At 41.7% G+C, this 122868-nt stretch overlaps 2 protein-coding genes across 3 annotated transcripts; both read left to right on the forward strand.

The window, feature by feature from the left end:
- Positions 1-7427: 7427 nt before the first annotated feature.
- On the forward strand, positions 7428-52162 carry TMPRSS7 (transmembrane serine protease 7; the record flags this gene model as incomplete). Of its 2 annotated transcripts, XM_080695685.1 has the most annotated exons (18): positions 7428-7475; positions 9812-10019; positions 14563-14693; positions 17912-17979; positions 18972-19165; positions 20403-20441; positions 21035-21263; positions 22762-22892; positions 23974-24086; positions 31391-31497; positions 35978-36114; positions 38312-38419; positions 42626-42736; positions 43567-43683; positions 44821-44992; positions 48077-48345; positions 49798-49934; positions 51992-52162. In XM_080695685.1, the coding sequence occupies 18 exons, from the start codon at positions 7428-7430 to the stop codon at positions 52160-52162; spliced, it is 2490 nt and encodes an 829-aa protein (XP_080551811.1). The 2 variants fall into 2 exon arrangements, with proteins under 2 accessions (XP_080551811.1, XP_080551812.1); XM_080695686.1 differs by lacking the exons at positions 7428-7475; positions 9812-10019; positions 20403-20441 and having other exon boundaries at positions 14601-14693; positions 18975-19165.
- Positions 52163-58268: 6106 nt separating this feature from the next.
- Positions 58269-95262, forward strand: LOC308263498 (TPA-induced transmembrane protein; the record flags this gene model as incomplete). The annotated part of the gene is made up of 7 exons (XM_080696512.1): positions 58269-58406; positions 68115-68244; positions 75439-75566; positions 87942-88012; positions 90681-90862; positions 92134-92273; positions 95104-95262. 7 exons carry the CDS (start codon positions 58269-58271, stop codon positions 95260-95262), a joined length of 948 nt encoding a protein of 315 aa, XP_080552638.1.
- Positions 95263-122868: the final 27606 nt, after the last annotated feature.

The raw sequence follows: 122868 nt of genomic DNA on the forward strand, positions 1-122868 counted from the left end.
TTATACTGAATTGAACACTTCTCATATCTGACAATTAAAAAGGAAAAAAAGGGTTTTTCAGTGGGCCAAACGAATCAGAAAGAAAATGGATATTAGCTATCTACTCTCTTACTCCTCCATTAACTGATCTTATAGGACAAGCTTGTCTGAACATTCACATCTTAGGATGAATATGGTTGAGCATGGGTGACAGATCATTGGTTCTTCCTGGACCATGATTAAGTCATACCGCATCATTCTCTCTTTTCTCCATCAGAGAGGGAAAGAGTCAGATAGATAGGGTGAGGTTTCAGGATAACATCTGGATAAAATTATAATAGTTGGGCATGATGGTGCATGCTTGTAATCCTGGTACTTGGGAAGCTGAGACAGAAGGATCGCAGTTTCTCCGTCAGCCTCAGCAACTTAGCAAGATTTTCAGCAACTTAATGAAACCCTATTTTAAAATTAAAAAGGGCTGGGAGTGTAGATCAGAGGTAGAATGCCCCTAGGTTCAATGCCCAGTAACAAAACAGGAAGAAAGAAATTGTTAGACCTGCATCCACCCCAGACTATCACCAGGCTTTAGAATGTTTGCAGAGAAATCTACTAGAACAAAGTTTACTCTGCTGAGAAAGATAATCCTCCAGTGGTCTCTCACACTCCCACCAAAATGGATACTGTGAAGTTGTAACTCCCACTGGCTCAGAATGTGACCTCATTTGGAAATAGGGTCGTTACGGGTATAATTAGCTACAATGAGGTCATACTAGAGTAGGGTGGGCCTTGAATTCAATACAGCTGGTGTTCTTTTAAGAAGAGACATGGACATTGAGGTACAACACCAAGTGAGGATGAAGATGGAGAGTGAAGTGCTGTATCTGCAAGCCACCAAACACCAAGATCACTGCAAACCACTAGGAGCAAGGGAGAGGAAGAAGAGAGTCACAGATTTCAGAGGAGCATTCAGATGCCCTGTTGACATCTTGATTTCAGACTTCTGTCCTCCAGGACTGTGGAACAGTAAACTTGTGCTGCTTTAAGTCTTTGGGTTTGCAGTGCTTTGTTATGTCGCTCCTGAGAAATCATTACACGGCATGTGTCTAGAATGAAACATTCTGACTTCTCTTTCATTTCTCAGGATGTGTTTATAGAGAACAACTTTGGGTGATGAGGTCATATCTCCGACTTGAACATTGGACAGGCTTATTTCTTGTTTGTTATAAAAATGGTGGGTTCCCCATATTTGCTGTTCCTCATCTGCAAAGTGAACGCACTGGATATGCAACTCCATCTGAACCAGCGTGTGGCCCCTGTGGGACTTGAGGGGAAAAGGGAGCCAACACAAATGAGCTGAAACTCATGCAGCATGCTGAGCCGTGACTCTTGTTTCTTCTGTCACCACCCATGAAATAGTAATAGGCTAACTTATTAGCTTGTAAGAAAGATGAAACTAAATCCTAGACCCAGCTAATTCTTGGAAAGGTTCTCTCATTCCCTGCTCTCTTCCTAAAACTATTCTATTGAAGGGATGATATAGAAGACCTTGACTTCAAGGAGCTTGGAGTTCTGTTGGAGGTCGGATCTATACGTGACAAGCTCAGTATGAAAGAAGATGACAAGAGGGATGCCATAAAGTGGAGGTTGATGAGTTAGTATATCATTATTTAATTTTCAAGTACTAGGATGTGTCATAAAAGTTTTGCATTAGAAGGAAGATGTAAGTGTTGTGGCCTGGGATCCAAAAGTTTGTGACGGATCTCTAAGAAGGGTGTATAAAGGTTGAAATTTGCACAGGAGTGTGGACTAGGGATGCAGAATTCTGGGAGCAGGCTGTTATCATCACCCTCCTCTATAATTCCAGGGCATTTATTCCCATCTCCATGATAGTACTTGCTACATTTTATTATAGTCAGCTACTGGCATATTTTCCCCTGCTGTTGAGAGCTTTTCAAGGGAAGTCAGGTATTATATTCATTTTTAAAATATTTGGCATCCGCTACATAGTAGGCTTGTAATAAATGTGTCAACAGATGGATGCATCTGTGGAGGAATAAGGATTGAAAATGCATAATTTGATGGAACACTTATGATATGTGACAGGCGGACACAGATAGGTGGCCTGGTGCCACACTGGGCAAGACCTTGAATGCCAGGCTAGGAGGACTGTCTGTGAAAGAGGGAGCTGTTGTTAGAGTTATTTTAGGAAGATTTATTTAGCAGTGATGAGCATATAGGTCAGTTTCTTAATGGGGGTTGAACCTAGAGGAGGAAAGCAGGTTAAGGTGATATCATAACAGTCCAGATCTAAGATGATCCACTGGCATTTAACTTTTCAAAAAGAACCATGTGATGCGACACAAAAGATTGGGATCATGCTCCCGTGAGTGAACAGGGGAAGAGAGTCCAGGATCACTGTCATGCCAGAGTATGGCAGAACACTCAGGATGACTGTGTAACCCTGCCATTCCTCAGGGTTTACCCTCCCCCTCTACAGAGAGCTCTGTGGTGAGAGGAGATCAGATGGCAACCTTGCATATGGCCATTTATCATCACAGAGAGAAGTGGCCAGTAAGTAGCAGAAATGCACTTAACAGTTGTTGAAGAGCTGGCCTCTCCTGTGGCTAGGCAAGGATGGAAATCAATCACTCTCTCTCTCTCTCTCTCTCTCTCTCTCTCTCTCTCTCTCTCTCTCTCTCACACACACACACACACCCCTGCTAAGTTCCTTTCCACACTGGAGGATCTGGATCTTAAATGCACATTTGTGTCTACCTGCAAGTCTCCACATGCACTATCTCAGTTCAGAAGGTTGAAACATTTAAGATGTTTCCACAGGCTGACTTGTGTCTTGGTTAGGTCTGCGTCCTGGTGACCACTGTGGAATCTAGTAGAGCACTCTTGCTCCCTTGATCCAGGTCTCTCTGCACTGTGTGCTTGTTCAGCCAGCTGGCTTACACCTGCCCCGCTTCCCTCAGCACAGGGGCCTTTGCTCCTGAAAAAGGAAAAGATGCTCTCCACTGTCTCTCAGGGTGCTTATGAGAAACCAACCTGAATGTGACTGTTGTGATTATCTTTGTCAGCTCTTCTGTGATGGAGGGATTCTCTGCCAGAACTTGCAGACCAGCAAAAGCAAGAAGGAGGCGAATGTGTGCTCGCTCACCAAGCTCCTGACAGGACTAGCTCACGCTCCAGCTTTCTTCACCCTTGTCTCCTAAACACAGTAGCTTGTCTTGTGGACTTGACTCTCAGAGGGTGGCATTTCCCATCAGTGTATGATCAAAAATAATTCAAATATACTGTTGAAAGAATTATATAGTGTTAATACATCTACCAACATTTAGATTCTACAATGAACTTTTTTTTTTCTTGCAGTACTGGGGATTGAACCCAGGGGCATTCAACCTCTGAGCTATACTCCCAGCTCTATTTTTTATTCTTTATTTTGAAACAAGGTCTCACCAAATTGCGGAGGGCCTCACTAAGTAGCTGAGACTGTCTGCGAAACGCGATCCTTCTGTCTCAGCCTCCCAAGTACTACAGTGAACATTTTGCTATTCTTGCTTCATTATATATCGGTTAATTTAGAGTGGATTTCTTCTACAACCTCTTCCTTTACATAATAAAATTATTTTCAAGCTGGGCGTGGTGGCACACGCTTGTAATCTCCACGCTTGGAAGGCTGAGACAGGAGGATCGCGCAGGTTCAAAGCCAGCCTCAGCTGGCTTAAGAGACCCTGTTTCTAAATAAAATATAAAATAGGTCTGGAAGTGTAGCCCGGAGGTAGAAGGGTTCCATCCCCACTACCACCAAAACAAAAATTATTTTCAGGAAGAATCATAAAATAAATGAATGATTATGATGGCTAGGAAAAAAGGAAAAAGTTAAAAATTTACTCAAAAAATTTACTCAAATCCACATAATTGTGCTATTAAATAAAATTAACAAATCGATATTATGTATAAATTATTATATGTAGAAACACTATACTTTGCAGTTCATGCTCTGTACAACTTTATTAAATTTTAAATACAAATTAATGATGAATGTTGTTCATTTAAAGTAACACGGAGATAGAAATGAAATAATTTGTCATCGTGTTATTATTGCTCACTCGGAATCTTCTACTTATGTGCAGGAATATGGAATCCCTCAGGAGGTGATAAGAGTCAAGGATTCAGCCTTAAGCCAAGTTCGAATGATTCCAATGAGTCCAGACTATTAAAATCTTACTCTTGAAATGAACGTGCTTCCTGTGTTTGGGACCAACTGTACAACTGGAAGTTCTCCAAATTAACGTCTATATGGTATTCATTATTTACTAAAATATGAGGGAAGAGAATGTGCTCATTTAAAGTTTACAGATGTATTATGAAAACTCAGTTGTAAAGGACTGGGGATATAGCTCAGTGGTGGACGGCTTGCCTGTTTGAGGGCCTAGATTTGATCACTAGTAAATACACACACACAGAGAGAGAGAGAGAGAGAGAGAGAGAGAGAGAGAGAGAGAGAGAGAGAGAGAACTAAAACAAACAAAACCCTGAATTGTATCGCCAGCAAATATTACAACTTACACCAGAGACTTTTATCAGAGGAGTGTTTTATCACTGACATTGTTTGGAGTTACTGGCTCAGTGATGTAACTTCAGCCTTCAATTGTTTCCTAATTGTTTTTACACTTGCTACACACAGTGCAGCCTCCTATTTGTTTCTACCAGTTCCTACTGTTAGTTGTTTCAAAGAGAAACTGAGCAGAGAAGTATTTACAGGTCATAAATGCTTTAAAATACAGATTTTATTTGGTCCTATTGCAATAAGGGAAAGAGATTTCGGTATAGAATGAGCTTGCTAGGAGTGGTGGTGCAGAATTGTAATCCCAGCATTTGGGAGGCTGAGACAGGAGGATCATGGTTCGAGGACAGCCTCAGTTACTATTTAGTGAGGCCCTTTGCAACACAGTGGGATCCTGTTTCAAAATAAAGAATAAAAAATAGGGCTGGAGGTATAGCTCAGAGGTAGAATGCCCCTGGGTTCCATCCCCAGTGCCACAAAAAATAAAAATGAATGAGCCCAATTCCCAGTGCAGCAGACAGCTGGGGACTTCCAGCCCATGAGCAGAGTATGGGGTCAGTGGAAGGGAAATTACTGGGATAAAGGAGTTCTTGCTAAATTGGCCTAACAGAATTCTTGCTAAAGGCAAGCCGAGGACTTGTGCAGCAGAAGTAGAAAAAGAGTTTGACCAAATTTCTCAGGAATCATATGTCAAGAGTTGGGATGGGGATTCTTGCCAAACTGACTTCCCGGGTTCTTGCTATAACTGGGCTAGGCAGGCAGAGGCCGGCGCCCAAGGACAAAGTCTGGCTGAAGAGTCAGGCTCCTCGGAGCCTGACTAAACTTGGACCAAGGAGAGAGGCTTTGAAAGGGCCCTCTGCTCAGTGCACATGTTTTACTCTATTAGTAGAATGTGAATTTGTTCTAGAAAAATAAGCAAGGAAGTACTACTGAAATGGTGAGCCACTAAGCAAGTCTTATTTTTAAACCTCCCATTCTTATAAGGCCTAGAGCATTCTCAGCTATTTCATCAGTGTCACTAATAAATAACAGAACCCAAGAAGAGAACAGAATTTGTACCACGTGGCATAACTTGTGTGTCCTTTTCTTTCCACCAAGGTAGATTAAATTTTAAGTATGAGGCAATTCAACTCATTTTCATCAAGTTACCCAGTTTCTCCCTGCCTTCCTTATGCACAGCCCTTGAGCTGTGCATGAATCATCCTTGATACTCCATTTATTTATTTATTTATTTATTTATTTATTTATTTATTTAATTTATATTTATAGTACTGGGGATGGAACCCAGGGGCATTCTACCTCCCAGCTACACCCCCCAGACCCATTTTTTAGTCTATATTTCAAAACAGGGTCTCATCGAGTTGCAAAGGGCCTAAGTAGCTGAGGCTAGCTGCAAACCGTGATCCTCTTGTCTCAGCCTCCCAAGTGCTGGGATTACAAGTGTGCGCCACCACGCCTGGCTCTTCAGTTTATGTTTTGATTTGAGGACCCTTGTTTCTCTTTAAAAGGTGACTGTTCAGCTCTCATTGACGCCCAGATCCTACCAGGAATGATGAGTTAACATATTAGCAATAAGAAAATGTCCATCATTGCTACCGAGGATTATTCTTCCCACGCTTTGGTCTAATTCAGACTGCTATTGGGAAGAATAAGAGAGATGGAATAAGGGATTTATATTAAAAAGTGCTTCTAGCCGGGCGTGGTGTCGCACACTTGTAATCCCAGCATTCAGGAGGCTGAGACCTGGAAGATCATGGTTCGCGGACAGCCTCAGCTACTTAGTGAGGCCCTATGCAACTCAGTGAGACCCGGTTTCAAAATAAAGAATAAAAAATAGGGCAGGGGGTGTAGCTCGGAGGTCAAATGCCCCTGGTTTCCATCCCCAGACCCGCAAAAAAAAAAAAAAAAAAAGAGTGCTTCTATGTTTGCTAAGGGTTGCAAAGTTAAGGAAGGAATATGGGAAAAAATCCTGCGGGGCAGGAGTTTTGTAAACTTGTGGCTGGAGAGCTGAGAGCAGGTCGAATAGAGCAGTTTCTGAAGCATGCAAGAACTCCAAGCAACAGACATGACACAGCCAGGCGCATTGGCGCTTGCCTGCCTGTAATCCCAGTACTTTACAGAAGAATCACAGGTTTGAGGCCAATCTCAGCAACTTAGCAAGACCCCCTTTCAAAAGAAAATAATAATAATTTTTTTTTTAAAGGCTGGAGTTAGCCGGGAGTGATGGCACATGCTTGTAATCCCAGCATTCAGGAGGCTGAGGCCGGAGGATCATGGTTCGTGGACAGCCACAGCTACTTAGCGAGGCCCTCCGCAACTCAGTGAGACCCTGTTTCAAAATAAAGAATAAAAAAAAAGAATAAAAAAATTGGGCAGGGTGTGTAGCTCGGAGGTCAGATGCCTCTGGGTTCCATCCCCAGACTCGCAAAAAAAAAAAAAAAAAAAAAGGCTGGGATTGTAGCTCATAGGTAGAATGCCCTTACATGCAATCCTCAGTACCAAAAATAAAAATAAATAAGACCTCTTCATATTTTTTAAAAAGACATGGACAACAATTTTAATGGCTTGTCAATATTTTTGGCTTATCAGACTGGGCTTCTTGTAAGGAAACGTTGCCTTGATGTTGGAGCCTGAGAGTCCTCACTCATATTTGAGTTACACTAGGAAACCTTTAGTTTGGGGTGAAGGGCTGAGGGCTAGGTCCCTTTAACATTTGCAATGTGGCAACTGGACCCGGTGAAGGTAAGTTGATTCCATTCCTCTGAAAGCTGGCTCGAATGCATGACTGTTCTCTCCGTTCTCCTCAGGTGAACATGTAAGGGGGTGACACAGGCTTGCAGACACCCCTAGATGATCACGTACAGAACACCTAAAAATGGACAAAGAAAACAGTTTGGCTTCATCCAAACCAGCAGAGCTGAAAGTAAGTACCACGTGGGAAGCCTTCTCTCGTACTTGAATGCCATTTGTTGTCGCCCTTGCTAGTGAAATGGGATTGGGGACTTTATAAAGATTAAGGGGACAAAAAGACAATATGTTATCCCTTTATGGCTCTTAATGGATTTTACCAATGTGAGCTCATTTCAAAGTACAGTACTTGGCAATTGATTAGCAGCTGTTTTTCCAAAACTCCAGGGAAATTGTACTGATCTTTATACAAGTTCCACTTTAAAATTTAATCAGTGCTAGCTGAGCCTGCCTATAATGTGTTCTTGCATTTTGAGGATCCATCTTTGACCTTGTCAGTCCTAGTACGTTGGCATTTCTTTGTGTCTCTTTCTTTTGCCTCATTGAAAGTAGCTTTGATGCCATAGTCAACTCGCCCTGCGGTGGAATGTTTTTCTCTCTACAAGCAGCACCCTCAGTGCTGCGGGATAACCCAGGACATGAAGTCTGGTCTGGTTCAGCTTCACCAGGAGGGATACCAGTGACATTTCACTCCCAGGGCTGACAAGGGTGTTTGACAGAAAGAATGAGGGAGCCATGAATAATTCAGAGTGTGCTTGGCCCATATTATCCCACTAATTGATGGGATTAAAGAATGGAAGCCATGCATTTTGAAGGGAGGAGTGAGAAAAAGTGAGAGAGAAGGAGAACTCCTCAGGGCATTGCAGAAAGGATGCCTCCTTCTGGATCGGTCTTCTAGATTGTCTTTAAGAGAATGTGTGGTTAAAAGTTATTTCACCACTGGAGTTTAGTTACCCTGCCATGTATAAATCTCTTTGTCAAAGAAGCTAAACTCTTGCATACATTATTGAGGAATTCACAGCATCAAATGACGGAAGGCAAAAGAGAAAATAAAAGAGGAGGAGAGGGCACAGTTAAATAATGTATTTTTTCCCTCTTGCATGGAGTACTTTGCACATCAGTGCTCCTAAACTAATGATTTTTTCTAACATGTATTTTATCCTACTCCTTGCTTTATTTTAAAGTGATTCTTCCATTTATAATTGAGAAACCGAGTCACCAACCTATTCGGTGGCCGGTATGGTAAAAGTCCTGTCCTATATCCCTACACTAATCTTCACATCACCTTAACTTTCCCTCTCAACTGCCCAGTCATGAAGACAGAGGTAGGAAGTCTATTTACATGAGGAACTCACTTATATTCTTTTCTTTTTTTAATTTTTGTGGTCCTGGGGATACAACCCAGGTACATTCTACCTTGGAGCTACACCTCCAACCTTATTTTATTTTGAAACACGTCTTGCTAAGTTACTGTGTGCCGCTGGCCTTGAACCTATGATCCTCTTATCTCAGCCTCCCAAGTAGTGAGATGTATTCTTTTTTAAATTGGTACATGAAGCCAGCCATGGTGGTGCATGCCTGTAATCCCAGTATTTGGGGAGCTGAAACTGGAGGATTGCAGGTTCAAGATCAGCTGCAGTAACCTAGTGAGACCCTATTTCAAGACAAATATATATATATATATATTATAAATATATAATAAATAACAGTATATTATATAATATATATTATAAATATGGGGTTGGTGTATAGCTCAGAAGTAGAGTGCCTCTGGGTTCAATCCCTGATAACACACACACACACACACACACACACACACACATTGGTGCAATATGACTATACCTAATAGTAAGGTCTTAGTTGTAAGATGTGTCATTACATATTTGTAGACGCACATAACATAATTTGGTCAATTGAAACTCACTTATATGCTTATTTTTCAATATTCAGTCCAGTAATAATTGGTTGTGAGAGAAAAGCAATATAATGCAAACATTTAAAAGACATATAGAGAGCTGTGAAAACGTATGAATCTACCCATGCTAATCTTTACCTTCACCTCTGACCTTTAGGTCCTTTGTCTGTTTTTCCCCATGAAATCTAGGCCTGTGCTCCAAAATGTCCACTCAACAGAGTAGGAGATCTGGGGGGGAGCACCTGGGAGTGTTGTATGATGTCTAGTTTTTCTGGGTTTTTTTTTTTTTTTCTGTATTGGGGATCTAACACTGGGATGTTCTACCATTGAATTACCTTCCCAGCCCTTTTTATTTTTAATTTTACCTAAGTTGCCCAGGCTGGCCTTGAACTTGTCATCACTGGGATTATGAGCATGCACTACCATGCCTGACTCTAGTTCTTCTGATTCTCATTATGTAACTCAATGCAAATTCATTTATTTGCTCTTTCATGAGTAATTTGACAGCTACAGTTAGGTCTTATAGCACCTAGAGCTCTCCCTTAGGCTCTGGATTACATCTAATTGATAACTATCCTTTCTTTTTTTTTTTTAAGATCTCCAATATCTCAGTTCAGGTGGTCAGTGCCCCAGGGAAGCTGCCGGCGAGAAGACCACCAAGAAGACCAGTTGGCAAAGCAAGACCCAACAAGCAATCCAAGAAGAGAGCTCCCTTTTGGAATATCCAAAATAAAATCATTCTCTTCACAGTATTTTTATTCATCCTGGCAGTCATCGCCTGGACACTTCTGTGGCTCTACATCAGTAAGTGAAAGTCTGTATTTCTTAACTGTCAAGGCGAATCCTGCACCAGCTGGGCGGCCTAACCTGCCCCTGGAGGTTTCTGATGAAATTGTTCTTTCCCAAACAGACATCCTATTTTCAGAAGTAATATAGAGATTTTAAGGAGAAAGAACCCAGGATTATCTTATCCACTTCTTTTTCAGCCTCTGCTTTCTTCTCATGGGCAGGATAAAGGAGGAAAGATGGGGCATAGGGCGGGGAAGGCTGAGGGATATGCTCAGGAGATTTCCACTAGTTCAGAAATGTGATGCATCTATGGCTTTAAAAAATGAATAGAATGCCAAGCAGTTTCATTTCCTCCTTCCACCCACTGCCTGTTTCTAGGCAACCTTAAATTTCCACCTCCCTGAGCTCCATTTTGTATAAGCATCTTTTTCTCCCCTGCTGTTATGTTTTGGTCGATCTGACTGATCCTTTTGGACAGATGTGATGACTAAGCTGGTTCTTATGAAGCACTTAACTCATGCAACTCAGAAACCATAGCATTTGTTGACTTGTGTTGGAGTTTCCAATCTATGCATGTTTAATATATTTGATATGAAATATAAGTGCTGTGATATAATACAAAATATATATATTTGGTCTCTGCCTTGGTTTCTGGTACAGAGCTCCTAATACTCTTGTAAATTCCTGAGTGTTAAGCAAAATAAAAGCATTATGTATGTATGTCAGTATGTATGTATGTATGTATATATGTATTGTGGTACTAGAGAATGGAACCCAGGAATGTTCTACCTTTGAGTTACACCCCTACCTTTTATTTTAAAACAGGATTTCACTAAGTAGCTGAGGGTCTCACTAAGTGGCTGAGGCTAGGATTTTCCTGTCTCAGCTTTTCGAGTACTAGGATTACAGGTGTGTACCACCATGTCCAGCTCTAGATCTTTTTGTGTGGTGCTGGGGCTGGAACACAACGTCCATGCGTACAGTAGACAGGTGCTTTACCACTGAGCTACATCCTTAGTCAAGGAGCATCTTTTGTTGTTATATTTGACCTTAGTCCCCAGTTCCTAACAGAGCTTCTAAAAGTATCTTTTGAATGTTGCTGAGATGAGTGGTGACTGAAAGCCCCTGGAGAGACAGAGGAACCAACATGATGATTAGAGGGATAGAGCTTTTATTGTCCTCTCCCACACCACACCCACTTTGGGGCAGGGGGAAGGCCTGAGATTGAATTGTCACCAATGACCAATAATTAGTGAAGGCCACACAATGGAACCTCCATAAGAACCCTAAAGACAGGATTCAGGGAGCTTTGGGGTTGGTGAACATATCCACTTGCTGGGAGGGTGGTGTTCCCCAACTCTGCAGAGATGGAAGTAACTGCAAGTGGGCACTTCTGCACCTCAACCCGTGTACTGCTCCACCTGGCCACCCATTTGCAATCTTTATAACTTTTTTTTCCTTTATTTTGAAACCTGGTCTCACTGAGTTGCAGAGGGCCTCACTCGATAGCTGAGGCTGTCCACGAACAGCGATCCTCTGGTCTCAGCCTCCCGAATGCTGGGATTACAAGCGTGCGCCACCATGCCCGGCTTATAACTTTTTAAAATAATAATACAATGATAGTAATAATGTTTTCCCCTGAGTTCTGTGAACCATTATAGCAAACTATCACACCTGAGGGAGTTATGGGACACCTTAATATGTAGAAGCAGCGTGGTGGCCTGGAGACCCACGTCTTGTGATTGGCATCTGAAGTGAGGACATTCTCATGAGAATGAGCCTGGAACCTGCAGGATCTGACACTAAATTTGGGTGACTAGTGCCAGAATTAAAAGGAATCCTTAGATGTGCTGTTGGTATCTTTAGAGAACTAGAGAACTGCTTGGTGTGGAAACAAAAAAAAACCAAAAACAAAACAAATCACCCCACACATTCAGGTGTTGGAAGTGTTGTGAATTGAGAAACAGATTTCCTAGATGTACTCTTGAGAATTTTAAAATCTGACTGGAAGGCAAAATTTATAGGCAAAAAAATAATGGATATTCTCTTGAGCAGTTTAGGTCACTTATGTACAGATTGATAGCTTCTAATTTTCTTGGCATTGGTAGGTACTCAGGCAACCTTTAAGAAGCTCAGAGATACATAGCTTCTTGAAAGGAAAAAATGCATCTCTGAGCTTCTGAAGGTTGCCTGAGAACAGACCATTGCCAAGAATATTATAGGTGATATCTATCTATCTATCTATCTATCTATCTATCTACCTATCATCTATCATCTATCTATCATTTATCATCCATCTATCTGTCGTCATCTATCTATCTATGGAATGTAACTGTGCACTCCCTAGAGAGCTGGCAACCGGAGCCGAGGAGCTGCCAGCAGCACTGACGCAGTACTGACTGTCTCTCTCTCAGCACAGGACAGTGCATCATGGCCACAGAGCCTGAAGGCACCCAAGAGGAGAAGAACTTTGGAAACAAAGAGGAGAGAGAGAGAGAGAGAGAGAGAGAGAGAGAGAGAGAGAGAGAGAGAGAGCACTGCCATCACCCCAGCCATTGTCTCTTTCTCAGGCACCCAAAGGCAACACAGGCAACAGCCCTGCCCGTTCCTCTCACCTGCATGGTTTCTAAACTAATGCCATCCTGAGTCTTCCTCGGGTTGAGGATCTGAGCAGGAGTGACCCGACACACTGGGCTAGATGCCACACTGGTGGGGGGCCCTGAGAAGTCTGAATTCTCCATGCATTGGACAGAGCTGAAGATGGCCCAGCACATAGAATATTAGATTACATAGGCCAGGTAGGGGGAGGAGCAAAGTCTGGGGATCAGTGTTCTGCAGTATTTCCCCTTATTTTCTGCCATGTGAACTGTACCGCAGAGCTTGATGGTGTGTCTTATTTAACGTTCTCATGGCCAGATCCCAGTCAACCTGACCACACGACTTAGAGCAAGGAAGATTTATTGGCTCACAGTTTTTTGGAGATCTCGGAGTTTAGTCTATGTGAGGCCAGGGTGTGGAGCTGGAGTGAAGGCCATGTTGGCAACAAGCAGAGAGAGGGAGAGGAGGTGGACTGGGCTCCTCACATCACACAGGCAGGAAGCAAAAGAGAGCAAGCCAGTGAGGGCAGGCAGAGACACAGCACAGTCCCTACAGCCACACCGGAGGGACTCACCTTCTTCAGCCTCACCACCGCCCTAGGCTTCCATCCACTGATGAGATTACACCTCTCCTGACTTTAACTAGATTGACCTGAATATTAGCACATGAGCTCTCTGGGGGACATTCTACATCTAACTATAACAATGTCAAATGCCTTTCACTCTCTTACATTCCCCAAACTGGGGACCCACCCACAAAAGTTGTATATGTTGTTTATAACTCTGTAAAGAGTCTACATTAAAGTCCAAGACATATGGCTTTTACCCTTTTACGGTGTGTGTGTGTGTGTGTGTGTGTGTGTGTGTGTGTGTAGTACTGAGGACTGAACCCAGGGACAGTTCTACCTCTGAGCTGTATCCCCAGCCCTATTTTAGTCCATGTAAGGGTCTTGCTAAGTTACTGTGCTCTGGCCTCACACCTGTGATCTTGTCTCAGTCTCCAAAATGCCAAGATTACAGGCATGCACTGTTGCGGGGGTGAAATGTGCGTGGTGTGTGTGTGTGTGGGGAGAAGTAACCCCCCACCACCACACAGACAAACAGAAAAACTGTGGATTCTTGTCCTAAGCTAAGAATAAGTATTCATCGCTTGGACCATTGCTGAAGATTTAAAGGAGTTTATTAGAAAGATAGAAATACAGAAAATAGAAATACAGCCCCATGCCAAGATGTCATGGAGGGGATGACTCGAATGAGTACACCAAAGGGCTTACATGTGGACCGTACTTTTTATACCCATGACCTCCATCTTGTTTGCGTGACTCTGATGTAGTGAACGTCCCTGCAAGGTACCTTCCCTAGCAAGGTGTGGTGAGGTGTCTCCTTTCATGAAGGGCAAGGTCAAACCCTGCCCCATCCTCCCTAGCTCATCTTGTAGATCTGTCTTTAGAAAGAGGAAGCCCTAGCTCTCCTCTATTGACTTGTTAATTACTTTGAGCTAGGTTGATTTACATTGGAATAGCTGCCTGTTTTTAGGCAGAAACCAAGTCCTTTCTTTATCCAAGTCTGTCTCCATTTTAACACAACTATTTTGAAATATACCAATTATTTTCTTTTCAAATATACCAATTATTTTCTTTTCAAATATATTAATAATCAAAGCTTTCTCAAATCTTCCTAGGTCATTCCCAGTACTGGCACATGCACCACTGAGCCAGGCTTAAATGTTACCTTTTTGCTTTTAAGTACTTACCAGAAGCAGACATAAAGGAGAGTATTCCAAGAGATATGTTGACGCACTGCTGATGGAAGGGGTGTCAAGTGCATTCAGAGCATCATGGGCTGTGAGCCAATCAAATACATAGCTGCCTAAAATAAAATCACTTTAGAAGCCTTGTACGTGCATCCACGTTGCTGCCACACAGATGGGAAGCCTCCTAATTACCTTCTTTCTTTTACAGGTAAGACAGAAAGCAAAGATGCTTTTTATTTTGTTGGGATGTTTCGTATTACCAACATTGAGTTTCTTCCTGAGTACCGACAGAAGGAGTCCAGGGAATTTCTTTCGGTGGCAGGGACCGTCCAGCAAGTGGTGAGGTGATGGCAGAGGGGGAGGGGCCAGGGTGGAGTTATGGGGGCTGTGGTGGGGGAGGGGTTGCAAGTGTCACTGGTGAGCTAGGTTTTTCTCTTAGGTACTGGTGATCAAACCTAGTGGCATTCTGGCATTCTACCTCTAAGTTACACCTCTAGCCCTATTTTTAATTCTTTATTTTGAAACAGGGTCTCACTAGGTTGCAGAGGGCTTCACTAAGTAGCTGACTCTGGCTGTGAACCCGTGATCCTCCTGTCTCAGCCTCTCAAGTACTGGGATCATAAGTGTGCAACACCACACCCGGCTGGTGAGCCAGGTTTAAGAAAATAGAGGGCAGATTGGATTTAGCTTATCTTTGCTATGAAACAACTGCTTTTGCCCTTACTTAGTGGAAAAAGAAATGGCTTTCTCAACATCTGTTTTCTTCATCTGCAAAACACAGAAATTGGATCAGGTGATTTTTTAAATGCCTTACATTTCGGAAGATGCCAGCATAAAATGATTAATATTGTGATCTATACGTTTATGCAAACCTTGATGTATGGGCAATCCCTTTACCTAAAAAGAAAACTTTTCATTACAGAATAGATATCTATTGTAAAAATGAGTAGAATTCAGAGAAGTATAGAAAAGATGATCAAAAAGCTATAATGTCAGTCAGGTGTGGTGGCACATGCCTATAATCCCAGTACTTGGGAGACTGAGACAAGAGGATTGCAGGTTCAAGGACAGTCTCAGCAAATGGTGAGAATCCCATCAACCTAGCAAGACCCGATTTCAAAATAAAATTAATAAGGTTGCGGGTACAGCTCAGAAGTAGAGTACTCCTTCGTTTAATTCCCTAGTACCACAAAACAAAAACAAAAACAAAAAGCTTTAATGTCATCACTAAAGATAAAGCCCCTTTTTATTCCAGATTATGTTCATTTAGGGTATGATGCAATATTAAAAGAGGTTCATTTTTATCATTTGAATTTTTCTTTTCTTTCTTTTTTTTTGTGGTACTGAGGTTCCTGGAAGCCCCTCTACCTCCGGGCTACACTCCCAGACCTATTTTTACATTTTAAAAAATTTTATTTGGAAACAGGGCCTCCTAAGCCAGCGCGCGCGGCTGGCTTCGAACCTACACGAACCTCCTGTCTCTGCCTCCCAAGCGCGGGGATTACAAGCGTGCGCCACCACGCCCGGCCATCTGAATTTTTTCTAAACATTACATCGCATGTTGCCATTCCAGTAAATATTATCTTAAAACATAATTCTAATTGCTCAAAACTAACAAACACTTTTTTGTTGGATATTTAAGCTGTTTTCACTTTTGCTTCTATAGAAATTCAATAATAAGCCTGCCAAATATTGTGTGTAGCTTTGATTATGTCCTTGTGTGACCTCTTTAAGAGTGGAATTACTTGTTTGTTGAAATAGGAAAATATCTATTCATGGCTCTTGGCACATAATGCCAGCTAGGAAGTTTCTGTCAACTTGTATTTGCACAGTATTAGAGAGGGATGCTCAACACTGGCCTGGTTACCTGGAGTGTCGAAAAAGAAAGGTTGTGAGAGAGATGGCAAGCAATCAGAGTAACTTTTATTTACTGACCGCCTTCTGGATGCTGGGTACATTACTAAATCCTTTACTTCTAATGTACATACACCAATTGGTCCTGAAATTATCCCAAGGGGTAGGCATTTTGATTGCTACTTTATGGGTGAAAAAAAAATCAACAGAAGCTCAGCAGATTCAGGTGATATGTGTTGCATGGTGAGTTTAAATTCCAGAGCTTATACTTTTTCCATTGTAACATATAATTTTTTCTTTTTTGGTGGTACTGGGGGTGGAACCCAGGGGCTTTCTATCTCTTGGCTATACTCCCAGACCTATTTTATATTTTATTTGGAAACAGGGTCTCACTAAGTTTCTGAGAGCCTCACTAAGTAGCTGAGGCTGGCTTCGAACCTGCGCAATCCTCCTGTCTCAGCCTCCCAAGCGCGGGGATTACAAGCATGCGCCACCACGCCTGGCATAACATATAATTTTAATTGAAGTTTCTTTTTTATCATGAGAGATTAAGTAGGTAATTTTGCTATTATCTAGAAAAGGGAACATAGGAGGAGAAGACTTGGGAGAAGAGAATGAGTTTAGTTTCAGGAATGCTAAATGAGACCAAAGAAGGCAAACTGACTGCGAGAGCGCTCCTGTGAGATCCAACTAGGGAGCCCTGAAAGGGCTGGCTGCAGCTGGGTGTGGTGGTACACACCTGTAATCCCAGTACTCGAAAAGCTGAGACATGAGAAACACAGGGTGGAGACCAACGTCAGCAATATAGCAAGACCTGCAGCAACTTAACAAGATCTATTTTCAAAACTGATAATGATAATAATAATGATGGTGATAATAATAATAATTAATAATAATAATAATAATAATAATAATAATAATAATAAAAGGACTGGAGATGTAGCTTGGAGAGAGAACACTCCTGACTTGGATCCCTAGTACCATACACAAAAACAAAGCAAAAGAGCTGGACACTTTCTGAAACTAGGTCAACCGTAGACCTTGTTGTAGGTCTTACTCGCCCCCTAGTGGCCCAAACAGGAATGTGTCTTTAAAAATAATAACCAAATACTAAAAAAAAAAAAAAAAAAAAAGTTTGCTTCAAATCTATGAAAAGTGTTTAAATGAGTTTGGTTTGTTAACTGTGGAGAAAATTAACCATTGGAGTGGACAGAACACAGAATGTAGCCTACATTGGTGTTTTAAAACAACAATAAATGAATAAGAGTAACTGACAACAGAATGAAAGTAACCAACAGGATTGCTGTAGAAAAAAAAGAATCCACTTTATTTTACTATTATTAGTTTTGTGGTACCGGATATTAAAAATAGGAGTGATCTACCACTGAGATATACCCACTGCCCTTTTAAATTTTTTTTTATTTTGAAACAGAATCTAGCTAAGTTACGTGTGCTAGCCTCTAACTTGCAATTTTCCTGTCTCAGCCCAAGTATGGGGATTACAGGTGTGCTGTGCATAGAATGAATTTATTTTATTTCAAAAAACAATGTCTGGGTTTAGAGTTAAGACCTTCAGTATGAGGATTAATTTTCTCCTTGCTAGAAAATCAAGAGTGTCAAGAGTGTGGCCCAGAGATATACAAGTTACCATGACAGGAAGCCAAGTTTGAAAAAATTAAGAAACTTTAATTTTTTTCCCCCAGGTAAACCTTGTTTATACAACGTCGGCCTTCTCCAAGTTTTATAAGCACTCTGTCGTTGCAGACGTCAGGTAACAGATGCCCCTGTGTGGAGATTTCCACCTCTGTTTCTATAAATTCCCTTCTAGGCTATGAAAGGGCTGAGATTTTACCATCTTCTTAACTACTTCTCAAAATATGTTCAGTTAAGAACTGGCCACTAATATCTTCTGAATAAAATGAAGAATTTCATGGTGAAATAATTTTTAGAAAAAACTGTGTGCCAATATCCCATCTCTCCCAATTCCCAATAAGTCTGTAAAGGTTTGTAATTCAACTTAAGCGTATAAAGGTCACCAAGAAGTCTCAGAGTAAAGCAATTTGCTTATTTTTCTTAACATTCTGCCTCCTGGATTATTTATGTCAGAACACTATCTTATGTTTCTTTTATAAAATAAGAAATTTTTGTGGAGTTGGGTGCTCAGACTCCAGGACCTGAAAATCAAACTGGACTTGATTCCAGGATCCGCTACTTATTAGCTATGTGCTTTCCTCCCTCCCTTCCTTTCTTTCTTTCTTTCTTTCTTTCTTTCTTTCTTTCTTTCTTTCTTTCTTTCTTTGTTTTTTTTCTTTCTGAGTTTTATTTGGCTTTAATTTTCTCATCTGTAAAACTGGAATAATAATATTACTAGGACTTTTTTCACAAGATTAAATAGGATAAAGCAGATTTTAGTACACACAGTGCCTGGACACAGCCAGGCATCAAACATTATAAAAGCTGCTCTTTTTGACAGAAGTGAATACTGATTGATACCCATAGGAGTAGTATATTGTCCATGGAGATACAGCTACACAGTAAGGGTCCTAGATTTGAATTTAACACAGTAGTCAGAGTACATACAATGTGATACTTTCCTTTTCCAATCCCCACGGTAGGATCCAACGACGACCTAAAGAAGGGAAGTAAGTTAGTTGAAGGACCTGCTCACTGTCCTTGAGCTCAGTTCTTGCTCGTCTCTGCCTTTCTAAAAGTCTACTTCCTAAGAGGTATACCTGAACACTTCTATATTTTTTTTTACTGTAGCAGTAACAACAAAGGTGGCCTCCTTGTCCACTTCTGGATTGTGTTTGTCATGCCACACGCCAAGGGCCACATCTTCTGTGAGGACTGCGTGGCAGCCATCTTGAAGGACTCCATCCAGACAAGCATTATAAACCGAACCTCTGTGGGCAGCTTGCAGGGTCTGGCTGTGGACATGGACTCTGTGGTATTAAATGGTGATTGTTGGGTAATTCTTCTTTAAGCCTTGTTTTCTTCTGTACTCCTCATATGTAATGTTATTGTAGTCAGTACTGTAATGAAGTATTCTCTTCCACAATCCCAGCAGTGTAGGATCAGCTGAAGATATTGGAGTATGTTGGTTAAGGAAACTGCTAAATAATGTATGTAGGACGGTCAGTAAATGATAGAACCAGAAGCAAAACATATACAACATCAGATTTTTAAAAGTATATCCCTCCCAACATTTATTTGGCTTATGCATCTTCAAACCAAGTCCCTAAAAAATAAAGTCTTAGAAAAGGAAGGACTTTTCTTGAGGTTTACCTTATCTCTTCCCTGTCCAGACTAAACTGCAAGTATATAATGTAGTATATATCATATGAATGCCCAAATGCTCACAAACCACCTACTCTATAGCCCTACCAAACTAAATTTTATTTGTTTTGATATAAAAGGTTTCATCATTGTATAACCCCCAATTTTACAGGTTTCTCTTTAAATAATATGTATGTTAGGCCAGGTGTGGTGGCGCACGCTTGTAATCCCCGCGCTTGGGAGGCTGAGACAGGATTGCACAGGTTCGAAGCCAGCCTCAGCTACTTAGTGAGGCTCTCAGCAACTTAGTGAGACCCTGTTTCTAAATAAATTATAAAATAGGTCTGGGAGTATAGCCTGGAGGTAGAAAAGCCCCTGGGTTCTACCCCTAGTACCACCTAAATAAATAAATAAATAAATAAATTATATGTATGTTATATATACATATTGCATATGATGTATATATATTTATATATTATGTGATAAGTAGCTGATAAGTTTATATTAAGTGAATGAATGAAATATATATTAAGTGAATGAATAAAAACTCTCTAGTGGAAAATTCCACACCACATTTACTATTTCAGTTATAAGATTGATTATTTGTTTGATGACTTTCTTACTTTTAAAAAAATGTTTAAAACTTATGTCTATGGATAATCTAAAAATACAGAAGTAAAGGAAGTAATGAACTCTCATATATCCTTAGCTTCAACAACTATCAATTTATGGTCGCCCTGTTCGATCTCTAAATACCTAAGCGATCTTCTCAATTCTCATAGGATTATTTTAATGCACAACCCCAGATGTGTCTGAATGGTTTAAAGAAGAACTAAAAATAATTTTTACTAAGCGAGATTCTAACAAAATGGCATTCTGGTACTAATAGTCTCTTTTCTATGTTCTTTTTCAATGCAGCTGGACTTCGGTCAGATTATTCTTCAACCATAGGATTGGGTAAATTATTTCATGTGGTTTCTCCTTACCCCTGTGATTATTTTTTTGGCCATAATTTCCTTTTTCTAATGATGGTGTTTGGTTAGCAATTTTTTTTTGTTTGCAAGTGACAGAAATATATTCAAACTGGCTTAAGTAAAAGAGAAACTTAGGTAGCTTATGTAATCAGGATAAACATGGGAGTATGTTGGCTTTAGGCATGGTTGGGTCTGGTTTCTAAAATAAAATGTCATCAGGACTCTGCATGTCAGCTTTCCTCGGTTAAGGCTTCATTATCCAGCATGATCTTCCATTGTAGTAGCAAAAATGGCCACCATGTTTGGTGATCCAGGAGCTAATAGTGAGTTTAACCCCAATAAAACTATGCAGGCAGAGTAGGGGCCATTTCCTAAAGCAAAACATAGACCACCTACATTCTCTTCTAGTTACTAAAGGGGAAGAGAATGGACTCTGCTGGCAAAGGCAGCAGATGTCCTCCATATGACCTCTTTTGTTCTTTACTCTTCTATAAAGATTTCTAGAAAAGTCATTTCTAAAAAACAAAACAAACAAACAAAAGAATGAAAGAAAGAAGGAAAGTACTGTCTCCACAGACAAAGGCTGCTCTCAGTACTTCTATGCAGATCACTTGTCCCTCCGCTACCCTCTGGAGATTTCCGCCACCTCGGGGAGGCTGATGTGTCACTTCAAGCTGGTGGCCATCGTGGGCCACCTGATTCGTCTCTCCATTGAGTCCATCCAAATTGAAGCTGACAATTGCGTCACTGACTCCCTGACCATTTATGACTCCCTGTTGCCCATTCGGAGCACCATCTTGTACAGGTAACACACGGGCGCTTTTGTTTGCAGGTGGAAGAAAGTGCCACCACCTCTGTTTGTTTATCTGAGTTCCTCTTGGATTTTTTTTTTTTTTTTTTTTTGTGGTACTGGGGTTCCTGGAAGCCCTTCTACCTCTGGGCTACACTCCCAGACCTATTTTATATTTTTATTTGGAAACAGGGTCTCTTAAGCCAGCGCGGCTGGCTTCGAACCAGCGCGATCCTCCTGTCTCTGCCTCCCAAGCACGGGGATTACAAGCGTGCGCCACCACGCCCGGCCCTCTTGGATTTTTATGAAGAATTTCTTTGGGTACACTTATGAAGTCAAAGTCTAACCTGACTCTGTTTCATATCCTTGATACTTTGGTATTCTTGCCAGAGTCTATCAGACTCAGTCTGTTGTTCACTTGTAGCACACAGTGCTCTCAAAATGGGTAAAGCAAGAGCTTCAGGCAATATATCTGCAACATAACAGATAACTTGTCTGATTTTACTTTTATTGCAACGATAAGCCTATTATTTAGGTAGAGTATAGGAATAAATATTCTATAATGATTACATAGTCAGTAAAACAGCTACCTTTTTTCTTATTACATATTCATTGTAGAAAATAAGGGCAATCTGAGAAAAAATATATCAATTACTTTACCAAGAATAAATTGCTATTATATTTTCTTTCACTCATATATAAGTATACACACATATACTTATCCATGACCTAAAATTTACTTCAAAGTGGAAATGTTTATAGGTGCTTAATATTTGATAACCTAATGATGATAGTCAGACTTTATTAAGAAATTATTTGTTAGTCAATATGTTAAAAGGTACGCGTTGTCTAATCATGCTTGACAATGTTTTTATATGTTACAATGCCTCGTATGTATATGCATGTGTTAATATTTCTGTGATGAGTGTGCACATTATAAATCAAACATCGTATAAGGATATGCAGTAAAAAGTAAGTTGGTCTCTGACTTCCATTCGAGGATCATGGTTGGTTATTTTTCATCCTTCCAAATATTCTTGGTTTTCTCCTTTAATTTTCTCCACAATGGTATGAGGAATATTCTGTTATTATTACTACCAATTTACAGAAGGGAAAGTGGAACTTGATTTAGTTGTTTGATATTTAGTATCTTTCATCCAGTTAGTTGACAGAGCTGAGTGAGTTTTGGGTCCAGTTTTCCTTGGTGTAATGACCTAAGTCATATCATATTTCGCCTTTGTGCCTCATTTGCTCTTACGGAGGGTCCACAAATGGTCCCCCAGTAGAATTCTTGGTAGTAGTAGTTACTGGACAAACACTTCTGTGTCTTTTTTCCATCTCTATTCCAACTGTGGTGCCCCATGGCCACTAATTGTTGAAGACGTGGCTGGCAGAGACGGATTCCTAAGAATTGAATGAATGATTCTAGAAATGTGTGAAATGAATGCTGGATGAAAGCCCATTTCTCAAATCACCTATTATCCATGCATTTGTTTTTGCAATCTGATTTCAGAATTTGTGAACCCACAAGAACGCTAATGTCATTTGTTTCTACAAACAATCTCATGTTGGTGACACTTAAGTCTCCTTATATACAGAGGCTATCAGGAATCCGGGCATATTTTGAGGTCATTCCAGAACAAAGTGAGTCTTCTCCAGTTAAAAAAAAAAAAGTCACTCTGAAGATACTTGTTACAATACTATAGTTTGATCTTTCTTGAGGCTGGACAGAAATACTAGTTGCATTAGTCAGAGACTCTCACTGGTGGCCTAGACAGAAGAGAGAGAACAGAGTGATTTGGTAAAGAACTGTTAACTTAGTATAAAGATTTTAATTAAGTATCTCATAAAACAGAAAGATCAGAAGCAAACTGAAAGGTATCACAGGTGTAATGCAGGTAGAAGCAACTGCCTCTCGTAGGGCTGGAAGAGCTAAGAAAAGGGTTTGAAAGCCGGGCGTGGTGGCGCACGCTTGTAATCCCAGCATTTGGGAGGCCGGGACCGGAGGATCACGGTTCGTGGACAGCCTCAGCTACTTAGTGAGGCCCTCTGCAAATCAGTGAGACCCTGTTTCAAAATTAAGAATAAAAAATTGGGCAGGGGGTGTAGCTCGGAGGTCAAATGCCTCTGGGTTCTATCCCCAGACCCGGAAAAAAAAAAAAAAAGTAAGAAAGAAAAGAAAGAAAAGGGTTTGGAATTATTATAGAGAGCTCTGGAGGTGGGGGGTCTATGGAATGAAACCCTGGCTTTGGAGGAGTGGCTGTTGTTCAGCTGCTGCTGGTATCTCCAATTTGAAAATTAAGTTTATAAAAAATTAATAGCAAATCAGGTGTGGTGGTGCACGCATATAATCCCAGTACTTGGGAGGCTAAAATAGGAGGATTGCAATTTTGAGGACAGCCTCAGCAAGTAGTGAAGCTCTCACCAATCTAGCTAGACACTGTTTAAAAATAATAATAAAAATAGGGATGGGGATGTAGCTTGCAGGTAGAATGCCTCTGGATTCAATCTCTAGTACCACACAAAAAAAGAGAGAAAGAAAAAAAGAAGAAAAGAAACAAAGAAAGGAAGCATCCTAAAGATCTATAGCCAAGACTTGATAACAAACAGAGAATTTGGGATCAAATATACCAGCCTATTAATAAAAAATGTACATTTGTGATTAGGTAAATGAATGTAAAATAATCTCTCATGGCAAGTCATTGAGTGTGCCTATCTTTTTCAGAATGTGAAAACACAATGTTGGTCAAAGAAGTCACTGGCTTTGAAGGAAAGATTTTAAGTCCATATTACCCCAGCTACTATCCTCCAAAATGCAAGTGTACCTGGAAATTTCAGGTAGCCTACATTTGCCACTATTTTAGAAAAATATTGTTATCCTATTTTAGTAGAATTTTATTTTAAAATGTCATTATCTTTATTTTTAAACTACAAAATAATATTTAACTTTATGAAACTTAACCTTACCAAAATATATTATCTAGAAAAATGTAATTTTCCCATAATTTCAACCCTGTACTGACAAATTAACTGCTCTTAGCAGATATGGCTTATTTTTCCAGTTTATTTTATTTGTATTAAAAATGCAAAGCCCTTTTTGCAGAATGAAATAATTACCTTATTATGGTAGAGCTCATATATCAATTATTAATTACTTTGTTATAGGGGGAATTAATAAAAATAAAAATTGGATTAGGCAATATATATTGCAGTTATATAAGCAAATAAGAGTGAGAAATATGTATCTTCTGGTGCTAGACAAGGCTTTTGTTTTCTTTTTTTTGTGTGTGTGGGTTTGGAGATTGAACCCAGGGGCATTTGACCTCCGAGCCACACCCCGTGCCCTATTTTTATTTTTTATTTTGAAACAGGGTCTCACTAAGTTGCAGAGGGCCTCACTAAGTAGCTGAGGCTGTCCTCGAACCCGATCCTCTGGTCTCAGCCTCCCGAATGCTGGGATTACAAGCGTGCGCCACCACGCCTGGCTTTAGACAAGGCTTTTTTTTTTTTTTTTTTTTTTAGCAAAAGCATCTCCAAGTCTTAAGAAAACTATTTTTCTTTCTCCTGCTATAGTATCTTATGAAGACAGGCAAAGTGTCCCCTTTGTTCACTCGGCGTAGACAAATACAGTCCTTATCGTGTAGCATAGATGTAAGTGTAAAGTACAGTGGTTTGCATTTGTTGATATGTTATTGCATGGCTATTATGAGCCAGGTACTCTGGCACTATTCTAGACTCTGAGGACTACGAATTTGGACAAAAACAAAAACAAAATCCCTCAAGAACCTGTGATGGCGCTCACCTTCCAGTAGGGGGAGACAGATGACGAACAAACAAATCACACGTGTAATACCGTGAGACTGTATCTGTGAGATTTGTGGATTCAACTAACAGCAGATAAAATCTGCATATTTACTGAGCATGTACAGATATTTTGTTCCTTTTATTGCTCGCTAAACTATGCAGTATAACAAGTATTTACAAACTCTTTGTATTTTATTAGGCATTATAAGTGATTTAAAATAAGGGAGAGTAGAAATAGGGTGTATACAGACACTACAGCAGTTCATGTGAGGAGCCTGAGCATCACAGATTTGCACGTCTGTGGGAGTCAGTCCTGGGCCACCCTCGCTGATGCTGAGGATAAACTGTGTACTACTCTGTTGCATACTTACAATGCTAGGGAGAAAAGGCAAGGAATGGGCTCTGTAGATTGTGCAAAAAGTTGAACATCTGAAAGGAAGTGAGTTAGGGGTTTGTTATCTGAAATAGGATGGTAAGAGAGAGTCATTTGCCAAGAATCCTGAGGGAGATGAGGGAACTGCATTTTTAGATAATCAGGATAAGAGTGTTGTAGTACAGGAAGCTGCTGCGGCAAGGACCTGGGGCAGGAGGGCGCTGGATGCACACATGGATATTTGGGCATAGTCTTACCAGTTAAATTATTTTATGACTCCACCCAAATCTATAGTTGATGTCAATGTCCTGATGACATACCTCTTTATGTCATTTGTTATCAATATCATAAACATTCCCCAAATAGTTCAAAGATAATGATGCTGGAGCCTTGCTCACAACCATTTTCTCAAGGCTCAAAGGCCTCGGAAGACTGGGAGTCTGAGGTTCAGGAAGAGGAGATGAAAAGAAGGGTAGTTGCCGGGTGTGGTGGCGCACGCCTGTAATCCTCGCGCTTGGGAGGCGGAGACAGGAGGATCGCGCAGGTTTGAAGCCAACTGCGTTGGTTTAGGAGACCCTGTTTCCAAATAAAAAATAAAATAGGTCTGGGAGTGTAGCCCAGAGGTAGACGGGCTTCCAGGAACTCCGGTACCACCAAAAAAGAAAGAAAGAAAAAGAAAGAAAGAAAGAAAGAAAGAAAGAAAGAAAGAAAGAAAGAAAGAAAGAAAGAAAGAGTAGGGGGAGGAAGAGGGACAGATACCAAATCTCTGTCTCTTCAATCACTCCAGATCAAGCAAGATAATATCCTCAAAGGCTCCGTTGAATGTATGGAAGTCCTTTAATGTAAAATAAATGTTGAGTCTTTGATAACCAGGAGATCTGAAATGAAAATTCTTGAACGTTGTTGCTGTAATTGTTTATTGTGTAAATAAGCATACTGGGTCACTTCTGTTTTACTAGGTGTTGAGGACTGGAAATGCTGAAGAGAAAGTTTTGTAAGGGAGAGCGCAGGCCATTAGGGGAGACTGGAAGGAGGAGGGGGAGAGGGGAAACAAAGCAAAGGACCACCTTGGTGGCCGACACCATTTCCCAGAGGGCGAGGCATGTCCTCTGTGTTGGTTAAATAAAGCTGTTCCTCTCTCAGAGGCCTTGAATGGCATCTATCAGTGTGAAAAACAGATCTTTGCCAATAGAAATCAGTGGAATATATGGTTTTTCATTTTTCACCCGCAAATTAGCTGAAAATTGATTAAAAACCGCTAGATTCCTCAAGTAACAAAACTGCTGGCACAAGTCATGATACAACTTTTTTTTTTTTTTTTCAGTACTGGAGTTGGAATCCAGGGGCATTCTACCTCCTAGCTACACTCCAGTCCCATTTTTTATTCTTTATTTTGAGACAGGGTCTCACTGAGTTGCAGAGGGCCTCACTAAGTAGCTGAGGTTGTCCGTGAACCACAATTCTCGTCTCAGCCTCTAGAATGCTGGGATTACAAGTGTGCACCATCACGCACGGCTAAAACATTTTTATACAAGAGTTGATTTCTGTTCTCTTCAATCCCTTTTAGTGTTTACTCCTATTTTCAAACTTCCAGAGGAAAGTCAACTTTCTCTACAAACTCACTTTTAGGAGAGAGAGGGAGAGAGGGAGGAAGGAGGGAGGGAGAGAGGGAGAGAGAGAAAGAGTTAAAGAGAGAGAAAGAAGGAGGAGGAGGAGAAATAATGTGTGTGTGTGTGTGTGTGTGTGTGTGTGTGTGTGTGTGTGTGTGTGTGTTTGCTGGGAATTGAACCCAGGGGCATTTTATCTCTGAGCTATACCTTCAGCCCTATTTTATTTTATTTTTTTCTTTTATTTGGAAACAGGGTCTCACTAAATTTCAAATAGCCTTGCAAACTTTCTGAAGATGGATTCAAACCTCCAGTTCTGTCTCAGCCTTCCAGGTTTTGGGATTGCAGGCCTGGGCCACGGTGCCCAATTCAGCTAAATTTTAAGGTCTTATCTGAACAGGTTCAACCCTGGCTCCAGCTTAAAGACCGTCTGATTCTTTTTGCAAGTTCTCTTACCCACACAACAAATGAATGTGTGCCCATATCACACCCTGTATACCTGTAGCAAGACAAACCAAGTCCTTATTCTCAGTTTATAGGCTATGAAAGAACAGATAAGTAAAAACCCAAACACTATCAAGTTTAGCATATTCTCTCTCCATATATGTGTGTGTGTGTGTGTGTGTGTGTGTGTGTGTTAGTGTTAGTGTTTTCAGTGTGCATGTTTTTATTTGCTCTTTGAAACACCTCTGGCTGGGTGTGTTAGTTCATGCCTATAGTCCTCGTTATCGGGAGGCTGAGACAGGAGGATCACAGGTTCGGGGCCAGCCTCAGCAACTTAGCAAGATGCCTGGCAACTTAGGGAGATGTTATTTCAAAATAAAAAGTAAAATAAGGCTGTGATGTAGCTAAGCATAGAATGTCCCTGTGTTAAAAACCTATTACTCCCCCAAAACAAAATACCACCCCCCACCTCTGATGTAGGAGAGATGTGCTTACCATTCTGTATAATAATGAGAGATGGGGACAACTCATAAAAAGAGAGTGAACTAGGTAGGACTCATAAGAACCCTGGCCCTTCACAAGTATTCAGCTCTCACATCTTTTCTGGATTTCCCTGTGCTTTTTTTGTACTGGGGACTGAACCCAGAGGTATTTTACCTCTGAGTTACACCCCAATCCTTTATGATTTTCCTGATTTGTTTTAAACAGTGTCTCACTAGTTTGCTGAGAGTCTTGATAAGCTACTGAGGCTGGTCTGCGATCTTCCTGTCTCAGGCGCTCAAGTGCTGGGATTATAGTCATATGCCACCATGCCCAGCTTCTCTGTGGGTCTTAACAAGAATTGAATAGCTACCTCTACTTCCCTTGCTTCTTTTTGCTTGCGAATAAATTTTGTTACAAAATCATAGAAAAAGAACAGAGGGAGCAGGGCATTGACTTGCTTTATCACAGATGTTATTAGCCTAGTGTCATTCAATCTAGGTCCACCAAGCATTTGTAGGGATTCCTGCAGGCCATGTAAGTCACCTCCTTATATAGTGTAGGAAATGGATGGTATCGATCAGAAGGGAGCCCTTATTTCTCTGCTTCTGTGGATAAAATATGCAGGCATTTTGCCACAGAAAATTCCAGGGCTCCTGGGAATTTTCAAGGCAGGTTCCTGGGTTGTGTAGACACAATCACTGGCAAGTTAAGGGTGACTGAAGGATAAAGTATGTCTAGGTGCTGTTGTCATTGCTGACTAGAAAAACAATTAAATAACAGCCAGGCATGGTGGTGCACAATTGTAATTCCCACATTTGGGAGGCTGAGACTGAGGATCATGGTTTGTGGACAGCCTCAGCTACTTAGTGAGGCCCTCTGCAATTCAGTGAGACCCTGTTTCAAAATAAAGAATAAAAAATTGGGCAGGGGATGTAGCTTGGAGGTCAAATGCCTCTGGGTTCCATCTCCAGACCTGCAAAAAAATTAAAAAAAGGAAAACAATTAAATAACATAGGTCCCGATCAGAAGAATTCCTCCCATTACATGGTTAAAATTCCCATTGCAAAGAAAAGGGATGGAGAATAGAAACTGAGAACACAGAACATATAAGAAAATAGTGTACTGATTTTTTGTTCATTTGTCAGAATAGCTGTGAAACTGTACCCCATCAACTCCATTTGTCAAGCAGGTTAATATCAGTCTTCCACCTTGGCCAGTGGGTACAAATGAAGAATTGTGTGTGCTTCTATGTCAGTGGAAGATCTAGGGGACTCATTTCCTTGACCTATGGAGAATCTCTGGGTTGTAGGGATAGGTACATGTAAATCTATTTTATTTTAAGACATTGAAACATAGCAAAAATGCCTTAAGCAAGCTACTTGGTAGATGATTATATTGGAAGATGTTCTTATGCAATATAATTTACATTAGTTAGTTAAGATACTGATTATATCTCACTTTGCACCTTTTGTGTGTGAAAAATTAGATGACAAGGCTGAGAAAAGACGAATGTAATCTCTTGAACCTTGCACATTTAGTGAACATGAAATAATCTTGCTCCTCTTGAGTCCCCCATATGGGTTTCCAAGAATATGATACACTGTGAAAAGAGTGAGCCCCAGAGAAATGCAGGGCTGGTTTTAATATATGATTTGCTTTTTCCAAACCTTGGGAAAGTTTTTTTTTTATATTTAGCTAATATGGCTAGATAATGCAAATCCAGTCAGGTGAGATGGTGCACTCTTGTAATCCCAATAGTTGAGAGGTTGCGATCGGAGGGTCACAGGGTGGAAACTAGCCTCAGCAATTTGGTGATTCCCTCGGCAACTTAGTGAGATCACGTTTCAAAATAAAAAGTAAAAAGGCCTGGGGTGTATCTCAGAAGTACAATGTCCCTGGGATCGATCCCAGTTACACACACACACACACACACACACACACACGCGCGCGCGCGCGCGATACTACTTGCCTAACAAGATCCTTGCGATGCTTAAATGAGAAACATAAAGTCTCAATTCATTCCCTCCCAAAGGTAGGTGGTAAAGAGTGGCTATCTATATTTACTTGAGTGTGTTAGACACACACACACACACACACACACACACACACACAATAATGATATAACTAAAACCAAACTGCTTTCAGAATGATAAAAATCAATGGGTGAAATTTATCTAAGAAAAAGACAGTAGAACTGAATTACAAAGTATTACCTTAAACTTTATGTTATTTTCAAAAGACAAAATAAACTAAAAGGTGACTCAACAAAGCTGAACAAAAAGGATGGGCAAGACTGTACAGGAGAGTAAGGGCAAAAAGAAATCAGTGTTCACAACTGTAGTGCCTGGTGACAGGAAGACCAGGGCAGCAACATGCCTGGGTTGAAATAAGAGAAGAAAGGCAGTTATCATGATAAAAAGGATGGCCTGCAAGATCTAAGAGTGTCAGGAACGTATGCAGCAGATGACATAATATTAATACCAGAAAGCCAAAATTATGGGAAAGTCATAGATAAGTGGGCTATGCTTAAAGAGGATTTTCTAATTACCTTCTCTTGATTGGTTCATGCCAGAGATGGAGGGGGACCATAAATAAGTCCAGGAAGGATATTAATCCAGACAGCTGAGCACACATAAGCAGAAAATATTTCTGTTTTAAAGGGATCCCTAAACATTTTGTCACAATAAAATCCCTGATAATTAAAAAATTAAACTCAACAGACACATAATCTTTTATCCAATTATGATGGAATTAGAAACTGTGAGAACAGGTGAGTCCAAATTCAACTCTCTGATAATCTAAAAACCCCATCTTATATAATTCCTGGGTCAAAGTAAAAGTAAGATATAAAACTTTGGCATATCAGACATAGCATATGTTATATTTCTCACTCTGTAATATAAAGGGTAGTTACTCTGTGTGTGTGTGTGTGTGTGTGTGTGTGTGTGTGTGTGTGTGTGTGTGTTTGCTCACATACACAGATAGTTCTTGCTCCTTTAACCTTTGCTGAGATGAGAATTCAGTAACAACCTTAAGTAATATCCAGGTTTAATATGAAGAGGATGCTGATTCATTTCTCCTATTTGCAAAGAACCTGAGTGATGCTTAAATAAACCATGCCATATTTTCATCAAGAGATGAAATTACTCATGCTCATTAACTGGTGATTGCTTTAAAATAGAGCTCACCTAATGGGAGAATCTGAAACCCAGACATGCTGCTGTGTTCTGCCTCACGCAGCTTGGCCTGGGCCCCGTGGCCACTCCCTGAGAACCCGAGGCCGTCCACCCTATTCTCCTTATCCTGGTCCACTCCATTAAAACACCCTAAAAAAACAAGCTTGGCGTGTAAGCTCAAAGGGAGCAAGGAACATGGGCCCGGAGCATGTCCTTTGACCAGAGCAATCTCCTGACATGATGCTTGTTTTCCAGACTCCGCTGTCAACACTTGGCATAGCACTGAAATTCCACAACTATTCCATCACCAAGAAGAGCATGAAGAGCTGTGAGCACGGGTGGTGGGAAATCAACGAGTACATGTGAGTGAGTTCCACACCGGAGGAATCTGAGCAAGGGGCAGGGCCTCGGGCTCCTCCTCTCCAGGGGGTGTGTGTTCACAGAGAAGGAACCCAAGGGAGAGAGGAACCAACGTGATTGCACAAGGCCACTTTGCTTCTGAGGCCGGGCAACCTTAGCTTCGGCGTAAAACGGGTCTTAACAGGACTCCTGCCTCACCTCTCTTGCTGCTGGGCTATTGATGTGTATATTCTACCTTTTGCAAAAATATTTGGCAGTTAAAATTTTCAAGTCCTAGAGCCATTGGGGAAAATAACAGATAAGGGTTCTGGTGGTATAAAAATTAGAGATCAAGCTGAGCGTGGTGGCGCATGCTTATAATCCCAGCATTCTGGAGGTTGAGACCAGAGGATCGTGGTTCGCAGACAGCCTCAGCTACTTAGTGAGGCCCTCTGCAACTTAGTGAGATCCTGTTTCAAAATAAAGAATAAAAAATAGGGCAGGGGGTGTAGCTTGGAGGTCATATGTCCCTGGGTTCCATCCCCAAACCCACACACAAAAAAACAAAACAAAACAAAAAACCCAAAAAATAAAAATTAGAGATCATTAGGCAGCTCTGTGTAATAGGAGAGGCCTGACTGACCTGGCTGCATGTTGAGGCTGGGAAATGGGTGGCGGCTAATCAGAAAGTACCTCAGAGACGTAGGTGCTTGGGCTTCCTGAACCAACCTGGAAGTCTTCACTTTTACTCTTTTTCTTTAACCCCCTGGTGCTGGGGTGAGAACCCAGGCCCCGTGCACACTAAGCATGTGATCTACTACTTGCACTCTTAATTTGTTCCTTAGCTATTATTGTTGTCTATTTGCTTCTTAAACTATAATAGGCATTCAGTAGAAACTCAGAAGAAACAGTATTCAAAAATACATGATATTCTGTCTTGACAACACAACAGCTTCTCAATTCACTTTCAGAGAAGAGTTCTCTGACGTTAAAAGATTTGTCTGCTAATTCTTTGCTCATTGTTATTCAATAAATAAATAAAACCCTTCCATTTCTAACTGCTTTTTTCTAAATAACCTTCTTTCAGTTCCTGTGGACGAGTACTTACAAAATAGCCATTGGTCTTGTCTGCATTCAAATAGGCCTGATAAGATGTAGGACGTTCTTGGATCCATTAGTAAAATGCAGCCAATACTCCTTTGGGGAGTCTAAGTCAACAGAGGATCTATTGTGTAGAAGTCAGGAGACCTGGGTTCAAATTCCAGCTCTGTAATTTAGTAGATCTATTAACCAGGACAGATTACTTAGCCTCTTTGATTTTGAATTTGTAAAATAAGAAATAACTCTTACTTCGTAAGGCCTTGTTGTTTTGGGAAGCATTCAGTAGCAATGTATACTGCACATCAAGAACTATTAGTTATATTAATATGAATAGTAAGATTGCTTTGGAAATGACATTGAATGATAAATACTATAGAATGTACTCCAAGGCTTTATTTATTTATTTATTTATTGATGGTATGGGGGATGGAACCCAGGGTCTTTTCTATGTCTGGTCTATACTCCCAGACCTATTTTATACTTTATTTGGAAAAAGGGTCTCACTAAGTTGCTGAGAGCCTAACTAAGCTGCTGAGGCTGGCTTCGAACCTGTGCGATCCTCCCGTCCCAGCCTCCCAAGTGCTGGGATTACAAGCGTGTGCCACCATGCCCAGCAAAGCTTTATTTTTATTTATTTATTTATTTATTTATTTATTTATTTATTTAGTGGTACTAGGGGTGGAACCCAGGGGCTTTCTACCTCCGGGCTATACTCCCAGACCTATTTTACATTTTATTTTGAAACAGAGTCTCACTAAGTTGCTGAGAGCCTCACTAAGTAGCTGAGGCTGGCTTCGAACCTGTGCGATCCTCCTGTTTCAGCCTCCCAAGTGCAGGGGTTACAAGCATGCGCCACCACGCCCGGCCAGCAAAGCTTTAAAGATACTACATATTAATACTTAATATAAATAGAGTTCAAGTATACAAATCTTTACAAATTTTTTGTGAAGTAAGCTTGTGACTGAAATGTGCTTTGGAGACACTATTTTTCCTAGGTAACAATGGTAGCAACCTAGGATGCAGTGCTGCAGCAGAACAGTCTCCTCCCAAGCAATTCGGAAAAAGCTCTCACTGCACCAGTGCCTTGCCTGAAGGGCCTGCTCTTCCTGTGGTCTTGTAGGCTGGCTGAGATCCTATCAGATTCATTTGATGCTAGTTATACCCTCAGGATTTACAGTGCCAGCCCTTCCCTGATTATCCCTGCTCATCTAGAAAGGAAAGGCTCTAATTGAATTAACAAGACTCTTGCTGAGAAGTTAGCTTAAGGGAATTGAGGCTGTAATAGGGGAGGAGGGAAAAGTAATGGTGACTGGAAAGAAGCGTAAGGATATTCTGGAATAGTTCAGAGAACATGGGGGTGATGGGTGCCTGCGCAGGACAGCTAGAATTCACTATAGAAACCTTAAAGAAATAGCAGCCTTTCTAAAAGTTTATCAGAGCAAAGCCTGGATTGGTCTTTGGTGTGCTAGATAACACTGGAGGTTCTGGGTGTGGTGGCGCATGCCTGTAACCCCAGTACTTGGGAAACTGATAGAGGAGGTTCACAGGCCAGCCTCAGCAATGTAGTGAGACCTTCAGCAACTTAATAAGACCCAGTTTCAAAATAAAAAAATAGAATAGGGCTGGGCTATAGTTCAACGGTAGAATAATGCCCCTAGTTTTAATCACTAGAAACACACGTCCACACACACACACACACACACACACACACACACACACACACGTACTGCTAGAGGTTAACTCAGGCAGAGGTGTATCAAAATCCTATTTCGAATTACTTGCTTTTGGACTTTAATAAGTCACCTCGCCTTCTATGTCTCATTTCCCTTATTTGCCATATATCTGTGTCCATAAATTGACTCTTGCTGCAGTCTCTTCTTTTTGAAGCTCTGATTCCATAAGTCAACCTCCCTCCCCATTGCATACCATACCCCTTTAAGCTCCAGCCCCGAAATGGGTGCCAAGACCTTTTCTTCCTAATTCTCTATTAACATGCATAAGTGGGGCTCATTTTTGCAAGAAAACTATAAATGTTAACAGAGAACATAAAAAAATTAGTATGAGATATGGAAAACATAATCATCATGTCTTCAGAGCATAGGATGCTTTTCTCAAGATGGTCAACTAGAGTAGACTCTGGCCCCAGAGCTTGGTGTGGCTTTGGGGAGCCTCTCAGGCCCTGGTGGGAACTTGGCCAGGCGGCCACCTGCAGCTGCTCTTCTCTTCCTCATAGACCAGGAGCTGCCTATCAGCCCATCAGTTCCTGAATGCCAGTCACTGTAAAAGACTTTTCCCGAATACCATGAGAATGCTTTTCTCCTTCAAGCCTTAAGATCACAGATTACCTGTGCTCTAGAATGCCAGTGTTCTTTCCACCTGTGGGACACGCATGGAGGGAGGGCTGGAAGAACTAAGTCTATAGTTCTTCTGCATATATAGGTGCTGCTGAGGAAGGCAGTGAGTTGATAGAACTATTGTGGTTCTATTTAGCAGAGGAGAAAATTGAAAAGGCAAAAGTTAAGTAGTGTTTCAGAGTCACATAATGTAAAATGCAGAGCTACCATTAGTGCTTGGTGGGGAGGGGGACTAGCGGGAATGTCATCCCCGAGCCCCGTTTCTGCCGTCTCCCATAGAGACTTGGCAGGTTTTGCACCGGGCAAGGCCTCACCCACACAGGGTGGTGAATTAACTTATCATGGGCCTGCCATAAAAAAATACTCCATACTCCATTAACCACAGTATGCATGCAGTAAGAATTACTCACCCAGAGACATTCTCTCAAAAGGGTACTGGGAACATCCCTGGTGTTCTCAGGTAATGAGAGGTGAGAAAAAAAAATCAAGGTAAGGAAGTATTACAGAGATGCTATTTCTTTGAAATTTTGCCAAGGGCAAGCCCTGAAGCACGCCTCACATTTCAATTTAGATTGAGATTACGTCTTTTACTTCAAGCATTGCTGGAGTTCTTTGCATATTTTGAAACTGAGCTCAAAGTTTCTACTCTGCCCTGTAGAGAGGTTTAAGGGAAAAAGCAGGCAATTGATACCTGTACATATACATATACATATACACATACATATACATATACAGTTTACATCGAAAAAGAGAGTGCTGGAAGAATTAAAGTCATAGTTTTACTATGACTTTAGTAACCATAGGTTTGGTGGAAAAGGCAATGGGTTGACAGTACCATCGCTGTTTTATTTAGCAGAGGAGAAAATTGAGGAGTCAGAAGTTACTGGATCACAGTCACATAATGTAGGATGGAGAGTGATCATTAGTGCTACCATAAGTATCTCTGTTTATAAAATCCAAATAACCAAAGTACTATTGATTCTCTGTTCATTGGAATGTGGTCGATAGAATTTCATGCTGTGGTCCTCGCTAATTCTTGTCTCCTCAGGTACTGTGGCACCTACATGGATCACCACACGATTTTCCGTGTGCCCAGCCCTCTGGTTCACATTCAGCTCCAGTGCAGTTCAAGGCTTTCGGACAAGCCCCTTTTGGTAGAATACGGCAGTTACAACATCAGTCAACGTAAGCCTGGGGTCAGATAGGGCCCTAGAAAATCCTGACCAGTCAGTTGGTACATGGAAGCGAACACTTTTTAACTCTTAACCTCAAGCATTTAAGGACTCAATGCTGCTTTATTTTTATATATTTTTAGAATAAATAATAAATAAGTGTATAATGCAAAAATAGTAAATAATATATACAATTAATGTATTTTAAATTGTAGAAAACATCATTCAAAAAAAATTTTTTTTTTTTTTTGGTGGTACTGGGGATGGAACCCAGGGGCCTTCTACCTCCAGGCTACACTCCCCGACCTATTTTATATTTTATTTGGAAACAGGGTCTCTTAAGCCAGCTGAGGCTGACTACGAACCTGCACGATCCTCCTGTCTCAGCTTCCTAAGCGCAGGGATTACAAACGTGCGCCTCCACGCCCGGCTTCATTCAGATTTTTTAAGTTACTAATTTGTAGTTGAAATACAATTTCTCATATCATTTCTAAAATACAGGGCAAGTCCATTTTTCGGTGTGTTGTTTTTCTTGCTAGCCACAGTTCCTTGTAAACACGATATTTACATCAACACATAGTGAATCTAAAGACATGAGTTTCAATTTACTTTGGCCTAGCATGCACAGGGAGAGCTAGTTGGTTGAAATATCAGAGGGTAAAACATCAGCCCTCAGAATGATGAACTTGATGTTCACACTGAAACCTCTAGGATAGTGGCCAGGAAGTGATTAGTGGAAAAGGCAATGTTTGAAAGAAGCCTCAGGAGCTGGCCAGTGTAGATAATGACCTGTTTGAGAAATTCTAGACCCCTTTCAAAAGGGAAAGAGTAAAAGTTATTCACTGAGAAGTTCATAAGTGTTTGAGAAAAAACTCCTTTAAACTACTCCTGCTTTGCCAATCCCCAGTATATCTGTTTCTGAATTCAGAAAATTGACTGCTTGAACATTAATATTACGATTTCTAGGACAGACCCAGGAATAGCCAGTCATTCGATTTCTAATTGTTTTATCAAACCATGACTCTCCACTGGCTCAGCCACTCCATCATGCAACACTGACACAGCAGTTGATCTGAGCATGCACTCTTCCTCATCCTTTTGCAAAAGGAGAGGAAGGATTATTTCTGTAATGTTCTTCTACAAGCCCAGGATTATTGAGAGAATGGATCTTTGATGAGCAGCCTGGTTGGAGTGAAGAGAATGATGGCTGGTGAGCTGGGAGGCAGGAATTCCAGGCTTTGAGGCCAGACACTAATCTCTCTAGGTTTAACTTGGTAAGATCAGTGATTACTAATACAGTTGGGAATAGAGACCACTTGAAAATGTAATTAGAAGCTGGGCGTGAGGGCACATGCTTGTAATCCCACCCTTCAGGAGGCTGAGACGGGAGGATTCAAAGTGAGGCCCTTTGCAACTCAGTGAGACTCTGTTTCAAAATAAAGAATAAAAAAATAGGGCTGAGGGTGTAGCTCAGAGGTAGTATGCCCCTTGGTTCCATCCCCAGTACTGCAAAAATACATACATACATACATACATACATACATACATACATACAATGTAATTAGAAGCATGCAATAATGCAGACTCCAGAAGTCCATTTGTAATTCCCCAGGGAGTCTAAAGACTGCTCATTAAGAATGTTGGAGCCGGGCATGGTAGTGCAGGCTTGTAATACCAGCGCTTGGGAGGCTGAGACAGGAGGATAGCACAGGTTCGAAGCCAGCCTCAACTACTTAGCGAGGCTCTCAGCAACTTAGTGAGACCCTGTTTCCAAATAAAGTATAAAAATAGGTCTGGGAGTATATATATATAGCCCAGAAGTAGAAAAGCCCCCTGGGTTCCACCCCCAGTACCACAAAAAAAAAAAAAAAAATGCTGGGCTTTCTTCGGTATCTTCCAGGTTTCATATTCTTTGAACCTATGGTAATGCCCTGGGCAATTCAAGGCCATAGAAATATAAAAATTTGATCGTGCCTGTGACCTGGATTCGATGTCTACTATGAGCTTCTGATGAAGTAATTTGGTTTTTTCTTTGCTCATTTTTTTTTTTTTGCTTTTAATTACTCATAGCCTTGATTAGATGGAGAAAGAGTATAATTACTCTTGCTATCTTGCCAAATTCCTAACCACTTAAAACTTCATATTTCTTTGCTAATGTGGTCTGGTGATTTTTAGGGACCCACTTGAGATTCTTTGTTTTTTATTTATAGCTTGTCCTGTTGGATCTTTTAGATGCTCCTCCGGTCTGTGCGTCCCCCAGGCCCAGCGCTGTGATGGAGTAAACGACTGCTTTGATGAAAGCGACGAGCTTTTCTGTGGTGGGTGCTCAAGCTTTTAATAACACTTGTTGAGGAGTAGCTTCTCAGGGCTGTTGATGCAGGTGTGTACCTAGAGCCTTTGTAGCTGTTTTCTACTGTGTAACAGACTGCCCCTAAATGCAGTGTATTTAGAGATACTCTTTTTTTCAAAAAAATGGTTTTTTTTTCAGTGCTGGAGATTTAAACCAGAGTCTCATACATGATAGGCATACCCCCAGCCCCAACTATGCATCATGTATTTTTTTCTTTTCTTCTTCCTTCCTTCCTGTCTCTCTCCTTCCTTCCTTCCTTCCTCTTTCTCTCTCTCTCTTTCTCTCTCTCTTTCTTTCTTTCTTTCTTTCTTTCTTTCTTTCTTTCTTTCTTTCTTTCTTTCTTTCATACTGAGGATTGATACCTGGGGCATTTTACCTCCGAGATACACTCCCAGCCCTATTTTTTTATTTTAAAATAGGGTCTCACTGAATTGCAGAGGGACTCGTTAAGGTGCTAAGGCTGACTGTGAACCTGAGTTTACTTCTTTGCAGATGCTCAGCTTCTCTCTAGATGAAGGATCTGTGCTTTCCTGGAACTGTTGTATTTGAGATTGTGGTAGAGTAGGTTATTAGCTATAGATCTTCACTCCCCGTGGTTGGTCATAGTAATGCACTCCACGCTTACCATGACCCCAAGGTGCACAGAGTAAACTTCCTTGCCTCTTGACTTTGGGCTCAGCTATGCAATTTCCTTTAACAATGAAATATGATACAAGAGATGGCATGCTAATTCCAGGTCCAGGCATTCATAGAAATCACATGTTTCTGTTCTCTCCTTTTTGCTTTTATCACTGCCAATGAGTAGCCCACGGGCTCAGTGAGGGAAAGATCCATGAAGAAGACTTGATTTAGGCCTGGGAAGAACCAAGCAGAGGATGACCCAGTGCTTATAGCAGAACTACCCAGAGGAGCTCAGCCTAGATCAGTTATATCCTAGTCACCCATTGGATACATGATCAAGAACACATGATTGGGGGCCAGATGTGGTGGCGCAGCTTTAATAAGCTCAGTACTTGGGAGCCTGAGACAGGAGAATCACAGGTTCACAGCCAGCCTCAGCCAACTTTGTGAGGCTTTCCACAACATAGCAAGACCTGATTCAAATTAAAAAAAAAATTAAAAAAGGGCTGGGGATGTAGCTCAGAGGTAGAATGCCTCTAAGATACAATTCCTAGTAACACACACACTCAGAATGAGAAATGAATGTTAATATTTTTGTGCCTAAAGTTCAGTAAATTTCAAATGTTTAAATTGTATTTATTTTGCTGGGCGTTGTGGCACACGCTTGTAATCCCCGCTCTTGGGAGGCGGAGACAAGAGGATCACGCAGGTTCGAAGCCAGCCGCGCTGGTTTAGGAGACCCTGTTTCCAAATAAAAATATATATAAAAAAATAGGTCTGGAAGTGTAGCCCAGAGGTAGAAGGGCTTCCAGGAACCCCAGTACCACCAAAAAAAAAAAAAAAAAATTGTATTTATTTTTATTATTTATTTATTTTTATTTTTAGTACTAGGGATTGAACCCAGGGGCAATCTACTGCTAAGATATATCCCTAGCCCTCTTTCTTTCTTTCTTTCTTTCTTTCTTTCTTTCTTTCTTTCTTTCTTTCTTTCTCTCTCTCTTTCTTTTCTTTTCTTTTCTTTTCTTTCTCTTCTAGTACGAGAGATTGAACTCAGGGGCATTCTACCTGCAAGCTACACCCCCAGCCCTATTTTATTTTTAATTTTGAAATAGAGTGTCACTAAGTTGTGGAGGGCCTCACTACATTGCTGAGGCTGGCTGCAAACCTATGATCCTCCTATCTCAGCCACCCAAGTACTGGGAGAGTATTTATTTGTTTTGGTATATTCTAGGTACATTCTACTTCTGCAATATACACCCAGCCCTTTTAAATTTTTTATTATTATTTTGAAACAGGGTCTCCCTAAATTGCGGAGGCTGGCCTCAAATCTGTAATCCTCAGTGTCTGAAGTAGTGAGATTATAGGCATGCACCACCATGTCTGGCTAAATTTAATTAATTAATTAATTAATTTTTTGTGGTACCGGGGTTCCTGGAAACCCTTCTACCTCCAGGCTACACTCCCAGACCTATTTTATACTTTTTTTTCTTGGAAACAGGGTCCTTTAAGCCAGTGCGGCTGGCTTCGAAACTGCACAATTCTCCTGTCTCCACCTCCCAAGCATGGGGATTACAAACATGCACCACCACGCCCAACTATCTGACTGTTTTGACTCTTGTTTAGGCCAGTTTTTTGCATGGGAGGCTGAGACTAGAGGATCACAGGTTCGCGGCCAGCCTCAGCTACTTAAGTGAGCCCTCCACAACTTAGTGAGACCCTGTTTTAAAAACAAAAAAAGAATTAAAAAAAATAGGGCTGGGGATGTACCTCAAAGGTTGATGCCCCTGGGTTAATTCCCTAGTACTGCAAGAAAAGGAAGGAAGGAAGGAAGGAAGAAAGAAAGAAAGAAAGAAAGAAAGAAAGAAAGAAACTATACTATGATTCCTTAAACATTTCTAACCACATATTATACATCTGTCCTCTGAATATAACTTCTGTTGGGAACAGTCAATAAATTCAACTGTGCTGTTTGTTTGTTTGTTTGTTTGTTTGTTTGTTTTGGTGGAAAGAACCAGATATGTGTCACTTTTATTTTAAGATTTTTTTTCCTGGAACTGGGGATGGAGGCATTCTACCTCCAAGCTGTACCTCCAGCCCTATTTATTTTTTATTTTGAAACAGGGTCTCACTAAGTTTCTGAGAGCCTCACTAAAGCTGTCCGAGAACCTGAGATCCTCCTGTCTCAGCCTCCCAACTACTGGAATTACAAACATGAGCTACCATGCCCCGCTCTAGATATTTTGATGTAGAGAAAAAAGAGCATAAAGGAAACCTTAAGAACACATAGGCTTTTACTAGGCGGAGAAAATAAAGATGGGGCTTTCAAGATAGAGAGCACAAATGTACAAAGAACACGGAGAAGAGGTCCTTGGAGGGTGGCTGGAGTAGGAAATCCCTTTTGAATTAAAAGAGGGATCCTGGGAAGGGATGTTATGATTGGCACTGCAGAGTCTTTGACTCCTTTGATAGTGGGATTGTTATGGGATGCATGCTCTTCTAGATAAGGGTGAAAGGAAAGCTTTAAGGGTAATCTTTTTAAAAATTTAAATTTAATGCCAGGCATGGTGGCTCACACTTGTGATCCCCGCGATTGGAAGGCGTCTCACACAGGTTCAAAGCCAGCCGCACTGGCTTAAGAGACCCTGTTTCCAAATTTAAAAAAAAGTATAAAATAGGTCTGGGAGTGTAGCCCGGAGGTAGAAGGGTTTCCAGGAACCCCAGTACCACCAAAAAGAAAGAAAGAAAGAAAGAAAACAAAAAAGAAAAATGTGATATATTTCCATTGGTATTTCTTAATTCAGAAATATGTCCTATAAGAGCTCATATTCATTAATGAATTCAACAAATCTTTAGTGCGCACCTACTATTTGGTGAGAGGCCTGAACACAGAGACGATTAAGACAGAGTTGCCGATTTCAGTGCATTTTCATTTTCTTTAGGAGGGTGTACAAGTTTCAACTTAGATAACAGCTTTTTTTTCTCTCTCTCTCTTGGAACTCGGGATGGAATCCAGAGTCATTCTACCTCCAAGCTGCACCCCAGCCCTATTTTTTTTTTTTTTCGGTACTGGGGATGGAACCCAGGGGCAGGGGCATTCTACCTCTGAGATACACCCTGATCCCTAGTTTTTTTTTTTCTTTATTCTGAAACTGGGTCTCATCAAGTTGTAAAGGGCCTCACTACGAAGCTGAGGCTATCTGTGAACTTGCCATTCTCCTTTCTCAGCCTCCCAAGTACTGGGATTCTAAACGTGTACCACCATGCCCAGCAGTTTATGGAATTTATTTTCCTTAAAATAGACGGCTTCTGATGTGTTCCATCATGAGGGAACAAACCGCCAGAGAGTTTAACACATTTACACACTAGCAAAAATCAGATCTGACCAACGCAAGTGATAGGAATTACACCAGAGTTTAAACATCTGCTTTTCCTCATGCAGATGTCAGATTCAGGGAGAATCGACTAATTTGTCATCTTAATGATGTGAAGGTGCTGGTCCTCCGAAGAGATGGCTGTGTCAGATGCGTGTGCTTTCTGTCTTTTCTCATTCTAGTTCCAGTCAAACCTGCCTGCAATGTCAGCTCCTTCAGACAGCAGAGCCCCCTGGTCTGCGATGGCTTCAGGGACTGCGAGAATGGCCAGGATGAGCAGAATTGCACGCGCAGTGAGCAAGGGCCCGCAATGCTCCATTGTGCTTCCTATGGGAGGCTTCTAAATGAGAATCCAAAGGCCTCTGCTGAGTTAGGGAGATCCTCTAGTCCCAGTTTCCCCAGAACTCTCTCAGTCATCGCACTGAAAGATCCTTGTGGGGAATGCCCCCAGGGCTACACAAAATGAGACAGTCAGATGCTCTAACTGGGCGGAGCTGTGTTGTGTTGTGTGTGTTCCTCTATGAATGCTGGCAGATTTTCACTGCTAACTTGCTTTTAGTGCTACTAAGGGTGGAAGGTACTGAGACCTGATAGAGAGGAACTTTCCCAAAACAGTGAAGTAATACCTTCTAATCCCTGCAGAAATGAAAACCTCCAGGCTTGTGAACAAATTTGAGGGTATTACTTCACTGTTTTGGGAAAGTTCCTCTCTATCAGGTCTCAGTACCTTCCACCCTTAGTAGCACTAACGTCTATCCATTTGCCTTTTCCCTAGTTAAATAAAAGGACTGAGCATGGTAGTGATTTTTGCTCTGATTTTTTCTTGGAGAATACAATCAGTCAGTAGTAAAGTGGCTATGGTCTAAAGCCACTGATTTGGCCAACTTCTTTGTGTCTCGCCTGCTGTAGAAGAAAGGAGAGGCAGTGGCCTGATTCTCAACTGAATTGCCTGCCTGCCTGCTTTCCAGCGGCTCTGCTGAAGTCAACACAAAGTTCCCTCTGTGGTTTGAAAGCCGCAAATAGCAACTTCATGGCTAATCCATTCTTTGCAGACTTCAGTGTCAATCACTCAAGTCTGTTTCTGACTGGGAAACAAAAGGCCTCTTCTTTTGTTCACTTTTAGGCGTTCCATGCACCAACAGGACTTTTAAATGTGGCAACGATATCTGCTTCAGGAAACAAAATGCAAAATGCGATGGGGTAGCGGATTGTCCAGACGGAAGCGATGAGCAGGGCTGCAGTGAGTAGAAATGTGCTCCTTTTGATCCTGTTCCCACTTCGTTCCATTTTTGTTTTCTTCTTGCTGTAATTCCCCTCAAAGCGGCTGCTACAGATCCAGGGAAAAAAGTAAAAATTGACAAACTGAGTTCGAGACTCTTTCTGTGAAACAAACACCCTGGAATTTTAGTCTATCTTCTTTCTTAATAAAGAGCGTAATGCACTAGATATTTATCCATTTTTTTGTGTATATGTGTGGTACTGAGGATTGAACCCAGAGACAGTCTACCTTTGAGCTCTCAGTCCTATTTTTTTTTTTTTTTGAAACGGAGTCTACCAGGGTTGATGAGTTTCACTGTTTGCTGAGTTTGTCCTCGAACCTGTGATCTTCTGGCATAAGCCTCCAAAGTGCTAGGATTACAAGCATGAGCCCCCACACTCGGCATGCACTTGATGTTTATGAAAAGAGTGTCCAATTTCTAGTAACATGAATCAAAGAGGGAAATCTTAAACAAAATAGGCTGTGGAAACAAAACATTGAAACTTGATGAGTAAATTTTAGTTGGCTAGCCATATCAACTACTGATTCCTTTTTTAGCTAAGACCCAGTAAGTATAATCGGCCATATGTTTTTTTTAGTCATGTGACTTCCAATTGGCCTTGTGGTAACAAGCTAATTATATATCCTTATCAATACTATTTACACTAGGAAGGAATGGCTCTGATAACTAGTTTCTCTTTGTAGGTTTCCACGTGTCTTAGACTTTCAACTTCTCTCCCCAATGTTTCTGTCAGATCAACTCAATCTTAAAGGCATTCTCAATTCTGTTGCCTCTGGAGCTTGTGATTTCCTCTCTTGCTAACAACCCAACTCCCCGGGCTCCTGTTTAGGAGTCTAGTTACTACAGGGCCTTCCGCCCCCACATGGGTGACGGTAAAGGCTTGGAGTTAGGACACAGCACGTTCTCAAGAGGGAAGGAGTCGTCTCTTGGTGCTGGTTTTAAACCAACTCATATAATCCCTCTCGTTTAGATAAACAGAAGATTTCTAATTGCTCACTGGAGTCAGTTTCCAGCTCAGCGCTAAATCTGACCTCATCCAGTTTTTTTGTTTTCTTCCAAGTCTGCTTTTGAATCATGTGACTTTTTCTCTACCAAAGGCTGTAGCCGGAGTTCCTCAGCTCTCCACCGCGTCGTCGGGGGCACTGACTCCCAGGAGGGGGCTTGGCCCTGGCAGGTCAGCCTCCACTTTGTCGGCTCCGCCTACTGTGGCGCCTCTGTCATCTCCAGGGAGTGGCTTCTCTCTGCGGCCCACTGTTTCCATGGAAACAGGTAGGGCATCCCCATCTTTTCTCTCACCCACAGACCAGCATCTTTTCTGAGCTGTGAGAAGAACAAGTGTTGGGACCAATCAACCCAATTGGGCTTCTTTGTGTTTATTTTGGGCTCTTCTGTTTGTTTTCTTAGAGGGGGATTAGTCCTGTGTTTGTTTGTTTGTTTGTTTGTTTGTTTCTTTCTTTCTTGGAATTATTGATGTGAAGAGAAAAAAAACAGCTGGGTGTGGTGGCGCATGCTTGTAATCCTAGCATTTGGGAGGCTGAGACAGGAGGATCACCTCAGCTACTTAGTGAGGCCCTTTGCAACTCAGTGAGACCCCGTTTCAAAACAAAGAATAAAAAATAGGGCTAGGGAAGTAGCTCAGAGGTAGAATGCCCTTGGGTTTCATTCCCAGTACCACACACACACACACACACACACACACACACACACACACACACACACAGAAGCTTGTGTAGTGTTCATGCTTGTAATCCCACTACTTGAGAGGCTGAGATGGGAGGATTCAAGATTTGAGTCCAGCCTCAGCAACTTAAGAAGACTCTCAGCAAGCTAGCAAAACTGTTTCAAAAAAAAAAAAAAAAAAAGAGGCCGGGCGTGGTGGCGCACGCTTATAATCCCTGCACTTGGGAGGCTGAGACAGTAGGATCGCATGGGTTCGAAGCCAGCCTCAGCTACTTAGTGGGCTTTCAGCAACCTGTTTCCAAATAAAATATAAAAAAGGTCTGGGAGTATAGCCCGGAGGTAGAAAGCCTCTGGGTTCCACCCCCCAGTACCACCAAATAAATAAATAAATAAATAAATAAATAAATAAATAAATATAAAAAAATTTAAAAGAGCTGGGGGTATAGCTTGGAGTTGGAATGGCCCTGGATTCAATCTCCAGTACCAACCAACTAAAAAACAATAACAAAAGGCCACAAAAGAAACCACAGGCTTTTACAAAGGGGGCAAACTCCAGGGAATGTGAGGAGAATGTGGAGCTGGGAAGCACTGTAGGTGGCGGGAATATAGGGCTGGGATCCCTGTTTGGCTCAGGACGGATCCTGGGAAGGAAGGAATGTGAGGGTTGGCATTGCAGGGGCTCTGTCTGCTTTTGACAGTGGGATTATTGTGGGACAGAGGCTCTTCCAGCTGAGGGTAAAAGGACAGATGAAAAGGTAAACTCATTTAAAAAATAAAACTTTCTTGAAATCTACTGGGTCTTAGATGCAAAAATAATATCATTCATTCATTTCTCATTTAGATATTTTTTTGTTTGCGGTATTGGAGATTGAACCCAGGGGCATTCTACCTCCGAGCTACGCCCCTAGCCCTATTTTTATTCTTTATTTTGAAACGGGGTCTCACTAAATTGCTGCGAAGGGCCTCACCGAGTAGCTGAGGCTGACCGCGAATCTGAAATCTTCCTGTCTCAGACTCCCAAGTACTGGGATTACAAGCGTGCGCCACTATGTCTGGCTCCTCATTCAGAAATTTAAAGTTGCATGTCAATTAGGTTATACAATTTGAATATTTACCAGGAAATTAAAAGATTTATGTTAATTACTGAAATAGCTTTACTTCTAATTAATTGTTTGTTTTTTCTTTGAGTAATTTGAAGCCTGGGGCATTCTACCTCCAAACTACACATCCATCCCTTTTTATGTTTTTGTTTTGAAACAAGAGTCTTACTAAGTTGCCGAGTCTCTCTACATTGCTGAGGCTGTCCTTGAACCTGTAATCTTCCTGTTTCATCTTCCCAAGTACTGGAATTACAGGTGTGGACCACCATGCCCAGCAAAATACTTTGTCAAACAATATTGTTTTGGGTCTCCAGTGCTACTTGTGAGATGTCAGCTCAGCAGTTTAGTGATCACATTCTTTGGGCTGTTGCCTGTGTTTCAATGGATTTCCTATTCTCCTTGCTCCTGACTCCCATTTCTCCCTGGCTGCTACACTGCTGGAGATGGAAGTCTCACATGGAGACTACAAGCCCCTCTGTGACTTGTGCTGAACCAGGGTGTGGGTGGAACCCGATTAAAATTCAGGAAGGACTAATCTTGGGGAAGGATAGTATTCCTATGAGTAGGCATACTTAAGGAGCCAGAGCAGCTATAGAAGACTTCTAATAGTTTTCAGGAAAGAATTTCATTAGTTTCCTGCTTAAAATGTCTTAATTTCTAATAGTTTTGGCATTCATATCCTTTGAGTTCAGTAGAAGGGTCCCTAGATCATCATTACTCTGCTTTTCTCCCTCAAATGCCCTTTGTCAAGAATAGGAAGAACTTAACAAACGAATTCTAGTTTCTTTCTTTCCTTCTTTCTTTCTTTCTTTCTTTCTTTCTTTCTTTCTTTCTTTCTCTTTCCTTATTTGTGATACTGGGGATGGAACTCGGGCATTCTAACCTTCAAGCTACAAGCCCATTTTGTATTTATTTATTTATTTATTTATTTATTTATTTATTATTTTTTCGGGTCTGGGGATGGAACCCAGGGGCATTCTACCTCCGAGCGACACCCCCGGCCCTATTTTTTATTCTTTATTTTGAAACAGGGTCTCACTGAGTTGCAAATGGCCTCACTAAGTAGTAACTGAGGCTGTCCGCTAACCACGGTCCTCCTGTCTCAGCCTTCCGAAAGCTGGGATTACAAGCGTGCGCCACCACACCCAGCTTGTTTTTTTAATTTTGAAAAAGGTCTAACTAAGTGGTTGAGGCTGGCTACAAACCTGGGATCCTCCTAGCTCAGCCTCCCAAGTACCTGGGATTACAGACATGTGTGCCGCTACACCTGGGTTTATTTATCAACATTCTTGACCTGTGTGTGGTTCATGAAATAACACTGGCAAGAACATTTCCAGGCATTTCCTTAGGAAGCTGTTGAGGATCAGAGCTGAGCTGTGACTCACCCCTCCTGGGGCAGCCTTCTTTAATCTCTGGTTTTACCAAAGAGACAGGGTACTCAGGAGAAGTTGGCGTTTCTCACCACCTCCCGGGACAAAGTCAGGCCCCCTTTTATAGCCTCATCTCTCCGAAGAGTCCTTGTTTCCTAACCATATGCAAACTATAACTCTGCGCTCTGTTCCTTCCTTCATAGGCTGTCAGACCCCACGCCATGGACTGCTCACCTTGGGATGTACGTGCAGGGAAATGCCAAGTTTGTTTCCCCCGTGAGAAGAATTGTGGTCCATGAGTACTATAACAGTCAGACTTTTGACTATGATATTGCTTTGCTGCAGCTTAGTATCGCCTGGCCCGAGACCTTGAAACAGCTCATTCAGCCAATATGCATTCCCCCTGCCGGCCAGAAAGTGCACAGTGGGGAAAAGTGCTGGGTCACCGGCTGGGGGCGAAGGCACGAAGCAGGTGGGTGGGTGAACCATGGTCCTTCCCCTTCCCCATGGATGATAGTGACCTGTGCTCATGTAGTGCTTTGGGGTTCTCAGAGAGGGTTTATTTACAGCTTCCTGACAACTGAAAGGTTGAAGGAGAATATTATTATCCATGTTTTATGATCCTCTCACCTGCTCCAAAAGAACCCACCTGATAAAGGGAGTTGGAGGGAATATAGAAGCAAGGCAGGATTGACTAGATGATATGGGCCCTTTCAAATTCTGAAGGGTTGCTAGGTTTTCCACTAGAGAAGAACTATTCTTCCTTATTTTTAGGTTCTCTTTTCATCTAAAGAAGTGATTCATGTTTATAATGGAGAGGGCCTTTATATATGCACACCCCAACGTGTCATCTTAGGTAGCCGTCTGCAAGATTATGCAAGTCTGTTCTGCACCAGGGCTGCTGGCTGAGGGAGGACAAACTCAGGCCTGGGGGTGACAGCAGCCTAGAATATATCCACTCAGACAGAATGTCTTTCTTTCCTTCTCTCTCTCTCTTTCTTTTTGGGATTCTTGTGCCCAGAAACAAAACAATACAAAAAAAAATCATTTTTCAATATATACAATGTCAGGCAGTATTCAGGAAAGTCCTACAGCCATCCTGCCATGATCTTCGATGGGCCGGGATTCATGATGATATATTGAGGGGAAGAATCCAAAGCTTCATGAATGTCTCCCCAAAGGCCAATGCTAATTCTTCCCCTTGGTCCCCCAGTCATCTTGGACTCCTTTGACGCCCTCCCAGGGGTTGAGGATGGGTGTATATAATTCTTAAGCTGTAGCCTGCATCCTTCCTTTGAAATGTTCTAAAGATTCACTGTGGGCAGCTTCTTAGATGCTCGCTGCCCTCATTTAGTTATTGAAGTAATACTATTCATCACCATTTAGTGTTTGCTGAAGTCTCAGAGACTCAGAAACCCAAAATATTTCTGAATACCTGTAACACTGACAGTTACTATGCTATGGACTTTCATTAACGTTATCATATATCACAAAAGGAAAGAGTCTACCCAACAGACTTAGGATAGGACATTTCCTTTATAAACCTGAGTATGTATTTGTACATTTTTCTAAACCAGACAGGTTAAAGAGGAAGTGAAAGAGCTATGTAAAAATCATTCATTTTTTTATGATTCCTCAGAGATTCCCATAGATCTGTTGTTATACCACCCCATTTAAGGAGTCTTCTCAAACAGTAGATATTGGGGCTGTCACCAGCTCAGAGTCAGACTGAAAGCAGCAGGTACCTGATGAAGGAGCGTGGCACCGTGGCTCAGGTGGCAGAGGCTGACCTTGGGTCTGAGTCCTGCCGATACTGGCTAGGTCTGTGCCACTGCAAGTCTGAGTTGATTGTCCAAATGCAACCTTGAAGAAGAAGTGTAGTCATTACTATTGTCATGATTCCCATCTTCAACGTGTTTTCCAGATAATAAAGGCTCCTCTGTTTTGCAGCAAGCAGAGGTAGAGCTCATTGATCAAACCCTCTGTGTGTCCACCTACGGTATCATTACTTCTCGGATGCTCTGTGCGGGGGTGATGTCAGGCAACAGAGACGCCTGCAAAGTAAGTGCTCTTTCCTTTCTCTTGCCCAACATGTGATTTCTATACATTCATTCACATTTACTCTACACAGCACCAGGAAATACGTAGGGTGGGTGTTTCTCTTGCCCATCTGAGTCACCCAGGTATTAATGATCACCCAGTTGTCTAAGATCAGGGGAAGATGGTGAAAGAGCTGGGTCTATAGTATCAGTTTTCTAGTCCCAGCTGGGTCTTGGCCTCCAACATTTACAGGATGAGGAGCATTCACATTCTTTTTTTTTTTGGTACTGAGTATTGAACGCAGAGGCATTCTACCTCTGAGCTATACCCCCAGCCTTATTTTATTCTTTTATTTTAAAATAGGGTCTTACTTAGTTGCAAAGGGCCTCAAAAGTTGCTGAGGCTAGCCATAAACGTGCGATCCTCTTGTCTCAGCCTCCCAAGTACTGGAATTACAAGTATTTGCCACCACGCCTAGTTGAAGCCAGTGTTCACATCCTGCCCCAATTTTCTGCTAACCAAAGGCTAAAAAGTAAAATAAAGCAAAGAAATAAAAAAGTAAATAAAGCAAAGAATGACACACTCATGCACACTATGATTCAGAATTTCTTCCTATTTCTTTAGCAGCAGCCATTTAACTTCTGGAATAACAAGGGTTTCATTTATTCCTCTGAGGTGCAGGCTGGGGGAAGGGAAGAGGAATTGGAGAGGTGGCTAGAATGCTCTGTGTGGGCCTCTGAGTGGCCCCGGCAATGGTACAGTTGGAGGTCACCTTGTTGGGCAGAAGGCATTTCTCTGAACCTAAGATTACAATCTATGCAGATAACTACATGACCTCCAGTGAGTAAACATGATTTAGAGGATAAGGAGAACAGTGGGAGCTGATCTTACATCTTCTCACAACTTTAGCCATGATGCCACAAAAACTCATTTTATTATAATAAAATCTTTTATTAAAGATAATCTCCTATCTTTTAAGATCTTATTTTGTGGCAAGCAGGTTACTGTATCTTTCACATAAATTTATTCAAATCAACTTTTTATTCCCATTTTACAGAAGAGGAAATTGAGCAGGAGAGGGTAACCTGATTCCTCAAGTTCATATAGCTAGTTAAGTGCAAAGGACTGGGTTGTGATTTGCCCCTCTGCCTGTCTAATGCTAAAGCTGCTGTGTTTGGGGGTGCTTTCTGCAGCTGCTCAGTTACATGGCTCTTTTCCACATAGCCTCCAAGGTTTTGACACTAAGTTAGTATTAGTATAGTTGGTATGGCAGCAATTGAAATAAAGAGCCTGGTTTCCCCTCTAGTAAGAATTCACCTAATCAGGTATAAAATATGGGGGAGGGATGCAGGGACAAATTTAGACCACATTCTTTGCCTCTGAGTGAGTTGTAACTTTACCTATCCTCCAAAGTAGAAAAACAAAACTGAGACATTATACTAAAGGTTTAATACTATAGGAATTATACTTAAGCCTTGAATTATTTGAGCCCTTGCTTTTCGGAGTGGAGTTGAGGTATCAGAAGGAACTCTCAACTTGAAGTAAATTGTCTGTGAAAGTTGTTTGCCAGTGGCTATTAGGATTGCTATCTTAGACTCAGCTACTTAGAGTCCCTTCTTCCTGAGACTATGAGCTCACTGCTCAGGTTCGATGGCCCAGAGATAGAAGACAACCTTCCAAGATAACCATAAGGTTGTTGGGGGGGTTATATTACCCAAAACAGTGCTTTGCATATAGCTAGCACTAAATAAATGTGAGCTATTATTATTAGTGCTTCTACTAATATTGAGCTTTAGTCTTTGTTTAGGGGTGTGTTTTAGTTATCTTTTCCTGCAAGAATCTTCTAATATTATTCTTAGCCCAAATAATTTTCTTATTGAACACAACTTTTTATTGTAAGAAGATATCTAAATTATTTAATAACATTAGCAGTTTCTCATTATTTCTCAATACTTCGTGAATTGTGTAGTGTATCAACCAAGCAAAAGCATGTCAGAATGGGACTTGTAGGCACATTAATGATTAACTTGATGATCACGGGACAGATGTCTTCATATTTACATTATTTTTCTGTGTAGGGAGATTCAGGTGGACCTTTATCTTGTCGAAGAAAAAGTGATGGAAAATGGATTTTGACTGGCATTGTTAGCTGGGGATATGGATGTGGAAGACCACACTTTCCTGGTGTTTACACAAGAGTGTCAAACTTTGTTCCCTGGATTCATAAATATGTCCCTTCTCTTTTGTAATTGCACCAGTTGGATTTTAACTGTGATTTATGTGAGTTTTTTAAAAAAGTGCAATTATCATCAATAAAATGAATCATTTTTAAAAAAAATCTGGAAATGTCAGTTTGTGCATTTGCTATTTACTAAAATATTAAAGTATATTCGAACATATTCATCAAAACATCATTGATTACGAGATGGAAGAAACCTAAAGTAATGTCAAGAACCAAGCCTCTAAAATAAAATAAGAAATGAGGAGGGTATTCAGGTGCTCTTACTTTATTTTATATCCCTATTAAAGTGCAGATGTTTATAAAAATTGAGGTAAATTTGACTTTGGTGTGGTGGCACATGCTTGTCATCCCAGTACTTGGTAGGCTGAGAGAGGAGGATTGCGTGTTCATGCCAGTCTCAGATACTTAATGAGACCCACAGCGACTTAGTGAGACTCTGTTTCAAAATACAGAATGAAATAAGAAATTCCAGTTAAAAAAATCACAGTTTAATCCACACAAAAAAAATCTCCTTCACAAATGCAAATAAAACAAAACTCAATTATTGACAGAATAAATACCTACCCTGTTGCTTTCCAAACTAGTTTTTGTCTAACTATAACATAACAGGCCTTTTTCAGCCATGGCATATGGTAATGTTGTATACAGAGAAACTAGTCAACCAACAAATAAAACTGATAACAACCTTTACTAAAATGATAGAATGAACTTGTAGTTGTACTGAAAACACATGCATGCAATTCAAAGAGATTGTGAGAAGCTGATTAATAGTGAAAAGACGAAGGACTTTTTAGATGATTTCTGTGCAAATGAAAATTTTAAGACATATTTTCCAGTTTTTGATTCGTTTGTAAATCCCCAATGGCCCAGATTTTCCTTTCTTTGCAAGGCCTTATACCATCTTGTATAGTTGTAAACCTACAGTATTATCCCAATAGATCCTAGCTCCTGATTTATTTTGTCTTGATCTAGAGGGTTTACTGGTTGATCTCAGAATAATAATTTCATCAACGGAGGCCTGAGTTAACAGTACCATAAAATAGGTGAAAACAGAAGAAAAAAAAAGAAGAATCATATTTCAGACAGCATTCTAGATGCTGTAATCTAAAACAACTGACCAACTGCATACATATAGAGGAAGGAAAATTTATTTGCTCCTAGTTCTGGAAATTTTCAATCCATGTCAGGCTGGGTCTGCTGAGCTCAGAGCATTGGCAGTGGGAAGCAGAGAGAAAGGGATGGGCAGAGGATCTGCTCTCACATCATAAAAGCTGGAAGCAAAAGAGAGCAAGCAGGGGAAGGAGGGACAATATGTAATCCCCAAGTCACACCCCAGGGAACCCTCCTTGTCAATCAAGTCTCACCTCCAACATGGTTGCCTGGTTTTCTGAGGGCTAGGGGGACATTCTAAATACAAAACCATTATAAATTACATTGTTTGTTTTCCCTAGGAAAGCAATTCAATGGAATAATAATGCTGTTATGAAACAGAGTTCATAATAATGCATTGAACTTCAGAAAATCTTAAAGCAATAGCAAAAGGTGTCATTCCCCAAGTCACATAAAAAAAGGAAATGTATGGTTGCCCTGAGAAAATATTTTCCCATACACAGAGCATATTTTGATTTTCTAAAAGACTGTTTCTATGAGATTTGGAATGAAACATCTCGACCATACCACTATGCATAGGTCACTAATATTTCAGTAAACTGGGTGTGAGATAGCACAATTAGGAAGATTAAGTGTACCACTTAGTTCACAAGGGGACCTATCTACCAAGTCTAGGCACTGAATCGCAAATTAGGTGGATAGTTCTTAAAGTTAGGTTTATTTTGCCAGGTATTGCTATGAACTAAGTTCAGGATGAATCATACTTTTTATTCTATGGCTGTTTCTAAGGCATTGATTGAATTATTTACAAAATAAACATCTTTGCATACATTTTTTTTATCTCAATTAGTGGGTGGAGGATGGCTGGCATGATCTATATCAGCTTCATCTGGGGAAGTTTTTCAAGTCAAATTAGACATTGCCACCTTGAACAGTGGCTGGCGTTCATGTGAGTGTACATGTTGCTTAGCAGGGCGGAGTGGGGAAAAGGTTGAGAAATACCAGTCTAACTTCCTGGGATGTCATTAGGACCTGAGAGATTGGAAATATCCACTTCTTTCTTGAAAAGTGGTGAATTAAGACAAATCCCAAGACCTATTTTGTTAAGAGTGGAATGGCCCTCATTAACGAAGACATGAACACTTTGTGCCATATTATTGAGAAGAACTTGTAAAGACCCATGCCCTTGAAAACTGAAAACTGAAACATTGTAGGCCAACACCAATTATTTCTCAATTATCTTCTGCTTGATTGATCTGAATAGCTGGCCCACATTTCCATGTTCTGAGTAGTATTGCTTGCCACCTTACAATTATATGGGTGCAAACTGTTGTGTTCTCAAGAGAAATAGACCTATTTGAAGGTAATGAGATGCTTAGGTGCATTGGTGATATCACTTTATGACACTTTATCATTTTATGAGTTAAAATTTTTTATGAATATGATAACTATTTGGAAAATCATTTGTTCCTAAAAGAAAGAAAAGAAAAAGAAAGTACTATGATAAGAAAAAGCAAAATCATTAATCAAATCTTTTTTTCTTTTTTTTTTTTTTTGCGGGTCTGGGGATGGAACCCAGGGGCATTCGACCTCCGAGCGACACCCCCTGCCCTAATTTTTATTCTTTTATTTTGAAACCGGGTCTCACTGAGTTGCAGAGGACCTCACTAAGTAGCTGAGGCTGTCCGCGAACCGCGATCCTCTGGTCTCAGCCTCCTGAATGCTGGGATTACAAGTGTGCGCCACCACGCCTGGCTTAGTCATCAAATCTTGACACATACGTTTTAATTTTATTTAAATTTGACTCTTAAAACAACCTAGTGCACTTGAGCAAAATATAATTGCAAATCCTATTAAAGGTAACTATTTGTAAAATAACAATACACTTTAGAAAGCTACCTTTATAGCAATAAGGAGAAACTACAAAAAAAAAAAAATCTAGGTTAAGTTTGGTTTTATTTACAAATGCTTAGCTTCCATCAAGAATTAACTTAAACCTAATTCTGCCTGAATCCTTAGTTGGGAGTCAAACTGGCAGGATGGGAGAAGTCCTGGGGTAGGAGTTGGGACACTCAATTGCATTATAGGTCAGCTGTCTGGAGATTAAGAAATTTCCATTTACCAGAAACAGAAACACACTGCAATAGTAATTTAAGTAGTTCAGGTTACTGGGAGGTGTCGGTAAGTGTTACTGATCAGGAAACTACATAGAACAGGAGAAAAAAATCAATTGAAATAAACTATATGGAATCAAGAATTAATGCTGGATGCTAAGCTGCTCTAGGAACTAACATACCTATTGGTGGGTGTTAATTCAAACAAAAACAAAAACAACTTACTGTCATGACAAGTAAGGTAGTATTTACTTAGCTTATGCTATTTTCAGGTGTAGAAAGAAATGTTTTACTATTTACTTCACTTAATTTTCCTGCTCCTACAGGGTAGGAATCATTTCACAATGAGAAAGACATCAGTAGAGACTAAGCAGCGTTCCTAAGAGCACACAGGTAGTGGTCATCTAAACTGGACCCTTGTTGTGCTCGCCCTCAAAACCTATCACTCCTTCCACCCTATCATAGAGACATGGGTTAGGCAGAGGAAAATTTGTACCTGCATCCAAGTCTAGATTGGGGAATGTGTAAGTGTTGCTTCAAAATACTCGGAAAACATTAAGAAGTATGGCTTAGAGTGTGCCAGCTGCTTTCTCATTCCCTTGGGGATTAAGAAGAGTGTAGGTAACTATGCATGGAGCAGCCAAGCTTGGCAATAGCTACAATCCCTCTGACATGAGGCAATCTCCCAGTGAGCCTGAGCTTCTGAAATCAAAGGAGAGAGCCAGCAGAATGGCTGTTTGGGCTCCAAATAAAGGATGGCCATCAGGGGCTTGAAAGCTCTTGGTGTCTCTAGTCTGGTCTACATCTTTTGCTGATTATGGTTCCTGTTGGAACCTTTTCTTACCCCTTCAATGGCCCCAGTGGCTTTTTCTTTATTATTATTATTATTATTATTATTATTATTACTATTTATTATTATCATTAGTGTGTGTGTGTGTGTGTGTGTGTGTGTGTGTGTCTGTGTGTGTCTGTGTGTGTCTGTGCGTTACTGGGGATTGAACCACCCAGGGGAATTCTACCTCTGAGCCACACCCTTAGCCTTTTTTTATTTTTATTTTTTAAACAAGCCCTTACTAGGTTTGCTGAGAGTCTTGCTACGTACTGAAGCCATCCTTGAATCTATGATACTCTTTATTTTTTTTAAGGGTTACTAGCTGTGTGTGGTGGCGCACGCTTATAATCCCAGTATTTGGGAGGCTGATACAGGAGGATCCCGGTTTGTGGACAACCTCAGCTACTACTTAGTAAGACCCTATTTAAAAATAAAGAATAAAAAATAGGGCTGGGGGTGTAGTTCAGAGGTAGAATGCCCCTGGGTTTTATCCCCAGTACCACAAAAAAGGATTACTAAAGTTTTTATTATTATTATTATTATTATTATTATTATTATGGTTCTGAGGATGGAACCCGGGGGCATTCGACCTCCGAGCTACACCCCCTGCCCTAGTTTTTATTCTTTAATTTGAAACTGGGTCTCACTAAGTTGCAGAGGGCCTCACCAAGTAGCTGAGGCTGTCCGCGAACCACGATCCTCCGGTCTCAGCCTCCAGAAGTCTGGGATTACAAGTGTGTGCCACACTTGTACTGTTTTTTAAAATTTTTTTATTGGTGCATTGTAGTTTATGATCCTCTTGTCTCAGCCTCCCGAGTACTAGGATTACAGATATGAGCCCCAGTTCTCAATCATGCTCCAGTCTCTTTTAGTGCTGATGGCTTCCTGTTATTTCTAGTTCCTGGGTGCCTCAGCATTTCTTGTTGATTTCCTTAACCTTTCCTCTGTTAAAAAGTCCCTTTTACAATCCTAGCTGAGAATGCAGACTGATTCCTTAGGCTTTCCCTGTTAAAGCAGAAAGCTGACATCAGAAGAGGCCAGCAGCTGAGTTCTGCAGTTAGCAGGACCCCCTTCAGCAGGCCAAAATATCCAGATCGTCCGGGGATTGGACCCAGGGGTGTTCTGCCTCTGAGCTACCCCCCACCCCCAGCCCAGTGCCATTGTTTATTTTGAAACAGAATCTTGCTAAGTTGCTGAAACTGTCCTCTAACCCATGATCCTCCTGTCTCGGCCCCCCAAGTACTGGGATGACTGCCTTGTGTCACCATGCCCAGCTCTACACTCCCTCTTTTAGTCCGGCAACCACTCCTTTAGGGAGAACTAAGGTCATGGCATTTTCCAGAGGAAAACACTCTGGCACAGAGAAGCCTGGGGTCTCCCAGTTAGGAACCTTCTGAGTCAGAAGTAACTAGGGTAGCCCGTTCTCATCTGCCTCCCAGCCCCCACTATTCATAACCATCTCCAGATCTGACTCTGGATTGTAAGAGGAAGGGCGTGCTTCTGGATTCATCATCCTCTGCTCAACACCCCAGCTCAGAGCCTGGCGCTCAATAGGTGTCTCCTCGCCGTTTGTTGATTCAATGAATGAACTTTACATTAGGCATCGAGGTAAGCCGCCACCACAGACACTCCTTAGAAGGCAAACTTTCTTCCCCCAGACTGGCTGCTGAACTTTCGCGAGACTGGTTTCTTCCACGGCCCTGCACCCAGCGTGTCTGTTCCTGATCAGGGCCCTACACCCAGCCAGGCCTTACACCCAGCCGGTATCGGAACAACAGGGAAAGGCACCGCGGGCAGCGCCCTGAACAAACCAGAAAAACAGCCCTCCTCTGCTCGGGAGCCCACGGCCGGGCACGGTCTCAGGCCGCTCTGCCCTGCAGGAGCCAGCGCAGCCTCCAGCCCAGCACCTCCGGGCCCCGCCCCTCTGCCCTCCGCCCGAGGTCTATGGGCGCGCCCGGCCAGGGGTGGGGTGTGAGCCCCGGAGGCCCGCGGACTCTGCACCCTTAGGTGTGTGGCTCTGGCCTCGCGGCGGAGCTCCAGCCCTCCGCGGCCGGCTCATGGACGGGGCCAAACCCCCATCGCCCGGAGAAGAGCTGGAGCTGTCGGTGCTGGAGCGGCAGCCCGAAGAGCAGACGCCCCTCAACGGAGCCGTCCAGGTGCAGCCTGCTTCGGCCGAGGACCCCTGCCCAGCCCAGGTAAGAGGCGGGCGGGGACTCCGGGCCGCAGGATCGCGGGACCCGGGCTCGGCACCCATGGAGCCTCGGGGTTCCAGCCAGCTCTCGGGGGTCCCAGACCCGGACCGAGGGTGACGCGCGCTGAAATATTGGGATGGAGCGCAAGAGCGGGTGCCTTTTGGCCGCAGCCGGGCCGCGCCCCTTCAACTGCGGTCTGGGTGACACTCTAGGTAGGAATCCCAAAGGGGAAGTGCGGCCCCTCCTGTCTTCAGAGAGACAATTCCCGGAGATAGCCGTGGTTTCTTAAAGTAATGTCACTTTAGCCAGGCGCGGTGGCGCGCACCTGTGATCCCAATACCTGGAACACAGAGTCAGGAGGATCGCAGGTTCGAGGCCAGCACGTGGTAATTCGGTGAGACTGTTTCAAAATAAATATAAAATAGGACTGGAGGTGTAGCCCCTCAGTTCAGTCCCCAGGAAAACACTCAAACACACACACACACACACACACACACACACACACACACACACACTGCAACTTTTGATTTACTTATTTTTCCCCCCTTCCCAGAATCTCTTCTGCCTGCCTCTTAACATTCTCAGTCTCCCACATCCATCTCCCCCTCCGTCTCCTTAGACTGACCCTACTGCCTTATCCCCCACCCAGACTCACCACTACCCAAAACCCTTTCTATTTTCTCCTTGCGTGGCCATTTGATGCCACAGGAAGAGAGAGACCGGATAGGGGAGGAGACGAAGCAAGAACACGAGGGGCTGGCCTGAAGATGGGGCCAGGGTGAAATAATTTCAGTGGTAGGGAAAGAATTTCAAAGTTCTTGGGCCCACACTAGAAGACCCTGTGCGCTTTGTTTTCTTTTAATCTCTAAGGAAGTCCCCTGTGATGTTTGGGCAGAGTTCTTTCCTGATTGAACTCTAGCAGTGACAGGAACATTATTCACTCACAGCAAATACTTGTAAAACATCAGAGTTTGAATTCTGAACCGGCTACCTTCTGATTAACCCCTGAGATTGGCTTGTGGTTTACCGGGTACGCGGAACTGCCCATGCACATAGTTTTAACCTGATCTTTCTAGGTTCCACTCTTCTACCTCCATCCCCTTTGGCTGCCTGACTGTTGATTTTAGGGAGAAACAGGAAATTCAAAAGTCAATTTCAAGACAAAAGGAAATTCAAAAGCATTGCTTCTGCTCCACAGGGACTCCTGGAAATACTGTGCAGTTAAGTCAGCTTTTATATGTAGCCCGGAGAATGAATCGGTACCCTATATTCAAATGAAATAGGGCCACAGTGGAATGAAGTTTGGAAAAGACGGCTCACTAACCGCATGGCTTGAGATTGCCCTAGTGACAGCTCCATCCATACAAAGTGTGTCCCAGGAGCGAGGCTCTCCATAATGGGAGTGTGCCATCCAGGCTTCTAGGAGGCCTAGAATGCCGGTGGGAAACAGCTGAGGAGTGGTAGGTGCCAATCCAGCTCGGCCATCAGTATTTTATAATTGTTTGGCACCTGCCTTGCAGAGATAGCGCTTTCATGTTCTAATGACTTCCTTGTTAGTCAGATGCTCACAGATATCCTAGACTCCCCTGTAATTTGGCTTTGTGGGTCACCAAATAGGAAAGCTATGGTGACCCATGGAAGGGGGAAGGTAAAGGGCTGTGTGAGACTTGGGTGCATGCGAGAACATATTTGCAGGGAAAACTTTGAAAAGAAGCATGGGGGGGGGATCCCTTACTTAATGTGTTAGTCATCCTCTGGTTCTCTGGGATAGGTTGAAGTGTATTTCAACTGGAAAAGTCAATTAATGTAAGGTCATTAAGTGCTGGCTAGTACAAACACAAAATTCTGACACTTCAGAATCTCGTGTGTAGGGCCTTACATTGTACAATAAGATTTCTTGTTTTGAGCTGTAGCTCAAGTTCATGTACTTTCAACATGAGCCATATGTTTTTACCTCTCGTGTGCCAAACACTTGTGATACATAAATGCATTTAATTATGACAACATATTTAAGAGGAAGGTGTCAGTATTCTGATTGATAGATGAGAGAACTGAGTGGAGAAATTGAGGCTCAAAGAAATGACCAAAGTGCTCAGGTCTTCTCAGCAGTGCCTCTGAAGTCTGAATTTAGGGTTTTTCGATGTCAGATCTATGCTGTTTCTGCTGATTTTTATCTATCCATAACTTAAATATGTAAGTGTAACAAAATGTATATTCATTTATTAGTAGTTGCCAAATTATGAAACATATATTATTAATTTCTAGAATTTATATCCCTCATTTTAAGTAACATAATTGAAATAGGAGGTAAGTGGCCCATCTAGCTAATGAGGGAACCGCAGTTGGGTGGATTCCAGGTAGGGATCAGGTCTGGGGTCACTGGGAAGAAGGCATCCTATCCTGTGAGTATCTTCCTACTTGGAAGAACTTGGTTGGAGAATTATACAAAGGCAGTCAAAAAAATTTTTTTTTAAATTTTCTCAACCTCTGGCTTAGGAGAAAAGGAATTACTGGACTACACATTGGCTGATGTTTCTGTAAACACATCAATATCACTGGGTTAAAAGTGAAAAAGAAACTCTAGGTCATCGAGTGACACTGTTTGCTTTTATTTATGGCTCATTCCAGGGGTTCTGACTTAGAAATCCTAGAGACATTTCAAATGATAGTAGCACTATTAGAATAATAATAATGGTTACATGAATAGTCTGGAGGCAAGCCAGTCTTATTCGAGTAGACTGGCTGAAAATTAACCCTATTGATCTCTGTCGTTAAGTCTAGGACATGAGTCAACTGGCGCTTCTGTGCTTGGATCAAACAAGTGGATCAAATACCACTTGATTAAAAAGTATAAATTAATCCATGTTCTGAGAAAAATTCCTCTGACCTATATAATATCTGCTCTCAATAGATTGAGCTAGAAAGAAGCTTTTTTTGATCCAAGAGGTAAAATAGTCCTACCACTGTAGCAGGATTCTGTGTCATATATTTAGACCTTGACTTGAAGAGTGATGTAAATACCTAGGGGAGTGTTCAGAGGAAACCCCCCTAAATTCTGGAGCCATATAATGCAATTATAGAGTATAAGATGGTAGGTTGCAAGTATTTATGGAAGGCACCGTGTAGAAGAACCTGCCCGTGGCCTCTTCTGACCTAGAGTTTGAGCAAGAAACTGAAGAAACAAGTACAGGAGGCAGTGTGTCTTTGTGATTCAGTTTTGAAGGGGGCTTGGAACACACAGCACCTATCTATGATACTGGAGGTTCTTACCCTGCAAGGCATGTGAGACTCTCCTGGGGGCAGTCTAACAAATACCCATGCCTTGGTTGATGCATGCAGGCAAGAAGCACTATTATAATCTTTTGACCGATCAGGTATGGCTGAAGGACTGTTATTTTATCATGATTTAAACTCTGTGAAGATTAGTGGTGAGGGGGAGAGTGGTCAGTGGTTTTGTTCACAGGGATAGGGACAGGGCAGAGAGGGCTCCAGGCAGCCTTGGACTGGACAGGAAGAGGAATTTTCTGCAAGAGAGCTGTGCCATTCTTAGCTGAGTTCCTCCAGGAAGTCACAGAGTAATTGGTCTTTCCAACCACAGAGTCCTAACTTGCATACCCTAAGGGACAGCACAGTGAAGGTATGAGTGTCAAGACTGACGCAGGATCAGTTTTGGCTCATTAGAGATCATTTCTAAGAAGGTCCCTGCGGGTCCTTATGGCCTGGCTGTCTCTTTTAGAAGGACTGAAAACAGCATGAGAGTTTTAGTCTGAGGAGCTGTGTAAGTAGAGAGATGTTTCTGTCCACTGAGAAGATAAAGACTCCTCGTACTGAGTCTTCTTTTTCTCCTCTGCCCTCTAGATTCCGTGGCTTTGGAGGAGTTCTTTACTCCTGAGTGGCGGTGAGAGGTGGCTCTATCCCTGAACTCCAGGAGCACATGTAATCCCAGAGGGTTTGTCTCTGTGCAGGTCCCCAGGATCTTGGCTGCTCTTTGCATACTGTGACATACCAGGTCCAAGAATCCAGTACTTAGGGGCTCCACCATCTAACACCACCTCTAGAATTTCTCAGAGTACACCCTTAAAACTTTTGGAGACTTCTCCAACTAAGCAGCAGACATTTTTAAAATGCCTGTTACCTGTAGGGGGCACAATTGTGGGGTAAAAGAATAGGGAAGTTCAAGAACCACTCCTCCTCCTTTGTGGTTTCAATTTACCTAGGAAGATAAGGCCAGTCTCTGTTTGCATTTAACTATGAAACTCACAGAACAGTGAGCCACCATCAGCAGGTGAGCTACAGAACTGCTTGTGTTCTACAGATCGCAGGTCTCAACCCTCATAAAGCAGTCAATTTGCTTTGGGAGGCTTAAAGTGATAAGCCAAGCCTGTTCCTACTTATAGTCCCTAGTCCCACTTACAATGTCTGGATGTGTGCCAGCCAAAATTCCACCTAGGTGATTCTTTTTTTTTTTTTTTGGTGGTACTGGGGTTCCTGGAAACCCTTCTACCTCTGGGCTACACTCCCAGACCTATTTTATACTTTTTTTTTTTTTTTAATTTGGAAACAGGGTCTTTTAAGCCAGAGAGGCTGGCTTCGAACCTACGTGATCCTCCTGTCTCCGCCTCCCAATTGTAGAGATTACAAGCATGCGCCACCACGCCTGGCCCACCTAGGTGATTCTGGTGTGCCACCAGGCTGCAGAACCTTCAACCGAGGAAGTTTAGAATGAGCTGTGATGTGGACTAACAGTTTGCTTTTGGGCAGCCATCATCAAGAGAAGGATGAGAAAGTCTACAGGAGTGAGTCTCCTGGCCGCCTGTGGTTGCCTCTTGGGACAGGTGGGCAGGTGCTTGGAGGAATGACTGAGGAGTAAAATCTCTCCCTTGGTTGAGCCTGTGTTAGTCAGCTTTGTGTTGCTGTGACCAAACACCTGAGAAGAACAGCTTAGGAAGGAAGGACTTATTTTGGTTCATAGTTTCAGACTTTCAGCCCACGTTTGGCTGGCTCCGTGACTTTGGGCCTGAAGTAAGGCAGAGCATTTAGGTGGAAAGGTGTGGTAGAGGACAGGCCTAGCTCCTGGCAGCTGGGAAGCAAGGTGGGAAGAGGGGCCTGGGACAAGATCCAGTCCCCAGGAGTACCTCTGTGGTCCCACTGAGGATTTTTCAACTTTGTAATGATGGTGAGAAAGTGGTACACATTGAATTTAGACTTTTGATCATTTTTTTTCTTTTGCGGTACTGTGGATGGAACCCAGGGGAATTCTACCTCTGAGCTACACCCCCAGCCCTATTTTTTATTTTTCATTTTGAAACAGGGTCTCACTAAGTTGCAAAGGGCCTCACTAAGTAGCTGAGACTGGCCACGAACTGCAATCCTCCTGTCTTAGCCTCCTGAATGCTGGGATTACAGGTGTGCGCCACCACACCCGGCAACTTTTGATCTTTTTTTGTTGTTGTTGGGAGCTGCACTGTAATTTTATATCGTAGTGAGGTTCGAAGTGACAAATACATACGTGCATGAAGCATTTGTTGCGTTTCCCTCTGGTTCCTACTTCATCCCCCACCTCTGACTTTGGATCTTTTAAAAATTATCATAAGGCAGCCGTGGTGGCTCACACTTGTAATCCCAGCAATTCGGGAGGCTGAGACCCGGAGGATCGCGGTTCACAGACAGCCTCAGCTACTTAGTGAGGCTCTCTGCAACTCAGTGAGACCCGATTTCAAATAAAGTATAAAAAATAGGGCAGGGATGTAGCTCGGAGGTCAAATGCCCCAGGGTTCCATCCCAGACCCACACACACAAAAAAAATTATCATAAATATTAACTCATATTAGTCATATAAATTAATGGGATTTACTATGACATTTCTGTATGTGCATATATTGTGCTTCAATCCTACTACCTATCTTTCCCTCCTTCCTACTCTCTTTTCCCTTCCCTTTCTGTCTTTCAGGTTATCTTTTAGCATCTACCTATGAGAGAAGACCTACCATTGTCTCTCTGTGTCATCTGGCTTATTTTACCTAACATGATGCTCTTCAGTTCCATCCATTTTCCTGCAAGTGACATGCTTTCACCTTACTTTCTGGGTGAATAATATTGGGTTGTGTTTATATACCACATTTTCTTTGTTCATTCATCTGTCGATGGGCCCCTGGGCTAATTCCATTACTTGGCTATTGTGAATGGTGCCACAATAAAGGTAGGTATGCAGGTATCTCCTTTGTATATAGACATCATTACCTTTGGGCATATAGTCTGGAGTTGGCCTATCTCTCACCCTGTATAAAAATCATCTCAAAATGGATCAAATACCTAATATGAGACCTGGAACTTTGAAACCACTAGAGAAAAACAGAGGGAAACACTTCAAGATATAGTCACAATGATTTTCTGAAAAGGACTCCAATATCTCAAGAAATAAAGGCAACAACTGACAAATAAGATTGTATCAAAATAAAGACTGCTTCATAGCAAAGGAAACAGCCAACAGAATGAAGAGACAGACTACGGATTGGGAGAAAATTGTTTCTAGTTGTTCAAGTAGAGGATTAATATCTAAATATATAAAGAATTTAAAAAAACTTGACATTCTCAAAAGAACAAGTAAACCAAACAAAAATGGCCAAAGGATCTGAACAGACACTCCTCAAAAGAAGTACAGATGGCCAGTAAATCTATGAAAAGTGTTACGGTTTGGGGGGTGAGGGTTACCGTTTTGGGGAAACTGAGCCCAGGTGTCCTTTCAAAGGTCAGGTCAACCCCCTCCTCCCATCCTAGCTAGATAATCTAATTATTATGTAGATTTGTCTTTAGACAGAGAAAGTCCTAGTAGTTCCCCTCTCCAATTGACTTGCTAATTACTTTTAGCTAAGTCAATCTAAGTTTCAATAGCTGTTTGCTTCCTTACCAAAGCCAAGTCTTTCTCCAGGTCTGCCATTTTGACACAATTATTTCTGAAATATATTTATTAATAATCAGAGCTTTCTCAAATCTTCCTAAGCCATTCCCAATACTGGCACAAAAAGATGCTTCTGTATCTAGCCATCAAAGAAATGCAAATCAAACTACATTGAGGTTCCATCTTATTCCAGTCAGAATGTTTATTATCAGAAAAATAAAAGCATAGTAAATCCATGCAAAGACTTGGAACAAAAAACTCTTAGTAAGTTGCTGATGGACGTGCTACCTAGACCTTTGATCTTTTTCTGGTGTGATACAGCTGATACTCTGCTGTGATGCTGGGCAGTTCTCGATTAGCCATGTGATTATGAGGATAAAACATCCGATGCTCTGCATGTACTGTGTTGCTAAGCTACGATGTTTGCTAACTTACATCTATTAAATACATTTTCAATTTGTGTTGGGCTCAGTACCCCTTGCAAATTGAGCAGCATGTGTATTTTAATGTTGAGGACATTGGAGCCTACAAGTTTCAATGGTTGGTTTAAAGACCCCCCCACCCTTAAATAGTAATTCTCAGGTGGAATCCAGGTGTGTAAGAAACAAAAGCAAAGATTTCCCCTTCATAGTCCATCATTTCTCACAGTCTCCATGCTGGAATTACCTAATGGTGCAGTGGAGAGAAGAGCCACAGAACCATCAGGGGTAGTGGGGGCTCGGCGAGTGGGAACCTCCAGGGCAGCCCGGCACCCTCTGATCTGGATCTGCACAGGTGATGCCAGGAAGCTGCATCATGGAAGGGAGAGTGCAAAAGCTTTGCAGTGACACAGGCAGGGATTAGTCCTGGCTAATCTCTTTGAACTCTCAATTTGAAATGGGCTAATGCATCCCTTGAAGGGCTGTTAGATTTAAGTGGCATGGCATTGGTGCTCAGTAAATCAAAGCAGCTATAATAGTTTCTTGACCCTACACTCTGACTCATATGCTGCATCTTATTTGCTTTATTTCTTTTCTCAAACATTTTATTATTATTATTGCTACATAGAATCTGGGCCACAGGAGTAGCTTCTTAGCTTTTTCTGGATGGCTGTAATTCAAACTATACATCATTTCTTTCTCTCTCTTCTTTCTATTACTTTTCTCTCTCCTCCCTCTTCTCTCTCTCTCTCTCTCTCTCTCTCTCTCTCTCTCTCTATTTGGTTTGGCTTTTAGGGATGGTACTGGGAATTGAACTCAGGGGCATCCTCCAAGATACACCTCCAGCCTTCACCTTTTTAACATTTTAAAATGGGGTCTTGTTAAGTTGCTGAGGGTCTATGTTGCAGAGGCTGACCTTGAACCTGTGAGCCATCTGTCTCAGCCTCTCAAGTACCGGAATTACTGGTGTTTGCCACCACGCTGGGCTTTTTTACCCCCAGCTATTGTGTTTCAAAACCTCCAGCAGGTCACCTATGCACACCAAATTAAGTCCAACCTGCTCTGGCAGCAGTCCCACCCCTGGAGATGCTCCAACTCTCACTCTTTCTAAACTTAACTCTCTGCCTCTGACACCCACATTCCAGTCTTCACACTAGTCTACCAGTCAGTTCCATTAGGAAGCACACTGTAGTTACTCTTTCCTGAATTTGGAATGACTTAAAAATCCATCTTTCACGAAGAAAGACAAATAAGGCATGTTTTCACTTACACGTGGAAGGTAAAATAATGAATTTCATAGAAACAGAGAGCAGACTAATAGACTAGTGATCAGCAGAGCCTGGAGAGAGGGAAAAGGATGGAGCGATGGAGACAGGGTGGTTAACAGGTGCAGGAGTGCAGGTGGGCAGAAGGAATAGCATCTCTAGCTCAGTGGAGTAAGGATGGTTGACAACAGTTAATTGTATATGTAAAATAGCTAGTGGAGAGGATTTGTAGCATTCCCAGCAAGAAGAAGTGATAACTGTTTGAGGAGCTGGATATGCCAGTTACTCTCATTTGATACATTGTACATGGCTATAAAATATCACATTGAACCCCATGAATATGTAAAATTATTATGTTTTAATTAAAATTTAAAAAACCCAAACCGTAAAAAAACTCCCTCTTTAAAAATTCTAGTTGGACGTGGTGGTGCACGCTTGTAATCCTTGTACTTGGGAGGCTGAGAGAGTCTTAGCTACTTAGTGAGGCCCTCAACAACTTAGAATTGAAACCCTGTTTCAAAATAACTAATAAAGTATAAAGCTAGGGGTGTAGCTCAGAGGTAAAATGCCCCCAGGTTCCATCCCCAGTACTGCAAAAGAAAAAAATATGATAATCCTAGCCAGATGTGGTGGCACACACTTATAATCGCAGGACTTGGAAAGCTGAGATGAGACTAGAGAATTACAGGTTTGTGGCCAGCCTCTGCAACCTAGTGAGGTGCTCTGCAACTTAGTGACACCCTGTTTCAAATTAGAAATACATACATACATACATACATACATACATACTACATACATAGGGTTGGGGGTGTAGCCCAGTGAAAGAATACCCCTGGGTTCAATTTCTAGTGCCACCAAAAAAAAAAAAAAAAAAAAAAAAAAAGCGTGCCTAACTCCTATCTTCCCCACCTCGAAGTCCCCGGGCATTTTCTTGCTGTCTTCTTTGTGAAGCTCCATTCTGTTCTGTCTCCACTAAATCTTTTTGTAAACTTGACTCAGTGGACTTAGCTTAGCTCCTGGAAGTCAGGGTACTACTGCGTTCATTTCTGTGTCACTGGCCTCTAATAGTGATTCTAGAATGTGTGTTTGAAATCAGCTGACGGCCTCACACTCTCCCATTGCTTTCCAGCCTAAGAAGGAAAGCCCCTGGAGCACCTGTAATAAGAATTTGGTTGGAAGGTGTAAGCTGTGGATGGTCATCGCCTCCATTTTCCTGGGTCTTGTTATAGTGATCATCATAGGCTTATGTCTTCTTGGAGGTAAGAGGGTTTTAATGGGATTGTGTTGATACATGTCGATGACTTGTGACTTACTCTGAAATGGAAAAGACACTCACTGCTATTTCACCGTTTGTAACATGGGTTGATAAGTGTCTTGCAATAGTATGTTGTGCTGGGGAAGGGGAAATACGCCAGGATTCTTTTTTTGTTATTGTTGTTTATTGTTTGTTTTAAAAGCTCCAGAAGAAGAATAAAAAGCAGTGCTTCACTTTAAGTTGCTGATGCTGGTCTTGAACATGAAATCCTCCTGTCTCATCTTCCCAGTACTGGGATTATAGGCATAAACCAGCATGTTTTACTTTAAATTCTGCTCAGCAGCTCGGTGTGGTGGTGTATGCCTGTAATCCCAGTACTTGGGAAGCTGAAACAGGAGAATCACTAGTTTGAGTGCAGCCTTAGCAATGTAGTGAGACTCTCAGTAATCTAGAGAAAACTTGTATTAAAACAAAAGTAGCAGGGCATGGTGATGCACGCTTGTAATCCCATCATTCAGGAGGTTGAGACTGGAGGATCGCGGTTCGCGGACAGCCTCAGCTACTTAGTGAGGCCCTCTGCAACTTAGTGAGATCCTGTTTCAAATTAAAGAATAAAAAAGAGGGCAGGGGGTGTGGCTCATAGGTCAAATGCCCCTGGGTTCCATCCCCAGACCCGCAAATAATAATAATAATTAATAAATAAATAAAACAAAACAAAAGTAAATATAAATAAGGCTGGGGTATAACTTGGAGGTATAATGTTCCTGGGTTTATTCTCCAACATTCCCTGAAAAGAGATAGAAGGAAAGAAAAGAACCCAAGAAAATCCTGCCCATCAGATCTTGAAGAGGTTTAACTTAAATAAGCACTGGTAAATGTTTTACTATAGTTAAGTACCTGCTAATTTAAAATTTTTCTTCTTATAATTCATTCAATAAAATAATTATCAAGTTTATCTGGAATACTTGATATAATATAATGACAGAACAGAAAGTAATATATTTAAGTTTAAGACAACTTTGTAGATGTATTTGCTAAAAGCTGTCTTCATTTGAAGCTATTTTAGAAATAACTTTATATTTGTATATGTGTGTGTCAATAAAACTTACATCTTGCCAATGATATACTTTAGATGTTTATCTCATTTTATTATTTATTTTGAAGTTAAAAACAATACATGTGGCATAGAGATATAGTTCAGTGTTAGGACTGCTTGCCTAGCATGTGGAAGGCTCTGGGTTTAATCCAGTTACACAAGCTAGAATAAAAAGTAAAATTTAAGCCTTGTATGGTGGTACACATCTGTAATTCCAGTACTTGGGAGGCTGAGACAGGAGGATCGCAGGTTCAAGTATAGCCTCGGCAACATAGTGAGGCTTTCAGCAACTTCTAGCGTAACCCTGTTTCTAAACAACAACAACAAAAGTAGAAAGAGAGCTGGCGGTGTATCTCAGAGGTAGAATGCCCTGGGGTTCAATCCCTAGTACCACAAAATAAAGTATAGAAAAACATTAAAAAATACATGCTCAGTTACTCATAAAACCTATTCATATTATTATTAGTTTGTTATAGTTTCTTCTAGTCTTTTTCTTACTTGTATTTTTTATTTTATATATTTTTTATTTTTATTTTTTTGCTGGTACTGGGGTTCCTGGAAGCCCTTCTACCCTCCGGGCTACACTCCCAGATATATATATATATATATATATATATATATATATATATATATATATATATATTTTTTTTTTTTTTTTTTTTTTTAAACAGGGTCTCTTAAGCCAGCGAGGCTGGCTCCGAACCAGCGTGATCCTCCTGTCTCCGCCTCCCAAGCGCGAGGATTACAAGTGTGCGCCACCATGCGTGGCTTTACTTGTATTTTTTAAAATAATTTGAGATCAGGTGTTTTTACAGTACATGACGTGACTTTAAGATTTTAATGTTACAGTAAGATAATTTTGCAGCATCATTAAAAATTGTTTGTGACCGTCATTTTTTTTTTCTTCTTTTCTGTACGGGAGATGGAACCCAGGGGCATTTTACCTCCGAGCTACACACCCAGTCCTATTTTTTTATTTTTTATTTTTATTTTATTTTATTTTATTTTATTTTATTTTATTTTATTTTATTTTATTTTATTTTATTTTATTTATTTTGTGCTACTGAGGGTCCGGGCTACACTTCCAGACCTATTTTATAATTTATTTGGAAGCAGGATTTTCTGTTGCTGAGAGCCTCACTAAGTAACTGAGGCTGTCCATGAACCCAGATCCTCCTGTCTCAGCTTCCCAAATGCTGGGATTACAAGCCTGCGCCACCACGCATGGCTTTGTGGCCATCATTTCTTAAAATGGCATATGCTTGCATCTTCCACATCATCTTAACGATTTTTACATAGTTACCAATTTTTTTGTGGTAATTGTTATTACTAAAGTTTTTTTTTTTTTTTTTTTTTGGTGGTACTGGGGTTCCTGGAAACCCTTCTACCTCCAGGTTACACTCCCAGACCTATTTTTACATTTTTATTTGGAAATAGGGTCTCCTAAGCCAGCGCGTGCGGCTGGCTTCAAACCTGTGCGATCCTCCTGTCTCTGCCTCCCAAGCGCGGGGATTGCAAGCGTGCGCCACCAACGCCCGGCATTACTAAAGTTTTTATGATGCATAAATATAGCTACCTTCAGTGGGCAATCATATTTATTTCAAAATAAGAAAGAAGAAAATTGTTTTCATTTGTCTGTGGGGGTGATGGTAGAGAGGGAGCATCCAGAGCTGGGACCTGCTGAGGGTTGTTTGGCCTCCATAAGCATTTGGATTCAGTCAGGCTCGGTGGCAAACCCAGTCCTAGAATAAGAGCAAAACAGGGAAGAAGCTCCTGAATCTTCCCAGAGGAGGTGTTTAGGAATTTTCCTTAGAAGGTGTATTTACCGCCGGGCGTGGTGGCGCACACTTGTAATCCCAGCATTCGGGAGGCTGAGACTGGAGGATCGCGGTTCGCGGACAGCCACAGCTACTTAGTGAGGCCCTCTGCAACTTAGTGAGATCCTGTTTCAAAATAAAGAATAAAAAATAGGGCAGAGGGTGTAGCTCTGAGGTTGAATGCCCCTGGGTTCCATCCCCAGACCCGCAAAAAAAAAAAAAAAAAGAAAATATATTTACCATTAAACTATTAGTCTATGGTTTCAAGATTTCATGGTCCTTAAAGGAATAGGAAAACTTTGTTCACTTCCGTCAACATCTAGCATCCGCGTTTCTCAGGTGAGGTGCCATGCCTAGTTAATTACTTAAGACATTGTTGAAGAGGGATGGAAGGTTCTCGGAGGCCATAAACAGGTGTTAAGTAAGGAGAAGCTAGTAAGGTGTTCCACACCGCCCTTTCATGCTAAGGGCGATAGCTTGGGCATGATCACTGGCACTGTCTTCACGTCAACTCCCGTATGTGAATGTTGAAACAGAATCGAGTCACACAGTCTTGTCCTATTACAGCCAGTAAGTGCAATCCTTTAGTTTGATTGGTTTTATGGTTGTATCTGTGTCCAATCACAAAGTAGATCTGTTGGCTTAATATTTTTATAGTCTTGTAACCTAGCGTTAGGGTTTTCAGGTTATATTGAGATCATTTTGCCAAATCACTAAAAACTCAGGGAAGAATTTTTGGTGGTTAGAGGCAGATACTATAGGTAAAAAGGGATGGGACAGGGCTCCTTTGTGATAGTATGGCCTCACCCATAGAGACTCTGTAGGCACTCTGGAGATGGCAGTCTGTGACAATGAGCCACTGCCTAATTGTCTGGCCTAGTGATATGAATCAAATATTTGTCAAGCTCCCAGGCACTGGGTGGAATAGGTTGCGTTCTGGGAAATGGGCGGTGTTGGGAGCCAGGGCTGTGCCTTGGCTTTCTGAATTCTTTAAGAGACTTGGGTTCCTCAGGAACTACATCTACCACTTGGCTCCTGCTTTTCCTCCAAACCCTCTCATCTCCTGTTTCCAGCCTCTGTAGACAGAAGTGGCAATAACTGTGCTGTTGGAGTGGTCATGAAACAGGATAGTAAATGCATCCCAGAACAAAAAAGGCAACTAGATGAGGAAGGGACACTGGGGTACCCAGGGCACTGTGCCCTGTGGGGAGGTGGATATTGTCTTTGACACTAAGATTTGCCACTGTGTGGTAGTTGGTTTTATCACTGTTGCTAGTTCTTTACAGACAGTGAACCTGTCTTGCCTCCACCTGGAGGGGGGCCCTGCTCACTCCTCTGCTCTTGATGTGGGGTGTAGTGATGGCAGACTCTGGATCATGGCTCAGCTCAGGCATCGAGGACCAGCTGTACATGCACTCCTCTAGATTCACAGTTGACACCGATGTTTATTTTAATGACCTATGTTTTATTATTTTTTAATTGGTGCATTGCACTCATACATCTTAAAGGGGCACAAGATGGTAGAGGCATACACGCACACATCACTCATTTATCCCTTCCTCAATTCCTACCCCATTTCCTCCCCCTCCCTCCTTCTCATGATTGGCTTAGTGACTGACTTGATATGTTTGTGAATGTACATCATGCACATTAGGTAGTTTCCCCCTCCCATCACTCTAATTAGGCCTCCTTATTTGCTCATCTATGGTTTCTCCTCAAAAAATTAAGAAATCAGATGCTCTTCCTAATATGTGGAAGCTAGGGAGAAAAGGGCTCATAGGAGGAACTCTAGATGGAGGAGGAAAACCATGGATGATCCATGTTTTAAATGACCAGGAAATCCTGCTGAGTGTAGAGAACTGTCCCCCTGAGCCCGGTTCTATAGGGAAATGATTCCTTCCTAAGAAATCACAAATTCTATGGTATAATAGGTAAAGAAAAAAGAATAAAGCCTTCTTCTTTCCCCCAAAGTCACTTTCTTCCTGGATAATTTGGGAATAAAGGGAAAAATCTTTATTTTTTTTTTTTGTTTTATGGTTTTTTCTTTGTTACAATTTTCTTTTTCTTTCTTTTTTTTTTTTTTTTTTTCCTTTTTGGTGGTACTGGGGGTGGAACCCCGAGGCTTTCTACCTCCGGGCTATACTCCCAGACCTATTTTATATTTTTTATTTGGAAATAGGGTCTCACTAAGTTGCTGAGAGCCTCACTCACTAAGTAGCTGAGGCTGGCTTCGAACCTGTGCGATCCTCCTGTCTCTGCCTCCCAAGTGCGGGGATTACAAGCATGTGCCACCACGCCCGGCTCTTTGTTACAATTTTCTGTAGCTTGCAGACTTTCTGCTACGAGGGGATAACTTTTATTATCAGAAAAAATAATGTAAGGACTTACAACAATAAAGATGTGGGAATAATTCTCTTTGTAGTTCTCAAATGTCACTCTTAGATTCAGTGATTTGTTAGGAGACCTCATAAGACTCAGCATGTAGTTGAATTGGTGACTATGACTTATTATAGCAAGAAGGTGCATTGAAAAAATGTATTTATTACAGCAGAATCTAAAAGAAGCCAGGCATACACCTTAATGATTCCTCTCCCAGTGAAATTGCCGTGCTCAACTCCTATAGCAATACATTGTGAGAACTCATGTGAAATGTCACTTACAAGGGAAGCTTGTTAGACATTCCAGTGCCCAGGGTTTACAAAAAGGTGTTGGTCATAGATGCAGCCTCCGCCTAGCACGTGCCAAATTTCTAGTCTCCCAGAAAGAAAAGAAAAGAAAAAAGAAAGAAAATAGATGCTACCTATATTGTATGTACAAACAGTTGAGGCATAGTGGACCACTCTTATCAAGGACTGCTGAGGACTGTGCCAAGATTCAAGTTCTTAGACCAGCCAGGGGCCAACCCTGAGCAGGCCTTTTTAAGGCTGGTAATATCAGGCCTACTATGTTACCTTTTTCTGCACATTTCATTAAAGCCACTAAAATAATCTTTGGGCTGAGCATGGTGCCTCACACCTGTAATCCTACTTGGGAGGCTGAGGCAGGAGGATTGCAGGTTTAAGACCAGCTTCAGGATAGGTTGTTTGTGATACCTTCATACATGGACATAATATTATTTGTTTGATTTCCTTCCTCAAGCCTCCTTTTCTCCCTCCCCTCTCCTCCTATCTACCCTAATTTCCTCCTACTATTCTACTGGTCTCACTCCTCTTGTATCAAGAAATTCCTTTTCTTTCCTATTTTCTTTCTAGCTTCCACATGTGTGAGAACACACACACTCCTTGACTTCCTGAGACTGGCACACGTGGAATTTTCTCACTTCTTTTTACCTGGCATTCATCATTAACACTGAACTTATTCCTTGATGTCTTTTCAAAGGCTGGCAACACGGGCTGATTTTGTTCTGTCTGAGGCCTGGGCTTCGAGAGAGGGTCGCTGAGCAGCTGGTTCCTCCTCCCACCCACGCCTTTCTCAGGGCCTGAGAGGTGGTCCCCTGTGTGGGGTGAATCGGTGAGGCTGGCATGGAGCCAGGGAGTGTGATGCGCACACGCGTGCCAGCTCCTGGCTCCCGGCCCCTGACTTTGTGTGGTTTTCCTTCAGCTCTCACTGCTTAGGAATCAATTTGCTCAAAGTCCCTAGAATACAGCTAACACAGAGCTCATTGTCCTAGGAAGCCCTGGGGCTCAGAGTGCAGTTTGGCTTCCTTTCTATGAATAGAGTGTTTCAACATTCCCCTCCTGTGGGACTGACGCTAGAGTGATGACCTCATGCCCATCCCCTATCTCCTGGGGAGACGTGGAAACATAGACTCACACGCTTGTCTTCTAGTCTCAACCTCTTGTCTGGTAGATGATGCTACTTTCCCATCGTGGTCTCCAATGGCATTGCTGCACCAGCCCTTGCATCCCCCAACCCCCCCCCCCCCACACACACACACACACTGCCTTGTGCTACACAGCTAAGCTGCAGGGTCCGCCTAGCAAAGAAGTTCACGTTTTTCCCGCTCCAATCTCTTCTTCTCCCATCAGTTTGTATTCAGTGGCCTCTGAAACCGCTTTAGGCATAAAACAAATAAAACTTTATCATAATGGAGGCCAGTTCCTGTCTTATTGTGCCTTGAGGAGCAGAGGAATCATTCTGCTTCTATCTGCTTACTGTGTCCAGCCTTTATCCTAGACAAATGTTCATTGGTATGTTCAAGCATAGCAGCCAATAGAAAAAATAAGTTTATTATGTTGTGCATGCATGTGTTTAATTCTGTGTTTATTTTTATTCCCCACTCTAGTAACTTATATTGATGAAGATGAAAATGAAATACTTGATTTGTCCTCAAACAAAACATTCTTCATTATGCTAAAGATTCCAGAGGAGTGTGTTACCGAAAAGGAATTGCCTAACCTGCTCACGGAAAGGGTAATTATGTCTTACGTATTGCTTATTTAGTTCTTAAACTAATGAGTTCTACTGGTATGGTTGGCATAGAGCTTTAGAGTAAGTAGCTTCAGTGCTTGTCTGAATTTTAGCAGAAAAGAATGCTGGGAAGAGCCCTGGCCTCCAGCTGTACACATCCTAGAAGACCATGCTCAGCTGACCCACTCTAGTCCTGTATTTGATCCAACCTGTAGTATTAACTGGGGATCCATGAAGCGCTAGACAACACGATGAGAGCCAGAGCCACATAAATTGTGCCCTGACTGGGCTCACAGTCCAAAGAGAGGAAGCAATTGAACAGGTAGTTATAAAAAATGTGGTATATTCTATTACTGAGATGTGTACAGTGTGCTTTAGGGCCGCAAAGGAGGGGAATCTGAACTATCTGAGGTGGGGATGGAGATGTGTGGAGCCTCTGGGAGGAGAAGTTTTGAAACATGAGGTTGGAATGTTCTAGAGGGAAAAGTATGGGACATTCAGGGATCTGCACAGCGATGTCCTGTGCCCAGGCCAGTGTGCTGTGGACTCTCAGGGTGAAGCTCAAGAAGGTAAGGGCAAGCCAGGGATGTTTTTCCGCTTGTTCATGAGACTGTAATCAGAAGACTGACATGGTCAGGTTTTCATTTTAGTTTTCCTATGTGCTGGTATTGAAAGACTTCTTGGAAAGAGACCAGTTACAAGTACTGAAACTGTTTGGCTGTAGCGGGGCTTGAATTGGGGCAGGGTTCAGAGGACTAAGGAAGATTCCAGAGAGAATTAAGAGATGTCCTTTCTCAGAAGGACTGAATGACTGGCTGGATGGCAGTCAGGAGAGAGAGAACATGACCCCAGGCCCCTGTGTGGAAGGCTGGGTAGATGGATATGGACGTCACATGTAGGGAGAAATGGAGGAGAATCAGCCTTTGGTGCAAGATGAGGGGCTCTGCAGTAGACTGACAGTTGGCTGGTGCAATCTTGGCCATCCTGTCAAAGACAGGGTGGTTCACAGCCTGATCCTGAATTTTTTTTTTAAGATCTTAATTGGCTTTGTTTTCATTTCTGAAATTGGGAGGGACTTTATTACATAATGTAGAGTAAGTGTCCTAATGGTCTAAGCAAAGGAGGTAGGTTTTAGAGTGGAAAAAGGCTTGAAGAAAGAAGAAATGAAAATAAAGTGAATTGGTCATCTCGAAGTTACTTTTCTGCAGGGCATGGTGGTACACACGTGTGATCCCAGAACTTAGAAGGTTGAGATAGAAGGATCTCAGGTTTGAGGCCAGTCTTAGTAACTTAGGAAGACCCTGTTTCAAAATTTTAAAAAAGTATAAAAAGTAGGCTGGAAGTGTAGCTTTGAGGTAGAATGTCCCTGGATTCAATCCACATTACCACTACCATACACACACACAAAAAAAAACTTTCCTGGTGAAGTGCAAAGTGTGTGCGCGCACGTGTGTGCACACACACACACACACAGCATGCATGTGTGCACATGCACACACACACACTAGGCAAACAATTGGTTAATATCTGGTTATTTCAGCTTCCCTCTTTTTGAAGAAGGTAGAAGGAACTTCTTTATTATGTCAATTGAAACTGGCCTATTTGGGAAATTTGGCTATCTCTTTAATCTTTTTTTTTTTTTTTTCGGGTCTGGGGATGGAACCCAGGGGCATTCGACCTCCGAGCTACACCCCCTGCCCTATTTTTTATTCTTTATTTTGAAACCGGGTCTCACTGAGTTGCAGAGGGCCTCACTAAGTAGCTGAGGCTGTCTGTGAACCGTGATCCTCTAGGTCTCAGCCTCCCAAATGCTGGGATTACAAGCGTGCGCAACCACGCCCGGCTTATCTCTTTAATCTTGATTTCTCAGAAGGTCAGATAAACAGACTAGTTTCAGCTTGGCAACCTGGACTTGGAACTTTATTGTGAATTACTCAATTTTGATTTAGCTTTGTCTGTGTAGTGCAATGGTCACCTGTACTTTTTGTATAAGAATCCCTCTCTTTTGGTCCAACTCTGACCCAAGTGAGGATGTAATCAAAATACAGTGTAATGCTACTCTCTGTTATTATCATTTTGGGCTTCTGGTCTGAACACATCATACACTGGTGATGGTAGCCTCTGATCACTCATCTTTTTTAGTTTTTGCCATTCCAGCCAAAGACAGACCACTTGCAGTTCAACTGATGGTTGTATATAAACATTTTAAGCTTTTGAAAACACACAGTACATTAGAAGTACTGTTAATCATGACTATTAGGAGGATAATAACATGGGTTTGGAGTATGCTTCTTAGCCAGGGACACAGGAATCAAACTCACTAAAATCGAGTAGATCAAAGAATGAGAACTACAAAGAATCTGCCTACCCATCTTAGCCTATTGATTAATTTTTACAACTGGGTCTCTACAAAACCCAATGTAGAAATTTATGTGCAACAAGAAGTGTCAGCAACTGAACACATTCCTCCCTCCTCCTTCAGGTCATAGGTAGTAATTCTCTCTTCTGGCATCCCAGGAATTGGTCAAGTTAAAGTAGAGTGCTCTCTAAAAGGAGAACAATAAGATAGTTTGAGCAGTTTTACTAAGAATGTTGATAAAGTTACCCACTGGGTGGACTAAGAGATCTCTTAGGACTTGTAAAGATTTGCATTTGGCAGGAGAGATCCAGCATTGTCAAGCTACCTATAGAAGCCACTTACTGTGAAATTCTTATCGTAGCATAGTCCTGCAAGGTGAAAGAGATGGGCATGAACAAAGAAAAATTAAGATGGATGAGAGTCTCACTGTGATAGGAAGTCTTGTTCTGATAGCAATCTTGGGAAAAGATGCCCATGACATGAAGTCATGAACTTCTCTTCCTTTTTTGAATATGTCTAGTTGTGACACAGATGTGTTGGTGAACTCTCTGTGTGCTCGCCTTAGTCATCTTTGTGTTACTGTAACCTGATACTTAAGGTAAGAAGCTTAAAGAAGGAAAAGCTTATTTTGGCTCATGGTTTCAGAGGCTTTAGTGCGTGGCCACGTGGCTCCACTGCCTTTGTGCGTGTGGCAGCTTCATATATCATGGCACAGAGTGTATAGCAGAGGAAGCTGTTAACCTCATGACACTGTGGAAGGAAAAAAGAGAGGAAGGGGCTGGTGTTCCAAATTCCCCAGCAAGTGTATGCCTCCAGTGACTTAACTTCCTCCCACTAGGTCCACTTCCTAAAGATGCCACCACCTCCCGGTAGTGCCACAGGCTGGTAACAAAGCCTTGAATACATGGGTCTTTGGGGGACATGTATCAGATTGTAGGAGTGACCTACATATATGCAAGAGACTTGCCCTTTGAAATTTATATCAAGCCGGGCGTGGTGGCGCATGCTTGTAATTCCCGCGCTTGGGAGGCAGAGACAGGAGGATCGTGCAGGTTCGAAGCCAGCCGCGCTCGCTGGCTTAGGAGACCCTGTTTCCAAATAAAAAATGTAAAAATAGGTCTGGGAGTGTAGCCCAGAGGTAGAAGGGCTTCCAGGAACCCCAGTACCACACACACACAAAAAAGTTATATCAAGGTACCCCGTATCAGCATACCGAGTTTCAAGGATAGATTCATTTTTAAAAATTGTTTAATTAATGCATTGCAGTTATACATCACAGTGAGTTTCAAAGTGATAAAAACATAGGAACATAGCTCTTTGTTTATTCTTTCCACATCTCACCCCTCTCCTCTCTCCACCTTCCCCAAATGAGTTAGTGAGATTGGTAGCGATACCTGCATATAGTGCCATGGTATTTTTTGAACTATTTCCTTTTGCAACCCTCCTTCTTCCCCTCTCTTACACCCTCCCCTAACCTTCTTCAGCTACTCTACAGGTCTCGCTCTGTACTATCTAAAGTCCCTTATGTTTCCTATTTTCCCACTACCTTCCACATATGAAAGAAAACACATGGCCATTGACTTTGAGATTGAATGATCTTACTTAGCATAATATTTTCCAGTTTCATCCATTTTCCTGAAAACAACATAATTTTATTCTTCTTTATGGTGAGAATTACATTGTGTATATGTATACCACACTTTTTAAACCCAAGAATGAAGTAGTTAATGTTTTTATTTGGAGAGTTGTAGCCAGACATTAGAGAAAACTAAAAAAATTCAGAATCCATAAACAAGGAAAGTCTAAGTTTACAGGTAGATCATAAAAACTCAAAAGCAATGGACAGGACCACAACCTAACAACAGGTGTACTATAATTTTCTTCTGAGCTATATTTTTTCTTTTATATAATCACCCCCATTTTTACCAAAGATAGTCTAAGACTAATTAATTAGTTTGCAGAATAGGTCTAGTCTTATTTTTTATTCTAGATTGTAGACTTAATTATATAGGCTCTTTTAAAATCTGCTTTGTTGTAAATTTGACAAGGGATATCAGATTAGACTTTTAAAAACCTCCAGGTTAGAAAGCCTGACCAAGGTGGACTTCAGACTGTATGTGTACCTACTGAAAGCACCTAATATTTTGAGGTTCCTGGGCTCTCCGGACAGTGATAGTTTTTATTCACTCATTGTCAGACTGGGAACTATTGAATTCAGTCTTTCCAAGCACCTCTTTAAACGTGGCATTCCACGTAAAGCCAATATTTTGAATTGTATCCTTCCATAAGGCAGACATATTTTTATTGAACTTATGCAAATAACCATATTCTCATAAGCATAAGAATATTTGTGGATAGTTTACAAATTCTGGAGGGTAGAGAAAAAAGCAAATGTTTTCATTTTTGTTTACAAAACTTGTCTTTACCAAGTTGCGATAATTATAGAGTGCCTAAAGGAAAATGTTTCCTACGTCTGAATTCCAAGGGCCATTTTTATTTTTTGGGGGGTGGTACCAGGGATGGTTTTCAACCTCCGGGCTATACTCCCAGACCTATTTTTTATTTTATTTGGGAACAGGTTCTCACTAAGTTGCTGAGAGCCTCACTAAGTAGCTGAGGCTGGCTTCGAACCTGTGTGATCCTCCGGTCTCAGCCTCCCAAGCACGGGGATTACAAGCGTGCGCCACCATGTCTGGCCCAAGAGCCATTTTTTGTTATTCACATCCCTACAGTACTGCTGTCCCCGCTGGTTGCCTTTAAAGCTCTCTTTTCGCCATGACTGCTCAGCTACTGCAAATCAAAAGCCAAACGCTCTCTCCCGACAAAAAAGAACCTGGTGCCCCCAAAGCTCCAAAGATTTGGGGCCTAATGCAAATAGGGCTGACTCTAATGAGATGAACTTAAAACCCTGGGGACTCCAGGAGGAAGATGGGGGACCTCTAGGGGTCTTTGGTGTTTCCTCTGAATTTCTCAAGAAGTTTGAAGGGTCACCAACAGTCTTTTGAGGCCATTTGTGTGGTTATCAGATTTGTCAAAGGACAAAATTACAACAATGTAGTGTTAAGATCTGACCACACTTTATTCCATAAAATAGAGTAAGTGAACCCCTGGAAACTTTTATTTTTTTGGTGGTACTGGGGTTCCTGGAAGCCCTTATACCTCCGGGCTACACTCCCAGACCTATTTTTACATTTTTTATTTGGAAACAGGGTCTCCTAAGCCAGCGCGCACGGCTGGCTTCGAACCTGCGCGATCCTCCTGTCTCTGCCTCCCAAGCACGGGGATTACAAGCATGTGCCACCTCGCCCGGTGACCCATGGAGAATTTTTAAAAAGAAAAATATTTACTGTGAGAGGAAGAATGACATTTTGTATGTAAGAGACCGTTGTAGTTCTTCCTAACATTTCTGTATCATTTTATGAATGTTTCTGGGGGTTACTCATTTGGAAAATAAGGATATCACTTATTTTTCCTCTAAAAGTATTTGCATCTTAAGAATATCATGATTAAGTATCATGATTATGGTTAACAGAGAGGCAGGAGAAACCATTTTTCTTTGTAGATAAAATGCATTCTGTATGATTGTTGTATAATAAATTGATTTTTTTTTTTAGCGGTACTGGGAATGGAACTCAGGGGCATTTTACCTTTGATCTACACCCCCAGCCCTATTTTTTATTCTTTATTCTTTGAAACAGGGTCTCACTGAGTTGTAAAGGGCCTCACTAAGTAGCTGAGGCTGTCCGTGAACCGCAATCCTTCTGTCTCAGCCTCCTAAATGCTGGGATTACAAGTGTGTGCCACCATGCCCCACATAAATTGATTTTTAGATGAAGAAAAAAAAAAAAAAAGAAAATCTGTGCAAGACCAGCCTACCACCCAGCACTCCTCCATAGCATTGCAAAATAGAATGGAGAGGCCTCTTTATCTGGCTTCCAGTTGATTCCTGCAAACGCTCCTGAAGGGATGACTGCCTCTAGGTCACATGAGGGGGAGCTGCATGAGACGTAATTGTTCCTTTAATTACAGAAGTTCATGTCCTGTGATGATCACTCCAGGCTTCTCTTTCTTACTAAGATCTCATCTACAGTTCTCTGTCCTTTTTTTGTTACCCCCACCTACTTCCCAGAGCAGTTGCAGGGAGTAGCTTCTTAGTATTTTCCTCTTGCTTGCTTTTTTCATGAAGTGGTTTTATATTTGCTGAGCAGAAATAAAATGAGTCACCGTACACATTTATCATCTGTTACAGACCGGACTCTTCATGTCAAAAAAAGCAATTTAACAAGACCCCATTTCAAAATAAAATAGAGCTGGGCATGGTGATGCACACCTGGAATCCTAGCATTCGCGAGGCTGAGAAGGAGGATCGCGGTTCGAGGACAGCCTCAGCTATTTAGTGAGGCCCTCTGCAACTTAGTGAGACACTGTTTCAAAATAAAGAATAAAAAAAGAGGGATGGGTATATAGTTCAGAGGTAGAATGCCCCTGGGTGCAAGCCAGTATCACACACAAAAAAATTAAAATTAAAAAAAAAATAGGGCAGGGGGTGTAGCTCAGAGGTAGAATGCCTCTGGGTTCCATCACTAGTACCACAAAAATAAAAGAATAAAAACAGAGCTGGTGGTGTAGCTCAAAGGTATAATGTCTCTGGGTTCTCAGCAAAAGAGAGAGAGAGAAAGAGAGAGAGGAAGGAGGAGGAGGAGGAGGAGGAGGAGGAAGAAGAAGAAGAAGAAGAAGAAGAAGAGGAGGAGGAGGAGGAGGAAGAGGAGGAGGAGGAGGAGGAGGAGGAAGAAGCGGAGGCTGTATATAAAGAACTTTGAACACTTTTTTTTAAAAGAATTACCTAATTTATAGATGATAAAAGTAGGATATAATGAAAGACTCCTGTCCCTGATCTCCAACTAAGCATACTCAGGAACAAAAATTAGGAACTAAAAGACATTACATACTTGTTGGTTGTGGTAGCACATGACTGTGATCTTATGATTTCAGTACTTTGGAGGCTAAGACAGTAGAATCACAAATTTGAGGACAGCCTCAGCAACTTAGTAAGACCCTGTTTCAAAAAACAACAACAAAAAAATTAGCTGGGCATGATGGTGCACCTTTTGTAATCCAGTACTTGGGAGGCTGAGCCAGGAGGGTTGCAGATTTGTGGCCAGCCTCAACTACTTAGTGAGACCCTTTTTCAAAATAAAGAATAAAAAATAGGGTTGGGGGGGATTAGCTCGGAGGCAGAATACCCCTGGGTTCCATTCCTAGTTCTACAAAATAAAATAAAAGCAACTGGAGCTGGGGTATACCTGGAGTAGAGTGCTCCTGGGCTCAATCCCCAGTACTTAAAAAAAAAAAAAAAGAAGATATTATTGACTTATTATCTGGCCAAGAATTATTTCTTCCACTAGGCCAACTTCTAGAAGTTTCTGGATATGGAAGGTAAATAATGAAACTGGGTAAATAAAAAACTGAACTATTTTTCTCTCTACTCGCATTAACTACTGAACACTGCTATGGGAGTTGGTTAGTGTGGGAGTTTTTTCCATACTAACAGTTCTCTGACATTAGCTGAGTGTCCTACCATACCATAGGATATGATATGATACAGTATGATACTATTTGATTCTATTTGATTCAATTCAATTCAGATGCTGTCTACCTGGAGTTAATGCTGAACTCTGAGACTAAGGCTTCAATCTCATAAGACTACGTTCACTTCACATGCCAATCACAAGCCCAAGCGGCCACCTGGGCTTCTGGTCAACTGATTATAAATCAGAGCTTCCCTTTGCCCCCTCCTTGGGTTTCATCACTTGCCAGAACAGCTCACAGAATCCAGGGTACCACTGGTGTGTACTGAATAGCTGGATGAAGAGCTACCTGGGGCAGGTATGTGGGAAGAGGCACGAGCTGCCTCGCCCCCTGCAGGTGTGCCTCCCTCTCAGGCTGTAGGGGTGTTCAATAGCCCAGAAGCTCCGAAAGCCCTGGTGGTTAGGAATTTCCATGTGGGCTTGGTGGGTTATTTACATACTCTTCAGCTCCACCCTTCCTCACAGGCTGGAGGATGGTGCTGAAAGGTTCAAGCTTCTAATAATCATAACTTGGTCTTTCTGGTGACTGTCCCCCATCTAGAAGACCACCAAGAGTCACCTCACTAGAACCAAAGATGCTCCTACCGTCCAGGAAATTCCCAGGAGTTTAGGAGCAGCTCTGTGTGGGGAACTGGGGTCAGAGAACAACTATTAGAATAAAAGATGCACCAGCATTCCTATCACTCAGGTAATGACAAGAGTTTTAGAAATTCTGTGCCAAGAACTGAGGACAGATAACAGACATTTTTTTTTATCATATCCTAATATTGGAATATGATACCCTTTTCCTTGCTTTTCTAAACACAGTTTTTCTGATCCCTCTCATACCCCACCGCTGGAGTTTTCTTCCCTGGGGGTTGGGGCTGTTACTACACTTAAGCCAGCCTTCTAATTATCAATATACGACCTCACCTTGTGCTTCGCTAGGACCAATGATGGCTCCTCTGATAACCTAGGGATGGCACCTGAAGCGTCTTTCTCTCAGCTGCAGTGTCAGACTGTCCTCACCAGCAACCCGGGCTCCCAGGGCTCCTGGCTTTGTTTGTGCGCACCCTCATAGGCACAAAACAAGGGACAGCAGAGCAAGGGCTGAGGAAGACCTTTTCCATTTGTTTGGTCTTAGAATAGACAGCGTGGCCAACAACTTGCTAAGTGTAAATATGTTCTGATACAGCAGAGGATCATACTAGCGTAAAGATTCTTAGAGTAGACACTTAGAGTGGACTCTAGCCATCTGCTCCATATTTTAACTTAAGCATTTTACTGAGAATCTACTATGTGCAAAGCACAGTACTCGACCCAAAGAATTTGTATAGAATGAAGGGAAATAACAGGGAAGGTTGGAAGAAATGATACACATAATCATTGTCAGAGGAAGCTCAATTTAAAAGGAACAGAGACATATGACTATTATTATCATTTTTTTTTAGTCTTGTTATTGCTTGATAAAAAATTTCCTTTAGAGCATCCTGATCTTCCTCTTCCTTTTCCTTCTGAGCAGTCCTGCAAAAGCTGCTCTTCTAGTTCTCAAGTTTTTTGACTCGTGGCCCATCAGTAACCTCCTTTACATTGGAGCTCAATAACTATAAGATGACCCAGACATATTCTTCCAGTATTATTATATTTTTATCTTTCTTTCGACTTTGATATTTAGGGAACACTTTCCTTCATCGCTTCATCTTCACTGGGAAGTGGGCTAAAATGATAAGAAGCTGAGTTTTGTGTCTATCAGATGTAGGATTGAATTTTACCTTCGCCATTTGCTAGCAGAGTAATGTCTTGGAAGGCTGGTTCCTTAATCAGCACAAAGGAGAAGATATAAGCGCCTTTAGTCAGGTTCTTATAAAGGTCACAACAGTTTTGGCAAGCCTAGAGAAGTACAATTAGTAACTGCTCTAATCTCTGCTCTGCCTTTGAGAGACTAATCAAGTGGGAGTGTATTTGGTAGCGCAGCCTCCTTGAGACCCTATTGGAATTGGATGGGAGACAAGATGATCTCTCCATAGGGTGCTGCTGTGCTTTGTGTATTCCAATGTGTGTTATTAGACAAAGTGATGTCTAAGGCCCTAAGCCCTGCTCAGTGCAAGGCTACCACTGGATGCTGATGTGCTTTCCAGAACAATGTCGGGGCTGAGGCAGGAGTCGCGCTGGTGGTGCTCTTAGGTGTCTGGCCCTACTCTCCATTCCCAGGGCCAGGTTCATGCAGGGAATGTAACAAGATCCTGCTGCAGTCCTGATTTGTTCTAGAACGAATCTTCTAGAGAACAAGTTGTTTAACCTCCCAAGGTAAATTTAGAAGGAATGCAGTCTCACCGTGTTCAGCCATGTATCCTCAAGCTGTATGAAGTTAGAGTTTCTATCTCTGATACATATTCTATCTCTTAGATTCAAAAGTTTGGTAAAATGTGTGATATGAACACACATATATTGCTGAGTGAAGAAGTCAAATGGAGAGCAACTTGGTAAGGTTTAGTGGAGTTGAAACTGTATCTGCCCTTGGATCCAGCAATTCTATTTATTGATATCTATTCCAGAAAAACTCTTACATGTACCAGGAGAGGTGCACACAGATTTGCAAAGATGATTGCATCAACACAGTTTGTAACAGGAGAAAATTAGAAGCAACATTACATGATCACAGATAGGGAAATGGATGCGCTAGTATAATCCTTTAATGCAGTCTATACACGAGCTACAGTGTATGGCCTTCATTGATGGGTACCTTAAAATAAATATCAAGTGTCATTTTGAGTGAAAAAAAATTACCAAGTATTAAGCTGGATGTGATGGTACGTGCTTGTGGTTCCAACTAGTCTGGAGGCTGAGACAGAGGGATTGCCTGAGTTAAAGACCAGCCTAGGCAATATAGCTAGGCCCCTTGTCAAAAAAACAAAAACAAACAAACAAAAAACAAACAAATCAAGGCTGGGTGTAGCTCAGTGGTACAGTATTTTCCTAGCATACATGAGGCCTAGGGTTTCATCCCAGCACTATGAAAAATAAAAAAATAAAAAAAGAACACATCTTGGAAAATTATGTAGAATAACTATACCTTTTATCTGAATAAAAGCACAAATTAAATCATATACTGTTGTAATTCCATTTGGAAGTAGTAATTTATAGAAATACACAAGGGAAAGATAAATGGCAGATTCAAGATGATGGCTAGTACTAGAAGAGAGAAGGAGGAAAAATTAAATAGAGTGTAGGGGTCATTTTACTTTTGTTTCTTAAAATAAAGGTCTGAACTCAATAAAGATGGTCACTAGCCAGTGTGGTGAGGCACACCTGTGATCCCAATACTTGAGACACTGAGATAGGAGGGTTGCTTTATTTAAAGCCAGCCACAGCAACTTAGTAAGATTCTCAGCAATGTACTGTGACCCTGTTTCCAAATAAAAAGTAAAATAGGGCTGAGGGTGTGGCTCAAAAGGTAGAATGCCTCTGGGTTCAATTTTCAGCACCACAAAAAATAAAGTAAAACAAAATAAAAAATACAGCTGGTTCATGTCTTACAGTGGTTCAATTAAATTTTTTGACTTTATGATGGTACAAAAGCATAGTCATATAACTATTATTTCTTATTTTAGTATAATATTTGATAAATTACATGAGATGTTCAATACTTGATTATAAAAATAGGCTTTGTATCAGATGATTCTGTATAACCATAGGCTAATATAAGTTTTCTGAGCATTTTAAGGTAGATAAGGCTATGCTATAATATTCAGTAAGTGAGGTGTTTGGCTTTTGGGATTTTGAACATACGATGAGTTTTATCAGGACATCATCACATGATAAATTAAGAGGCATCTGTATTAGCAACATGTGAGGACATGAAATCTAGGTGTTGGAAACTCCGGTATCATTTTTATGATGTTTGTAATATTTTATACATAAAATAAAACCTCCACATCTTTGCAGCCCCCTATCTGTCCCTTCTTGGAGGGACAATTCTGTACCTTTGTTTTTGGTTTTCCTTACAGTTAAACTCAGGAGAAGGGAGATAGAAGCCATTGGTCAATGATGTCCCCAGTGCTGAGTGGTCTGTGTTGATGCCTCCCTCCCGCAGCTGCAGTGAGGGTTTTCTCTTTCTCCTGGCCGGTGGGGTCTCTATTGGCTCCAAATGATGACCACTGACCACTCTCACCACCAGGGGCACAAGGGGGTCCATTCTACTCATGGGAGAAGTTGAGTTTTCCCGGCCAAGCCACTCAGACATTAATAATAAACGAGGTAGTTTCAAATGAGTGTTAACTTGAGATTTGGTCTGTGGTAGGCTCGTACCTTACAATTCCCAATTCAGAGCCTCTAGATAGCCTGATTCCTATTTAGCGTGGAATCTCCTTCATCTAGCGGTAGTTTTTCTGTGTCCAGTGATATATGTAATGATCATCAGTAATTTGTGTGGTTTTCTTTCTGTTTGTTTAGCTCACAAATGTGTACAGTACATCTCCGTCTCTGAAACGTTATTTCACTTCAGTTGACATAGCGCACTTCAGGTAAGAGCATGGAGCCTGACATTTTTGTTTCTTTCTTGGGAAAGAGGGTCCTCCCCACCTCAGTCTCCATGTATCTAGGAAGACTCCCTTGAGCAGGAAGGGAACCAGCAACAAAATCACAGTGAGTTGGTGCTGGGACAGTCTTTGGAGACCAATTAGCTCAACTCATGCATTTGATAAAAGAGAAGAAGGAAGCCCAGATTAATTATATGATTCAATTAGGACCACACAGTCCCAGGAAACCCACTCCTACTTAACAGTGGATGCACAAAGAAATTAAGGGTGGAAAATAGAAATAGATCTAGATAGAGATGCGATGGAGATGATATAATCCATCTCCTAGTGTTTGTCTTTGAGGAGTGCAAGTAATGCAAGACTACATTCTCCTTGTATAGTATTAAAAATAAAAAGGTATATACTGTATACTACAGTAAAGTTCTACCTTCTGCCTCCTTGTCCCTACATTACCACCAATAACTAATTGTACTCTCTTCTACAAAATTCACCACTGCCAATAGTTGGAAGTGATTTCTTCTGCATGTGTATTTACTATATATACTGTACATGTGTATACACACAAAATTTAAAATTTCCTTTTAATCTTTTATATTCTTGGAATGTAATCAAAAGGGTCTAGATGTGGAGAGAAGTCATTTTACTTTTAGAGTGTTAGGATTGTTAGAAGTGATTTAGACAAGATTTACATGGCAAAGCATCCAGTTCCTAACATGTCTCTGGGATGGGACATCAAATCTGTCTTATATATTAAGATCCCTGCCTCCCAAGCACGGGGATTACAAGCATGTGTGCCACCATGCCTGGCAGGCAGAGTTTTTAAAATGTTGAACTGAGATACAAAAGTTACTATTGCTGCACATGGTCCCCCAGGGATCCTGACCTGAAAAAAGTCCTTTGGCTCATCAGCTGTTAGACCCATCCCAGCGTTGGGCACTGAGGCAGAGACCACAGGACTTTCTTTCTTTCTTTCTTTCTTTCTTTCTTTCTTTCTTTCTTTCTTTCTTTCTCTCTCTCTCTCTCTCTCTCTTTCTCTCTCTCTTTCTTTCTTTCTCTTTCTTTCTTTCTTTCTTTCTTTCTTTCTTTTTTTTTTTTTTGGTGGTACTGGGGTTCCTGGAAGCCCTTCTACCTCCAGGATACACTCCCAGACCTATTTTTTTATATGTTTTTATTTGGAAACAGGGCCTCTTAAGCCAGCGTGGCTGGCTTTGAACCTGAGCGATCCTCCTGTCTCCGATTCCCAAGCCCAGGGATTACAAGCGTGCACCACCACACCCGGCGAGACCACAGGATTTTCTGCTTAGCTTAAAATTTTTATTCTTCCCCTGACTCAGCCTAACATAAATCTACCCGGCCACCTGATATGGGGAGACTGATGGCCAGGTTGGGTTAGGCTGCCTGCTGTCACTCAGCTTCTGTCTGGTCTTTTTGTGTGTGTGTGTCTGGTCTTTTGAAAATCCACCTCTGGTCCTTTTTTTAGCCATCCCAAGTTCTGTGGACAGGCAGGGTGGCTTCCTATCCAGGTATTTGTCATTGTTAGCAATACATAAAGGCAGAGCCTAGCAAAGTAATGGCACTTGTGAACTAGGACAGCTGGAGTGGAGGGTGAAAGTGGGCATTGCACTGTCTTTGGTGACAGTCTTAAAACTGTATTTTTTCAGAGTCCCAAGTGGGTATTATTCATTTGATCCACAGGGTTTGGTCCTCTTTTTGGTCATAGTAGAGTTTACACACAAACCTGATTTGTCAGCCACAATGTACAATGTGAGACTGGCCACAAGGGGGAGCTCTACGTCTCCTCCAGGGCGGTGGCCCGATTCTGATTCCAGCCCTTGGGACCTCAACATCTATAAAACACCCTCTGGGATAGTCTCAGATGTGACCGCGTACTAATTATTTTATTGCGGGTTCTTATCTAGGCCATCTTAGACCACACTAATAGGGTAACTGTGGGAAGCCTAAATGTGGAGGTAGTATTTAAAGAGCAGCATAAAGTACTAATTAGCTGAGGCTAGACCTGTGATTAATTTTATTCTGAAAATGGGAAAATATGCTCTAGGAAGATGAAAGAGTTAGAGTTTCCTCAGCATTAGGGTTTTCTTAGGAAATTGTGGCCATCCTACCTTCGGGGTCTTTGGGACTGTAGATGGGACAGAAAAGTCTAACTTGGGGGACAGACCCAGCTGTGGTTCTGTGCTGGTACTCAGGGTCTGTCTCCGGGCCAGTGGCAGAGAGCTTTGACCCCACCATAAACACTTTTACAGGTTAAATAAAGAACCAGCACTGAGAATGTGGAGCTGGGAACACAGGCGAGGAAAGGGCCGGCTTTCTGGCTTTGCCTTAGGGGATGAAAGGCAGGTGTTGGGACAGAGGACACTCCAACCCTTGACAGTAGTGGGGTGCATCTCCTCCTCCTTCCTCAGCCTCTCCAACTGAACCCCTGGAGGATGAGTACCCAGCAGCGGGAGGAGGTATGATCACCTCAAGGTTTTGTGATGGACTTTGGGAGGATTTTTGTAGGACAGTACATTCTCTCGTTGCTATTGTTTACTCAAAGAAGATGTGGAATTAAACAGGCGTTATTGCTAAAATCGATTTCCCCAGTTTCAATGTGATTCTATTTATGCCGTAATATCTCTGGTTTGGCTTTCAGTGACGAGAATGCCACAGTCACCTACCACCTGCAGTTTGGGGTTCCGGCGGAAGATGACAGTTTTATGAAGTATATGATGAGTGAGGAGCTCATGCTGGGCGTGCTGCTACAGGATTTCCACGATCAGAATGTGCCGGGTTGTGAGAGCCTGGGGCTTGATCCTGCATCTCTCTTGCTCTATGGTAAGTAGTAAAAGTAAGAAAGTCAGAGCTGGAAGGATAAACAGGTGAACAGAGTGGGGGCCGGATGGTTTGGTTCAGTGACTTGGGTGGCTTGTACTGTGCACACCCACTCCTCCATTCACTTTTCCATGCAGCCTGGATTGCTCCTGTGTGGGGATATTCTATGCTTCGTGGAGATTACACAGTCTCTGCCCTCCATCAGCAAATACCATGGTTGAAAAAAAAGTTTTGGAAACACTAAAACATAAAAGTCCAGAGCTGCTGCAGAGCACACAGGCTCTCTGGGTAGTTCTCCCAGGGACTTGCGTCAGCATCATCACCTTAGTCATCTCGGTTTCATCTCCCTCATCAGAACTTCTCACGGTGTAGTATACACAGCTTAAAACATCCACCCATTAGAAACATTCTTATGATTAGATTTTTAAAAATTACAAAACAGAGCTAAGCATGGTAGCACATACTTGTAATCCCAGTACTTTGGAGGCTAAGCAGGAGAATTTTAGGTTCAAGACCAGCCTCAGCAACTTAGCAAGACACCCCTCCCCAGCAACTTAGGGAGACCCTATTTCAAAATAAAATAGGGATGGGGGTAGCTTAGAGGTAGAACGCCTCTGGTTCAATCCCCAGTAAAACACACACACACACACACACACACACACACACACACACACACACACTCAAGAGCCAAATGTTAAAAACATCCTCAATATCCAAAAGGCCACAACAAAATGTTATGATGAGTAAAAAGCAGATGATAAATATTATTTGCCTTTTGAAAAGTGTGCGGGGTGGGTGGGTGTGAGCACATATGTGTATGTTGACTAAAGAGTTAAGTTTTGTTTGAAATTGATACACATTCCAATTTTGACTAAAATTTCATATTCAAACCAAAGGAAACCACTGAAAATGTTTAAAATAATCTTGATGTTTAAAAAGTTAATGACTTCTGCTCGTCTGTTTTCTTCTCAGAATGAAGCTGTAGAGGTCAGTCTGCGTCAGAAAGCCACGCGACTCTAGTCTTTAAGACACGATCTGCTTTGCAGACACGATCCTGTGTCAATGACCAGAGGGAGGAGACGGCCCTTCCTCCTGATTCTGCGCAGATAGGAAGTCTGGGCCCACCTCCAGCGAGGCGGCTCCAGAGCTCAGCCCCAGCTGGGTCCAGTCTCGACAAAGCAGGAAGCCAGATGGGTGGGGGGTGCTGGGTGGGGGCCCCTGCTCTTCTTGAGGTGTTGGCTGCCTCTACCCAAGCATGGGAACTTTCTCTTTAGCACCACGGTGGCCCACTGCCTGGTTTTTGGAAGCACCCTATCCATCAGCCTGTGCGGTGGGCAGAGAAGCAGGTGAGGGAGAACCACTTACTGAAATCTTCTTCCCCGCCATTATATTTGATCTACCTCTAAGCCAGGCTGTAAGGAAAAGGAAGGGACTTTCCAGGACCTCAACAGCATAGTTCTGTGTCTATTTCCATGATCTGGGCATCTCAGCAAGCCAGCCCTAAGAACATCTTCCACTGTTACTGTGATAAGCACACACGTACACACACATGCACAAAAATAAGATAAGTGATTCTGAATTATTTCACGTCTCTCCTCATTGTCCCTGAACACCTCTTTTGGAAACACGGGTGTCTGAATTCTGAACATGCTACCCTCACTTTATATTGTCACCGCATTTCTATTTTTATAAATTGCCATCCGAGAATCATAAAGACTGCCTAACTTCTGCCGCTGATACCACACATGAGCTTCGTGTTACTTGCTGTCCCAGTCCTCCTGTGGGACCCAGTGTCTCCACAGGTTGATCATGGGTCTTATCCCAGAGGTCTGTGAAACAGAAAGAACTACTTTTGTTTTTAAGTAAACTCTTGGAAACTTATGCCTGTCACGGGGGGTGGGAGGAATGTTAGTGACTGTACCAGTCATCTGTGGATGTAGAATTGTCTGTCATGAGGGAATTCTCGTTGGGGAAATTGCCTTGCTGAGACTTTTCCAGAAGAAAGAAACTTAGGCTTATGTAAGGAGAAATTCTTGAGCTGCAATATCTCAGTTAAATGAGCCCTGGGTGGATGTCTGTGAGAGGCACCATGTGTGTGGGGATGTGTTGGAGTGTCTATCTGACTTGAACTGTGTATGACCCAGGACTCTGGATAATGTGAATTTGCTTGTTTATTTAACTAGAATTACATGTATTGTAATGCATCATCTCATTATAAGGATAGTTCCTTAAATTAGTGAAACTAGTGAATTTCTCTTCTTTATTTTTTAATGTCAAATGTGAACCTTAGTGTGTCTGTACTTTTTTAAAAAAAAACAATAAAGACTTTTAATGGAGTCTGATTTAAAAACATTTACAAACCGGGCGTGGTGGTGCATGCTTGTAATCCCAGCATGAGGGAGGCTGAGACCTGAGGATCGTGGTTTGTGGACAGCCTCAGCTACTTAGTGAGGCCCTCTGCAATTCAGTGAGACCCTGTTTCAAAACAAAGAATAAAAAATAGGGCAGTGGGTGTAGCTTGGAGGTCAAATGCCCCTGGGTTTCATCCCCTGACCTGCAAAAATAAATAAATAAATAAATAAATAAATAAATAAATAAATAAAAATAAGAACATTTACAATAAGTTATTTTTGCACCTGCATCGCTGCATATATTTGCCTTGCAGGTGTTGGCTCACCGAGGCGGCCATGCTTGGGGCTGGCTTTTTCTTGCAGTAATGGGGTTAGAAATGATCTTTTCAGGCCCCTGAGGGCAGCTTCCTCTTCTGTGTGAATGAGACTGAGCTCAGTTGGGCTGGGGTAGTCAGGATCCTTTCTCTGTTCCAATGAGAGCAGGACAGGGTCACGTACCCTCTCATCTTCCTCTGAGGACCCTCTGGCAAGAACCAGGTGTCAGAAAGGACCTAGGACTAGAAAGATGACCTGTTGGTGTCTGGAGGCACAATCTGGTTTTGTTTTTTCCTTCTCTTTGGGAAAATACCAAGTTGCAAGCAGCTTACCTTGGTTTTTTAGCACTTGCAAGTCATAGGACTTTCCAAGGTTTGCCTTTTTGGTCTAATTAGTAAGGGAAAAGCCAATATATATGACTAAAATAGTTTAAGGTGCTTAAAAATATATATGTACAGTTTTTCTGGAGGAGATGAACATATTGTTCATCAAAATGTCTTAAAGACAAGCATAATGCTTGGTGCCTAGTAAGGTTTTAACAAGTGTCTTTAAAGGATTTGAACTTAGGCTATTTTCTGGAAGTCACCTAATATGGGTAGAATGGAAACAGCCAAATCAGCAGAAACTCTCCCGTCTTCACTGCCAACAACAGTCCTAGACATCTGTCCAATTACTTTTTAAATTTAATTATGTTCTATAGATTTTTAAAACTATGTACATTTTGGAAGGAAGGCTATAGAGCAGAGGCTCCCAAACTTACTGCCTTACTGTCTCCCTTTCAGAAACAAAACTTACTCAGTGCCCCCGTGGGACTTTCATTTCCCCCTTCCTTTTATTCAATGTCCCTTGAATTATACCCAGGCTACTGTCCCCCATAACTCAGCATCTCCCCTTGTGGGGGGGCTGTATAGCTCACTTTGGGAATTTATAACAGTGGAGAAGACAATGAGAAAAGAAGCTACTTTTATTTTGAGGGAGTGTGGACCTGCAAAAGTGAAAAAGGAAATAGCAGGGAAGAATTTCCCAGACTTAACTAAAAAATAAAGACAGACTGTCAGTTGTGAGAGGTCAGATAAAACAGCGGTTGTCGCATAGTTTAATTGGAGAAGGTTTTGCACAGGGAGTTGGGAGTTCAAGTGGAACTCTGGAGCAGTATGGACCTGAACAAAAAGATTTGCCTTCCTTTCACATGTTTGTGTCTTCTGAGAATTAAGTTCCCACTTTCTCCTTTTCTTTTTATATGTAAACTCTTGACATGAATTCCTGCCCTATTAAGAGTGTTATCAATGCAAAGAAAAATGGGAGAAGCATCCCAAAGACTGCCCTTCTCTCCATCACTGTTCCATTGCTTTTTTTGTTTTGTTTTGTTTTGTTTTGTTTTGAGACAGGGTCTCCCTAAGTTGCTGAGTCTTATTACTTGTTGAGTCTGGCCTTGAACCCGTGATCCTTCTGTCTCAGCTTCCCAAGTTACTGGGATGACAGGCATGAAACACCAGGCATGACTTCTTAATAAGGCAATTCGCACTATCTCTAGTAGCCTTACTCATGGACATCGTTTAGTGTTTTCTTTATTATTAGAAACCATCAACTCTTAGTGCCAGACGGCAGACCTCTCAACTTACAGCTGGGAAACTAAGGCCTGGGAGCAGAAGGATCAGCTCAGAGGCCCCCAGCCATTTGCTGGAACAGAGCCCAGCCCAGGGGCCAGTCACACAGGACGAGCAGCCACGTAGATGATCGTGATCATACTCAGCTCAGCCTTGGTCGACACCTGAGAATACATAAGAAGCCAGAGTGAGCAGGAGGAAGAAATGATTTGAGAGACGTGGCCCTCAGAATATACAAGACTAATGACAACAACTGCTCAATGTTCTCCAAGTACTTGCGAGAGAATCTTCTAGGAAAGTGGGAGGAATTTGCACACTGATTTACTTACGAGTAGGCAGAATCAAAGTACAATCAGATCAAGTGGGCTTTCAGGACTTAAGGGGCTAGGCTTGGAAAAGAACAGAGTCAGAGCAGGGCTTGGTGGTGTGTCCAGTAATCACAGTTCTTGGAAGCCTGAGACAGGAGGATGGAAGGCTCGAGGCGGGCATGTGCCAACTGTAACAAGATGGTTTCAAAATAAATACGAAAAGGGGCTGGGAGCATAGCTCAGAGGTGGGACATCTGAGTTCAGTCCTCAGTACCACAAATGTGTACATGTGTACACACACACACACACACACACACACACACACACACCCCAGAGTCAAAGCGTGCTCCTGTGAAGGCCTAGAGACTCATCTCTTCTGTCTATTCCCATGTACCCTTGAGAATATTTGAAGCACGTGTCACCCAGATTTGTCCTAAAGTTGTCAGCATTTGAACTTGTTGTCATCAGTAGATTTCCTGCCCTATTTTTGCCCTAGGTACTATCCCCAACACTTCCACAGCCCCCAGAAAAAAACGTCTGGGGAGAAATACCAAGTTACAGAAAAGCACATGGGTGAAAATTACATAAAAACCTGTACTGGAACCTCCTGGTTCAACTCACATAACCAATTGAGCCAGGGAAGCCCATGAGTCAAAAGACACTATATCAGAGACATTCCTTAAAGGCACAGAGAAAGAGGAGCGCCACAGGCCCCGTGGGAGGGGGCTGAGCTGGAAGGTCACTGTAATGAGAGACTTCCCCCCTTAGGAATTCCTGCCTAAATAACTCCCTTTTATAATCCTTCTAATTTCATTATAACTTTCTTTGGCTGATTACTAATAGTTCATAGAGGCCCCATAAAAGGCATACACAGGTAATGCTTTCAGAGGGTAGAGCTTTAACAAGCATAGTTTGTCATATCATAGTAAGAATATTTCTGCCAACCAGTTTCCACACTGGTTGAGCATCCATGTGAGAAATCTCAGCGTAAGCGCCTCAGGTTCGTGTTTCTATCTTCCTGGAGGTTTGCTGGGTGACCCTGGGCCAGCAGATGTGTTGGCTTTTCTCCATACACTGTAAAAGACTTCTGTTCTCCTCTCCCTCTCTTTTTTGTGAGTCTGGGGATGGAACCCAGGGGTATTTGAACTCTGAGCTACATCTCCTGCTCTGTTTTTTATTCTTTATTTTGAAACAAGGTCTAAGTTGCAGAGGGCCTCACTAAGAAGCTGAGGCTGTCCGCGAACCACAATCCTCTGGTCTCAGCCTCCCAAATGCTGGGATTACAAGCATGTGCCACCACTCTCAGCCCTGTTCTCTTACTCTTTGATATCATTTTTATTCAGAATATTAGAGATAATTTGCCATATTAGATATAATCCTCCATTTATGGGTGAAAAAACAAACTGAGCCTCTAAGTAATAGACTGAAGGTCACAGAGGAAGGAGAGAACCAGCTTCTGAACCCCTGGTTGTCTGTCTTGGGTCTGCACTCATCCTCTGAGCCAGATTGCATTTCTTTTTTTTTTTTTTTTTTTTTTTTTGGTGGTACTGGGGTTCCTGGAAGCCCTTCTACCTCCAGGCTACGCTCCCAGACCTATTTTATATTTTTGAAACAGGGTCTCTTACGCCAGCGCCGCTGGCTTCGAACCTGCGCGATCCTCCTGTCTCCGCCTCCCAAGCGCGGGGATTACAAGCGTGCGCCACCACGCCCGGCCCAGATTGCATTTCTTACAGTGTTCCCTGCTTTTATTGAACACCCCATTTGAACCTGAATGAATCCCAGCCAAAGAGTCAAGTCTGATGGGAAAGAATTTTGCTAAAAGCAGGAAGTTAGCAGAGGCTAAGACATCGCATGTAATTGGCTCTTAGCTGCAGACCACCGCTGCCTGCAGCAAACCCTTCGTAACCTGTCAGCTTCAGGCCACTAGATTTCTTCATGCTGGGCCCTTAGCACATCTTAAATATCAAAGTTTGGCTTTGGAAATGAGACAGTAATTATGCACAGAACGTTTCTACTACTTGTCTCAACAAGCCTCTTGCCATTTTAAAATTCCTAAAATTAGAACAGTGGCCATGAGTTAAATAAAACGGCATGTTGAGGACACAGGTGTGAATGTAGAAATAGTCTAATTTGCTAACTGTTCTTGGTCTTACTCCCGTCATTTGTGGTTTAATATTTTCATACAATATTTTTGGTATCCGCTCTTTTGAGTTACATCAATAGCCAAACATGTTCCTGTTAAGTTTATCTCAAACTATGATCTTTTTTTTTCTGAAGAAAAGGAACAAGATGTAAATATTTTTTGACTTTGCATGGCCTATGGCAAATCACAACTACTGAACCCCACCATGGTTGAGCAATCATAGATAGAATGCAAACAAATCAGTGTGGCTGTGTTCCAATAAAATTTTATTTACAAAAAGAGGTGATGGGCCAGATTTGTTCAGCCAGTGATAGTTTGATAACCCCTGGTTTAGGAATAAACACAATTCTAGAAATACTGAAGGAAAAAAAATGGATGAGGGACAACAATAAATATTTAAGACATATAGAAACATACTCATTTGAAAAGGGATAGATATGTGTGATATTCTCCATGGATATTTTATTTATGAAATATTATTTAATGGAAACATTTACTCTATACTAGGGATTTTTTTGCACAGTATATCAAAGAGTGATAAATTGGAAGCCAGGAAATCAGATTTTAGCTAAAATTATGTCACTTGATTGTATCATCAGGCAAATTATTCTCTCTGAGCCAAAAAAAAAGGTAATGGAATTAAAGGATCTTGAAGGTCTTTTCATTCTATCACTCTTTGATGCTATAATTGTATTATTAAGATTTATGGGGAAGGAGGAATGAGGAACGATACAGTTCAAATAATGCCATGTTCTTATGTAAAGGGATCACTACCAATCTTCCTATGATGTTCAGAAAGGGAGGAGTGCAGCCCGGTGGGATGGGAAGAGAAATAGACCAAGTGAGGTGTGCACGTGTGTTTGTATTACTTTGAATCTCATTCTAATGTATAATTACAATACACCAATGAAAGTATAAAAAATAAGAGATATATATATATATATATATATATATATATATATATATATATATATTTATGGGGAAGGACTAGGAGATGCAGTACAGTGGTTTATCACTCACCTAGCATAAGCAAGGGCCTAGGTACTATCCCCAACACTCCCACAGCCCCCAGAAAAAGAACTTACGGGGAGAAATACCAAGTTACAAAAAAGCACATGGGTGAAAATTACATAAAAACCTGTACTGGAACCTCCTGGTTCAACTCACATAACCAATTGAGCCAGGGAAGCCCATGAGTCAAAAGACACTATATCAGAGACATTCCTTAAAGGCACAGAGAAAGAGGAGGGTCACAGGCCCCGTGGGAGGGGGCTGAGCTGGAAGGTCACTGTAATGAGAGACTTCCCCCCTTAGGCATTCTTAATATCATGAGCAAGCTTCTTTGTGATTTCAGAGGAAAATCATGAGGATATTTTCTAAGAACTCAGTTAGCAAAGCAGTGGTATAAAAGGCCGTCATGAGACCAGGGAGCCCTTTCCACTACTTACAGTACCACTTAGAACCAATGATGGTCACCACTTTCTCAGATAGTGGTGTTTGGGATAATGAGTTGGTTTTTAGATGTTGAATATTAATATTGAGCAAAATATAAAAGGCCCTGTGGACTGTAAACCACGCTCTGCAGAGATCCTGAGGCAAGGTGGTTAATAGAGGGATATTGGAAGGGTTTGAGCCACAGGCATGCTTCAAGCCAAGCCCCCCACTCTCTGCTTCTATCTGCGGGAGCTAAACAGTTGTCAGTCCAGCCATATCAGCGTGAATGGGAAAACTGAGTCTCAAAAGGGGCCGTGAGTGGCCGTGGCTGCTGCTGGGAGTGAGCGAGGACTCGGCTGGGCATGAGAAGTTCGTATTCATTTTCTAGGGCAGTTGGGTTCCTTGGGGTGGAAGGTAGGCAGAGAAGTGAATACTCAGTTTCGGTTCCTCCCAGAGACTCTCTGGGCCTCTCAGTCTTGCAGGGAATGTTCTCGTAGTACTCTTCAGAAAGGGTTCCCGACGGCCTTCTCCTGAGGGCCCTGTGATTGATAAGAACGTAGCATAGCTCTTCCCTGTAGGTCTGCTTAGCGCCATCCTGCTGGTCAAAAGAGAGCCACCATCAAGACCTGGCCTCCTGCCATTCCCTTCACACCTCAGCCTCAAGCAGGCCTGACCCTGGGTAAAATCTGTCTTCCATGACCACTTCCTTCCACCTCTTGGCCATTTTTTCTCCAGGAGAGCCCTTACCTCAACTGCTAGACCAGGTGACCAAAGAGCTCATGTTGTCCAGAGTGCACAGCCTGTCCACGTGTGTTCTTCCTGCCCTGCCTTCCAGAGTGGTCCCTAATCACCCAGAATAATGGCCAAAGTCTCAGGGCCCTGGGGCAGCCTCTTCTTATAAAAGAACAATCCTTAGCTGGGCAAGGTGATACATGCATGTAATCCCAGCTCTTTGGGGGGCTGAGGCAAGAATATTGTAAGTTCAAGACTAGCCTAGGCAACTTAGCAAGTCCCTGTCTCAATATAAAATTTTAAAAAAAGGGATGGGGATGTACCTCAGAGGCACTCCTGGATTCAGTACCCAATACACCCTTCTTTTTTCCCCCCATACACAAAAGGAGAGAATAATATGATGAGACTTTAATAAGATTGGGTTATATTATTTAACCACTCATTATAGAGCTGACTGCATTACTAAAAAAAGCAAATATCTCTAGGGAAGTTTTCCCTTATGGTGGATTCTCAGAAGATAAAAATCAAAGGCAACAAGGTACAGGAGAAAAAGTGTGGTTACTAGTATAAGATTTGGGGTTTGAATCCTGGCTCTGATGTATCCTCAAATTTCTCAGTTTTCTCATGCATAAATTGTGAGAGAAGCAATAGAGTAATTTTCTGGGGTGGTTGTGCCAGGTACATGAGAGGATGCCTGTAAATCCCTGGAGACATCACCTGTCATTAACAGAGAGCTCAGGAAATATTAGTTCTTTCCAATAAGTTGTGCAACTGAGGCAGCTGCTACTTCTGCCTCCAGGCCCGGCATATGGCTCTGATCTCACAACTCTGCATCTAAAAGGTTTTTCTTTTACATTAGGGTCAGAAGAGAGTTTATTACCTGGATGGGAACAGATGTCATTCCTTCATCTGCAGAGAGAAAATAACACTCAATGACTTTCAAGCATGGAGAGATTTGAAAAGGGGAGAGATTTGACAAGGGGAGAGATTCGAGAGACTTGAGAGGGCGCGCTGAAGTCATCTTCATCAGGCTGTACTTATCTCCAGCTGATCCCTGAGGAGTCGTGGGGCCATCTGAACAAGAACCAGCCAGAGCTTGGCCAGGCTGAGAGGCCATGTGAGGGAGGTACGTTTGGAGAATCACTGGAGGGGCAATCATGCTCCTTCTCTGTCTTCCACTTATCCTTTTACTTATATAAAATTCATCGCAGACCTTCTCTGCACCCAGCACTGGAGAGAGAAGCATGAGAAATGATCCTGTGCTCTTAAAGCTTGCAGAAGGTGGACAAAGGGCTGTGGGAGACCCACAGTGTGGAGAGGAGGGCATCCTTTCTACTGCAGGCAGCCTGGGACAGTGGGGTGTGGGGACTGGGGCTCCAGGAAAGTTTTACAGAAGAATCTGAACATTCCTTTTCCTGTAGCTGCAGATACCAATGCAAGCAGGCCAGTTTTTCAAAAATCAATTTCAGTCACTCAGCAAAGAGGGAGATGAATGTACTTGCTTCCCGCTACCAAAAGGGCCAGCGCAATAAACAAAACAAACAGGTGGCCTTCATGAGGTTGCAGGGGCCAGATGTGCCCATGAAGCTTACCCTATGGGATTACACTCCTCCAGATTCTCACATTCCCATAAACTTTTATGGCCCTCTAGGACACTTTTTTGATGATTATGATAAGAGCAGGGCCTGGCACTGGGCATGGTGGTGTATTCCTGTAAACCTAGCACTTGGAAGGCTGAGACAGGAAGATTGCAGGTTAAAGGCCAGTCTGAATAATTTAGTAAGACCCTTAGCAACTGAATGAAGTCCTATTTCAAAATAAAATAAAATTCAAAAGGGTTCAGAGGCCCTTGGGTTCAATCCCCAGTACCAAAAAAAAAAAAAAAAAAAAAAAAAAAAGAGGGTAATGAGGATGACGAAGAATGGCTGTTAGTTTTAGCCTCAGGGATCTTATTTCTATTAGAAACATTTTGTTCTGAAGGAGATTGGAGTTTCTTGGGACTCACCATTCCTGGAATTGAACAATTGGGACAGGAAGGGCAGAATTATAGGATTTTTAGGATTCTGTTGTGTATAAGTTACCATGTCCTCTTTTTATCCAGGAAAACAAAGGCAAAGCTTCTCCAATTTTCTCTTTTTTAATTTCTTCTTTAGAAATGCAGGCCTACATTTTCTTATTATCGTTCTTAAATTTAAGTGATGCTATTCACTATCTTCTCCTGAATTCTTCCCTCTCCTTAATTTCACATGGATCTGTTCCTGGAGACCATCACATTGTCCTTCTAAATGGTCTCCCAGGAGCTGGTACACTTTGGTCTGCACACAGCAGGCAGGGCGAGCTCTTTAAAGCATATCTGGTCATACTCGCCCCTTGCCAAGAGCCCTCGGCACCTCCTCTCAGGATGAGGACCTAAATCTTTGGCTCCCCCTTCCCTGGGCTCCTGTTGCCATAGCTGCTTGCTTGCAGATCCTTCTAAGTGTCTTTTGACTCCACCTTTGACGTTTATTGTTCCCAGTTAATTCTTTCAGCCTTCAGATCACAGACACTAAAGACAAAGGCTATAGAAATTAATAGCCAATCTTTGCTTCAGAGAGCTCACCATCTAGTGGGGAGGAAAACACACGCAAATCATAAATTGTGGGAATATGCATAGGCATTCTTTTTTTTTTTTTTGGTGGTACTGCGGGTGGAACCCAGAGGCTTTCTACCTCCAGGCTATACTCCAAGACCCATTTATATTTTATTTTGGAAACAGGGTCTCACTAAGTTGCTGAGAGCCTCACTAAGTAGCTGAGGCTGGCTTCAAACCTGCGCGATCCTCCTGTCTCAGCTTCCCAAGCGCGGGGATTACAAGTGTGCGCCGCCACACCTGGCTTATGCATAGGTATTCTAATATAAACATGCTCATGGGACTTTGAGAGTATAAAAAAGTGATAGTTTAGAAATATAAGTCTATCAAATGTGAATATAATGGACTCTGTTTCAAAATGAAAAAAATAAAATAGGGCTGGGGAGGTAGGTAGCTCAGAGGTAGAATACCCCTAGGTTGAATTCCAAGTACCACAAATAAATAAATACATAAATAGATAGATAAATAAATAAATAAAACATAAAAATAATGTAAAAGCAATGACTCACTTTCCTTTTGGGAATCTTGTCTTGCTTTAAAAGTCCATACTTTTTTCCTGTAAGAAAAGAGGAAACTAAATTGGTTGTTTATTTATTTATTTATTTATTTATTTATTTATTATTTATTATTTTTTGTGGGTCTGGGGATGGAACCAAGGGGCATTCGACCTCCAAGCTACACCCCCTGCCCTATTTTTTATTTTTTATTTTGAAACCGGGTCTTACTGAGTTGCAGAGGGACTCACTAAGTAGCTGAGGCTGTCCACGAACCGCGATCCTTCGGTCTCAGCCTCCCAAATGCTGGGATTACAAGCGTGCGCCACCACACCCAGCATAAATTGGTTGTTTAAATGCTCAGAAACTTTCAAAAGAAATTACATTAATCTGTGAAATTTAAAGTCTTTATTTTTTAAGGGTATATGAGTTTTATAAAACCTTTCAGCACATAAAAATTAAGAGGATGAAAAAAGAAAAAATGAAAGTTGCCAAGTAGAAATCTAAAGCAGTCTCTCTCTCTCTCTCTCTCTCTCTCTCTCTCTCTCTCTCTCTCTCTCTCTCTCTCTCCTTTCCTAAATCTGATATGAATTTATTTATAGAGGAACTGTGGTGCTATTACAGATTACATTTTTTGGAGGCTTTTTTTTCCCTCTGATGATCTATCCATTTATTTTATATAGTGTGAGTGGAGGAGCCAGGATTATTATCAATCTCAGTTCTAATCTATGATCCCTAAACAAACACCTTCCATTAGAACACATGGTATGGAAGACTCCCTGTAAAAATGCAATTTAAATATGGTAGAAGCCTATTACTGCCCTGAAAGACAAGAACACATTTGCTATAAAAAGAGTGATTGCAGATTCTGGCTTGCTTAGTCTGGTTTATATCATAATCATTCACTTACTGGCTTTTAACTATTCTGAACATCCCTTTCACTCTCAGAACCACCACAGCTGGGACAATAAATGATATAATCACCCTCTCTATAAATTCTCCTTTAGAGGGACAGCAATGTGCGCTTCTGTACCTGAAGACCCTGGGATTGCAGCGCTCAGAGTGTCTACCTTAGGAGCCAGTTCCATCCTTGCTGCTGAGACTCACCGTTTTGAGGGGAGGGTTAGGCCATTGTTCTTGTTTCTCACCAAACTCGAAGGATCACTTCCCTGATCGATACTCAGGTGACTATATCTGGGCTGAGTGCCCGGTTTCTTCTGGGGCCACAGATGGCAGGGAATTCACAGGTAATTTAGAGCAAAGACCTCACTGAAACCACACTTAGGGAAATAACACTTAAGAGCAATTCCCACTTACCACCGGAGGCAGAAGCATTCCTCACCAATGTGGTGACCCCAGCATCTGAAATACCCAAGAGAGATGACACAACATCACAAGACTGGCTTCTGCAGTTTTGTTCCCCCAAGTGAGCTGCTACCTCAGGCGACTTGGACATGTCCCTCCTATGATGAAGATGAAACTATCAATTCCTGACCAGGAGGGAAACGTTCAGCTGCATTCCCAGCAAGGGGAGGGCTTTCTCAACCCTGCTGCCAGTGATTTACTTGGCTCCCTAGTGATGGAGGGCATGCGAGGGTTATCTCCAGGAAATCAAGGTACGGCGGTGGCCCTCTTAGAGGTCATTTTTTGTGGGTGTGCCTGAGGGCAGATTCTACACAGTTCACCACACTCTAAAGTTCTCCTATTGACACTAAATTATAATTGTCTTCTCATGTGTCAATCTCCTACACTTAGAATGTAAGCTTTGCAAGACTGAAAACCATATTTATCTCATTCATTAGTGTGTGTATAGCCAGCATATACCACAACATCTGACATATGATAGGTATATTTTCAATAAATAGTCAATGAAGAAAAAACAAGAAACAAATAGCCAAAAAGAGAGCAATGCTAGTTAGCACAGGAGACCATCAGAAATACCACCTTGATCCCAAAGGTATAGGAAAATAACAGGACTTAGGGTTTTTTGGGGTTTTGTTTTGTTTTGTTTTAGCAGATACACCAAAAATCTTTCTGCAGCCAGACATATGGACCTCTAGGTTAAAGTCTAAGTATCTAAGTACTATTCTGTGCATCTTTCTTTGAGACATGGTATGATACATAATCTGGATTATCAACTTGACCGGATCATGGAACACTTAGGATTTTGTGACTTGGGGTGTGTTGATGCAATCATTGGTTTATGTAATGGCAGATTGAAAGGGAAGTCCTGCCCTGAATGTAGGCAGCACGGTTCTGATAGGTGCAGGACCTGGATAAAAGAAGGACCCCCCCCCCCCCATGAAGGCAGGTATGGTTCTTCCTGAAGAAAGTGCATCTGCTTTCATCTGAGATATGGGCCATCAGCTCTTTGAATTGGACCTTCTCCATTGTTTCTCTGGAGCTTCCTGGCTTTTCCATCTTGGACTAGGACAGAATTAGAGATTCTAGCTCGTGGTCGTCAACCAGCTGCTGGTTCTTCTGGATCTCCCAGTGCAGTCCGAAAGTTGGGATTACACTGCTTTGGACTGTAAACTGATTTGATAAATCCCTATTTACCACATGCATTTCTCTGAGTTCTGTCACTCTAGTGACCCATGACCAAAACATATAGTCAATCACCCACGTGGCTATAAATGTGAAAGCCTTCTATAAAGTCCTCCATGTACCAGTTATATTACAAAGTATTTGAAAAACACTATTTAAAGGTGCCTCTCCCAAGCCGGGCGTGGTGGCACATGCTTGTAATCCCAGCATCTGGGAGGCTGAGATGGGAGGATCTCGGTTCATGGCCAAACACTATTTAAAGGTGCCTCTCCCAAGCTGAGTGTGGTGGCACACACTTGTAATCCCAGCATTTTGGAGGCTGAAATGGAAGGATCACGGTTCACAGCCAGCCTCAGCTACTTAGTGAGATTCTCAGCAATCTAGCAAGAACCTGTTTCAAAACAAAAGTAAAATATCATGTGTGGGGGGTATAATTCAGATGTAGAATGCCCCTGAGTTCAATCTCCAATTATATATACATATATATATATATATATATATATATATATATATATATATGTCTCTCTCAGTGTACTTTCTCATAGAGTTCCTTCGGATTTGGCAGCAGAGGGGAGGCTGCCTGCACTGTGGCCGCCAACTTGGCTGAGTGTCCTACAGGCCTCCAGGGCCTCTGCATCAGGCCAGAGGGCATGGCTGTGCCACTTCCTCTTTTCCAGGCTGCCTTCAGTGCTCTCTAAGCCATTTGCTTCCATCTCCTGCTTCTGTGGCTCAAAAGTATTATAAAGAAACTGGCGAATCTGACCAATGGAAAAAAAATAGACTCATTGAGGGGAAATGAGAGTGAGATGAAAGGAAATGGTCGGCTCCAAATGACTCGATCCCCATCTCTCAATGTCCTGAGCCACAGTTACTTAACTTATAAAATGAGGTATATATATTCTTACCACATAGGTCTGTAAGGTCTGTCAGATAAGGTTAAAAATATGGACAAAAGCTCAGGGTAAGCTGACTATCTTCTGCACTCACTGGTGCTGGAATTTATTCTTGCATTTCAATATGGATGCTTTGGTTTGAAGTGATGTCCTGGTTTGGATTTAGAACATCTCCCCATCCCTCATGGAAACAAGCTAGCAGTGTTGAAAGTGGGACTTGGTTGCTAGGGAGGGATCTGGGTATCCTGTGGATGGTATAGTTCTTCTTCCTCTCTCTCTCTCTCTCTCTCTCTCTCTCTCTCTCTCTCTCTCTCTCTCTCTCCTCTTTCTCCTCCTCTCTCTCTATCTCTCTCTCTCTCTTCCCTTTCTGCACTGCTATATTCTGAGCTCGCACACCAACCTGACATGAACTGAACCTCCCAATCTCCAAAAAATCTGTGAGCAAATAAACCTTCCTTCCACTAAGTTGTATGGTCAGTCATTTTGGATCATGGCAATGACAATGTTAACCTAGACAGATGACTTCAGATAACTTCATGAAGAAGCCAAACAGTTCTCTACGATCTCTGCCAATTCCAGATTCCTGCCTCTTCACAAAGTCTTTCTTTGTTCCCAGGTCTATCCAATCTCTCCCCCTTATAATTTCCCTAGTCTTTATGATCTATTTCAAAATTTGGACTGTATGCCTTAACATATGCCCAGTGATACCCCTTCCCCGTCATAACATGATTCATAGCTTACACTGAATCATACCTTTTGGGGAATTTATGGGTCCCCAGCTCCTAATACAGCCTTGGTTCAGTGGTTGATTTTTAATTCCACTCTTTCAAAAGCTCCTCCTGAAACTGTGTTAAGTACAAATAATCCCACAGGCTTCAGGAGACAACTGGCTTTGCCACAAACACACTCTGGGGTTTTTCAACCCTGGAATACCAATTTCATGTTCTACTGATTCCTTCTTTAAAGGAAATTCTTTAGGGCTGGGTATTCAAAAGGCCTAGCCAGGAAGGATTAATGTGACTATATTAGTGTAGCATTGTCAGAGCAAACTCTAGGGCGTCTCCATAAACTTCCCCACAGTCCTGGTGCGGGGGATGTGACCACTGCAGACACAGAAACCTAGAGCTTCAAGCAAAACGGCTGTGATGGAGTTTGCGCACAAAAGTACTTGAGCTAGATAAACAAAGAGACAGTAGGACATAAGGTGCCCTATTTTATAAGAGTGTAAGAGCAGCCAAGTGTCTACGTCCTGTTGCTAGGGGTTACAATAGGCTCCTAGCAAAGTAGCACATCTCCTGTCCAAAGTTCCAGAGCCTTTCTGTCCATTGTCTTGTCTTCACATTTACTCCTCTTACAGGGGTTCTGGGTCTCAGCAGGGCCGTCTGCTGTGGGTGTGGGAGGCCCAGGACCTGACCAGCTTCAGGCTTGGGGAGCAGCTGGGAGGAGTGGGGTCATGTGTGCTCTCGCCTGGATGTTCTCTGCTTGGCATTTTGGAGTCTCAGATTCCAGGGTATCGATCGAGTGTTCTGCTGCCGCCTAAAACTCAAAAATATCTGAAATGGGTGATTTCCTCCCTGGATTCCCACTTTTTATACTTTTTCTGACTTTTCCCATTTCTGCTATTTGTGTGTGATCGTCAAATTGCCTTTGCTGTCCTCGTTGCCCTTGCATCTGTCAATATTCCTTCCCAAAGCACAGGCTACAGTCTCTTTTAGATCTGACCTTTCCATGCCACAGAACAGTCTGCTGATTTTCTCCAAGAACAGACATCCTCTGATCCTAAACCACTTGTTCCCAAGTGTCCAGGAATCCTCACAGTAACCCTGAGAACATCAGGGTTCAGAGAAAGGCCTGGGCTCCTCAGCCATTATTATCTGTTTGATATTGTTCCAGGATCTGAGCACAAGCAATGGGTTCTTGTAAATCACCATCTTTCTCAGAAAGGATGGAGGCAGACAATGTGGGATAAAAGGGAAGGAAATGAATTAAACAAAGAAATAAATTAGTTCATTGTTTTCATTGGATTGGACTTCTGTATTATCATCTTTTTATTAACTGGAACTTGGGGATGTGAAAAGAAAAGAAACTAACAAACACTGCTTACTATGTGAGACATATGAACTATGTGATCATTTTGCATGTTATATAGTTCATTTTATCCCAGAATAAAATATGAAGCTAATATTATTATCCCATTATTTACCAGTGAAGAAAATGAGGCAAAAAATATTAGGCTATTTGTCCGGGGATCAACAACCAATAATGGGAAAGCCCAGATTCTCTCTGGGCAGATTTCTCCCAGAGAAATTCTCTGAAACTCTCTTATGAAAAGAGAGATGCCTTTCTGTCCTATGTGTGTATAGGGGAAAGGTTCGCAGCTTTTGTAACAAATTTGATCTGATTAGAAGTAGTAGAAGAGACATATGTTCATTGGATGATAACTGGGTTGTAGGGGTGAAGTACAAAGAAAATCAGATCCCAGTCAATACAAGACTTTTAGATTTTATTTATTTATTTATTTATTTATTTATTTTTGTGGTATTGGGGATAGAACCCAAAGGCTTTTTCTTTTCCCAGACCTATTTCATACTTTATTTGGAAACAGGGTCTCACTAAGTTGCTGAGAGCCTCACTAAATAGCCGAGGCTGGCTTCGAACCTGTGCAATCTTCCTGCCTCAGCCTCCCAAGCACTGGGATTACAAGTATGCACCACCAAGCCTGGCCTAATACAAGACTTTTAAATATATCAAGGGAAACAATTTAAATCACATGGGAATGAAGATACTGAGTCAACCAGTCAACTGTTTGGGAAAAAATTATATCTAACACTGTATATTGAACATATAGGGCTTAACATAAAACAATAAAACCACACAAAACATTTATGTGTGGATTTGACTTATCTTGAGATGGGAAAAGAATTTTAAACATAAATGCAATGAAATGCTTTCTCTATTTAATTAAAATTTCTTTAAAACAATATAAATATAAAACCATTAAAAGTCCAGATGGCACAAGACAAACTGAAACAAATGTAAAGTTTTTTGCAATAGTTATGAGAGAAAGTTAATTTCTTCAAAGTACAACCAGCTTTTATTGTTAATAAAACAAATAAACTAAAATTCAAAACAAAAATGGGGAAATGACATTACTAGCTCTTTGTAGATGAAGAAATACAAATGGCTGGTGAGTATAAGAAATTAAAATAAAGATAATGAATCTAATGTTGTATGTAGTGACAACTGTGACTATCAGCTTATCACAACAATTTTATAATGAATGCATTTCAGTGTTATAATCCTCCCCCACACTAAAGTCCTAAAAAGAAAATTAGCTATGTGATATCAATCAGTACTTCTCATTCATATCATATCTGCATTCTGTTTTCTCTCTCTTCTCAAGACAGTTATTCTTTTATGTTTCCAGCCCTTCATCTAATACTCATGGAGTGCCTGCTATGAGCCAGAAACAATGCCAGGAACCAGGAGTTCACGAAACAGGGAGCAAACAGTAAGAAATCTTCATCCCCACACTCGAAGAGCTCACATCCTGATTTAAGAACAGTGATGTACAATTTCCCAGGTGAATGCTATAACAGAATATTGACAAAGGGCTGTGAAGATTCCAGAGAGGAAAAGTCTCAAATAATACTGATTCCCAGGAAGAGATGTGAGATGTTCCATAGGCTCCTCAAGCCTCCCTTTGGTAAATGGCATTTTGGGCTGCTCCTTTTTTTCTGTGTTTCATTTTCTAGTGGTGTGATCAGAGAGCTGGGACACCAAGAACAATCTTGTAAAGACTCCCCAACAACTCACTCTTCCTAGACCACCTCACTTTTTACCCTAGAAATTGCTTTGTTTTTGATACTGCTAATTTTTACAATGGTTGCTTTAATGCTAATGAAGATTGGGGGGGTAGAGAGAAAGAGGGAGAAAGAAAGAATATCTTTAACTACTGAACCCTTTTCTATGTCGAAACTATTCAAGTATCAAACATACTAAGACCCTCCAAGGTAAAAAAAAAAAAATACATTATTATGTCCATTCGAGATTGGAAAGCTGGAGGCAGGCGTGGTGGAGCACGCTTGTAACCCCAGCATTTGGGAGGCTGAGACTGGAGGATCGCGGTTCGCAGACAGGCTCAGCTACTTAGGCCCTCGGCAACTTAGTGAGACTCTGTTTCAAAATAAAAAATAGGGCAGGGGGTGTAGTTCGGAGGTTGAATGCCCCTGGGTTCCATCCCCAGACCTTAAAAAGAAAAAAAAAAAATTAGAAAGCTGGGTACAATGTTCTATGCCTGTAATACCAGTACTTGGAAAGCTGAGACAGGAAGAGTATTGCAAGTCCAAGGCCAGCAACTTCCACTCTTAGCAACTTAGTGAGACCTTGTTTCAAAAAAAAAAAAAAAAAAAAAAAAAGAAAAGAAAAAGGAAAAAAAAAAAAGAAAAAAGAAAAGAAAAAAAAAGAAAAAGAAAAGAAAAGAAAAAACTAAAAAAGAAAGGCTGGGTGGTAGAATGCCCCTGAGTTCAATCCCCAGTACAAAAGTTAAAAAGAGATCTAGAAAAGTTAAGCCAAGTTTCCTACTTATTTAGATGAGCTCTGCTCACCAGCACTCAATGCAAGGGAGTGTGCGCTGAATGAAGCTGCAGGGTGGCAGGAAACTTACTAATGATTTGAACTCACAATGGTGACTGGAAGGCTGGGTGTCTGACTCCTTGTGGAGCTCTGAGCTCAGAGGAGCATCCCCTTCCCAGATCTTCAGAAAGCTGCTCCAGTTCTCAGCTGGCTGCCTATTGCAGACAACACTTCTCTGATGAAGTCTTTCTATGTTTCAGATGTTCTCTAGCAGCTGCTCACTGGGATTTGGGGCAGAGGCAAAACCTACAAGGAGCTCAATGGAGCTTGTAGTACATTGTGGGAAGTGAATTCTTGTCAAGTTCCTTATTCAAGTCCTTTCACCCCCAAGAACAGTTCTTTTTATCTCTTCCATCACCCTGTCTTCCCTCTCCTGCTCCCCTGTACAAAGACCCCACTCACCTGTTCCCCCTCTGCAGACAGTTCCCCATCCTCTTGGTCCTCTCCCACACCTTCCCTCTGTTCTTGGGCTGCGTGTTCACCACTTCCTTCTCACCACTGTATTCTGACCAGGCAGCGCCTGGCTTAGAGAAGGGGCCCCTGGCTGGCCGCCTGTGCCAAAAGGAGAAGGGTACATGTGGCAGGAGGAAGAGGCGGGGAGGAGCCTTAGAGGCCACAAGCGCATGCTACACATGTCAAAGCCTTCCTGTGCTCGAGCTTGAGCCTGAGACAGACCTGAAGCTGCAGGTCAGAGAGGGCTCTGAGCCCCCGGGGGCCCCAGGGCTGCAATTACAGTTGTGCTGTCTTGACACATCAAGTGCCTACATTTATGAGATCAATTTTTTTTTTGAAAAGTCAGAGATACAGTCTTTGTTTCAAAATAGAAAAGATTACTTATTGGCTTCATAATTTGGCTATTGAGAATTGTGCTGCTGTGAACATGGGTATGCATGTATTGCTATAGTATTCTTTTATTTTTGGTACCGAGGATTGAACCTCCAGGGTAACTGTATATCTGAACTATAGCCTTAGCCCTATATTGTTTTTTTATTTTGAAACAGGGTCTCACTAAGTCATGGGGGGTCATACTAAGTTGTTGAGATGGGCCATGAACCTGTGAGCCACCTGTCTCAGCCTCCCAAGTACTGGGATTACAGGTATAGTCTAACATTATGAACCTAGAGAATATTCAGCTAAGGGAGATAAGACCATCTCAGCTAGTCAAGGGTTGTATGTTTTCTCTCATATGTGGAAGATAAAGAGAAAAATAGGAAGCAAAAGTGTCTTCAGATAAACGAGGAGAGAGACCAATAGAATAGGGGGTTGGGAAAGAGAGGTGGGGAGGGGGAAAAGGAGGACTGAGGGAGAAAACAATTCAAGTAAGGCATGTCCATATGAAGCTCTTACTACCAATCTCACTAACATGTATGGGGAGGAGTCGGGTGGGATTCAAAGAGAAATACCCAAATGATGTGCATGTGAAATGTATCACTTTGAATCTTTTTTTTGTGTGTGTGGTACTGGGGATGGAACCCTTCTACCTCCGAGATATACTCCCAGACCTATTTTTATATTTTTTATTTGAAAACAGGGTCTCTTAAGCCAGTGAGGTTGGTTTCAAACCTGCAGGATCCTCCTGTCTCCGCCTCCCAAGCACGAGGATTACAAGCGTGCGCCACCACGGCCGGCCACTTTGAATCTTACTATGATATATAATTGCAGTGCACCAATAAACGCAAAAATAAAAAAAAGAAAAGGTTAAGGCAATGATTTCAGCTTAGTAAAAAATATAATCTATAAAGGGACTCTCAAATCTCATTCATGTGAAAACAAATACTCAATAATATAACACACAAACTATCTGAACAGACCCTTCACCAACAACATTGTATAGATGGTAAATGAATGCATGAAAAAATGCTCAACACTGTATTCATTGGGGAAATGTAAATCCAAAATGCAAGGCAATACCTTTATACTTATTAGAAAGGTAATTGAAAGCAAAACCAAAGGCTGACAAGACCCAGTGTTGACAAGGGATATAAACATTGGAATTGTCATGTACTGCTGTTGATAAGACAGAGTGATACAAGTGATACAGCCTTTTTAGCATTCAATATAGATTTCAAATCCAAACTTCACCTAAAATTAAAAATAGACTTCCCACACAACCCAGTAACCCCACTTTTAGGCATTTACTCAAGTGAAACATATCATCTAAGAAACTGTATATGAAATTTTATATTTTCCAAAAATCCTGAAAATAATACAAATATTCTTCTATCGGTGAATAGCAGAACAAACTGTGTTACATTCCTGCCATGACATGTTGCCCAGAGAGGCACGGAATGGACTTACACAGGCACCAACTTGGGTGAATCGCAAATGCCTTAGTGAAACAGAAGAAGCCAGACCCAAACCTGACCTTTTGTGATGTTCAGAACAAGGCAAAACCACAGAAACCCATCCATATGGTATGAGAAGTGAGCTGGGGGAGGGAAGGATTGACCTTCAAATGCAAGGAGGAAATTGTTGTTATTGTTTTTTATCTTGATTGCAGTGATGATTATATGTCTCTATGTACTCCTCATAATTCACAGACTTGCATGCTAAAGAGAGTGCATTAATTGCATGCAAATTTTATCTCAATAGAAAAAAAAAGAGGTTAAAAAGAAAGAAATGAATTTGGGACTAGGAATATGGAATTTTTTAGCATTGTTCTTGCATGCGAGGGCTGCTTATCGTTTGGTCACTCATTTGTTCATTCATCCCTTCAACAAGTGTATGTTGATCACCTACTATGTGCTGGACACTATGGCTTTAGTCTGCCCTTTGGAGCTCCTTGAAAGGAAATAAAGCAAAGTGCAAAAGACTTTATCAGTTGGCCTTGAATAGAAAATTCATTTCTAAAACAGGCAGAAGCAGGTTAGGGAGGGGCTTAGAAAAAACAGTTTTAGAGAAACTAGGATACTAGCTGTGCAACACCAGATCCACTCCATAGCAATATTGTCCTGTGACTTCTCCATAGACTTCAGTTTGGCCCTGGGGAGTATCTCCAGGAGCACTTTATTTTGAACAGGCAGAGAATCTAGGCGTGTTGGAGCACACCCATAAACCTTGAAAGGCTGAGATGGGAGGATTGCAGGTTAGAAGCCAGCCTCAGCAACATAGCTAGGCCAGCCTTAGCAACTTATCTGTTTCAAGATAAATGATAGGAGGGACTGGGGATGTAGCTCAGAGGTAAAATTCATGTACATTAAATCCCCAGCATCACAAAAATAAAACAAAAAACATTTAGGAAGTTAGATAATACCTTCTAGGAGAGAAAGGTATTCCAGACGAGAAGGGCTGGTGAGGGAAAAGAGAACAATGTCGGTCTAGAAGCACTTGATGCATGAAGCAAAATATATCATCATTTGTAACGTTTTAGGCCTATATGGGTAAATACAAATTTAAAATGAGGCCTAATTCTCCCTATTAAAAATAAGAAGAGAGACTGTCTTTCCTTTTTCTTAGAGCGCTTACTTTAGAAAACTTGTAAACCTTTCCTCTCTTGTCTTGAAACATACTTGGTACATTATTTTTTAAAGCAAGAAATGGGCAATTTGTTACGGTTTGAAATGATGGGGTTCTTTTTCTTATTCATCTAAGGTTGGTTGAATAGAAAAATTAATGGGCAGCTCAGTGCAGCTTTAACAAATCTTTATTATGAAATTAGTAGGAAATAGATCAGTAGGAAATAGAGAAGAGAAAAAGCAGCATGCTGACCCACATGCTGGGGCCAAAAATGGAACTCCCGCCCCTTTTGGTGACCTCAACCCTTAAATAGATTTTGTATTGGTATCTTTCTCATCAGCGTTACCAAGGCAATGGGCTAGTTACTTATTCCTTAGCCAGGTGGTGCCTCTTTGTCTCTGGACAGTGAACGTAATAAGTGCAATGGTCAAGAATCTACCTGGCCCTCAGGTTTATTGTATTGGGCAGTACTAGTTGCTTATCAACTAGGGTGCTTTGAAGCAACACACAAAGTTTACCTTTCCTATACCCAAACCTGATCCCAGAGGAGAGGAGGTAAACAGAGGCACCGGTTGCCTCTTGTAGTTTTAGGGCTAATGGCTTCAGTTGACTCTAAGACTTTTACTATAGGTTAATGATTAGAATGAAGGGCAAAGACAGAGAGGAACTCTGCATTGTAATCGCTGCAGCCCCCTCCCTGTCTGAGTGCTAGCACAGCACCTAAGCTCTGACTATATTGTATACTTTGGAAATTATCAAAGCAATTTTCCAATACCAGCACATGAATACATTTTGATGACTCTTCCCAATACTGGCACAAATTGAACTAGATACTTCACAAAAAAAGAGATACAAATGGCCAATAAGTACATGAAAAAATGTTCAACATCATTAACAATTGGAGAGATGCAAATTAAAACTACACTGAGATTCCATCTAATCTTAATCAGAATGACAACCATTAAAAAGTCAAACAATAAATGCTAGCAAGAATGTAGGAAAATAGGACATCTTCTACACTGTTGGTAGGATTGCAAGTTAGTACAATCACTATGGAGATCAGTGTGATGATTCCTCAGAAAATTGGAAATGGGCCCACCATATGATCTGGCTATACAACTCCTTGGTATCTTTCCAAAGGGACTGAAATCAGAAAATTATAGTAACATATGCATATCTATGTTTATAGCAGCAAAATTCACATCAGCCAAATTATAGAACCAAACTAGGTGTCCATCAACAGATGAGTGGGTTAAACAATCATGGAATATTCATACTATGGAATTCTACTCGGCAATAAAGAACAAAATTGAGCCAGGCATGGTGGTGCACAATTGTAATCCCAGCATTTGGGAGACTGAGACTGGAGGACCGCAGTTTGCGGACAGCCTCAGCTACTTAGTGAGGCCCTCTGCAACTTAGTGAGACCTTGTTTCAAAATAAAGAATAAAAATAGGGCAGGGGAAGCCGGGTGTGGTGGCGCACGCTTGTAATCCCACCACACACACTTGGGAGGCAGAGACAGGAGGATTGCACTGTTTCGAAGCCAGCCTCGCTGGCTTAAGAGACCCTGTTTCCAAATAAAAATATAAAATAGGTCTGGGAGTGTAGCCCGGAAGTAGAAGGGTTTCCAGGAACCCCAGTAGCACCACCAAAAAAAAAAAAAAATAGGGCAGGGGGTGTAGCTTGGAGGTCGAATGCCCCTGGGTTCCACCCCAGACCTACAAACAAACAAACAAACAAACAAACAAACAAAATCATGTCATTTGCAGGATTTGCAGGGAAACAGATGGACCTGGAGAACATTATGTTAAATGAGATTAGCCAGTCACAGAGTGAAGGTTCATATGTTTTTCTTTCATATGCAGGAGCTAGAGAGTAATCTGGATACCAGAGGAGATATATCAAATAAAGATTATATCAGATAGAGATTATATCAGATAAAGAAGAGAAACCCCAGTGGAGCTATCACTAGTACCAGTGGACTACCTCCAGGGAGGTTGTCTAGGAGAAGGGGACTAGGGAGAAGGAGAATTCATGAAGGAAATACTTCCATTGACATTATCTACATATGTGAGAATATCAATGCCAATTTCAATATGGGGAAGGGAGTGGGAGTGAGGAGGGAGCTGGGGGAAAGCTCACTGGGTGCTGTGTGCATGCACATTACTATCACTGTGAACTACATTATGAGACTATAATGCACCAGTAAAAGTATAAATGAATAAAATATATAAAGAACTCAAACAACATCAAAAGAAAAATCAGGCAAGAAAATAAAAAATAAATTAAGGCAAAAAGCGCAACCTGTAAATGTTTTCTCAAGGAGCTAGAAAACTTCTCCTGGAATGTAATCATCAAGAAAGAGAATACCTCTATCTCAGTTTCCCTGGGAAGATAGGCACTTAATTCCTGTTGACACCTAGCTCCAAACTGCAAATCCACTTCAAATAATAAATGAGAACTTAAAAATTAAAGAATATATTACAAAAGAGTTTAGCATGAACCGTAAATGTCAAGTCCTCTTATTTGAAGACTAATCATTGCTTATCATGAGAAAAATGTATATAATGGATCATTTGCCTGGCTATCTAAAAGGACACAATTTCTTTGTTTTTGTAATGTCCTTAGGGTATTTCCTGTGATGTGCAATACCCTAATACATTCATTCCAGTTTAATGCTTATTAAAAAAATAAATGTTTTCTTCCTCTTCCACTTTTGTGAAGCAGTTTAAAGGAGTGGGAGGCGGTTTTGTTTTTAATTTATATTTCTCAGCAGTAGCTTTGTTGCAATTTCCATTGCTCCCTCAGATAATTTACTCTAGGAAAGATGTTAGGGAGGCAAATTATGTTATTTCGTGAATATCTGAAACGCACAACACTCTTTTACCAATAAATTAGATGATATGGCAAAATAAAAAATTCTTAATAAAACATATTAAAAATCAAGGATTTCTACTGTATATACATGTAAGAAATATGAAGCTACCCTACTCTATTTCTTACATTCTCTACTTTATTTCTTTTCTCAGGCCGTATAATTGTAATAATATTAAAGAATATATTCTATGTTATCCAACGCTTCTTTCCTATGTGTTGAAATAGGGCTGGGGATGAATTTCAGTGGTAGAATGCTTGCCTGGCATGTGTGAGGTCCCAAGTTTGATCTCTAGTACTGCAAAAAAAAAAAAAAAAACAACTTATATTGGGGGGGCTGGGCATGGAGGTGCACGCCTGTAATCCCTGTACTTGGGAGGCTGAAATAGAAAGACCATAGGTTCTAGGACAGCCTCAGCAAGACAGCGAGACTCTCAGCAATAGAGTAGGACTTTTGTCTTCAAGAAAAAAGTAAAAGAATGTCTCTGGCTTCAACATCCAGTAACACACACACACACACACACACACACACACACACACACACACACATTGTTCTCAAAGTTCAGAGTAGCAACAATGGCTTGCCATTTTGTGTGTGAAGAAATTACTGTGTGTGTGTGTGTGTGTGTGTGTGTGTGTGTGTGTTGTATGTGTGTACATAAGAGAGAGAGAGAGAGAGAGAGAGAGAGAGAGAGAGGGAGAGAGAGAGAGAGAGAAGAGAGAGAGATATTAAAGAACACAAAGAACACACTGGTATGACTAATTTTTCTCTTCCCCATTATCTTCAGGAAAAAGTAAAAAAGAAAATCTAATTTGAAAGTTTCTTATCCTTGGTGGTCTCAGCACTTTTTGTGCTATCCAGAGAGCAGCAGCGGGGGTGGGGGTGTACCAGCACTGCGAAAAAGATAAAATGGACAGAGTGGGAGTGAGCTGAGCTGTGGATGACTGGGCACCTGGGTACCTGGGAAGTAAGCTATTCAGACCTCGAGTGGGCAGCTTGAGGACACAGTCTGGACACTGCCTATGACTTAATGGGTTCCAAAGTTGTCGGAAGGCTCCTTTTGCACCCAGGGGGTAAGGTCAGCAAAGTAGAGATGAGGACTGGAAACCAATCTGCTGCTCTAATTTAAGGTTGGGTATTGAGTTCTTCTAAGTTTTATTTGAACCACTAGATGGAGCAGTTGAGCTGTAAAAATGTTAGCTACTAATCATTTCTTGGTGTTTGTGGGGTGTGTGTGTGTGTGTGTGTGTGTGTGTGTGTGTGTGTGTGTACCGAGGATTGAACTCAGTGGCATTCTTTCTCTGAGTTACACCTTCAATCCTATTTATTTTGAAACAAGTTCTCACTAACTTACTATTTTCTGGCCTGGCCTTGAACCTGTTTCAGTCTACCAAGTACTGGGGATTTCGGTTGTGCATCACTGTGTCCAGCTTAATTTATCACACACACACACACACACACACACACACACACACACACACACACACACTTACTTTGTTAATTTTATTAATTTTGCTGCTGTGAAACAGACTCTGGTTTAAATCAACACCCTTTGCTCCACAGAGTAAAGTATGGCGACACACACCCACAGAAAGGAGCTCAACTAACAACCCTTCGAGTCAGACATTCTTTATTCTTGTCAATGTTTACTCCAGTGCTAATATTTATGAGAAATTATCTGCATTAAGTTGAAAGTAAAAACCTGGACATTTGTAAACAAATAATGGTAAGTTAGAGGATGTTTGGGTTGGGATCTTTAAATTTACCCTCCTAATATGTGGAATTGTGGTAGAGAATTAATGACCAATGTAAAGACTGTTTTGGTATATTTCTAAATATCATGTGATAATATAACCAGAATAATAATTTAAGAGGGTTCTAATAATATAAACACTCTGTTAAATGCTTCAGATACAATTTCTCATTTTTTATATGACTTCTGTAGGATATATACCATATTTTCTTTGTTTTGTAGATGAAAACACCAGGTTCACAGATGTCATAGACTTGCTCAAGGATTATCCCAGTACAAAGTGGCAGAGCTAAGATGTAAGTTCAAGTGGACTTTGTTTACCTCGTCTCTTCATTGCTTAGCTTTGAATCCTGGTCAGCGTCACTCCATTGCGTCACAAGGTGCAGTGTGTTTGCCTGTTTGGAGTGTGTGGGCCAATGGCTGGCTAACACCAATCATGATCCAGAGGGCGATTTTGTTTGGTAATAAAGTACAAATCCTACTACTGTAACTGGCAGAAGGGTGACATGGTAACTCCCTGTGAACGTTCCTTCATTTGCAAAGTTCCTTATTAATGAAATTAATATAAAACATAGAAGATAAGTTAAATATCTGTGGACAATACAAAACAGGTGTAAGCACTATAAAGTTATAAAGTTAAAAGAATTTAGCCAAATTAAAAAAATGTGAGTCAAGAGACCACAAAAATCCTTTTGTCTAAACGTTTTCAAAGCAGTTATTGTTCTAGGCATTGTGTACAAATTTAGTGGGTTACCTTTGAGAGTCAAAGGGAACTCAGAGGGCATCCTAAGCCCCTCCTCAGGCCAAAGACTGTATGTTCCATTCTATCAGGTAGAATTGGCCAGGCAAAAGGGTGTGTGTGCTTGTAATCCCAAATACGGGGGAGACTGAGACAAGAGGATCACAGATTCAAGGTCAGCTTCAGAAATTTTAGCAAGATCTGATTTCAAAATAAAAAATAAAAACAATTGGAGGTATAGCTTTAAGGTAGAGTAGAATGCCTCTGGGTTCAATCCCTGGTACTAGAAAAAGAAATGTAGAGCCTTGAGCACACAACCCTGCTTCCCACCCACAAGCCAGGTATGAAATTGTGCACATGAGGAGTACCATAGTCGTTTCATATTTCAGTACATCGTGTAGAGAAGTGCTTACCATTTAGCCCATGGATGCAGCCAGACTCTAGCAGTGACTAATACCGTAGAGTGTATTCTTCTCCAATGGCCCAGATTTCTAAGATAAAATCTGGACAAACTAAACAACATTGCAAATTAGACTGAGTGTTTATTAGCCATAGCATCACCCTGCCTAGCTGTGAGACTTTGCAATTTGTCTTGATCCTCTAAGCTCCATGACTTTCTCTGTAATCTGAGGCTAATGGTTGTACCAACCTTTTGTACCAACATTCATGCAAAGGGATGGCTGCATGAGCTAATGAGGAAACGCACTCAGAGCAGTGTGTGATTGCATATAGCTCGCTGAGCTTGGCGGCTGCCATGGCAGAAGAGTACTGCTCACCTCTCCTGGTGCTTGGCTGGTAATGAGGAATTAAAAACAGCATCTCTTCTGTTGAGGTCTAATATCTGATGTTCTTCATGTGCTTCTTCCTGATGGTTTTTGTTGTTGTTGTTGTTGGTTTAGGAGTGAATTTACCATTAGAAATGTTATATTTCCCACTGTTCTTAGCTATGCATTAAGCTTAGTGGCAAATGCCTATCATAGTCAATCTTTTCTATTCTAGGGAAAAGAAGGCAACTGTGTTCTTGTGTGTCAGCTCCATCAGAAATAATAGTGTGTATGTGCATATGTGTGTGTGTTTTAATATCTAACTGCCATAATCCTTTGTCTTAAGTTTCAGTTGATTAAGAACTCAGCCAAGTTACGTTTACTACAAGAAAACTTTTGTTTGTTACTGGAGATTGAGCCCAGGGGCATTCTGCCTCCAAGCTATACTCACAGCCCTAGCTTTTATTTTGAAACAGGGTCTCACTAGGTTTGTGAGAATCTCATTGCTTGCTGAGACTATCCTCAAACCTGTGATCGACCTGTCTCAGCCTCCCAAAGTACTGGGATCACAGTGTGCAACACCCAACCAGGCTTGGTTTTTTTATTTGACACAGAATCTTAGTAACCTACTAAATGTCTAGTTAAGTTGCCGAGGCTGGTCTTGAACTTATGATCCCTCTGTCTCAGCTTTCCAAATACTGGTATTACAGATGTGTACCACCATGACCAGCTATACAAGAACAACTTTTGTGACTGAGTCTTTATACTTGGCTCCTAAGAATATGCCCCCCATCAATTGTCATAGCATCCAAATTTCTTAATTTCAAGGGGGTAATTTGATCCTGTAGATATATATCTAAATTTTTATTAATTTTTCTTTAGGGGTTGCTATTATGGGGGGATATGGAGTATAGTAACTTATTTTCATATGTCTGCCTTCTACTGGCTGTAGGATTTCCTACAAATCACTCAAACTCTTTGAACTTACTCATTTATAAATTAGGAATAAATTTATCTAGGTTTTAGAGTTGCTATGAAGATTGAGTTCATAACTATATATTAGATAGTATAGTACAGTGCACACCTACAGAAATCATGAACTACCTTTTAACTGTTCAATTTTCTAAAATTATACACCAAGCCGGGCGTGGTGGCGCACTCTTGTAATCCCCGCGCTTGGGAGGCAGAGACAGGAGGATCGCGCAGGTTCGAAGCCAGCCATGCGCACTGGGTTAGGAGACCCTGTTTCCAAATAAAAATGTAAAAAATAGGTCTGGGAGTGTAGCCCGGAGGTAGAAGGGCTTCCAGGGACCCCAGTACCACCAAAATAAATAAATAAATAAATAAATAAATAAATAAATAAATAAATATATACACCAAGCGTTGTGCTCAGTGGGGTGGGAGTTTCATTTAGGGCCGGGTTATACAGTGCAGTCTGAATCAGTTCCCATTCTTTAAGACTGTGACTCTCTGAGAGTTCCCAAGATGAGTGAAGGCCCAAAAAATGACAAAAATCAATGCTTGGATGGAGAGCAACATGCAAACCACATTTTTAGTAGAATTTTATTACTCCTAAAATGAATCTAACCGTTACAGCTCTAAGAGCGATGCACAAACTGTCTCAGCAGCATACACTTATTTTCTGGCTCTGACACTAAAACATACTCTAAAGTTTTCTGAGATGTTTCCATATTTAAAATAATAAACGTTTAATATAAGGAGATTTTGCAAGTATATATTGAACTGGCTGGTCACAAAGTTCAAATTTCTTTCTGGCATAGCTCCAAGGGTGTCCATGAGGATCCAAGCCGCTGCTCCCTCTGGATGTAGTGAAGTGAGTTTCAGCCACAGGAGGCTTGCGCAGCAGCAGCAGCACCAACACCTGCTTCGGTCTTCAGAACAATTTGTCAAGTTTCTAATAGAAATAATAAAAACAAAAAGAAAACCACAGAGAGCTTTGAATCTCTCAGCACTGACCTACAGCTCAGAACGGAATGGACTAGAGGTCAGTTTCACCCCTGTGGAACACCTGGTCCTTGCTGTCAAGGCCAAGGAAGGAAGCTGAACAAGCGAGCAAGTGTGAATTACTCATCCTTGGTCAAGTGGCAGTGGCAGGACAAACCCGGAGACAGAGTCCTGGAAGTCGTTGTGGCCTCTGAACTGTACGCAGGTGGTTTCTGGATTGGCAGGAGGAAGATTTCCCACCGCGGACTTAGGACCTTAGCACTCACTGAGCTTCTGGTCAGGCACCTCCCACTCCCTCTCACAGCACTGCTAACTGTGCTCACCTTTCTAATCCCACTGTGCTCTTCTGGATTCCCCCTTTCCTTT

This window comes from Muscardinus avellanarius, assembly GCF_963383645.1.
Source record: "Muscardinus avellanarius genome assembly, chromosome: 5".
NCBI classification, from domain to species: Eukaryota; Metazoa; Chordata; class Mammalia; order Rodentia; family Gliridae; genus Muscardinus; species Muscardinus avellanarius.